Source organism: Synchiropus splendidus, chromosome 14 (genome assembly GCF_027744825.2).
Source record: "Synchiropus splendidus isolate RoL2022-P1 chromosome 14, RoL_Sspl_1.0, whole genome shotgun sequence".
NCBI lineage: Eukaryota > Metazoa > Chordata > Actinopteri > Syngnathiformes > Callionymidae > Synchiropus > Synchiropus splendidus.
The window spans coordinates 22,578,524-22,700,419 of NC_071347.1; the positions used below are offsets into that span (position 1 = coordinate 22,578,524).

At 49.5% G+C, this 121,896-nt stretch overlaps 6 protein-coding genes and 1 non-coding gene across 24 annotated transcripts; 3 read left to right on the plus strand and 4 right to left on the minus strand.

Moving 5' to 3' along the window:
* The first annotated feature begins 15,055 nt into the window (after positions 1–15,055).
* pard6a (par-6 family cell polarity regulator alpha) lies at positions 15,056–52,838 on the plus strand. 15 transcript variants are annotated; one of them, XM_053885376.1, is made up of 11 exons: positions 15,056–15,399; positions 20,630–20,852; positions 29,776–30,065; positions 30,123–30,248; positions 30,319–30,518; positions 30,769–37,009; positions 38,777–38,941; positions 39,012–40,051; positions 43,263–45,794; positions 46,691–46,890; positions 47,450–52,201. In XM_053885376.1, exons 1-6 carry the CDS (start codon positions 15,274–15,276, stop codon positions 31,061–31,063), a joined length of 1,260 nt encoding a protein of 419 aa, XP_053741351.1. In that variant the 5' UTR covers positions 15,056–15,273; the 3' UTR covers positions 31,064–37,009; positions 38,777–38,941; positions 39,012–40,051; positions 43,263–45,794; positions 46,691–46,890; positions 47,450–52,201. The 15 variants fall into 15 exon arrangements, with proteins under 15 accessions (XP_053741351.1, XP_053741353.1, XP_053741354.1 ...); XM_053885378.1 differs by having other exon boundaries at positions 43,263–45,255; positions 45,726–46,890; XM_053885379.1 differs by having other exon boundaries at positions 43,263–43,380; positions 44,228–46,890.
* On the minus strand, positions 38,991–45,799 carry gal (galanin/GMAP prepropeptide). Of its 2 annotated transcripts, XM_053885391.1 has the most exons (7): positions 45,747–45,799; positions 45,596–45,676; positions 44,235–44,289; positions 42,800–42,871; positions 39,951–40,037; positions 39,294–39,365; positions 38,991–39,232 (listed from the first exon to the last, which is right to left on the minus strand). In XM_053885391.1, the coding sequence occupies exons 2-7, from the start codon at positions 45,674–45,676 to the stop codon at positions 39,171–39,173; spliced, it is 429 nt and encodes a 142-aa protein (XP_053741366.1). In that variant the 5' UTR covers positions 45,747–45,799; the 3' UTR covers positions 38,991–39,170. The 2 variants fall into 2 exon arrangements, with proteins under 2 accessions (XP_053741366.1, XP_053741368.1); XM_053885393.1 differs by lacking the exon at positions 42,800–42,871.
* trnaf-gaa (transfer RNA phenylalanine (anticodon GAA)) lies at positions 51,333–51,405 on the minus strand. The gene has a single exon. It is a non-coding gene; the product is annotated as a tRNA-Phe (tRNA).
* Positions 52,213–58,319, plus strand: cfdp1 (craniofacial development protein 1). The gene is made up of 7 exons (XM_053886831.1): positions 52,213–52,282; positions 52,711–52,837; positions 53,591–53,825; positions 53,911–54,029; positions 54,095–54,202; positions 56,719–56,877; positions 58,229–58,319. The coding sequence occupies exons 1-7, from the start codon at positions 52,213–52,215 to the stop codon at positions 58,317–58,319; spliced, it is 909 nt and encodes a 302-aa protein (XP_053742806.1).
* Positions 58,320–62,793: 4,474 nt separating this feature from the next.
* On the plus strand, positions 62,794–104,311 carry bcar1 (BCAR1 scaffold protein, Cas family member). 2 transcript variants are annotated; one of them, XM_053885373.1, is made up of 8 exons: positions 62,794–63,275; positions 93,748–94,449; positions 99,724–99,873; positions 101,657–101,752; positions 101,825–102,184; positions 102,257–103,132; positions 103,229–103,315; positions 103,378–104,311. In XM_053885373.1, exons 1-8 carry the CDS (start codon positions 63,264–63,266, stop codon positions 103,933–103,935), a joined length of 2,841 nt encoding a protein of 946 aa, XP_053741348.1. In that variant the 5' UTR covers positions 62,794–63,263; the 3' UTR covers positions 103,936–104,311. The 2 variants fall into 2 exon arrangements, with proteins under 2 accessions (XP_053741348.1, XP_053741349.1); XM_053885374.1 differs by lacking the exon at positions 62,794–63,275 and adding an exon at positions 81,925–82,165.
* A 275-nt stretch (positions 104,312–104,586) lies between these two features.
* On the minus strand, positions 104,587–106,349 carry fam169b (family with sequence similarity 169 member B). The gene is made up of 6 exons (XM_053885394.1): positions 105,937–106,349; positions 105,787–105,872; positions 105,562–105,718; positions 105,316–105,498; positions 105,128–105,262; positions 104,587–104,976 (listed from the first exon to the last, which is right to left on the minus strand). Exons 1-6 carry the CDS (start codon positions 106,334–106,336, stop codon positions 104,867–104,869), a joined length of 1,071 nt encoding a protein of 356 aa, XP_053741369.1. The 5' UTR covers positions 106,337–106,349; the 3' UTR covers positions 104,587–104,866.
* A 1,922-nt stretch (positions 106,350–108,271) lies between these two features.
* Positions 108,272–121,530, minus strand: anpeplb (alanyl (membrane) aminopeptidase-like b). Of its 2 annotated transcripts, XM_053884673.1 has the most exons (20): positions 120,689–121,530; positions 118,968–119,110; positions 118,771–118,904; positions 117,395–117,515; positions 117,120–117,283; positions 116,260–116,373; positions 115,709–115,849; positions 115,309–115,374; positions 114,421–114,486; positions 114,213–114,358; positions 114,069–114,148; positions 113,871–114,004; positions 112,180–112,235; positions 111,488–111,635; positions 111,326–111,414; positions 110,358–110,465; positions 110,103–110,276; positions 109,501–109,653; positions 108,869–108,932; positions 108,272–108,607 (listed from the first exon to the last, which is right to left on the minus strand). In XM_053884673.1, exons 1-20 carry the CDS (start codon positions 121,219–121,221, stop codon positions 108,470–108,472), a joined length of 2,772 nt encoding a protein of 923 aa, XP_053740648.1. In that variant the 5' UTR covers positions 121,222–121,530; the 3' UTR covers positions 108,272–108,469. The 2 variants fall into 2 exon arrangements, with proteins under 2 accessions (XP_053740648.1, XP_053740649.1); XM_053884674.1 differs by lacking the exons at positions 111,326–111,414; positions 111,488–111,635.
* Positions 121,531–121,896: the final 366 nt, after the last annotated feature.

Below are 121,896 nucleotides of genomic sequence, written 5' to 3' on the forward strand. Positions count from 1 at the left end.
CAAACACCGGCGATGACTCGGTGCAGAGACAGCCCCAGCGGACTGGAGGGATAACTCCACCCCTCATCCTCGTCCTGAGGTGCGACGTGAACATGGACTCCACCGTGCAGACTTGGTTTTGAGACTCGGTCCCCGGTGAGGAACTCCCCGAAGGTCTGCTCAGCTGCAGGGAAAGCAGGAGAAATGCCGCGGCTAAAAGGTAGATGTTCTCCTGGAAACAGACCTGGATGAAGCCGGCAGATATCGGGCCAAACCGCGTTACCTCCTATTAGCCAGCAGGAGTCGGAAGATAACGCTGGAGACTCGCTCGCTTATCCTGTTAGCTTTCCTCATACTTTTTAGCCCCAAATATATTTCTATCCATCTTATCGGATTATTTGATCCTCTATCGGAGACCTCGAGTCCATTTAGGGCCTAATGGTCTTTTGCTTCTGTCCAACACACACCAGGACGCGGGGCCTCGGGCGCTGACATCCATCGGCCTCTGCTCTTCGTGACGGGCTTTTTATGAGCCAGACCTCCGTCAGAACATCACACACACACACACACGCACGTGCGTGCGGCTGTGTTTCTTTGTTTGCCTCATCATCTTCATCTCCACTCTTCCTCCCTCCTTCCTGGTAATGTGTTTAACCTGCACAAGGTTCCTTCCCCGCAGCCTTTCCTCCGTCCCCTCGCTCCCATCCGTCACCCTCCTCCTCCTCCTCCTCCTCCTCCTCCTCTTCCTGCTCGGGCCCCTCCGGCTGATTCCGGCCACGGCGCCGCGCCAGCGCTCACGAGGGGCTGATTATTTCGGGGAGCTTTGTCGTGTTTTCGACGGAGCAGGTGGATCCGGACTCTTCGGAGGATCAATGAGATGGAAGTCAGAGTGGCTCATTAGTCACCAGAACGTCCAGCAGGTCGAGAGTGCGCGGCCATTTATCTCGATCTGGAACTGCGGATGGCACATTAAGAGGCTGGGAAGTGAGCCTTAACATATAGTTTAACTCTGATTCATGGTTAGAAGCTCAACTATATCTGTGAGGACTGGGGGGGTCCTCTTCCGAGGCCCTCTCTGACCCCTCAGTTTCCCTCTCGACCCCCTAAAGTGCCACCGAAGCTCCACAGAACTGACCTCACATGGTTTCAAATTGAAATGCAGCATCAAACGTTCCACCGTGGCAACACGTCCCTCACTATAGTTTCAATAACAAGGTTTGTTTAGGTTGCTTTCGATGATTTAAGTTGAATCGAGGCAAGGAGTGTCGGCCATTTTTGTAGTCCTTGTCACTCCCATATATCTCATCTTTTCATGATACATATCGCTTGTATTTTATCTTGTTTTTTTGGTTTGTCTTTTCCCATTAACACGAGGGTCGTGAATCTACACAGAAAGGAAATGTTAGGGAAACACTGTGAGGCGTTCACAGGAAAGAATAGAGCTCAGAACTGGGTTTGAAGTGGGGACTTCAGTTGGATAAAGATCTATATTCGGTGTCCCGTGAGGCTCCAGTGGATGTAAAGTGACGGTCATGACTCATCAGGACTGTGAATCTGCCCTTGTTAAACTGTGAGAAGTATTTCCTCGGCTCTTTCATGTTCAACGTGCATGTTTCAGACCCAGACTCGTCTCCCGGGTCAGAGCTCCGGCCGCATCGATCCGCTTCACTGTAAACTCTGTTAGAACATAACAAGCAGGATTTTTCCTCTGAAAACTACATTTCATCCTCCCAGAGGCCGAATCAGCGTCTGGTTGAGGAGTCGGCAGCAGCGGGGGTCAGCTGAGGCTCCGAGGGGAGGGGCCCCTGCGCCGTCTTCAGCTCCTGAACACCAGCCCAGATTCAAGAGCAACAGAGACGTGGGGCTGATTAGATTGAGTCACTCACAAAACCATGTTCTTCATCAACTCAAGGTCGCCATATTCAACATGAAGGGGGCGCGGGGCCCGGCGGCTGACCTTAGCGGGTCATTAAAAGGCCATCAGGCTTCTCTTCGTCGCGTTAACTCGTGAAGTCGTCTTCATTCCTCCCTGCTTCATGACGTCGTCTGGTCAGGTTCTGTTGAAGGGACCACCGCAGTGGGTCCATTCTGCCCCATTCAGGTGGTGGAGTCAGGCCTCTAGACTGTGTGTGTTAAGGCATATCTATCCGAGTGAGGTCCAATTTTGAGGAAAACACCACCTTGTGGGGTCCTTTTACTGGATCTCAATTATTCAATTTGAGGATGAGGGATCCATTCTGACAGTCTGGTTCAGAGTCCTGGGTGGGGTCAGCCCTGTGGTTTGGATGGTTAGGTTTAGGGGGAGAGGCTGGGGAAAGGGCGATGGCCATGAGGGGTCCTCACAAGAATAGAGATACCAAGGTGGGTGTGTGTGAGCTGGTAAAAATATTCCCCCAGTCTGCTCTCACCTTCCTTCGCTCTGTGAATCACTGTGTTCTTGCGTGAAAATAATTTGATCCGTAAATAACAAACAGTCCAATATCAGCGCGCACAACTGGATTTGTAACCAAATAAGATTTTATGAGACTTGTTTTGGATGGTCTCGGCAGGTTCTCGATATTTCAATGGCCTTGACGCTACTAAAGTCTGCTTCAGTGTGCGTCTGTGTGTGTGTGTGTGTGTGTGTGTGGGTGTGCGTGTCTGTGTGTGCGTCTGTGTGTGCGTGTGTGCGTGTGTGGCGTCTCCTCTCCCGGAGCTCATGTTGCAGACTGAACGCTCCCAGGGGCCACATGTGAGTATTGACACTGGCTGTGGCTCTAAATGGACTTTAAACACGAGGCATCAACGCAGCAGTAAAAAGCGGCCGCCGGGGAATCATCTGCTGATCTCTGCTCGTCCGAAAACACACCAATTAAACATTTTCACTCCACATCACTGGAAATGACGTCTGCACTGGCTCATCCTTCCTCTATTATTCATCTCTTCCCCCCAAAAAACAGAGGGAGCCAGCAACAAACGTGGAAGCGCCTGAGGAGCTCCAGTGCCAAGCCAGAGATCTTTATTAATGCGGCAGGAAGCGGAGCTGAGGGACGGAACAGAGGGCGGGACTGGGACGGCGTTTTGGGTTGGGAAGGTCTGACTGAGGCAAACACACAGCTGCTGACATGAAGAGCAACAACTCGGCCCTGCTTTGTCCTTGGACTCGTCTGGAGAAAAGTGACGGGCAGTTTTGTGATCTGGGTCAAGTGACTAGACCTCACCTGGACTGGCTTCTCTTGGTGAAGCACACTGAGCTTCTGTCCGTCCCCAAACGCCAGCGACAAAGGCGACTGATTCACATGTATCTACCGTATGGGGTTGGGGGGGGCGCGAGACGTCCATAGCTTCAGCGTCTCTCGAGCGACAAGTTTCAGTCGACGTTTGTAGCAACGCTGCAGTTAAAAAGTCTGAAGTGGGACGACAAGTCGCGAGGCGCTAACCTCCTCCTTCCTTCGCTCAGCAACAAGACCCAAGAACCCTGTTCAGGGACAGGGCCAGACTACCAACCTGAATTGACCTAACTAGCTGAGAACTGATGGAGTCAGCGGGACCACATTGTCAGAGTTCCAGATCCTGAAACACATTCAAATCTTGGCTGTCTTTGACAGGGTAGTGGGCAGCAGCCTCGGACACACCTGGGCCCAACGACCCCCCAGATGGGCTTGGGTCATTCATCAGAACTGTTCCGGTTTAAGAGCCAAGACAGCTTGCTTGTCTGGAGTTCCTTGAGCAAGGCAGTGCAACCCACCCTCACTCCCATGCGTCATCTATATTGTCGTTGGGAAAATTGCCTTTTGCGTCCTGTGCTGACGCTAAAGGCAGCCTTCAGTATCACATGTTGACACATTGGCAGCGCAGCAAGAGGGAGCTCGGGGTTACAGTGAGCCATGGGGTGGCGCTACATTCATTTTAGGTTTAATAACATGTCACGCACGGCCATTTCGAGTCATGGGGAGAGCCACGTCAGGAGTATAAATAGCGACTGCCGTCCAGTGTGATTCAGGGAAGAGAGCTTCAGCACGTCTCCCGCACCCTCGCGTGTGGTTAGCCATACTCACGCAGCTACATGGAAGTAAAATGTGTGTTTTTGTTTCCAAGTCAAGGACTCGCTGGAGAGATGATGTCTCCACTCTGGCCTGGGAACGCCTCGGGATCCCCCGGGAGGAGCTGGAGGAGGTCTGTGTGGACCGGGAAGTTTGGGCTTCCTTGCTCCGAATGCTGCCTCCGCAACCCGACTCCGGATAAGCGGCAGAGGAAGGTGAAGGTGCTTGTACTCTTCTCTTGTTACTAGGTGGTAATTCCCATTCTTCTGTGCTTACTTCTATGATTTTTCTCTGGATGATTCCACTTGCAACACAATTCTAAACAACGGATGCGGGCCGCAGTGCAACACGCATGCGCACACAACACTCCTATCGTCAAAGCTGGAAAAATAAATGCGTGTTTGACGATAACTTTTGCTCATATGATGCGTCGTCATTTACCAGCGAGACGACACGATCCGTTTTGGATCCGAAATTGGCGAGTCGATATCAGTCTGGCGTAAAGCGTCAGATTTAATTTCATTTATTTTCCCCCGTATAAAAGTCGTTACACGGCGTCCATGGTTTGAAACTGTAAAAAACGTATGGAATACGGGAGACGTATAAGTTGACAGGTCTGACTCTGAGTGGTTCCGTTGTTCACTGGCCTGAAAAGTGAAACTCAAACGTCTCCTCTGAAGCTGTTGCCGTCGCTGGTCGGTCCGTGTTTTTCATTTCCAGGAGCCGCCAGCGTATCGACGGCCGCGAGGATCGAACCCGCTCCCCTCGTCACGAAGACGCGGCTTCACTTTGCCTTTGATTCAATTTACCTTTGATAGTGTCAGCGTTTCTGTCGTCCCAAACAGCTCAGTCTTCCGCACTGATAATGGATTTCCACCTGGTATCAACGCATTAAAGCCCAACTGCTCTCTGGATCCCAACATTAACGTCTCTGGTTTCGTTTTTTAAAAAAATAACAGCAAGCAGTTCTGCTCTCATTTAAATTGATTTTCTTTTTCCCTTGCACAAGTGCCAGGAGAGGTGTAAACCGGTCCCAGCAGAGCCGCCGTTCGTCTCCGGAAGAGTCAATACACGGCGAATTCACCGCCCCCCCGTCCAAAAACATGCCTCTGTATTGACGCACATCACACACACACACAGACGCGCGCGCGCGCTCCAGTGGGGCGGTTTGTTAATGGAGGCCGACCACAAACGGCTCTGTTTCAGATCCCAGCGTTGGCTCCTAAATGTTCACTAATGCTTCCTTCAATTTCCTAATGCTCCTTCACCACAAAAGAGCCCGAGTCAGCATCCCCCGACAGATCCCGCCCTCGCTCGCCTCGGCCCATTAAGTGGCATTACAAGCTCTCGCTGGCAGGTCGCTCTGACTTCACGGCACCGCAGGAGCGTTCTGCAGCCGCCCGGCAAGACTCTAAGTCTCACCGCAGACTTAACATCACAAACCGCCGCTAATGCAGCACTCACCATCTGCCGAGGGTTCGGACAACGCGTCCTGGAAGCCTCGGCCCAGCGGACTTGCTCTTCATCTGTGGAGCCAGTCAACAGCGTCCACCTCAATACTGACTTGGAGGCCATGGAGATTTGAGGACCTTTAGCTGGGACGAGGATCAGGTTGGAACGAGACCCTCCACCGATGTCCTGAGGTCTTGCTCTCAAGTGAGGGAAGGAGGGACGGAAACAAGTCTATGAACGTCAGCCAAGTCTGTTGAAGACATCTGAATCAAACAAGTCTATCAATGACTTCCTAGTCCATGACTCCCTAGTCAACCACGTCTGTGCATAATCTCTGAGCCAACCACCATCTGTGACATCTGAATTAACCAAGTCTGTTCGTGACTTTCTAGTCAACCAAGTCTATCAACTTCCTTTTGAACCAAGATTATCACTGACTTCCTAGTCAGCCAGGTCTATCTATGACATCTAAGTCATCCAAGTCTGTCAGCGACTTCCTAGTCAAACAAGTCTGTGCATCACCTTCTGAGTGAACCATGTCATCTGCCATCTGAGTCAGCCAAGTCAGTTAATAACATTCTAGTCTACCCTTTCAATGAACGATTTCTTAGTCAACCAAGTCTGCTAAAGACTTCTGAATCAAAAAAGTCTATCAATAACTTCCTAGTCAGCCAAGTCTATCTATGACATCCGAGTCAACCAAATCTGTTTATTTATTCCCAGTCAACCGAGTTTGAGAATGACTTCCTCATCAAACAAGTCTGTTGATGACATCCTAGTCAACCAAGTCTATCAACAACTTCCTAGTCAACCAAGTCTGCTGATGACTTCTGAATCAGACAAGTTTATCAATGACTTCCTAGTCCACCTGGTCCATTGATGATTTGCTAGTCAAACAAGTTGATCAATGACTTCCAATCAACCAAGTCTGTTGATGACTCCCTAGTCAACCAAGTCTGTGCAAAATATCTGAGTCAACCACCACTATCTGTGACATCTGAATTAACCAAGTCTGTTAGTGATTGCCTTGTCAACCAAGTCTATCAATGAATTCCTTTTCGACCAAGTCAATCAACTTCCTTTTGAAACAAGTCTATCACTGACTTCCTAGTCAACCACGCCTGTCTATGACATTCAAGTCATCCACGTCTGTCAGCGACTTTCTAGTCAACCAAGCCTGCTGAAGACTTCTGAATCTACCAAGTCTATCACTGACTTCCTAGTCAACCACGCCTGTCTATGACATTCAAGTCATCCACGTTTGTCAGCGACTTTCTAGTCAACCAAGCCTGCTGAAGACTTCTGAATCTAACAAGTCTATCACTGACTTCCTAGTCAACCACGCCTGTCTATGACATTCAAGTCATCCACGTTTGTCAGCGACTTTCTAGTCAACCAAGTCTGCGGAAGACGTCTGAATCTAACAATTCTATCACTGACTTCCTAGTCAACCAAGTCTATCAACTTCCTTTTGAAACAAGTCTATCACTGACTTCCTAGTCAACCACGCCTGTCTATGACATTCAAGTCATCCACGTCTGTCAGCGACTTCCTAGTCAACCAAGTCTATCAACTTCCTTGTCAACCAAGACGTTCTCCCGAGTGTGGTCCTCCAGACCCGGGACACACCCGGCTCACCTCCCGACTCCTCCAGAAGAGCCTGAGGAACCTGCTTGAACCGAGCGTGTGCAGTGGTGCGAGCAGACTCCACACCCTGGTGCAGCGAACCGGAACATTTATTCATATCGGCCTTATTAATCCCTTCATTGATTCCACGGCGTGGTTTTATCATCCGATTTGAAAAGTCGCGCAGGTCGCCCTGCGAAGAAGCCGCGAAGCCTGGAGATCAAGAGGGAGACGGGCGGCAGGAAAAGAGGAGAAGAAGGAGCGGCGGAGATAAAATTAGAAAAAGATTGCAGATAAATGGCAGCACTAAAGGCGGCGCTGCGTCCACATACATCATAGTTGAGCGGCCTGTTTGTGTGCGTGCGGCGGATTTAATGGACGAACCCCAGCGCTTTGGTCACTGCTAAAGTCATTAAAGTCGTCTTGATCCCGGCGAGCAGCAGGACCCACGGAAGCGCAGACCTCTTTCCTCCGTGATGAATGGCACAGCTGGTGAAAAGCGCTGACAAAAACAAGAGCGTGATATGGAACTTGATGTTCTCCTCCGGAGCCAGATTATCTCCCGACCTTCAGGCGGCGAGATGGACGACACGTGCGCGACTCGCCGGCTCTTCTTCTGCTCTCACGCTGCTCCACTGAGCACCGAACAAACGACATCACAAACAGCTTCATTAGGTTAGGAAGAGCAGGGGCTCCCGAGTCGCTAGTCATGACTTGGTGGCTGCTTCGGGTGCACAAGTCTAACAAGTCGTCTTCAGACTCGATCCCAGCGGCGACATCAGACGGGCTAGTGACCAAGCAAAGTTTCAGACTTGCTAACATGACAATTCTCCGACCAAGTCCTCCCGACTCTCCTCCCCGACCAAGTCAACTTTTGACCTATTTATTATGCAAGTCAATTTATGTCCTGAGCAAGTCTCTTACTTCCTGGTTCCTCCTTGTTTTGAGCTCTACCTCACAAAACATAGTTATTGAGCAAGTCTATTGCAGGTCAATGCTGTCTCCCAAGTCCATGACTTCCTTTCGAAGTACCAAGTCTATTCCACATAGAAGATGTCTATCTATGATGTCCAAGTCACTCTAGTCAGTCTATTATTTCCTAGTCAATCAAGTTTATCTATCACTTCCAAGACGTCTCTTTGTGACATTTGAGTCAAGTCAAGTCCAACTTTTGGGTCATCCAAGTCTGTTTATGACCTCGCAGTTAACCAAGTCTAGCAACGACTTTCCAGTCAAACAGGTCCATTCACAACTTCAAAGTCTACCAAGTGCATTTTTTAACTTCCTTGTCAACCAAATCTGTTTATTAGTCCCAAGTCAACAAAGTCTAAAATGACTTCCAAGTCAGCCTATGATGATCCACTCAACGCTTCTGTTTACACCTTCCTAGTCTACCAAGTCTATTCTTAACTTCGCTATCAACAAAGTCTGTTAGTGACTTCCCAGTCAGCCGAGTCTGTGTCAGTCTTTTTAGTTTGCCAAGGTTGGTTCTGGCCATCCGTTTACCAAGTCCAAGAAATGTTGCTGAGTTCTCTCTGCAGGTCGTGGCCACAGTCCTGACTCAGACATACAGGTGGAACTGCAGGAGGAGCCTCGTCTTCAAGAGCTTCACCTCAGCAGGTCTTCAGGTCCTGACAGGTGCGCAGCATGTCTTTTCTTGCAGCACTTTCAAGTCGCCGGAGTGTTTTTGTAACAAGGAGTCACTCACTGATGTTTTCAGTCTCCACCAGTCCCTGTCCAGCGAATGTTGCTGAGTCATCATTATTTTGGATCTGACTGCTGGAGGACCGGGATCAGGGCTCTGACCGGTTCAGACCTCCAGGAACAGACTCCGCCCGAGCGTCTGCCGACAGCTGTGTAGCTTTTAGTTAGCGCAGCTCTTTCACATGGGAACCCTCAGCCCTTGACCTTCAGCATCTGTCGGGGTCTCTAGGTTTCAGGGATCCAGTTTCACTGATAAGACCCGACCCTCCGGGCAGACTGGCGGGATCTTCATCAACTCGTCATCGGCAGATAAGAGGGAACCCGAGCCTCATCTCAGACTCGTATGAGCGTCGGTGGCGCTCTATTATTGATGCTGGGCTCGGACGCTCGGGGCCAGTCGTGCTTAAAGGCACGCTGGCAGGGATTCAGCCGGACCTCTTCATCGCGGGGCGGGTTTCATGTTAGCGAGTGGTGTTGGAGGAGCGTGTGTGGCGCATAAATCTGTGGACAGACGGGCGTCTGACAGCCAGGGTCAGCTGGGATCGCCGACCTCAGGCCCGGCAGCAGGTGATGCCATCGAGTCCGATACGCGCCGTCCACTTAGTCACGTTAAAGACGGACACACAACACCGAGGTTCTGACCCCGAGATGGCCGGGCCTGACCACTGGACTTCAGTTACTGAGGCTGCCGTCATCCAGTATTGACCAGCAGCCAACACACACACTCACTCAGTCTGTGTTCTTATGCCTTGTGGGGACCTCTCCTGGCCATCGCCCTTTCCCCAGCCTCTCCCCCGGAACACATGGCTCACCTGAACCAGAACCAAACTGAGACCCACTTTGACTCACCCAGTTATGTTGGAGTTTTAATCCACAAATTCAGGCTTAACAAGGAGGGGTCCCCACAAGTGTAGCTATAAACACGCAGGGCTAATGGTGACGTCGCCCCCAAAGACAGTTGCTCTTTAAAAATTCATAGATGACTAAATGAACTGAAGTTAAAGGCTACTTCATTAGTGAGTCTGTGTGTGTGTGTGTGCGTGTGTGTGACTGGTTTAGCTGAACCTGTGAGGACCTATTCTTGGAAATACACCTACTTTGTGGGGACCTCACAAACTTCAGGCTCAATTTGAGGATGAGGAGGATTACGTTGGTGTTGCTGTTCACCCATATGTCCAGCAGAGGGAGCAGTCCTGAGTCAAAAGTTTAGGACAGCAACAAACTCCAAAACCAAGATGGCGACTGTGGAAGAGTATGGATCATGTAGCTCTGGCACAGAAGAGGAAACGGAGGCAGCGTTGGAGGAGGCGCTGGTCGGTGAGGACGTTAAATATATGGCCACTGGAGGACGGAGAGTTTCCACCATTGTCACGTCTTCTTCCTGTCTCATTAGAGCTGCGTATCGGGTAGCGACAGCAACACTGCCCCCCATGGTTTCCAGTGGTACTGCTCATCCCCGAAAGTTTAGTGGAGAGAGATACGGAGGGAATGAAGCAGTGTGTGTGGGGGCTTGTATATCCTACTTTGCAGGGACAAAACTATGCTGAAGTGATGACCGTACGACTTTGTGGGGACATTTGGCTGGACCCCACGAAGTTAAGAATCAATGAGAATGAGGGATCCAAAATTACTGGGTGACTATAACTGGGTTCCACTTTGGTTCAGAGTCCTGGTTCAGGTGAGCCATGTGTTCCGTGGGAGAGGCAGGGGAAAGGGCGATGGCCAGGAGAGGTCCTCACGACGTGTGTATGTGTGTGTCTCAGCAGGTGCTGACCACTGCAGCCTGCAGGTAAACACCTCAGAAGAGCTGCGAGTTTGTTGGAAACAGACTGGTGGTGGTCATAATGTTATCGCTGCACCTTGAACATGATTTTTTCATTTTGACACAGGCACACACACACGCAGACAAAGACTCTAGACGATTAGGATAGTTATTCTGCTGCAGCACAGCTGGAGGCGGCGTTGGGCAGAGTCCTGCGTGTGTGTGTTTTACGGCTTGAGGGGGTCATTCAATTTTAATTTGAAATGGGATTTCTGTGTCTCTGTCTGTTCAGCAAAACACAAGCTGCAGGATAGAAGAAAAGGTGAAGACTTATATTCAATTACACCTCATGGAGGAGCGTGTGTGCGCGCGTGTGCGTGTGCGGGGGGAGGGGTGTGTTACACACCAGAGTAAATCTATCATCGTGTACATACATTTCTCCCGCTATGTCTCCTGTCAATCTCAGCCTGGGAGGCAAAAGGGACACGCGCAGGCTCACAGCGCCCTCTCGCGGACAGCACTCTACACTCTATGGGCGCGAAGTGAAGTTCTGACGCGGTGCCTGGTTCTGGCCTGGAGGCATGTTGTGTTCTGGCATCCTCCAGCCTCTCTCTCCAGAAGCACCTCCGTCCATCTGGGCGAGTCTCCTCCGAGTCTCTCCCGGATGACTGGGCTTCTCTCTCTAAAGAGAGTCCGGAGACAGTGTTCTCTGGGTGGCTCCAAAGCTGGTGACCTCAGAAACCCAGCGCTCAGTGGAGAGCTCTGAGCTGTCCTCTGGCTCAGCTCACCTCCACCTCATCTCGAGCCTGGTCTGGACCTTCCACTCCTCCCCGAGGAAGCTGAATCTGAAGTGAGAACTGAAGGTCTCGCGCCTCCGCAGCTGAAGAACATCGTTGTGGTCAGTTAGCCGTGTATCTACTGCCACCACGCGGTCAATCGGGAGACATGCACGCATCACAGATAAATTGTGTCGCAAATAATTCTTTATTCGCGAGGTGGTCGGGCATTTTAATGCGATTTCTCCATACTCCTCTATAATTTGGTTGACTCATTTGCGACCTCTATCGGCGGCACGTGATAATCTTTTACTTCAGCGCGTGCATCTCCACTTTAAAGCGAGGAAGATGCGCTCGATTTGCGCGTACTTGGCCACAATTTGGCATTTCTTTCCCTCGAGTCAGTGTTTTGTACGCGCGTTTTACTTTTTTGCGATGTCAGAACTGGTGCTCCGTTGAGATCAGAGTGCAATAGTTGCAGAAAAGTCCCTTTAAATAGCTGTAGTGAAGCGCAGTATATGAAGTGCCCAGCAGATGGAGGCAAAGTAACATCCTGCTCACAAGATACGGGTCGCTTCTGTTTCTCAACTGGTGAACACGTGATTTTTGTCAAGGCGCTGGCTTCATGTGGGGGAAGTTCGCAGGTGTTTGGGTGGGGAGGTAGGACTGAGGAGGACTGGGTCTGGAAAGAGCGTGACAATTCAGAAATCTCTGGATACAGAGGAGCATGAGCAACACAGAGGTCACTTGGCCGCACCTTCCCGGGTCAAGGGTTCATTTGACCGACTGCACCGCGCTGAGCTTCACTCCAATATTCCTAAATGTTGCCTCCTGTCGTGACCTCACTGAGCTCCGGTTTTCACCGGTACTGAAGCTTGTGAGTCAGAGCTGGAGTGCAGAATCTTCTCCGAGGGTCAAGCTGGGGTCACAGATGAATCCAATACAAACAAACATTCTTTCATTTCATGGGAAACTTCCCGGCAACCTCAGCAGCGCCTGCAGTTGTCTGGCTCGCTGCGGGAGCTCGCTTCAGACGGGGCAGGGGGGTGGAGGAGCTGGACAGCCTTGAGAGTCAGACTGGCTCGCCGACATTCCTCACTCGCTGTTTTGACGGAGAGGAATGCCAGAGCAACATATGAGCCGCCGGAGTCGATACTGACAAGGAAGAGAGTCTTGAGACTGACAGGTGACACCATGATGGTTTTCACGGATGATGTCATCAAGACTCAAGCCTTTGTCTAGAGCCTGTGTTTCAAACTCCAGGCACGAGGGCCGCATCGGGTCCTGCCATCATGACATAGGGCCCGAAATGTACTGCAACATTTGGACATAAGAACCAAGATAAATCAGAGTTTCTGATGGTTGGAGTGCAGGAGAACCCGTTTGGCTTCATCTCCATGGAGATGACTCAGTCCCGCACTGATGAGGTCACACAAGTCGCGACTGCTATTCTGTTGCTCTTCTGGCGAAGCCCATGTCTGAACAATGAACAATGTTGCCGTCACGGATCACATGCTTGCATGTGTCCTTCACTGTGGTATTGCTGTTCACCAATATGTCCAGCAGTTTATAACCCCAACAAACTCCAAAACAAGCATAGAAGAAGCATTGAGTGGTCACCTGGACCAGCTGGTCCTTAAGTGAGCAAGTTCGCACCACCAGTCGGACCTGATGACATCATTTCCTCTCCCACCCCAGTGGGTCATTCTGTGACCAGCGACTCTTGTCAAGGGGCGGGGCAAATTCCCGGACAGTGACATCGCTGATGCGGTGTCTGTCTTGTGTAATGAAGAGCTCCGCCCACATTTCTGTTGAATCATCTGTCACTCCGCCGACGTGTGCGCACACGATCGTGACCAACCCTCTATTGTCAGGCCTGCGTCCAGTCGGCACCTGACACGAGTCAAACCTGTCGGGCCGCTCCATCCCGCACGCCCTGCCAGCGCCGACCCGGGGCCCGAACATGCCGGGCATAGCCCACATTTGTGAGGCCGACCTGACAAAGAGACGCTCGCGGGGTTGCTCACCGCACGTCTTCGCCTCGCTCAGGAATGCGAGATAAAGATGGAGTCGTAGCTTTCTGTTCAGGTCGGGGAGGAATGTAAAGAAAAAGACTTCTGTTCATCCACCACAGTTTAAGGAAAGCGAGAGGAGAACAAGTGACTGGACTGGTTCACATAGCTGACATACCTGCTCACACACACACACACGTCTTTATCAGCCACTCACACACACTGCATACCGAGAAAATGGGGGCGACATGACAGAAGGTGAGTCAGGTTTGGACTGACAAACCCTCAGGTGAGAGGAATGAGCTGGACCTGGGGAGGGAGGCCCAGTTGGGGTGGTGCTGGTTCGGCCAGCAACAGTGAGGTCCGCACCGAGTGAATCAGTCAGTGACCAACGGTCTGGAGGAGGGAAACAAGGCTGATATGGAGGCTCAGCAGAAGAGGAGGAGGAGGAGGATGATGATGAAGGGAGAGGCCCAAGTCAGATGGGTCTGTTGGATGGTGTGTTCCTTACATAAACACTTCTCCAATAACACACTCGCAGGTCTGAGCACAGGCTGGTACTGAGGGTCAGCACTTGTGGAGGAGGGAGAGAGGAGCAGAACACAAACAGTTGTTAAGTATTAGTCACCAGTCACCCTCCTGTGTTTACGTGCTGATTATCCGACCTTTGGTTCTGGTCCAGAACAAATGCGATAGGTTTGGTTTCGGCGCTGGTGAGTCATCTCCAGCGGTTTGTGGTTTTAGATTTGTGCGTTCAATCTTTGTCTTACTTTATTTACTGACGAGGTTCAGCTCTAATCCATTTTTTTTTACCTTTATCTTTCTTTATCTTTCTCAAGATTTACTTTCTGTACTTTCTAAATATATTTTGATGAAAATTCCATTGCTTTTGTTTTTACATTTTCTTTCCTTTTTTATTTTGTCAGCCTCTCGTGTGTTTTATAAATGTTATAGGGTTGTAAATTTTATTATTTTTATTATTATTATGTGTATTTATGTCACTTTTTTGCCTGTTTTCCCATTCGTTTCTATAAATGTAAATAATTATTGAAAATTAATTATTAATGAATTATTTTTAGGCAATTAATTTATTTCCTGTATTTCCTAAATATATGTTGAAGAAGATTGCACTGCTTTTATTTTTACATTTGTTCTCCTTTTCAATTTTGTTTTGTTTTATACATGTTTGTTTTAAATTGTACTTTATTTTGCATTATTTTATATCGTAATAGTTATGTCACTTTTTGCTGTTTTCCCATTTGTGTCTTTGAATTTAAATCATATTTTTATGAATCTATTTGTACAATGCACTTTCAACAATGTTATGTTGCTACATTGCTAGTAAATGTTAGCAACCGCTACTTCAAGTTCCCCCTCAGGTCTCCTGTGTTCTCTCACTCTGGTCCATCAACACCATGTGAGCAACAATCAAATATAGTTCCGTACGTGACACTGAAGAAATAAATGGACAGGAACCATTAAAAACTCTTTTATTTGAACCAGTTGGTTGCTAACAGTTAGCCAGTGAATGATAAAACACGAGACTGACAAGGAGCGTAAAACGACAGTAAAAATTTCGATAATGTTAAAAAAAAAAAAAAAGTAGTAAAGCACGTGGTTTATTTGGATTTAAATACATTTTAAATTCAAAATCAAACGCGGTGTCGTGTTGTGGTGACGTCACGGCCCGCCCCCCTCCAGCAGCTCCTGTCTGCTCAGGTCTGAGGAAGAGGAGGAGGAGGAAGAGGAGGAGGAGGACGCTGGTCCCTCGCATCAGAGCTGCCGGACTCCACCTGTCGCGAGCGTCGTGTGTCCGAGTCCGGACCGAGGCTGTACCCCAGCGCAGCGCGGAGAGCGAGCGAGCGGAGTCGTGACTCGGAACATGGAGCCGCAGCGCTGAGGACGGACGCGGAGCCCGAGACCGACGCTTCTCTCGGCGGATGCTTTTATCCGCAGTGCCTCCGCGGAGCACCATGTCCAGACACCAGCAGCAGCAGCAGCAGCAGCAGCAGCAGCAGCGGACGCCGCTGAGATTGACGGACAACGTGGTGGAGGTCAAGAGCAAAGTGAGTCCTGCCGCGTGTGGCCCGAGCTCGCCGGGCCCTCGGTGTCACGCCGCGGTCATTTCAGCTCACGTTTGAGCCCTAATGCGGTGACACTCGCCGCAACCGCGCGAGTCACCTGCTGCCTCACTCTTGGTTCCGCCTCGCCCGGCTGTTACACCGAATTTAGCTCGATATTTAGTGACCCTCGCATCACAACAAGACTAAACTGGTGACGTCTAAAGGTATAAACATGGAGAGCGTTCACCAGTGGAGGAGAGTGAGCTCTCCTCTTTTTCTCTCACGAGAGCGAACCTCGCTTCGACTTCAGATCTCAGACCCAGATTGGAGGTTGTGTCCTCAGTAGACTGGATCAGAAGGTTGGAGGTTGGAATACTGTCTTCACCTGTGGCTGTAGAGTGGAGTACTGAGATTTGTCAGCACCACCAGTGTATGAAGTCACCCTGACCCACTGTCTGTCCCACTGTCCCGCAGGTAACTCCCTTCAACAGCATGTACTTCTAACGCTGTCATGACTGCAGGACACACTCGCCAAACTCCTCACACGACTGTCATCACACTGATGTTCTGCTGATCCGTTTGTTCAGCTTTGCTAGTGACTGCAGTAGACTGTAGTTTCCTAATGAGTACAGTGGTCAGCTAGTCATGATGCTGTTGTTTTGTTAGTCCGCTGTCAGGAAGAGGCTGAAGCAGCATGGCGCCACCAAACATCAAAGACTGGTTTTTCTCACATCAAAGGACTTTCTCACCCACATTTTGAACTGTTAAAAATGAATTGTGGAATTTCAATACACCATTTAACTATACAGTCCTAGTTTGCAACAATTTCTATTCATGTTTTTATGAATATTTTCGTGTATTCTTCGTCAGTCATGTTCGCTGACTGGTCATATGGCAACTAAATGAGTAGTTGACTGTCAAACCAATCATTAGTTGCTAGTATTACTGAGAACAGCAGTACATTCATGTGAGTACTTGTACTCTGCTGCCAGTGCGGTTACATGTCAGTACTGTCAGAGACGGTGGTTGGGAGTATTGTTCTATTTATAGTGGCCTCAGCTCACGTGTCAGTACTCCTCTACTGAGCCAGTACTTCAACACACGAGCGAGTGAATGGCTGTTTAGAACTGCGATGACGGTGCGACTGGAGTCGATGGCTCGGTCCTAGGACTGTGGTTCCTCTCAGGTCCATCCAAGTGACTGACTCCAACAGTAGTAGCGTCAGAGGCTCCTCCTTCTTCAGCGTCTCCCGCAGAGGTGTGATGTTCGAGGCTTCCTCTGTCCTCACGCTTGCTCTGCATATGGATGAGTGTGTGGTGCGCCACAATGTTTCCCTCATGCGCGTCAATATTGAAGATTTTATGACGAGATTGTGCGACTGTCGGCATTGTATGTTTTGGACTGACAGCAGCACACGCTTCAGTGTCTTGGGCTCTGACTGGCTCAGTGAAGTGGCATCAATGAGCCGCCTGTCTCAGCACGGACCCGCACTGATGTGTCGCGAGTTTGTGTGTAGAGTTGTGGACCTGTGGCAGGTTTGCAGGCTGAGGCGTGCAAGTGCTCTGGCTCTGAAGCTGAGCCCCAGAGGAAGATGATGGTGGAGACGGTGAGGCTCCTCTGGAAGGAAAACTGCCGTCAGTCACATGATTTTTAAAAGACAGAGTAAACGTGGGGAAAATAAAAAAAAATCTATATTCGTTATTAATCATAAATGAATACATGTTTTGCAAAAAATAAACAATCAAAAAAGCTCAATATTTAGAGGGGAAATATACAAGATATTTAAAAAGAAAAAACTAATGAAATAAATAAATCTATTTAATTAATAGCAAAAATGATATTTCAAAAGTAAGTAGGAAGGAATATGACAAATGGATAGAAATATGAAAGTACAACTCACTTTAAAAATACATTAAAAGTAAGTCAAATGTTCATATGAAAAATCATATCACACTTTTCATTGAGACAACAAAAAACAAAACATATTTCAAGGACTGGCACATGTTTTTGTTATTGAGGGGCAAACAATCAAAATCATTTTTATAAAATGATTTTGGGAAATAATTGAAAATAACTTGTATGAGGAAGACAATCTATAAAATGGAAGGAATACATCATTTTATGTCGGTGAAATGTTTCTGCAGGGATGTAGCTATTGTGAAACGGCGTGTCAGACCTGAGGGTGTCGGACAGTGACGTGGCTCCCTCAGCACCCGCTGTGATGAAGCTGTCGTCCCCATCATCTTGCCTCTCTCCTCATGACTGCTGGCCTGTATCAGTGTGTGAAGCACGTGAAGAATGTGGCTCTTATCTCCCCTGCCTCGTCCGTGAGCGACGCCACTTCTTTACATTCTGAAGTCAGTCATCCCGTCACACAAAAGCACCGTGTGTTTGACACGTTTGTGCGGCGAGATTGTGAATCTTTAACTGCGGAAGCGGGTGATTCCAGAAAAGTTAATATTTGTTTTCCAAGATGCTGAGAACATTCTTGAGTCGTTACTTCTTTCTTCTTCTGCCACTTGTCTGAGGTCAGGTCGTGGGGGCAGCAGATGGAGAGAAGAGGCCCAGAACTCCCTCTGTGCAGAAACCTCCTACCAGTCACCTGACAGTATTCATTTCTCCTGGGTCTGCCCCAGGCCTTCCTCCCAGCTGCACACATCACTACTGTGCCACCTCCTGGAGGAGCAGAGGTTCTCCTCTGAGTCTCTCCTGGATGACTGAGCTTCTCTCTCTAAAAGGGTGGGAGGACGGAGAGACTCTTGTTCTGGGTCGCTCCAAAGCTGGGGACCACCGGTGAGAGGAGAAGCCCACTGCTCAGTGGATATCTTTGCCTTCTGGCTCAGCTCTTTGACAGGGTCCTCATGAGTGAAAAAAATACCGGACCCTCCGCTGTTTTCTGACTGAGGGCCAGCAGGGACCCTGAGGTTCACTAGCTTAACTCGGCTTTCTTGACGAAAGCTACAGCTAGCATCCTAGCATTGTGGCACTAATGGCTACGCTTGAAATGAGCAGTTAATTTTAAATGTTTGATAGAATTGTGTTTTCCATTGGTGGATGATAAATCTGTTTCCAGCGTCTCCTTTACTTGAATCAGAATCTGATTCATCGAGATAATAATCGATTGACTGGACAAGAGCTGGAGCAGCAGTGAGACACAGAGTTGTTTACGCTGCGTGGACATGCACAGCAGAAGGACCACAGCACTGTGGAAGCTGTTGACTCAGAGCGTGGAAGAAAATAATGAGATGTTTCTGGATGTGTCACCGAGTCCTGGCGGCTCCCTGGAGGAACATGCTAGTATCAGACGTGTTTCTGTCTGTGGGAGGAGGTGTGAGGGGAGAGGAGTGAGGTTGGAGAGAGGCATCACAATAGCAGGACATGAAGGAGGAACAGATAGACGTCTGCAGGGGGCATGGTTTTAATGGTTAGCACAGTAAAAGAGCTGCGCGTTCTTCTGTCTTCAGAAGGACCTTGTACTCCCGCCCTCGCTTTGACTCTCACCCAACCTTCAGTTGACCTTCTTGATCAGCTTCTCTCTGTTTTTAAAAACAGCGGCATCATTTTAGTGATGAAGCTCAGGCTGTTTTAGGGGAGAAGCACCAGGAACCCAGGCCAGAGAGTGGATAGAAAGTCATATGATACAGAGTTCTCCTCAGGGTTTTCTTCCTGGTGTAGGGGGACTGTCTGACAGGCGGTGGGTCAGTGTGTGAGGACACCTTGTATATGTCCTCCTCACATGTCCTACATGGCCTCCTAACAGAAAGATAAAAATCTGTAGGTTTAGAAGTGAAAAGAGATGAATTATTAATAGCCGTCAGTAAACAGAAATATGAAACAGAAAAGTGACATTTAACTATGTTTTCACCTCAGGCTCACAGCGCCGGTTGATGGCAGTGAAGCGGCCAAACATGGCCCTGAGACCTCGCTTTGTTCTGAAGGGACCTTAGATTCACACAATAGAAACTCATAACGTTTGTTTCCTATTCAGCGCTTTAAGGGCCCAAAATACACTCAAATCTGGATTAGCGTGTTGCAACCTCCGCAAGCCTCGGCGCTGCCCAAATTCTAACAGTGTTATTTAAAGGTGAAGTCTCGGGAGAATTAGCATAGCGCGAGCGAGAGGAGAAACTCCTGTAGAACCAGATTCTGTCTCAGTGTCTGCCCGGACTGGTTCGACCGCTGGAGCAGGGATCAAAGCAGCAAGTTCTGTGAAGCCGTTAACATCTGCTTAGAATCTTATCAATCAATATAGTGTAAATAATGTTTAAAAAATCAGTCCATACAATCTTTTTTTATCAGTTTTTTAACTCCTGCTCATCATACAGTCGGTGCTAATGGGAACTACACACACAAGGTTTTATTTTATTTTACTCACTCTATTGTTTTTACTGTTTTTAAATTTGTCTTAGAAAATCTTTTTTTAAAAGTTAAAAGTTTGTTGAAATGGAAATCCTCATTCATATTGTCATTTAGCCTCTTTTTACTGTAAAACGTGAGAGTGTTATTAAGTACCTGCTGTATTAATCTGACAGTTGTTCGTCCTCTCTTTATTTTTAAAAAGCATCACTCCACAATTGTGCGTTTTGTTTTTTCTTTCTCTACTTTTGAATAGTTTCAAATTAATGATTTACTATAATATAAGCTCACTTGCATTATAAATGCATTTACAGTTGGTTCTGTTTTTAAACTATTTTTTTGTTTCTGACCTTTTTTTATTTCAATCAAATAAAAGTATTTTGCATTTCAAGACAGAAAAATAAACTGCAGAAGAAAGAAATATGGACAGCAAATATAGCACTTTGATTACAGATAAGAATGACCTTCATGGAGGAAACCATTTTCCGATAAATAATCTTGATTCTAAATAAATAAATAATCTTTTAAACCAGAAAAACAATGTGTCTCAAGTAGTCATGAAAAATGCAAAGAATCAAGCAGTGATGAATGAACATGATCCCGATGAATGTTCTCTGTGGGCCATGTTGCGCAGTGTCAGGGCCTCCACTGGCCCGGGAGCCACACACCCCCTGATCAACATGGAGACAGTGTGGCCTCGGGGAGGAACAACCTTGTGTCTTGTTGCCTGAATTATTTAGCAAGAGGTTCCCATCCCTCGCCCCCAAAATAATGTGATGCTCTCAGCAATAGTTGTGGGGCAATCTCCAGATGTTGTTTGGACCAAACCAGAGCTCAGATCGAGCGACTTTCATTGTTGACTCTTGTGTGTGTGCAGTTCGAGGCCGAGTACCGCCGCTTCGCCCTGAAGAGGAACGGTCCGGGGGGCTTCCAGGACTTCTACCGCCTGCTCCAGAAGATCCACCGCATCCCGGACTTGGATGTGCTGCTGGGCTACGCCGACGACCACGGAGACCTGCTGCCCATCAACAATGACGACAACTTCTACAAGGCGGTGTCGTCGGCCAACCCGCTGCTGCGCATCATCATCACCAAGAGAGGTGAGACACCACGTTGTTTCCATACATGCAAATCTCAGCCTCCGACTCGCTGGCTGCTGCGGCTCTGGCTCCGGGCTCAGCTGCTGTTTGGACTCTCCCTCCCGCTCCGCTCCAAAATAACCCTATCGGAGCCGCTGGTGCATATTTGAACAGATCAGCTCGGGCTGAAGCAAAGCCGATTGAGATCCAGGCGGTTTCCTCCTGCGGGTCTACGGAGCCGCCGGTGTGTCGTAATGAGGAAGCCAGTGTTGGAAATGCTGAGCAAAGGTGGCAGGTTTAGACGTTAAGCAGCTCAGAAGGGAGAAACTCTGCACGTATGAAAGCAAGGATTATATCAAGAGACACATGTTGGAAACACGCGACGTGAACAGAACAGTGGTCCACCTCCGAGACTCCTCGCCGTCATCGTGCTTCTGTACTCGGTCTGTTCGTTAGTCCAGACTTGTGCGGTGACACTGAACCTTTCTGGGGTTCCTCTGTCTCCATGGTGACAGGAGAACTGGATCCATCGACCCCTGCTCTACTTTCAACCATACTTTTACCAGGAAGGTGCGGACCGTCCGCTCGGCCTCTGCTGTACTTGAACCAGAGAGTGATGTCATCATAAACGACATGTTCATTCGCAAGGTTCCTCTTTCTGCAGATAGAAGTTTCACTTTACTCGCTTAAAATGTTCAGTGAAGTTAAACTGCGTCATTGTATGTTTTAATAACAGTTGAAGAACGAAGTAGTGATGGCAGTAACACAACGTGCACATACGACACAGTACCGATATCCTGACTTGCAAAGGTCAAAGGTCATGGCTTGCACTGTACCCTCACTAGACTCCTGAACAAGGTGGCAGGCTAATTAGGGATGACCTTTGACCTTTGCTCATCACGCTCAGCCGTACCGTTCCTGCACTTTGTGTCGCTGCCGCCGCTACTTCATCCTTCGGTGGCATTACGCAGGTTTCACACGCGCGTGCTGAGCAAACCGATGGGAGTTTTGACGCTGGTGAGGACAACAGCGTGGTCGGAACATCCTCACGTCGTGGGGTCGAGCTGGGAGAGCTCAGCCAAATGAAAATGGATAGAGAGTGATGAGAGGGGGGGAGGTACGGAGGGAGGGAGGGGACCCGTGTGTGTGTGTGTGAGGAGGATAAAAGCCATTAGCCACTCTCTGGGATTATCTGACTCCAAAGACTTCATCAATCATATCAGCTCTGGTTCCTGTTACCTGGTGGCCGATGTGCTGGACAGACAATAGGAGGGGTGTGTGTACTTCATCTGGGTCTTTTGCCGGACCCCACAAGGTTAAACCTGATGAAGACTTCAAAATAATTGGGTGATTCTAAGTGGGTTCCAGTTTGGTCCAGAGTCCTGCTTCATCTGAGCCATGTGTTCAGGGGGAGAGGCTGGGGAAAGGGTTATGGCCATGAGAGGTCCCCGCAAGGATATATACAAGTGTGTGTGTGGGCAGGGATGTGGCGAGAGCATTACATCATAGCAGTAGTGTTCGGTAAGTGAATTATGTCGACTGGCGCATGAACAGTTTGTGTCTCTCCGTCCCTCGTTGCCATGGCAACATTTGTTGATAAAGCAGCGACGGCCATGTTCTTTTAATGGGCATCAATCATGTGTCCGACTGACGGAGGCTTCTCTTGTTGTCGTGTGCGTGGGGGAAGTGAAGTTGTTGTCACTGCTTTATGGCGTCATGAGCTTGTGACTCTTCCAGAGAAGCTTGCAGACTTGTGTGTGTCATGCGATCCAAAGAAATGAGTTGTTTACGTTCTGTATATGGTGGACGTTGTGGTGAATTAGCCTGGAGAGCAAAAGCATCATCGTGCTATTGGCTACGCTTGCAAAACACCCTGTTGTTGCCAAGATCTGTTTCTCTTTAGGGAGCGAATGATAAGATCAATGTATTCGTCCCAAAGCAAGATCAAGTCCTGTCTCTCCTCTTGTCCTCCCTGAGTTTGTCTTCTCCTCATGTCCCTCTGATAGACTCATTTCTGATCTAGTCCTTTCCAGTCACTCCCAATAAGAACCTCAGCATCTTCATCTCTGAGTCTCTGAACATCATGGCAGTGACCTCACCCGTCCTGAGCTGCGCTCTCTTCTTCACCTCCTTCATCTCCATCCATCACTCTTAATGATTCTCTCCTTCATCTTCACTCCTTCTCCACCTCCTACGATAACTTAAAATCGCTATATCATCCGTGGAAACGATCTGCATGGACTGTTGACCATCCAGGGTGCTCCTCCAGCCCTCCTGCAGACTAGGAGAGGCCCCATAAAGATCAGTAGGCAAACAAAATATGACATAAACAGGAAGTGATGTGAGGTTCTGTGCAGCTTCATGCCAATAAAACTGGTCTGTTTAGCGTCAACATAGGAAGTGTGTTCATTTATTGTTGTATCCATGTGACAAGCTTCAATGAAGTGAAAAAGTCTGTCTATTTTCAGAAGCATTTCTGCTAAAATCTTGCTCAATATTATTATACACTGAAATATTTCAGGGCTAACTCCAGCGCTGAAACACCCAGCACACTGCTGTGTAATTTTCCCGGCCATCACTTGCTGTGCTGAGGTCACCCACGTCTCCCTCGCACACCCGCCGCTCGCCAGGTCATTGTGTTGCCATGTGACACACGCAGAGCGGTAATCAGAGAAGTGGACCCACGACCTCACAAATGACTTTCCATAAATACTGCCGTCGCAAATAAACACGGAGCGGCAGCAGGTTTGTGTCTGAGAGAGACAGGGAGGTATTTTTAAACCGAGCCAGCTGTCGGTGGCAAACGCTCCGGCACTGACCCGACACACGGACCAGAGGAGGCTTCAATTATTGATGCGTGAAGATGCTCAGAGAGGGAAGGTGTCCTGCCCGGCATCTGGAGGGAAGTCAGCCCCATGCTTCCGCTCTCCGTGAGGAAACTGGAAACTGGAATGGTCATAAAAAGTAGTTTCAAGTGGTAACGATGAGAGACACGTATATCATCTGGTGGTAATGTTTCCTTTTTATAGTTCATCATCAGTTTTCATATTTTCTTAGCTCAGAAGGGAAAGTGAAAGTGGACCTCTAATGGTCAATAGAAAAACTCTTGTTTGTATGGTCTTCCTGTGCACTCTGGTTTCCTCCTGTGCACCGTGTGTGAGTGGTTGTCTGTGTATATACCTCTTGTGGAGGGCTGGAGAGCTGTCCAGGGTATCCTGCATCTCTCCTCCCAGGAAGCTGATATACAGTTGTCAAAGGGTTGAGAAGGAACCAGACTTGTTGGCCATTATCTTCCCACCAAGCTAAGAAGCTAGGGAGGAGTTGCGATGAATCATTCGTCAGTCTGAACCATTCGCACCCAGTTCGACGAGCAACAGAAGTCAAACTTGGATGGGATCATGTCAGGGACTCTGAAGGTCGAAGCTATGTAAAACCCAGCACGTCCTCCCACATCGACACCTTTGAGGGAGTTAAAATTAACTTTCACGTTGACTATCCGATTTGTTAGTCCCTGCCTGTTTGTGTGTGTGGTGGCTAGGAGAGCAGAGAAGAAAAATAGGCTTGGAAAGTGAAAGTGAACCTTGAAAATGTAGTCTGACTCAGTTTTTTTTGTAGCTTTCGCAGTCAATTCTGCATAAACAGTAGCTAGTTTTATGGTATTAGCTAGAGTTGTACGATGTTACAGGTCAGTGTATTTTTTTTAGTCGTATTTTTTTTTCCATACATTTTCAATATTTTATCTTAAATTACTGTGAAAGACAAATCGTGTGGTCGGAAGTGTGGAGCTTGGAAGGGTTAAGGTTCAAGATCGTGGTCTTGAGACAGCTGAGCGTGGAGTGGCCGAGTGCGCAGGGTTGAGTTCTGCTCGCTGTTATCAGGGATTTGATCGCAGTGGGGGTTGTTCCTCCTCCAGGCCCGGGCCTGGTTATTGTGTGCGTGGGAGGGAGGGTCTGCAGATCAGTCGAGGGAAGTTCTCTAGCACAACGCCGCACTTGTACAACTAGAAAAACAAGAGCAGCGTTCCCAAAAATGGAGAGGAAAGTGTGTAATTGTGAATTATTGATGTGCATGAGGGTGTGAGTCTCTTTGTGTCTGAACACAAGCTCATTGTTCGTGCGCTGGATGTGGCCATATGTCAGCCCCCCCACGTTCCAGATGGTGGTCGCCGCAGAGTGAGGTCACGGTTACACACTCGCACGCAGCCAGCGCTCGGCTCTTCTTTCTGACGAGTCATGGGGGGGATTACAGCCAAACTTGCTGCAGGGTGGGAGCTCGGGTCGCCGATCAAACCTCTTGATACACAGATATAATCATGGAGATTTGACAGTGCGCAGTGTCGTGTGAGCTCCACTTTTAAACCTCCTGGGTACTCAGCACACACACACGGGACAGAAGTGCGCCTGCAGAAGGGCTTAAGGAGGTCTCTCTCAGGGCCCAGTGTTGGGTCGCCACAAATACTTTTGTCATTCTTTTCAGCAGCCAGTCAAGAAGCAAAGCAAAGTTTTGACTTTTATTGAATTGGTGATAACAGTAGTGAAAACAGTCGTGTTTAGTCATGACAACTAAACTTCTCTCCAGTCTGCAATGGTCCTCACCCGGTCCATCTCTTCATTTGTCACGTCAGCGAGCCAAATGCTCCACCGTGTCCCACAACATGAACAATGCAACGTGGATGTTCAACAGTAGGTTTGGATTTCTTCTGAACAAACAACCGTGGGCTAGCATCCAGGCTAACGTTAGCATCCTCATAGCTCAAACCAAACCAAGTGAGATGATCAGCGCCGATGCAAGAGCTTGCAAAAACTTTGGAGCTGTCATTTCTAAAACGTCTCCAACACTGACTATGCATGACACAAAACACAGCACGGCAGCCAATGACACGCTGTCTTTACGCGTGACGTCATCAAGTGTTGTCCCAATTCTGAGGGACGTCAGTCACTTCACTTGGTCGTCAGAGGGCACTTCATAGTGGAGCCCGCTCACAACCAAGTGCTAGTGTTGAGTGTTAGGAATTTGGAACGTGATGGGACAGTTTTCATGTGGTTCTGTATGTTCCACAGGTGACTACGATCTTAACGTATCAGTGTGACACAGTAAAGTAGAAAATCTCTGACCCCTCCTTTAAGATCCAGTGAGAGAGAGAGAGAAACTGAAGAGTGCATGCTTCTCCCACACAGTTGCCCCAAAACACTTGCAGACCATGAAAGCCAGGTGCCATTGTCCTCGACGGAACATAACAGAGTGGACCCTGGAAGCAACTCTGTGTCGTGGAATAGCGTGAAAGGACTTGATTAAAAGGTTTTCCGTGAAGAGGAAACTGTTTGGTCGGGTGAAGTTATTTCAAGCTGGTGATTTGCTTGTGGAGATCAGGTGGAGTGTTGTGGGGACCATCATAACAAGTGCATTAATATTCTGCAGGACGTGAACTTCCCCGCTGGGCTGCGCCAGCGTAATCCCCCGCAACAACAAACACGTGCTCCAGGGCTGCAGCGTCCGAACTGTGCTTGTTGTTGCTCCGCAGTGTTGATTTCAGCCCAGTATTGACGTTGAACGATGGAATATAATCGGACGGTGAGGAAAAATAAACTGTGGAAGATTCTCATGGCTCCTCTTCAGGACCTGACCACCGGCTGCGCCCTGACAGCCCGAGCCGCTGGATGACTTTAGACAAAAAGATATAAGGCAGTAAATCTAATTTTCTGCAATAACATGGGGAGGGTTCAGGGAGAGAACAACGCTCTGCTCCCACTCTCTTTAAGATGAAATGGAATTTTTGTTTAAGCACACAGGTAACTGAACGGTTCATTCATCTGTAGTTTCACCTCGGTGCCTGAAGTCAAGGCCTTGTTTCTGAAGCCTCCTGCTGTGCCGATCGGACACCGGCTGAAGACTGAAGATTTCTTGTCGTGAGTTTGAGTAGAAAACTGCGTGTGATTGACGTCCCTGCTCTCCTGCTACGTGTCTGTGTTACACAGGCAGCCGAGGACTCGATTGTTAGACCAGGTGTGTAAGTCTCTGACACGGAGACCAAGATGAAGCTCACCAGGGTCCTTCCCGGGACGTTTCCTCAGTGTAGCGGGTGTCGATAGCGGAACGGCAAATCGCCTCGCACTCCCTCAGTTGTCCTCCTTAGCATTCTCGCCATCAAGCCTAGGTGGCGCTGACGTTACGACTCACACCTGACCAAAACGGCAGAAAACTCCCCCTTACAGTGTTGGGACCGCCCATGCTGTTAAAGCACTGTGTGGAACCCCGCCCTCGATTTAAGAAACACGTGGCTCTAAATTCTGTTAACAGGATTTAGTTTATTCATCTAATGTTTATTTTCGTTGAACAGGCAGGAACATATGGCATTTGGCAAGGAAGGAAAAGTGTAGCTAGATCAGATCCTTCTCCAGGAATTAATGTATGTTGGGGTCTTGATCACAAGTGAGGGAAGTGGTTGTGTAAAGGGTCTTCAGTCAGGGCTCTGCATCATGGTGGAGAAAGAGCTGAGCCAAAAGACAAAGCTTACTCCTCTCACCTGTGGTCAGCAGCTCTGGAGTGACCCACGGAACAAGAGTGTCTCAGTTTGGACTCTGTTACAGTTGAGCTGAGTCATCCAGGAGAGACGTGGAGGAGGACTCTGCTCCTCAAGACAGTGCAGTCTGATCTGGTCCCAGGTTTTTCTTTCTCAAGCTGCGGGAGCTTTTCTTCTGTCCGTCTCTATCTCCGATTTACGTCAGCGGAATAAAGTGCTGCGGCACAGCAGCTTGTCTAAGGAGCTTTTCTTGGTTAATTACACGTCGGGAGCGTTGGTGTTTGTCTCCGGGATATTGGTCCCAGACCAGAGAGCGGATGAGGGATTCTGCGTGGAGAATGCAGCAGGTCAGATATGTGTCTCCGGCCGCGCCACAGACTTGAATCCTCCTTCATCTGACTCGATCAAACCTGTGTTTGACTGACGGAGTTGCCGGCGTGTCTTTGTGCCACCGCCCGCCCGTGCACGCGCACGCGCCCGTGTGTGTGTGTGAGAGAGAGACGAGTGAAAATAAAAGTGTCTTATATAAGCAGCTGCTTTTGTCCCCCGTGAAGAGCCTGAGGGGGGAGCTGTTTTGATGTCAGATCTGCTGAGTAGTTATTCAGATGCTCAGTAGCGTTCTGCTGACAGCACGGTCCACTCTCCTTAGTGCAGTTCATATTTAAAACCTCCACGTGCCCACGTTCTTCAGATATCCTTACTGTGTCTGTGCCCAATGAAATACTTAAAAGACTCATTGAAACAACTTATTTGAATGTGTTGTATACATTACATTTTTTATTCATTTTTTAAAATATATATATTAAATATATATATTCTATTTTTTTCCCTTTTCTTTTTACATATTACAATCATTGTTTCATATTTTTTGGATACCCACTCATTTCTATTTAGTTTTTTTTATTTTCTATTTAGAATTTTTATTATCATTGCTTGCATTTTAAAATCTTTCATAACTTTTTTCATGTCTTCGGTCATTCAAATACTCTGAATATGGCCCTCGTATTATCTTAATTTTTTTGTGTTTTCATCCAGACTTTTTTTTTCTTTTGCAATTTATATGAATTAATTTTATGATGTCAGTATTAATGACAAGCAGAAAGGAAAGATTATACACAATAAAGAGAAGCTACATCTTTAAAAGTCTTTTTAAGTATTACTACCTTTTCCCTCACACAGGCTGTACTTTGACCGTAGTATTAGGTCAGTGTATTTTTCTTCCACTGTCTCTTGGCGTCTCCCAGCTTTTGGCCTCATTGTGAAAGAGAAGGACTCGGCGTCCGCTTCTGTTTCTCTTGTGATACAATCTGGCCGATGTTGTGCAGTTTAGAAATAGAAAGCGCCACAAAGAAAGGACAGAAAAAGGAGCGGTTGCTGGAGCGATGCCCAGAAATGTTCCGGAACAACAACAACGTTGGGCTGAAGCAGAGCGTCAGCGTGTGGATGCGGTTGTGCTGTCATTGTGGCGTTTCAGCGTCAGACCTTCATCTTGGGTTCTGAATAAACGCCGACCATATGTGAGTAATGCTCCGACGGACAACAAGCTGAGATTAAGTGGCGATAGGACGGACTCTGACACATTTACACCCAGCAAATCCACTAAACCTTTAAAGCCGACCCTCCGCAGAGATGATCCAGTAATCATCCCGAGTCTGGAGAGCCAAACAAAGGGAAGCAATCTGAGGGATTCTAGATTGAGAACAAATCTGTCCGGCCTTAATCTGCCTCAGTGTGGATCGCAGGAGCAGCGCGCTGGAGTGACCAGCCGTCGGTCTGTCGTCCGGAAGACAGAGCTGAGCCAAAAGGCAAAGCTGTAGATGGTGACCAAAAGAACAAGATGGCTCATCTGAGATCAGAGCTCAGACTGAGACTCCTCCGAGGCCAGGTGAGGTGGCTCTGGGGGGGAGCCCTGGTGCAGCCCGAGGAAACCTGGGCACAGGCACCTTTAGCTTCCACCCACAGAACGGTCTGCAGTTTGGCGACCCAGAACTGCGACGGTCTGCAGCTGAAATCTGGGGAGGCCGTGACTGGGCCCCAGAAGAGGCCTATTTCCGAACCTCATCCGCTGTTCCTCCTCACTTCTCCTTGTGATCTGTGGACTCAGGAGAGACTCAGCGCTTCCCTGTAGCCACAGCAACGACTGGGTCTCAGCAGCTTTCATGTCAGAGTCAATTATACTTCTGTGGAAGATCTGGAGGCTCAGTTGCGCAAGGCTGAGTGAGGGAGTGTGGCGCTGTCTGAAGCCCTGCCAGAGAGAGACAGGAACTTGGTGATGGTTTGATCAGCAGCAGGGCCCAGAGGGGCGTGTGCACACCCCCTACCACAGGTGCCACTGGTCCGTGTGGGTCCTCCAGCTCAGGCGGTGTTGCGCGGGACATGACTGGACCCCAGCAGTGTCTCATGACCTTCCCTCTCTGCCTCCAGAGGACGAGCCGGTGGTGTTCGGCACCAACTCGCTCCAGAGGCGTAAAAAGGGTCTGGGCCTCACCGGGCTGCGCAACACCAGCTCCGGCTCCACCCACTCCAAGAACAAGCCGGGCCTGATGATCGGGCTGCCGCAGAACTTCCGGCAGATCTCCTCCATCATCGACGTGGACATCCTGCCGGAGACACACCGCCGCGTGCGTCTGCACAAGCACGGCACGCACAAGCCGCTGGGCTTCTACATCCGGGACGGGGTCAGCGTGCGCGTGACGCCCCAGGGCGTGGAGAAGGTGGGTCTCCCGCTGTCGGCGCCTCACCGGCTGGTACTTACGTCCGGGTCTCGGCAGGTGCCCGGGGTTTTCATCTCCAGGCTGGTCCGGGGGGGTCTGGCCGAGAGCACGGGTCTGCTGGGGCTCAACGACGAGATCCTGGAGGTCAACGGCATCGACGTAGCCGGGAAGTCTCTGGATCAGGTGAAGCGCCGCACAGCCCACCTCCACCCCGACATGTTTGGGGACGCTAACGCGACCAATGTTTGCTCAGGTGACGGACATGATGGTGGCCAACAGCCACAACCTCATCGTGACGGTGAAGCCGGCCAACCAGAGGAACAACGTGACGCTCCGAGGCGGGAGAGGCACCATCGGGACCTCGGGCTCCGTGGGCTCCGCCGGGTCCGCCGGCTCGGCTCTGTCACACGACACGCCAAGCCCCGCCTCTCAAAGCAACCCCATCACCGCAAGGTGGGACGCTCATCTGTGTCGCGTCTCGCCGTTTGAAGCTGAAAAATCACGTCCTTTTATCTTGACTTTATATGGTTTCAATAGTTTGTACAGGTTGAATTGACGCGTGTCGTCTTATGATTCATCGATAAAATGAAGTGTATATTTTAGATCAATTCAGTAAAATAGGTGATAAATAATACTTGAAGAGAGTAGTGGTAGTTGTTGCACTTTTGAAGCATCGCCTGACTTTGTCCTGTGGTTACCGTAGCAACAGCATCGCCGAGGGCGACAGCGACGAGGACGAGGACGACGGCGACCTCATCATGGAGAGCGACCTCCTGATGTACGAGTCCCACCGCCTGTCCAACAGCCACGACCTGAGCCGAGACCCGGCGAGCGGCGGGCCCCACAGCCACGCTCCGGCCAGGCCCCTCCCCCAGAGCGTCTCCATGCCCGGCAGCATAGGCGCCGCCCTCAGCGACCGCTCCAATCACAACGGAAGCGCGGGCCACGCGGCCAGTCAGGAGAACCTGAGGGAGGACGGCAACGTCATCACGCTGTAGTTCAGAACTGTGGACCAGACTGTGACCAAGCACCTTCACTTTACCTAAAGACGGCGCCCTGTCGCCGCGGATCTTCCGTCTGTGGACCGTGTGCCTGACCCTGCATGGACGTGACCTCGCCACCGGTGTCACCGCGGCGGCTTCTCCTCCTCATTTTTCTTTCAAACGAACAGAATGGAGCCAAAAAAAATCAACAAGAGAAGATGAAAATGTAACATGTAATCGCACATATTTATGTTCTGTATTTGGCGGGAAAGTTCTATCTGAGGTTGCTTTTTTTATTTCTGTGAAGAAGATTTTAAAGAACGTGTCGGAGTTCAGAGGGACCTGGAGATCAATCAGTCACAAAATGGTCTTGAATGAGCAGTGAAGTGGTCTCTCTGGGAGCGGCCCGGTCAGCCCAAGTCCAGCGGCGCGGCTCATTGAACCACGCTACCTTTGTGGATCTGTTGGACTCACTTGTTGGACTCGCCGCGTGGACTCACTCACTGGCAGACGTTCAGGTTCAGTCCTCTGCGCATGCTAACGTTAGCAAGCATAGCATATGAAAAGTGACGACACAAGCGACGACTTCCGGGTCAGAAAATGATTTTCTGTTTCAAGTTGTCAGGAAAGTGGTCAGAGACTTGGACCGAGGTTTATTCATGTGTGACACTGCAGTCGTTCACCAAATCATACATTTATGTTGGAAGCAAACTCAACTCCGATCACATGACTAAATCCTGGAGAAATCTTGTTGCTCCTCTCTTCTGGTCTTCTCGGCTAACCGAGGTCACGTGACCAGCTGGACTTCCTGACCCGCCCCGCGCTCAGGTCGTCGCGCCCAATCAGCATGGAACTCTCCTGATTCGACTTTTTAACTTTCGTATTTAAAGCCTTCTCCAGAGGTCCGTGTGAACGTGGCACCGAGTCTGAGGAGCTGGTAGGGATTTTTATTACTGTGTGGATGGATGTAGCGAAATAAAGGCGACACCAAGACCCGCCTGACTTTTCGTGACGCACGTCTCTGAGGGAGCTGGCTCTGACCCAAGACCTCCTCCCAGGAGGCCCCAGATGTTGTCGCTTCCACTTCCTCTTTCATTCACCTCCTGCCCTGCTCAACTTTCTTCCTCCAGGCCCCTCCCTCTCCTGCCGCTGTCAGTCAACCGAAGGAAGGGCCTCACAACCCTGGTGAGACAAGCGCACGCTGCATCAACACCGATGTTGTGACGCTGATGTCGAAGTCGGTGGTTGAAACGGTCTTTTGGTGGAGAGACGGCAGGAGGTGGAAGGGAGTGAGAGGAAGTGAGGAAATTCCTGTCATGTCTGAACCGTCCCATCATCCTGTATGTGTGTGTGTGTGTGTGGAGGTATTAGCTTACAGTCGGACCGGCTGGCTGACACACACACACACACACACACTGCTCTCTTTCATTATTACCCTCCGCCTCACTTCACCTCTGAGCTCCTGGCTGACGTTCATTCATGCTGCTCTCCCTCAAGGGAAGAGAGGGGGACACTGGGGGGAGCAGAAGAGGGGCTCAGTGACTGGACTCACCGGCGAATAGAAACAGTCGGGGTCCAGTCAGTGCTGCTGGAGGAGACTGGAGTAACAGGAGGAGATTCAACCTCATGTTTTCCTCCAGGAGAAACAGTCCAGGCAGTACGAGTTCCTGCAGACATGGAGTAGTACTCAGGGAGCTGTATTTGTAACAGTCAAAGTAGCAGTTGCAGCAGCAGTTGTAGTTCTCAGAGTAGTAATGGTGTGTGGGGTTGTAGTAGTGGTGCTAGTAATTGTTGTAGTCATAGAGGCCATAGTTGTGGGTGTTGATCATGGTAGTCAAGTACCAGTAGGAGCAAATATGACGGTAGAGCAGTGCCACCAAGTTGTAGTATTGATAGTAGTAGTTGTTGCAGTTAAAGTACTAGTTACAGTTGAGGTAGCAGTCAAAGTTGTACAAGTAGTAATGATTCTGGTGATAACTGTAGTACCAGAAGAAGTTGTAGGGAGTGATGATGGTAGTAGCTGTAGTCTATCAATACTCGTCATACTTCTGGTATTATTTCTATTACTACAAGAAGTAGTAATGGATGATGTTGAAGTTCAGCAGTATCTATGGAGGAGCTCACAGTAGTCAGACCTATGATGAGGGCTGTGTACTCTGGGTGGCAGTCGTACTTGTTCTAGCCGAGGTTTTGCTTGGTGTGTTGTACAGTACAGCTGGTGTAGTTCTCCCTCCTCCAGCAGCTCCAGCAGGATCACTGCTCTGCTCTGGACTCTGGACTCTGGACCCGGCGGATCTGAGCGGCTCAGTCTGGATCAGAAATCTCTTGTGACTGACAGAGCAGACCTCCTTCTCTTGCGTCATACATTCTGGGCCCTGGTCATAATGTTTAGCGTTCGAGCTCCTAGCTCTGTTTTATATTTTACTTGTATTTACTTTCTTTATGATTTGTTTCTCACTTTCCTCTGAGGTTGTTTTTATCTCGTATTTCATGTTGTTTTATTTTCATAGTAACTGTTTTTAAAACTTTACTTCTTCAGTTAATGACGGATTTGCGCCGTGAAACTCCAGCATTCCTCCCCGTCTCTCTCCATCGGCCCTGAACTCAACAGTCTCCAGAGGTGAGGTGACGGTCCCGTGGCCTCATGAAGTGCGAGCTTGTTCCCCCACACAGGCGCTCACACACCTGAGCTCCCGCCTGTGAGCCCGGACTTCCTGCATGAGGAAGTCGGGCTTGACCCCAGACGCGACCCCAGCCCACATCAGAGCCGCCACGCGCACGTCACTCACCCACCTGAAGGTCGCGTTTCCCCAGAGTGGAGCCGCAGATGTTTGGGATTAAACCTCCGATTACTGCTTCACACCGGGCGCTCCGAGTCATGGCCCAGACTTGAGTCAAGTTACTTGAATTGTTATTCTAAATGAGTCATTTTAATTTGACTCATCATCACTGCACTCTGCCTCCCTCTAGTGGTTAAACACCTGCCCAGCAGGCTCGCTTGAAAAGCGCTTTCTACAAAATAAGATCCAAATACCGAGGGACCGGAACATTATGACCACATTGACAGAACCCACTCATCACTAAACTGCTTGTCTAAGGTCACGTGTCAAAATATGTTCAGTCACTGCGAGGACATTCACTTTTTATTAGTGTGCGCGATGGAAAAAAACATAGATGATATTCACATTTATGTACACGTGTCTGCCTTGAGCGCGCGCCTCATCTCTCCTGGAGGAATCGGATCTGAATGTTGTCGATGCTGCTGGGTTTGTTGAGCCGCTTCAGCCGCTGGATGCCTGCGCGCGCACACGGAGGCAAACTCTTCATGAAACCAGTCAATGAAACTGTAGCATGAAATGCTGGTGTTCGCCGCAAGAGGGCGCGGTCCTCGGACGTCTTCACGGCCGCCCAGTAGATGGCGCTCGTGATCGTCACGCTTACCTCTGAGGAGCAGGTACCAGGCAGGTGGGCTGGCAAGGTCCCGATCCTGCGACACCAACCTCCTGCCGTCTGCGCCGGAGGGAGAGGGTGAGAGTCAGCTGAGTGTTCACTTGGTTCCAGAGCGTGAGACTCACGTTTGCCCTTCAGGTACATCATGGACTGAGGACCCCAGTGGATGTTGAGCTGCAGAGGAGACAGTGGCGGTTGCTGGAGACCAGTCCAAATAACTGGGCAGGGCTAACTGGGTTCCAGTTCGGTTCAGAAGTGAGCCATGTGTTTCAGATGCTTAGGTTTAGGGGGAAGCGATGAGAGGTCCCCACAAGGATAGAGACACAGACGTGTGTGTGTGTGTGTTACCTTCTGTGTGAGACAAGAGTGTAGCAGCAGCGAGAGGATCAGGGAGCTTGTGCACACGGCTGCAGTGTTCACCATCTGGAAGAGAAACCATCTCCAGTCAGGCACATGAACATCCGTGTTCCTCTTCTCCAGGGTCAGGTCGCGGGGGCAGCAGCAGGCGTGAAGAGCTCCAGAAACTTCCATCTGATCTGAAACCACAGCTCTCCCAGTGTGTCCTGCGTCTGCCCCGGGGCTTCCTCCCAGGTGAGCGCCTCGCTAGTCCAGGAGTCATCAGCACAGGTTCTCCTCCGAGTCTCTCCTGGATGGCTGAGCTTCTGGTCTGAAACTCTGGTTCTCAGGGTCCCTCCAAAGCTGGAGAAACCCACGAGTCTGAGGAGAGCTTTGTCTCCTGGCTCAGCTCTTCCTCCACCACAGACAGAGTCCTGATCAGGGCCTTCAAATGGCTGCCAGGCCAGACCTTGGACCCCCCGGTTCAAGAATCATTTACATGTAATCGAACTGGAGGAACTCAGGAGGAGGAGACGCGACCACGTCAGGACGAGAGAGAGACGGAGAGAAGACTGACACACGCGAGGTGAACATGGTTCAGAACACGGACTGGGACTGTGAATGACAACACACACTCCACACTCACCATCTCCGGCTTCTCTCCGCTCCAGTCAAGCGATTGTGGGTCTCACCGAGGTTCCGAGCGGCTTATAAAGCCGGGCCGCGGCGGGGGTTCGGCCCTGGCCCCCGGTGAGTCCCGGCAGGGCTCCTGTTTACTAGCGCTGGACTGGAACATCACAACAACACTGGCTGACGTCACGGCCGTGATCTGCTCTCCGGAACATTGATAGCTGCCTGTGACTCCAGCTGGACCACGAGCTGTTGACCCGGAGAGGCTTCCCAGAAACGACACACCCGCCGGACACTTCCGATCCTCCCACACATGAGGTCAGAGGTTGCAGGGGGCTGTCCCAGCGAGTCGGGGTGAGAGACGGGAGGCACGTCTCTTGACAAACACACACTTTAATGACGGACCACCGCTGTAACAGTCGCCGCCACCGCTGTTGATGGAGACAGCGCGACTGGAGTCACTCTCCTGGAATGGATTGTTTCTCATCGATGTTTCGACTCCGGGAACTGTCAGACGTGGCTCTCACTTTGGCTGGAAAACATCCTCCTCGTTCACCTGAGAGTTTGGAATCAATCAAATTAAAAACACTTCGGTGTGAGTGTGTTCGACACCTGAGTATCAGAATCAGAATAGAATTTATTGATATGGTCAGTGGGGGTTCCACCAACTAGGATTATTATAGTATGAGAGCGAAATACAAAAAAGAAAAATGAAATTAAAAAAAGCCTGGTGCCTCGGTTTTCGATCGTCTCAGTATTCAAACAAAAATTTCTAGATTTTTTTGCTTGAACGAAAATTCAGAACTGGAACGCCCCCGAAAAAAGCTGGAAAAAACATAACGTGCGCGGACCGATCAGCCGACCCACGACGCGCTTTGTTATTGTGTATAACGCAGCCTCTGTATGTAGACGTGTCCCGTTAGCTCCATTTACTGACTGTTTCTTCTTCATACTGAGGTGTAAAACCTTTCCTGTCTCCACACTGGACCGTGGTAGAGTGTCACAGGGGAGGTGCTGGAGCGCTCACTCCAGGGTTTGATGTCCTGTTGTGGGCTGGAGCTGGGACAGGGATGAGGCCAGTCTGGGACAGAGCGTGACTTGGTTTATGACTTTGTCACAGCCAAACTGCACAGAAGCGCACATTCAGAGCTGGACACGCACCGGGCACCTCTTCCCTTCTGGAGAGACGTCACTCACTCGGCAACCCCTCCCACATGCAGCGGCCACACACATAGAGGAACAGCCACCTGCAGCAGACACTCGACATTCACTCCTACAAAAGACTATTTTAAGGCTTGGAACGCATTAGTTCTTTTTCCATTCATTGTCATGGGAAAAATCGATTCAGATTGCGAACAAATCGCTTCTGGAACGGCCGCCTGGAACGGATTGTGGTCGAGAACCGAGGTACCACTGTATAATGACAATAACAAAATTAAAAAATAATGTTTTCAGAGTGATCATCTGTTGTTTACTAGACAATCTTTGGCGCCCACCGCGTCATCATCCTGTTGATAGAAACCATCTCCCACATGCAGTCAAAAGGTAACGTTTTTAACCGATGAATGTATGTGACAAATGTATTTCTGAATGCTGAATGTCTCAGAGGAAAATCAATAATTGAGTTCTACATTTAGACGGGTGAGCGCTGTCGCCGCTAAGACGGCTTTGTAATGACTTTAGCATTAGCATGCTAACACTACTAGCTCGGAGGAACTCGGTACGAATTCTAGCTTCTTTGTTTTTTATAAGACCCGTCGACATGTCCTATTGGTAGTTTACACAATGTTTTTATTGTTAGTGTTCTTTTTACGCGATTTAAAGCATCCAAATAGAACCCGGATGTAAGTGCATTACGGTAAAATGCTAATGTTCTAAACTCATTACAAACGGTGGTTTTATTTCGACTTTTTATTTCGACTTAGTCCTTACAAACGTGACTGACTTCGACTACACTGTCAGTGTTGAACTGGAACTGGACCACAGATCAGTTTCAGCATGTTCCATGTATGACATTGAAGGTGCTGAGCGAAAGATTCGGCTGGTATCAAGCATTGGTGATGTGCGGATCGATCTGAAACATCGATACCTCCGATACTAGATCTGGATTCTATAAAATCGATTCTCAGACCAAAATATCGATACTTTCTATACTTAAGTAATTTAAGGTTATGTATGTCCTTAACAGGAACACGATGAACAGTAACTAAACTTTACTTTTTAGCTACCAAATATTGTATTATTATCTTCAATCAAACTTAACTTGTTACATTTATATATATATATATATATATATATATATATATATATATATATATATATATATATATATATATATATATGTGTGTGTGTGTGTGTGTGTGTGTGTGTGTGTGTGTGTGTGTGTGAACGTGAATTAATAATGTATGTTAATTTAACTGTGCAATTATTGTGGCATTGTTTGTTTAAATATTTCACTAGCAATTTCAGGTTGTAGTTGCCAGTATAATAATTGTTTGTACCCCTTTTTTGTAGATAGAACCCTATACGATTAAGTGTTCAGTGCCATAATTTGTGTTTCAGTGAGATACCTGGGAATGAAATTATTCATAAATAATGTTCACAAATAATTAAAGAATAATTTATTTTAATGTTTTATTTTTTCAGAGTAAATAAATAAACAATTTCCTCATCCTAAGGAAGCTATGATTAGGTGTAGTCACATTCAGTATCGGATCGGAAAGGAAATCAGTGGAATTGAACATCACTATCAATCATTCTTCTTTATGTCACAAATATAATTTTAAATGTGGGACCGGAAATAGAATTCACATTAAAACACGTTCAGTTTGATGTAAACTAAATGGAAAACTGGTTCATGGGGTGTCGAACACCAAGTTTTGCACTTCTTTGGGGTGAAGTTTTGCGATTCTACAATTCATCTGGAAGCTTCTAGGAAGAAGTGCATGTCAGAAAGTAATTGAAAAGGAGACTATTATACCCTTCATTTTACTCTCATTTCCTGTTGGATAATTATTAATTTTGTTTGGCACCTGACTGTGGTTTGTATCCTTTAACTGAGGGAGCTTGACTCATGTTTTTGTCATTTTATTTTCTCATTTAAATATAAGACAGACGACCTGTTAACTCATTTTGACACACTCCATGCTGCATTAGTGTTCTGGATTATTTCTAATATAATTCTGTGCTAGTTTGCTCCTGGTTTGAGCTTTGAGCCCTCTGTCTTTAGTGCAGGTGTTTTTGGTTGGTATTTCCTGTTGGCTCTTTATCTTGTCGATAAATGATCATGTATATCTTGCTGTTGTTCAACAGTGAACTTGGATTAAAACTATTCCCAGACGGTCCTGCTGCCCTTGTATCCAGGACTTCCACTGGGTCTTTGTGAGTCGCTCAGGATCACCCGGCGGGATCCCCAATCCATTGTCCCGAGACGTCCCTCAGGACCTCCTCAACAGGGTGGTGTATCGATGCCCCGCCGTACGTGAGAGATCAAACGTGCTGCCACACCTCTGTGACTTTCAGTGGATACAAACTTTTATTTACACAGAGAGATGTGAGCTGATGTCAGAGACACCTCCAGAATCAGATCTTCGGCTCCAGGATGGGATGGGTCCACGGCGTGGGGACATTGAGGACAGTGCACGTCCAGACAGAAAACAACCAGGATCACGACAGAGGAGAGAGGGGTTCGCTGACCTGCGGCACATTAAGGGTTGGCAAGTTCGTCGGATGTCACGGAGGACGGCAGGCTGTCCAAGGCTCCCATCTCTGCACAGCAGAAACATGCAGCAGTTCAATCCTGACGTGCAAATGATCGGCGGGAAAATACCTTTAAGTTTGAGGTACGACAGGAAGTCGATGACAGTGTGGATGATGTCTTCATCTGCTATCCTGAGGGCACCTGCGGGCCGAAGCAGCACAGACGTTCAGGTCTTCACCCTCACAGTCATGACATGAATTGACACGACAAATGTTTAAGAGGAGAAGTGATTGCTCCTTTGAGTTTTTGATGTGATTTTGAACCTGATGAATGGAAAGCTCACATATAATCCCAATTCAAACCGTCTGTTTGAGGAAGTGTTGGAAGAGGATGCTCCGATCCGTCTTTTATGGACCCGACACCGATATTGACACCTGGGCTTTGGGTCATTGGTTGAATTACAAAATTACTGTAGACAGATCATGAGAAGGTGTGTCTCAAAAAGACGCGTGAAAGAGAAGTGATGGTGAAAAAGAAGAATAACAAACGGATCTATGAATAATATAAAGACAGAAAAGATATGTTTGCATCAGCTGCGTGTTTATTTTGACAGTGGATGTTCTGGGAAATTCCTGTGCGTTGTCTGACAGAACAGCCGTGAAGCAGTGAGTTGTCCGCTGTCGCATGATGATCTGAGAACAATGTTGCTGATGACGTTAAAGCTCGATGCGAAAGCTTCATTGATGGATGACCTCTAACTTTTTTTTTGTGGCAGGAGCTACAGACCTGTCCTGAAGTCCTCCTCCTGGCCCATGTCTCTCTTCCCGGCCAGGCCCGGCTTGTCTCCCAGGCTCCTGTGTCCATCTATGCCATCTGGACAACAGGAAGTGAGCATAGAAGCAGCACTCACATTCAGAGATAAGTTGCTCTTCACACTTGACTCCCTCAGCCTTTATCAAGGAAACATGCTGACCAAGTCTCAGGAGTCTCTGAGGACGAATTTGGAATCCGATTCAGCCGTTTACAGCGTCACTGAGTTTGCTCCTCCTCTACTGAGGATTTCTGGCTTGGTGGACCAGCTTCTGCTGGGTCAGAATCTCGACGTGTGCGTTGAGGTGCTCAGGGCCTCCGGCGTTACATTCACTGCATGAGGGTCTCCCTGGTGTTGACTTCTATTGCAGCGTCGAACTAGGAAAAATCGATTGCCACACTGGATTTTCATCTTGAATCAAGTTGAATCTGACCTTTCATAACTGAAACTTCAGCGACTCAAGGCTGTTTCATCTGCCCAAATGGCTCAGGTGGGAGAGAGACTGGAGACCTGCAGGTCCTGAGTTTCGCCTACAAGGGACTTGCAGTTTGAGACTTAAACAGCTTGCAACCAGAACTTGAAGCTGAGTATACGAACAAAAAAGTCTCCCACTAGAACCGTCTGCTCCACGTCTAACTGTCTAGTAAGAGCATCAGTGACACACCACTCAAAGCTAACTGCAGGGGGCCCTCTGGTGGCCACGGAAGTAAACTACAGCTGATTCAGATTTCCCGAACTTCATTTTGATTTTGATTTGGTTTGGACATGCTGGAATATATGTTATGGGTGGGTAATTAACTTTCCCAAAATGTTCTGTGACAAATGTGAGGGGCCATCATTGTTATCATATGCAGCTGATATTTGAAATTGAAAAATATCATAAAATTGTGAAAACTGTGACTTTGTGTGCAGAAAATATGTTTTCTTTATTGAATATGTTTTCATACATTCTCAATGTAATCATAAATACTGGGAGATCTTTTAATGTGGTGAATATTTTGGTGAACTATGGGCAAAATGTATATAAAGATGCTTCATTACAGATTGTTTTATTTATTGATTTTGAGGGACAAAAATTAATGATAAAATGTCTCATTCAAAGAAATTGAGTTTCAAAAGAGTACAGAGAAGTGGACACAAATCTGGAAAGAAACTACAATTTCTTTCATGGTTTTGGCCTTGTGTGGGCCGCATGTGGCCCCCGGGCCACCCATTGCACCACCTCTGCTGTAAACACTAGCAGCGGCTTCTAACCCGGTGCATTATTAAGTATGCTAATGTTTATAGGATATTCTGGGTCAAACTAGGGGTGCGAAGGACCAAAACCTTCCTGGTTGGGATCGTCTCACGGAATTGACTCACGGATCAGACCTTTTTTTTCTAATGAAAAATAGGACCATTATGAAACAAATCTCAGCGTAATGTGGCTGCACTTTTCCCCTGCTACTTTAAACCTCTGTGATCTGATCGCCAAATTCAAATGACGCTGTAAACATGAGGCACATTTTAGAGTCGGATCAGAACTTGGATCAACACGTTTGCAACACACACACACACACGAACGTGACGGCACAGGGACACACCTTCACCTACTTCTCCCACTGACATTTGTCTGAGCTAAATCTCATTGTGTTGCTGTGTGTTTGGTTGTTCGGCTTCCAAACGTGTACGGACCACCTGCAGGGCTTGGCTCGGCAGAATTGCAGTTACAAATATATATGTTAGATATATATTTCAGCAGAGGGAGGGGGGAAATACACACACGAGGAGGGGGCGGGGTAGGGGCGAGGGGGGCACAAGCTGCAGAGCATCAGAAGTAGCACTTGATCATGTGACCCGTTTAGTGCTGGAGTGTGAGCGACCCCATGACCTTGACTCTAAGAGCTAAAATGCTTTTCCCTTTAATTGCTCTACTCTATTATTCATTCTATTAAAGGTGAAATACTATTTTTAGTTTTCTTTTTTAATATTTGTGTGAAGCTTTTTCATCTTCAGAACATCAGAGAAATGAATAAAATGAATCAATGTTTATTAATTAAAAAAAATGTATGAACGCCTGTGCGAACGCCTCGTTGACAATAATCGATGATTAAATTAGTGTGGTTCTGGAGTCGACTCGTTGGGACCTCAACGCTCGCTTCGCACCATCAGAGCTAAGAGGGGACATGGCTACGTGACCGTTGCGACCCAGAACGCCAACAGCAAGGGACCGTTGCACTGGGACAGACCTGTTAACACCACTTTTTGAGGAATTAAAATAAAAATATAAACAACATTTGACACTATACAAATATTCACAACTATTTACCCATTTTTTAATTCCCATTTATATTTTTGAATTTATGTTTATGTTCTATTTTGAAGACCACAGTCGACTAATCATAAAGGTAATCGCTGACTTTAGTTGCAGCCCAACAGTCTTAAACAAATAGTTGTTTATTGTGTGATTTTTTTTTTTTTTATTTATATTTTACTCGCTCATAAATGTAAGTTGTGTAAGTCTGCAGTAACTGAGGAAAGTAATCCTCAAAATAATTCCCACACATCTGTTGAAATGAGTCGCTGTTTGAAGGAGTTTGGTCATCTGCTGGAGACTCGGAGAAGAGCGGAGCTGGGTTTAGAACTCAGCCAGCTCTAGAGGTTAGTGTTAGCTGCACCTCCGAGCTCAGTCTGAACATTGCTCTCAGCTGTGTAGCCAGGACGAACACAGTAAGCACAGACAGCAGGGGGCCTCTTCTGGAGGCAGGAGCGGGCGGAGGGCGGTTCGGACAGAGCAATTCCCGGTCAAGACCCTGCAGCGGCCGTGCCAGTGTTTCTATCTTACATTGAGTGAGCAGCTCTTCTCTGCCTCTGGCCCTGGGTGAATCCTTTATCTGAATTAGGTGATCAATACGACCTGAAACACAGGATGAGGCAGGAGCAACCTTTACCTGTTTACCTGAGCTGCGCACGCACACACACACACACTGACACACTCACACACACAAGCACGAGAAGAAGTCTTTGTCCTGCAGCCGCTTCAGCTCGTCAGTCGGCTAAATGAGTTCTCTAATGAGGCCGCGCTGGAAATGAGGGTAAATTACAGTGGCGCCTGCGAGCGGGCACAAAGAAGCCGATTCACCGATGAGACGTTTCTCAGAGCGGGCTGTCGCAAGAGAGCTAATAGGTAGCCGGCAGCTTCAATTCCACGCACATTTAACTGCGTGCGGAGCGTGTCCAGCTTTTGTCGTCCTTCATCATCATCATCATCACACAAATGGAGTCAGGATGCGCCTCTCTGTTCACAGGATCCTCCGCTGCAGTTTCTACCTTGGACAGCGCCGAAAACCCCAGATCTGTCCAGTTACGTGCCTCTATTGAAGTGGAACAGTTGCTGCTGCCATGAGGCCGACCATGCAGACAGCTGTGAGACGTTTCTTTTTTCCTTAGTGCTTTTTTTACTTTTACATTTAATTATTAGATTAGTTGGCCTTTATTGTACGTGTAAGTGGTATTCCAAATATAAGTCTATTTATTTACATTTTTATATCATGTGTAGAATTCCTTGTTGGCTTTTTTTTTGTATATTTTGGTATTTATGAATTTGTTAAAAAAAATAGCCTATAACGTAAAGCAAAATATATATGAATGTATATATAAATTGAAATTTAATTATGCATTTTTTATATAATGTTTTTGTTTTATACTTAGCTATACCTTATTTAAAAATACCTTTAACAACTTATTAATAAATACATATTTTGCTTTATATATATATATTTTTTCATAAATATCTAAATATACAAAAAAGGTATCAAGGAATTGAGTCTTGTTTAACTGAATAACTGAAGCACTAAAAATATAAATCAACAACTCTCACGATGAAAAGTGTGAGATAAAATGCAGACGCCATCTTTGTTCTGTTGTAGTGGCAGACCGTGCAGGTGGCCTCTACTGCCACCTTGTGTTTGTTTTTGGCTAATGCATAGCGCTAAAATGCCCAGATCTGCTTGTCTACAGGTTACTAATTGTTTTATAAAAATATGGAAGTAAAATATACTAATTCATGTTTGTTTACTTTAAATGATGCATAAAGTGCAGTAAACAAATATATAAATATAAAATTGTGATGTTGATATCAATGAAAGGATGTACTTTGTGAGCTGTTAAAAATGTTATGACTCAATTTTAAATGAATAAGTAATCATTATTTCTTCTAATACAGATATTTAATACCTTAAATGCATGTGTTTGTGTGTGCGCTTGTGCGCAGTACTTACGGGGACCTAACAGGTATCCAGCGCTGTTGAGGGTCCAGCCTCGCTTGTCCTTCGCCTGCACAGCAGAGGAAGCATCAGAGCGTCAAGTGAAGCAACAAATGAATGAATGAATGAGCCGTCATTCTGTAAGGCGCTTCATTTGAATTCCTACTGATGTTAGTGCTGCCTCCTGCTGGCCAGCGCTGAGAGTCACAGGCTCTGCAGTGTCTGGTCAGGTGTTGACAGTTCAAACTCAGCTTCTCACTGCTGTGCATGCAACAAGTGGCTGCCTGTTGGCTGGTGCGACGTCATGAAGGGCGTCTGAGCTCAACGGAAATGATGACTTTTTGTGTTGAAGCTGAAAGTGTTTTTATGCTGGGGGCGTGTCCTCCCAGTCGGGCCAGACAGCAGGTCCGCATCTGTCTGTCAGGGCTGAGTGTCTCAGCCACACCCACCGTTCTGAGCGTGACGTTGGGAGAGCTGCGCAAATTTCCCAAAAAGTAATGATTCATTTAACCAAGCCGTCTAGCATTGTTTCTGCGGAGACGGAAATGACCGAATTTCTGCAAGGTTTTTCTTTTTTTAATTCCTCGATATATATAAAAAGGTGCCTAAATTATAATGGTGTCGTGGTTCATTTTTTCACAGCATGTACACAGATGGTCTCATCACCATTTTGATGACAAATTGAGAGTCAATCCATATGATCAGTATCGGTTATCGGCAGCAAAAATCCCGGTCGGAGCCTCCCGGGTTTGTGGTCCATGATTGGAGTGTAGCATGGAAATGTGACGCTGCTGTCAAGTACGAACTTGTCGCCTCTGCATCAGACTGAAGGATTTTTCTTTTGAAAGAAGCTCTACTCAGATTTTTTTTCTCCAATTGTAACTTGATTTGTGTTTTATTTATTTGCTCAGATTGTTATCTTTTCTAAACAATCAACTTCTCCGGAGTTCCCGAGATTTTCCCACTTTCAGTTGCTGAACTGTCGATGTACTTGAGTTGGCAGGAAACCAGTGACACCTAGTGATGGAGCTCTCAGGTAAAGAGAGTAACAGGATGTCATTCCTCAGAAATATTCATACATTCATCACCCGCCACCTCCTCCCTTTAACAAAATATAACTTCTGAATTTTAAATACTACAGTTTTTACTTAATAGTTTTGCCTTTCGTTCAGCTGGAGTTAAGAAAAAATGATTTGTCTTTTAACTGCACTGAAAGGTGCAGGGATTTACTTAATTGTACAATATTAGAAACAGAATACTGGCACTGAAAACAGACTTCAATATTTCATTTTGTCAATGTCTTTTTTCCCCTATATTCAAAGTGTGTTTTAAATCATTTAGTGACAGAGTTTTGTGTTTAGGAGCGGAAGTCTTACCGCGATGACCAGCCCGATGGTCTCAGACAGACTTGCACAGACGATGAGCGACACGCAAAAAATCCCAAAGCTCCTCTGCATCTGTGAAGGAAAGTTACAACATGCTGAAGCGTCTTCTTCACTTCAACAGGGAGGAAATGCTGTCTCTTACCTTTGAAAGGAAAGTGTGTGTTGGTGTTTCCTCGCGTCGACTCTCAAGGTGTGTATGTGTGTCTGAGTGGAGACATGAGAGAATCCAGCCACCTTTTATTCCCACTCGCGCTCGAGAGCGCTCACATGCACGAGCGTCAGCTGCTCCCCACCGACTTCAGGGACACGTCACTGACGGGCGAAGTCACTTTCATCACTGGGGAGAGGCTTGAGATGAGTTGGGCATGACAATCATCAGTTTCAGAGAACAAAAGTCACTGCAAATATAAATATATATATTAATAATATTCAATATTATTATAATAAATATATTCTCATTTTATAAAACAGAGGTTTTGTTCTGACCTGGCAGTTGCATATGAAGATTCATACCTCAGATGTTTAAAACAAGTGTTATTAACTCCTACATCTGGATCATGATAATCTGGATTTGAACCGCTCATTGGACAGCGCTAAAAATGAAAAGAAATGAAAACTGAGTTTATTACAATATTCAATTTATTTTGGTTTAATGATTTATGATTGACACCTAAATGATGAATGATTTTAATAGTCGGATATCAAACTTTTTAATGGCGGTTTCAGACATCCTGTTCCCCAAACTACAGAAGCTGGAATCAGACTTTGTCTTCACTTCAACCTTCACCCAGTCTTGCCTCAACCTGGATCTGAACCCCCGTCCTGCAGCACTGACCGCTGCACCACTGTGCTGTGCAGACGATGAAGTACAGGCTTAAACTGTCAACTGTGTTAGTATAGATCCACATTAGAGGATGAAACGCTGCTGTTCAACCTCGGGAGACTTTCAGGGTTCAGCACAAATTTGAGGATCAATTCCATGACAGAATTCAGTGATCTGTTCTCCAGCTGACGTCAGCTTCAGAGTCCTCATGTTGCGGATTATCGTGGTGTTCCATGTGTCATTGACTTCCCGTGTCTTCACAGCACTTCAGATAAGTGGTCACACTTCGCTCTGGTCTTCCCGGCAACACCTGAGCGTCGAGAGGAGTCCTGACGATTTCCTGTCAGCGACGGTCAGACGTGATGAGCTGTCCGAGCACAGACCCGCGGGTGGCACCATCACTCCCAGAACAAGAGTGCAGCCGGGAAGAAGGTGTTCGCCCGGTCACGCATCCATATAGCAGGTGATGCACACGTGAAACATGAGCTTGGAAACAGACCTTTTTGTTGGAATGATATTTAAAAATAACTGGAAGCAAAAGCATATGAACTCTACGCTGATGCTTCACACATATCTGTTGTGTTACAGGTCTATTTATATTGTAATGGTATATGTTTATCTTATTTACATTTTCTTTATCTTATTTAATACCATATATATAATGATTATTATTATTATAAAAAATAAAAATAATAATTTGTGCAATAATCTGTGGTATTTAAAAAATTGGTTTAAAATATACTTAAATGTTATTTATTAAATATTTTAATATCAATATTATATATTAAGTATTTTGCTTTATTGAGATTTATTTTATAATATCAACATTATTTTGTTTATTCATTTTACTTTAATTATTTTTAAATCTTTTTTTCCCATCACATTTTCCTGATTTTTTAAATTTATTTTTTGTTTCTGTTTTTCCTATGTCTTTCTCTTTTTTCCCATAATATCTTGAAAAAACAAATCCAACCATAGTGTTTATATAATTCACTTGTGATTACAATGATCTGATTCATCAGCTGGATGGATCAAACTTTAATTTGCCATGGACAACAGCGAACCTCGCCTGACTGGCCGCGCTCGTCCTGACGTCATCACCACAGCACAGGAGCTGGTCTTCACCTGGCGCTACATCTCGCTGGATTCACTTAGGATCGGTCCGAGTGTCACGCTGGTGCTCTGGCTTGTGTCCGGCCCGGGACCCTGCTGTCAGCTGTAGACCTCTCAATCCGGTTAGCACGGCCATTATGAAAAGGTCTGCTGTATAAACCATTGACCCGTCTGGATCCACGTCTTCAAATCAGCTTTGCTCAGAGAGGGATCACTACGGCAATGGTGCAGCTTCATCACTGATCTCTCTCTTTCTGTTTTGCATGGAGCTCCAATTATATCGAGCGAGAGGAAGCACATCTTTAGGGATTACTGAGGTTTTAAAAAAGAAATTGTGGCTCTGCACTGTAACATCCAGGGAAAGCTGTGGTTGGTTCAAAAAAGTGTATTGAATTTAATTTTCATTTTGTAATTAAAACGAATGACATATACCTAAAATGGTATTTGAATATAGTTTCACATCAATTTTATTGAAGGATTCTGAGTGTAAATCAGAATATCTTGGTCACAAAACTGTCACATATACCTATCATATAAAGGCACTTTATCAAATGTATTTTGGAAAATGTATTTTGAGCAAGTCAAAATACAAAAAATGTAAAACATGTTGGCTGTAATGAGTAATAGTTCCTGGATATTTTGGATTGTATTTGTCCTCACTCGGTCCTTCTGCCTCCCATTAGTGCAGCGTGGCCTGCAGCAGCAGACCTTCTGAGCAGGACGGCGCTTCTGCAGCAGCTTCAGTCCTGGAGTCAGGCGGACGACACACCGTGACAGCCACAGACACACACAGCAGAACAGACTCGCAACCTTTTGACAAAACGAGTTCTCATCTGAACGCGGGTGGGCCGAGGCCTTCAGTTGAGATTTAACTGCTGGTTTCATCTAATGTCTCCTGACGCCTCTGTTGGTGAATAAATCCACAAATATTTGGAATTAATTCACAATACCTGGCGGTTTTTATAATTTTAACTACCTAGTTTATAAAATGCTGCAGATATTTGCTTTTTATTTCATCCTATATTCAACAATGTTTATGTATTTATATACGCTGTGATTTATTGTTCATGATTTCAAAAAACGTCAAAGTGCCGAAACCCGGGACCTTTAGATCTTCAGTCTAACGCTCTCCCAACTGAGCTATTTTGGCTCGTTTGCTGTGTGTAGCTCAGGGCCGGGTCGTGGGGGCAGCAGCCACTGAAATGGGGGGCCATTTATTTTTTGCATTTGTATTGTTATTATGGCATTCAGTTGATTGATTGATATCATGTTTTCCCTCCTTTTTATTGTCCATTATTCATTGATCTTGTTTGATCCTTTTTAATTTAACCATCAACAAAGGCGGAAAGAATCCCTTCAGTTGCAAACCGTGTCCTTAAGAAAGACAGTGAAGACCAAAATGTACTGGTCAAACTATGTGCTTCCTGTGTCACCACTTTCCAGCGGTCACTGCCGGCCTGAATCATGGCAGGTAATAGGTCTCCCCAGGTGACCCCCTTCCCCCTCATCTTCAAATGCTCACCTTGCTATTGTGGAGAGGAAGCTTGAGGATAATGTCCTTTGTGTTGGTGCAAATCCTACACTAGCACTTAGCGCCGCACGTCATTAGCATTTAGAGAGACGGGATCAGCCCGGGATCCACACACTCTTGAGATCCGTCAGAGGTCCTAAGACCCACACTCACAAAAGCATGGACCAGAATGAAAACAGATTTCATATTACTGTTCTATTTTGGTTGAATGGCCTGCCTGCGTCACAGCGGATCTTCAGGGTGACGGAGCGGAGGGGACATCAGGACGACGGCTTACGTGAGTTCCTCTCCGATACCTGTTCCTCTACACACCTTCAGTTGTGACTGCCCTTTGGCAAGGTGCTTTCAATGCCACTTTATTTACTCTCTTTATGTTCACTTCGTCATGTTTGGTTCCCAGTTGAGAGACCCCCATCGTCTTGACTCACCCTCTCAACCCCACCATGGTCCAGGTTAGCGTTGGACCTGATCTTACCTCCTCCAGTGAGGTTCAGCCGGGCGCTCCAAAGTCCAGGCTTCTATCTTGTGGCCATTTTCTGTCTTTCTTTTCCCAACCTAAGAGGTTCTTCAACCACACTAATGTCTCGTGCGGCTGGGAGAGCGTGAGACAGAAGCCCTGCTTCAATCCTGGAGCATGACAGTTTGCTGCAGTGGACAACAAACTCTCTACTTGCATCTGGATTGAGCTGCGAGTGATGGGTTTCTCATGATTCCTTTCGTCGGTGGGAGGCTCCATTGCCTCATCCAACTCTTGTTTACGACGGTATTTAAAGGGCCTTTATGTGAGACTGAAGTAGGAACAAGAATTCCTTTCATTCAGTCTTTCATTCAGTCTGTCCAAAAAATGTAATGTGCTGACAACAGCCCACTCTTGTGATGTCATCGAGGCTGCTTCTTGCTTGGTGCAACACTGCTTGTCGATACATGATCAGGTCCGCTGCCTGCTCAGTGGAGCACGTTCCACACACTTCCACCTTTCAGTGTAAAAAGTCGAAGGACATTGTTTATCTTTCTCTCCGAGCCTCAACACCGGATCAGATGAATCCTCATCGAGGCGTTGTGACGACTGCTGCCACAAGTGCGTCACATAACTCCTCGAGCGAATCGTGTTCTTAACGGCTCGTATATGTTTAATGACAGTGTCGACCACAGACCCTTGAAATGACGGACGGCCGTCGTCACCTTCTGTTATTACAAGTACGTTCAAATTACACTTAATCACTGGTCATTAAGGCCATCTTCAAACGAAGCCGGCGTCCGGACACAATGGCGCGCTGCAATTATGTGTCATTTGGGAGAGGACGGAATAATGATGCTCTTCTCTTTGCTTGCGAGCATATTTACGACGTGGCCCTTGTTCTTCTCTGAAGCGGCCGCCACAGATGGATTGATGGAGAAAGTTGGCAGCGAGGCCCGGTCTGTCGTCTGCATGGACCGTCTTCACCATGGAGTGGAGTCACTTCTTGTGTGACTCCGATGTCTCGGTTCGTGCCCTTTACACAGCACGTGTTGATGTGTCTTCTGTGTTGCTCTCACAGGGAAGAGGGAGAAGAAGCGAGTGAAGTTAACTGTGGCACCTTTGTGTGAGATAATTATGGTTATTTGTGATGGATCTGTCCGCGACTTATGAAGCTTCTGGGCCTCTGAATAGAAGTGAACGTTCAGTCGTGGTGAGTCTCTCCTCAGTGCTCGATACACTCCCAGCTCTTCTTAGTTCTTAAAGGCATGGTGATGCGTTAGGTCTCATGGCGACAGAGTCATGACAAGCCAACCGAAAGGTCCCTGGTTTGATGCCTTCGGCAGCGCCGCTGAGCCTTTAGCCCAACATGGTCTCTGTCTCACCCAGTTCAGTTACCTGGCTTACAAACCTTTCCAATCAGCTGGTGAAAGTGACTGTTGAGAGGCATCTTAAACGCTGCTGCCAGGTCTAATGCTCTCCCAACTGAGCGCCTTCATATATGCTGACGATACCTCGATGTGGTTCCGTGTTAGTGTATGTGTTGTGTGTCCCTGTATGGACCACTGATCCACAACTCTTGGTGACATCACTCGCTTCTCAACAACAGTCTTTCCCCGGTCCATGTAGCAAACAGCAGACAAACACCACGACCACTCACTCGATCCAAGTCTCGTCCTGGATCAGAACCTTGTCTTCTCTGGAGCTGCCGCCGCAGAAGACAGAGTTGTGACATTCTCCCACCTTCACGACCGTGGCCCTGCTGTGACCCGGTCGTCCAGTCAAGATCTAAAATAGTCATTCATGCCAAAACCCGGGGTTGAACCAGGGCCCTTTAGATCTTCAGTCTAACGTTCTCCCAACTGAGCTATTTCGGCTTGTTCATACCATTCTTTCATTCAACAGATGGCGCTCTGTCCTCCATCTAAACTCCAAAAACTAGTTTGGTAGCAACCGCAGACCCTTCTCCTAGACCAGAACTGTAGCTCGAACGTCTCAGCATCCACTTTGACTCTTTGACTCACTTGCATTTGACCATCAAATGAAATAAACACCACTGTTTGCTTCAGTGACAATGATCTTCATCTTAACCTGTGTTATTGTCCATCCGTCTCACAGGCTCATCCTAAATGCTAACATAAAGTAGAGTTAGTTTGGTGTTGTTGTCAACACTGATAAGGACATCACTTCATTGGAGTCGATAAAAACTTGAATGACAAAAAATGTCACATTCTAAAAGACATTTTACTTGGATTTTATTGTTGGGTTTGCTTGTTAACTGATAATATGGTGTTTCGTCTGTATTTATGCTTCTATATTTCAAGTGTTTCTGTATTTCTGCATGTGTGTTTTGTGCGCTGGATACACAAATGTCGACTGTTCTCGATTGAAAGAGCAAGAGAAGAAGCGAACAAACGTGACTGTGCAGCGCAGAACGTTAACATGTGTCTGCATTGCCGCTCCTCGCCTGCAGTGGGCAGTAAACTCACAAACGCGCTCGGTGACCGCAGCGGTGGGGTTGTTTGAACCTTCGCGCTTGCCGTCACCGGAAGTTCTCGTGTGGTAGCGTAACACAACAGCAATTGTGATTCAGCGTCCGAAATACTCTTCTTGTCCCCCGGTATCGACAATATAAAAACACGTGGTATTATTGCAGTCTGCTACAGCGAAGTAAGGCGCTCAGGATGATGAACTACTCAGACTACGACTCTGACGGCTACTCGTCTAACGAAGATGCCGACTACGTTCCTTCAGGTACCTGCTTGTCGTGACTCTCTCGTCCTGCTGTTCAGATCCACTCGCATGCTCGAGGGATTAATGCCGTGAACCAACTTACCTACGGCTATGCTTGACACTTTAGCGGGGGTAGAATGCTTCGCTTCGCTTTCACGGATGTGCCTCACTGAATGCGGTGTTAAATTAAAAACCAGAGGAGGCGACTTGTGAAACAAATGAGACTCTCTTGAGACACTGAGCTGCACCTTTGATACAACGACTGGCCACTCTTCTGTTGATAAAAATCTTCCTTTCAGTCACATTTACATTAAATGTCTGGTTAATTCCCCACCAATCTCGAGCCAACTCAGATTTAGTGTGATTAATCAATACAGAAAATCTATTGACAGGCCCAGTTGAAATTGATATTTTCACTTGGATAATTTAATTTTTGTTTTTCGTGACAGATGATAATCTCAGCGAAGACGATTTGAACGACTGTGAGAAGGAAGAGCCTCTGAATGAAGACGATGAAGTGCCTCATCCTGGAAACTCGTCCAAGAAGAAGAGTAAGAAAAAGGATATCAGTGCAAGGTGAGGTGGTTGTGATCATTTCACCCGTACCATTTCCACTCCAGAGGTCCTGCATCAACTATTGTCAGTGATTGTACAGGACACTCTGATTCAGGCTTTTGTCCATGGCATTTTCAGCTTTAGTCTGTGTGATCAGATGGGTTTCAGTCCGTCTACTGTACCAGGAGTGTCTCAAAAATTTTCATTCAACATGCTTTTCTCTAACGCATAGCATGTCATTTTGTTTTGTCAGTTCTAAAAGATCAGAAAATGAAATGAAACTCGTAAAAGAATACTCACTATCCACATGAATAGTCAACAAAGCCATTGCTCTTTCAGCAGTGAAAATAAAGGTAAACATGAAGATGTTAAATGTTTGGCTTTTTCTCACTGCACACAATACGAAATATGTGTCTGCTATTTCTTAAAACAGAAAAGGTCAACTTAAGTGAGCTTGAACACCATAATGATCAATGTAGTAATGCTTTAATATACCGAATAAAAATATGGCTTGCCGATGGGCAGCTTGACCATAGATGATCACCACCAGGAGACGTCCTCTGCATCATTAAGGAAGAATAATAGAGATAAAGTTGTGGTTAGTCTCTTGTTGATCCATTCCTATTTGGCCTCTCATACAAGTTATTCATCCTTCTTAGTTGGCAAGAACTGAGTGTGTTTAACTTCTCCTCCTATAATGTTGTTGTGTGAAGAATGTTGAAATATTTTCTCTTGTGTTTCGTGGTGTCTCTTCACATGAAATAAATCCTCCAGGAAAAGAAAAAAAGGCATCCTTGTGGTGGACAAGGAGGAGAAGAAAGAAGGAGGTGATGCAGTGGAGGTGAAGCCGCCTCACGAGAAGGAAGAGAAAACCACTTCCCAGAACGAAGACAACGATGAAGAACGACAGAAGAAGAAGTCAGACGACCTTTGGGCTAGTTTTCTGTCTGATGTGGGAACCAGACCTACACCTTCATCTGATGCTTCTCAGCCCACCAACACGCAGAAGGTGAGTGGACACTGCAGGAAACGTCCTCGTATGATTCAGAGATCACTTGAGACATGAAGGCTTCACCCTCTCTTCCATGCTGCAGCAGACAGGCGCCTTACCATCACCATCACCATCGACCCCGGTGAAATCAACGAAGACTCAAGCTGAAACTGAAAAAGTCGTCATCACTAAAGTCTTCGACTTCGCCGGTGAACAAGTCAAGTAAGTCTCATGAGGGAAGCACTGTCCCTCTGGCAGACTCAACGATGTTCCTGTTCCTCTCTCAGGGTGGAGAAGGAAGTGGCAGCAGACTCACGAGAGGCCAGGAGCTTCCTGAAGAGTCAAAGCACAAATCAAGAAGAAAGAGTGACGCCGCCGACACCTTCTGGACCCAGGTAGAGCCACTCGCACCGTCAGTGAATTCCCTTCTGTAGTAGGTTTTTCTGTTGTCGGAAAAAAAAAGATTCAGATAAAAATGGCACCACCTGGCTTCACCACTTGGTGTCACCATTGAGTCAGGAACGAAACCACAGCATTCAACTTCTATTATGGCCGATAGAGAAGTGTAGCGTTTAAATTTCAGGTAAATATTTTTATGGCAAAATGAGGAGTCATGTTGAAGTTTTCATGCTCCTGTATACAAATCTCATGTCGGGTTAATGAGTAAAATTTAAGGTCAAAGGCTGTGAAAGTGACCAGGAACTTCAAGGGTTAACTACAGTTTGGAGATATATCCGTGGCAACACCCCCACATTCCCATCCGCAAGCTCCGTCTGGAAACAGGAAATCATCCTCCTTCTCACAGGATATGCATCTTGTCCACGAGCTATTTCCTATTTATCCGCACCGCGCGCGCGTGCGTGTGTGTGTCTGTGTGTACGTCCACCACTCCCTCATTACTGTGAACCACATACACAGAAAAATGTGGCTTGTAAAGTTTGTTGCAGCCCTGTGAGTTGTTGTCGTTACATAACCTCCTTCATCCAACTACTGAGTCTCAGTTTTTCCTTTTGATAAATAATATATAACCAAAACCCCGCCGATCTCAGATTCGCTCCTCAGATCTGATTCTCAGATCGGCTCTGTTTTTCGGGAAGCGTCTGCGTTGTTGTTGCCTTCCTGATTCGAGTCTCCAAATAACTACAAACACCGACACACACTACTGGCCTGAGGGGGACACCATCGTGACACATTCTCCTTTTGTGAAGCTCAGAATTTATTTTGTTATTGTTTGTCATGGTACATTTAGTCACATTCTGCTTTTCCTTAAAACTTTTATTTAAAAAAAACCCAGCATAATACACTAGCGATCTTAATAGATATCAATCGCACTGAAGCTGAGTAAACTCACAATTAATGGCAAATGAATCCCACACTTTGTATCTGTTCTAAATGTATCTTAAAGGAAGCTGTTCTCTTTATACAAACGTGTTGACTCCAACAACCGGCAGAAGAGGCTCAGCAACATGCTTACAGCAGAAACAGTATTGGCCACTCTGGTGTTGGAAACAGCTTCCTCTAAGTTACACTCAGAACAGATGCAACACGTGTGATTCGTTTGCTATTAATTGCGAGTTAACTCCGCTTTAGTGCGGTTAATTCAGATTCATTAACAGCCCTAGATAACACTGCAATATGAGTCATAATATTATGTTTATGATGGTGTAGCATTAAATAAAAATTATGTTGAAACAGAAATTGTTATTGAAAGCAAATCATTATAATCATTAATGACAGTGACAACCACAGAAAGTCATGGAAAATCTATCCGTTATGAGGTGATGGAATTGTGAATTATTCTTCCCCTAAATTTGTACTCTAGACTTTCAAAATATGAGAGACTAAAAAGAAATTCAAACCAATTCAGGAAAATGAGTGTGAATTTGTGAATGATTACTGATAGAAAAATGCTCAGTTATGAAAAAGTAGCATGAAAGCTCAGCTGTCTGAGGAGTCTGAAGTGGCAGCAGATAGAATTCACCCACGTGGAGTCTGATATTTCCTGACCCGGGCCTCCACAGTGACCAGGTCTCCTCTAAGTCCCGCCCCTATTTCTTCCCCGTCTCAAGTGCTCAGATGAGTCGACTCTCTGAGGCAGTGGAGCCAAACAAACATCAGCACAGTAATTACAGAACATCAACGTCGGCTTCTCTGGTGGAATCCTGGAGACCAAAATGACCAGTGTTGCATCGTTCCCAACGTCCGACAACATCTGCGCCCAATCATGGAGCCCAATGCTGCCCGGACGTCTGTCGGACGATGGTCGCGCTCCGTGTTTCATTGCTGTGGCAAACCGAAGCAATGAAAATAAATCTGTGCGGGCTCTGCTGCAACTGAACCTGCTGCTCCTGTTGACGGCAGCGAGAGGGAGATGATGAAAGGATAATGAAGGATAGAATGGTGGAGAAGTGGCATGGAGAGGAAAGGATGTGGAGAGGCACAGTTGGAGCAGAGGTGAGGGGAGGAAGAGATGGGACAATAAGAAGGGAGGTGATGGAAAGGATGAGGGGCAGGTGGCGAATAGAGAGAATGGCATTTGCAGTTGGAAGGGTTGAAAAGTGGAGAGGTGAAGGGTGACTGGAGAGATGGAAGAGGATGGCAGGGAGAGCCAAAAAGAAACAGAGGGGAGAAGGTGATGTAGAGGTTGTTGACCAAGGAATGTGAGGTGGAGGTGAGGAGGGGAAGATAATATGATGGAACGGAGAAAGAGATGACAATGGGAGGATGAGTGGAAGAGAAGGTGATGTAGCAAAGGGCAGGGAGGGTGAAGAGAAAGGAATCAGGAGAGTGACATTACTGTAGAGTTCATGACCCCTGTAGTGTCCGCACATTACAACAGACATTTTCTGGGCTCCGTCATGGTGACCTGCTCCTCAGCTGGTGAACACTTGTGTTATGATTGTCTCAGCAGTGTGAAGCGGCCGGCGGGGATGTCCAGCATCCTCAGTCAGATCGGAGGAAAGAAGCCCAAGATGAGCACGCTGGAGAAGTCCAAGATGGACTGGGACGCCTTCAAGTCTGAGGAGGGGATCAGCGAGGAGCTGGCCATCCACAACCGAGGCAGAGAGGGGTAAGAGCGCCGCCGCTGCAGCCACCGTGCACATGGGAGCCACGGGCTCTTCTCAGAGGAAATGTCTGCAGTCTGTATTGACATCTGCGCGCCTCGAGGGAGCTTTCCTCTCTAATGGTCCGTCCTGGCTGGCCACTCACCGTCGCACCGAAGCAGAAGCGAGCGGCCGCCGCCGACCCGAAGGCTGGCGCTGAAGCGTGTTACACAGGTGGTCGTAATGTTACGGCCATCAGTGAAGAGCTGAGAGTTCGGCTCCTTCCCTCAGGAGCGTTTGTGTGTGGAGACATGAAAATGAATCAGAGCTGTCGTACCGCTTGGTCCCGCCTGGAGCCACATCTGGTCTCAGACCGACCCGGTCCACTTACTGAACGCCACGATTGTGTGCTTCATTTATTCACATCCTCATTCTTAAACTGAATTTCAATCTTTTATTTTGTTAAATATATATATATATATATATATATATATATATATATATATATATATAAACCACAGGAGTTTTCCTTCACAATAATTAAACTATTTTTGATGTTTTTTTCCCCAAAATTATGTCAGTAGTCGCAAAGTTAGAAAAGTTTAGTTTTATTATTTCTTTTATATTTCTCCTCATGGTTAGTCCCACAGCAAGAAGGTTGTGGGTTCAAATCCAACCTGGATGTACTTTGGGTTTGGAGCCAACCACTTTCTGTGTAGCTGTTCTCCAGGTGCGTCTGTGGTGCACTCTGGTTTCCTCCTACTGTCCAAAAACCTGACTCCAAATTGAGGTGTTGGTGTGTATGTGAGATGGAGCTCCTTACCTCTCACCCCATGTACAGGGACACTGTTAATTGGCTGCGAGGGAAAATAATAAATGACACTCAACAATGATGTAGTAAGGAGAGCGCGCCCCTCCCCCCAGCGTCACAGATGTTGACTTTTACATACAGGCCATAAATGAAGTCAACAAATTGGTTTTATTCTATACATCACGAGTCGATGATGGCGGTGTGGAAAACGCTGACGCGAGCGCCGAGCTTCCGACGCACCAGCTGGAGAGTGGCGTGTGTAAGCGTTCCATATGAACTGGAATCTGGAGGACGAGCCCCCTGGGGAAATAACACGGGGTCTGTTGTGCACACGCCTGCATCGGCAGGCCCCCCGTCCTCTGCGCCGCTCACACACACACACACACACGGAGAACATGCAACGCGGCAGAAGGATGGGATTAATTTGAACACGCTCAGACACAACAGGGATCACTTCTGAACACGGCAGCAGAACTCGAGTGTGCACGATCGGCTCATTACTTTAATATCAGCGTGAGCTAGTGTGTATGTGTGTGTGTGAGACGCTCCTGCGCTTGTGTGTGCAGGTACGTGGAGAGGAAGAACTTCCTGGAGCGCGTCGACCACAGACAGTTTGAGCTGGAGAAGTCCGTGCGGCTGAGCAACATGAAGCGGTGACGGGGGGCCACACACACACACACACACACGGTTCCTCTGCGGCTCTATTTCAGTGCGTGGATATTAATAGTCGAGCGTCAGTGTAATGGCGGGGTGTCCACTGAACCGCTTCATCTTCATGCTCTTCGGGAAACCGAGTGAGCTGCTTCCTGTCGGCTCTTGAAGCGGTCCAATCTGGTCGCTGGATAATTCCAGTGGAGTCTGTTTGTGAAACTCATCTGGGAACGAAGCGACTGCCGGACTGGGAAAGTGAACTTGTGTCAAAAAACACTGACCTTTTTTTTTTTTTTTAAACATCAGAGCTGCTCCAAACTGATCTCAGTACACGTGTTCTTCTCATGTTCTTCTCCTGTGATGGCGTTTTGTCTGAATCTGAAGTGACAATAAATATGTTTTCATTTGGGTTCACTTTAACTCTCAAAGGGAAATGTGCCTCAGCAACTTTCATGGGAATGTTCCAAGTGAAATTTACTCAAGACACTTCTGACCTCGTGTTTTTCAAGGAAATGAATTCAGAAAGGATCGATTGATGCCGGAGTGATTTCAAATTTGACATTGACAGCCACATATTCTCACTTTGAAACCTCAGAAACAGCCGATTTCATGATACATCCTGACTTCATACATGTCGCCTTTTAACTCAGAATTGTCTAGATTTAAATCAGACTTACATTGGACTTGAAGAAAATTATACAACTTATTAATCTTGTCCATTAAATGATTTTTTTCTGCTATTCTGGGGTGTGGAAACAAGAAAATGCAGAAACATTAAAGGTGAGTTTAATTAACCAAACTATTCAAGTATGAGGTGAAAAAGTTTGCCTGTGATGTGGAACTGAAATAAAAGACTTGCTTGTTCCTAATATCAGCCATGAGGACAACTTTCATTTTGACAACAGGTGAGTTGCACTCCTGCGTTGCAGCTCAGCGTCTCTGTGAACAGTATTTCTGCTGCTGCGTTCACTGTCCTCAACTTTAAGATTTCAACCATCGCCGGACTTTGAATGCAGCACGTGTCACGATGGCTCCACACTGGAGTGTCATTTTTACAGTGACACCAGTGTGAGCACCGGGTCATGGGTCAGCCACGAGACCATGAACCTGTGCTTCTTCAGCAGTGAGGGAGGCGGTTCACCAGGGAAAGAGTCATGGATGTCCAGGTCAGTGCTGATGGAGGATGTAGTGGTGATGTGATGAACAATAACTGAACAGTGCGTGTCACAACCACATCCTTCCACAGACTGAGATCTAATCTGAGCTCCTGCTGGTGGCGCTGCCTCTGACTCCTTCCTGTTCTTCAGACACTGAGAGCTACCGTGAAATTCCTGCAGCCGAGCAGACAGTGAATGCAGCACAATGTGAACCAGCACCAAACTTAATTTTAGTATCTTTAGATATGAATCACTGCATTCTTTAATCTCCTCTTGGTGCTCTGGTTTCCTCCCAGTGTGGCCTCCTGCTGCATGTCATCAGATGATTGACTCCAGCGCCCCCTCCCTCCCCCCTGACCCTGAGTGGGGTAAGTGGTCCAGGCATTCCTCTGACTGACGGCTGACCTCTCTATATTCCGCTTGCCACACCAAAACTCAATCTTGCCAGCGACATGTCCCTCCTGCTGTTACATGAGAAGATGCTTTCGCTGAGCTAGCATTGCTACAAGCCCAGTATTGTTGGAGACCCTTTAATGAAGTGGAGCTCCTTCTCTCGCTGGCTCGCACGAGGGTTCACACACACTGCTACGTGAGCTCACGCACTCGAGACAGGCGGATTTCACGGCGTCGGGCTGACAGCAGATTATCCCCCACACACATGATCACACGGAGGCGGTGGGTGTTTCTGGGTAATACTGGGGGATGGAACGGCATTTCCATAATCGTGGCACTGCTACATGTCAGTCAGCTCAGAGGATACGGGTTTTCCCAGGGAGATAATCCCGACTGCATTTGCAGACCTTCCACTAATGTCCTTTTGGAAAGCCTGAAACATGACCGGCTTTCCCTCGTGGATGTTTGGAAATATGGAGATTTGTTTTGAATTAGCAATGGCTGAATCAGAGCGGTGCAGGGGAGCTTTAGTTGCCAGTGGTCCCAAACACGATCAAGATTCAGGGCTGTTGAGTCAACAGAAGATGCCGTGGTGGTGGTGTCCACATGAGAGTGAGATAACACTGGCGGCTAGTTGCTTGCCTGAAAACACAGTGTTGGGTTAGCTAATCTGCCAAGGTTACGATTAACGTTGCAGAAAGAAATAGCTTTGGCAAGTATTTATTGTCATTTAACTTGGTGTTACAGCGTGAATCATGGTGTTAATGAAACAAAAAATAATACAGAAAATTCCACAAGTACATGCAGGTGGTGTTCATGACGCACCTTTGTCCAACATAGTGTTTTTGTGTGCTGGAGTGAGACCCTGGCCGGGCCTGTGCGTCCCTGACATGCCTGCACCAAACAGCACTGCAGAGTGGCCGGTGTCAATTCTTGCTGTGTTGAGATATGATTGATGTCCTCCTGAGGCCACCGTGACCATGACAGCTCTGCTGCGTTCAACTGCCGACACCGGCGTGTGACAGTTGTGGAGAGTGTGCTGGAACTTGGTTCACCATGGTAGTTGGAAAGTGATTTTGAATCCAGGGAACCTTTGGTCATGACACTGGTCGACTGAGTCTCTGGATCCCTGTTTCTTTGATGAGATGGAGTGGTCCTCATAGGTTCTCTGACGCGCTCCTCTGCCTTGGTTCACATCAACACATGCAGCTCTCCAGCTGCCAAGGTGACAAGACTTGGATATTGGCGGCGGTGGCGTCCTCTTCCACGTCCCCTTAGGCTTCACTGATGGAGGACACACTCTCACAGGCAGCGCTAATGCTACGAGCCGCCATCAGTTAGGGACCATCAACAAATTCTAAAGCCTCAAAGTCTGAGTGACATCTTCAATAAGACCATGGAGAACAAGCATTTTAGGAGAGAGAATTGTGAGAAGATTTTTCATCACACAAGACAAAGGACTGACAGTTTGGATCATGATGTGGAGAATAGACTCTGACTCCATGATCATTTCTTCACCTGATGGTTTCTCATGTTTCTTCAGTAGCATCTAGGAACAGTGTCCAGACTGCTCCATAGTTCAAGTCAACTGTTCAGAGACATGAGATGCAGCAGACAGACAGCTGGCAGAGCAGCCTGTCGGACACTAGCGACTTCTACCAGAGACCTGAAACATTGAATTTCTCATCTCTACACTGTGTTAACTCTTGTATTGAAACATAAACAAATATTGACGTTGGAGACATTTATCGTAATAACTTTTTTGTCCATATCGCCCGTCCCTAATTGTGACATTACTTTTTTATATTTTAGCTAAGAAATATTTCATGTAACAGGCTTGAATTGCAGTTTGTAGGTTTAGTACTTTGACTACAAAAGTCTAATGGTACTGAAATTATATGAATGTAATTGAACTACTAGCTGGGTACAGTAAATCTAAATGAGGGCACTTTGTGTAGCCGTAAGTCACATGACGGTAGGAAGACACTAACTGGGTGAACTGAAGCCAAAACCTGGTTTATACCTCAGTGAGTTGGAGGTGTTGGAGAAAGTGAATTAATAATGGAGCTTGCTTGATCAGAACGCCATTACAGTGATTTACAGACAGTGTGGTTCGGGTGGTTCCAGAGTCGAGGTGCCCTGACAGAGAGGGTTCTGTTGCCTGGTCGATCCTGAGGATCAGAGGGTCCCGTAGAAGTGACTTGAAGACCTGGTCCTGTATGGACCTCGGTACAAGCTCACATTTGGTGTGAGCACTTCCTGGCATGCTGACAAAACATCAGCAGCTGGAGGCAAACCCAGGCCAAATTACAAGTGTGGGGCGAGTGTGAAAGCTGAGGCTGTGTCCTCATGGTGGCAGAGTCAGTCGAAACCTCAGGAGTGGATGGATTTGAAATAGTAGATTCCATGTGTCCACCTGTGCAGCTGACTTGCAGCTCCAAGTCTTTCACTGCTGCACAGAATCTTCGCCTTTCATCATAATGAACAGCCGGCGGCTGCTGAAGCGCAGCCTCTCGTGTGAAACCAAACCACGGTCAGACTAAACCAATAACAAGTGCAGGGCTTGCCGGGATCGAGAGAGTGTGTCTCGAATCTGCTGAGGGAGCTCCAGAAGCCATAGCAACGCCATCCCTGGAGTGACCTTGTCATGGTCCACACCGTCTGATGACGCCTCCATTGCTCGCGTCGTGTTCCATGTGCGGCAGGTAAGCACCTTTGCGGTACACTGTTTTCAAACCAGCAGGGAAAAACATGGGATTGGAACAGAAGCGTCTTCGTGTGGATGATGACATTGAGTTGTGAGAGCTTCGATGAACCTGGTGCATGAACTGTTTCAGAAGGTGAGTGTTTGGTTGAGAACATGTATCCCCTGAGGTAACTTGTCACGTGAGAAGGCTACTTCACTGTTGGGCAGAACAAGGTGTTGGACCCCTCTGCCAGTGACTCTGACGACCTGCTCAGCTCCCTGCCCCGGGACGATCCAAGTGGATCGGTGACTGCTGTGTGTTGGTGACCTCACGCGGCTGCTGGAGAGCGCAGGAGTGAAGGCGTTAACTCCAGAGACGGCCCCTTTAAGACTGGACTGGATCATGTGTGGACGGGTGCCAGCTCAGCTCGCCTTCCCACCGACGCCACGGCCCGGGATCCTGCCGAACCACCGCCGCTTGTGACGCCACCTCTCCCTGGACGCGACCGTTGGCTGAGCAGCGGGGCGGCGGCGGCGGACTCTCACCCCGGGGGAGGCGCACTCTCAGGCGGCCACAGTGCCGCAGAGCAACACTCCCCATCTGCACCGACATGAAGTCCCGTTGACCCACCGCGGAGGAGCGCCAGGTCGAACCGGGGACGTTGGACGGGGATCGAACGTGTGACATACGAGGAATAGTCAGAAGGACGAACGATGTCGGTTCCGGTGAGTGTGTCTGCTTCGGTTCACACCCTGGTGCGCGCGCGCGCACACACATCTGCACGCACTACTACAAACACATCTGTCACCTCAGCGTTTTTAATCCCGCACCCGGGTCTGCACGCTGGCCGTTGTTGGTCACTTTAACGTTGAGAATGTGGCGAATATTTCTGCTTAGTATTTGTGCCTCGAGGCCACATACTGATGTGAAGCTATTCTGAGCCGATCAGACCTGTCAACATGCTCAGACAGCTGTGTGTGTGTGTGTGTGGGTACCTGGTTTACATGGACTTGTGGGGACCAATTCTTAGAAACACACCTCCTTGTATTGACATTTTGCTTTGTGGGGACATTATTGCAGGTCCCACGGGGTTAAATCTCAATTTGAGGATTAAAACTTCAAAACCTCAAGGTCATTATATCTCAGTTTGGTTTGGTTCAGAGTCCTGCTTAAGGTTAGACATTGGTTTTGATGGTTAGGTTTATGGGGAGAGGCTGGGGAAAGGGTTATGGAGAGCAAGAGATGTCCCCACACAGATAACAGGATGTGTGTGTGTGTGTGATGCTTCAAATGAGTTTGATGTCTCTCTCGTTCTTATCGCATTCCCGAGGATGTGTTGCTACAAACACAGACAGGATCTGCTGCTGTGACGTTAGTGTTTCAGCCACACTTGTCTTCAGCCAGGTTGGAGCTGACTCCATACATTTTCATCGCTACGAAACGTCATGACTTCAGTTTGGCAGCCGCCGTTGTGGGAGAGTGAACGTGGCTGAACACACCCTGACTTGTTTGGTCTTGAGTTGTGCTGCAGCGATGAGGCCTGGTCTTTATTATCAAGTTTTGCATTGAGCTCAGGCTGTTTGTGTGTAGGTCTGTTGCATCTTGGTGTGTTCACGCTCCTTCAGCATTCACTTGCAAGTTGTTCTTTCGTGTGCGGGGTCACCAAGAAAGTGTGGACCAACACCTGCCTTTTAGAGAGTGTTCTGAGCTGTTGTGTGTTCATTTTCAACACCTTCTGCTGTGTGTGCAATACCGGCTTCCGAGGGAAATATCCACTTGAGTCAAGTTTTGGAACCTCGTCTGCATGTTTGTTCAGTGCCTCATCTGTGAGTTCAGTAGAACTGTGAGAATAAAGACATGAGTGTGTTGAGTAGGTGTGTCGTGTGTTCAGCTGGTGCATCAATTTGTTCAGTGGAATTTTCAGTCTCAGTAGAGACGTTAATGTGTTCGCCAGAGTCTGTTGCGTTCTGTTGTTGTGTTTATGAGAAATCTTGTTCGTACATTCAGTAGAGTCGTGGTTTCTTCTTCAGTAAAAACATCAGAATCTCGTCCAAACGGGATCAAAGGAAGTGCATTTGTCACAAACGTGCATCACAGTGTGCTCTGTGCTGATTCTGTTGGGGTTCATGACAAGTTCAGCTCTGGGTTTTGTGTGGTTGTAACAACTTCCAGTGACGTGTGTTGGCTCATGTATATTGACTTGAAATCTTCCCTACTTCTGTGTGTTCCATGGAAATACTTGCTTGGTTATATTCATGTTTGTGTGTTCAGAAGAACATGTATCTGGAGAATCAATGTCCTGAGCAGAAAGTGTGCTCAAGCTCACATTTGCAAATTTTGTTTTATCTAAATTTGGGTGGGAGCTCAACAGCTTGATCCAGAGTTGTATACATTTAGCAAGCTAGCTCAAATGCTTCACTGGTGCAGTGCTGAGGTCCATCTGCACTTGAGCCCAGTGGCTCACATCGTACACGTATCCCCAACCCTTGAATGCGCCGTGTTTCAACCCTTGTGCTGGTTAGCTAGCGTTCCAACTTTGCCAGATCTTGATTTATTTTTTAAAGGGACCTGAGGATAGACGTCGCATGGCTGAGTGAGTGTTGCTCATCAGTGGTTGGAAGCCTGCTCAAAAATACAAATATAAACTATTAAATGTCAAGAAAATGTTGCTACAGCATCGCAATGTTTTGGCTAAATGATATTTTCTAGCACTCCTGCTAGGACTGCTATACAAATACTTCATTGGTCTGGTAATGTTTACAAAGTTGTTAGTCGATGATTGGTCTGTGAGGGGGCAGCCGCAGTGGAAAGTGAAAGTAAACCTCTGGGTTTAAAAGTAGTTTAATGCCTTTTTTGTCATATTCTGGGAGGGGAAATGTGGAGGAGACGCAAAGTTCATGTTCACCGTTCTAGAGGCTGACGAAGCGCTGGAGAGATTTCGCTACTCACTTCTGATTTTAAAATGAAAGTTTCCTGAAACAGAATAGTTTTTCCAGGTTGACTTGGACCGGCTTTGTCTGCCTCAGAATTCCCAGCAGACGCTGCGGTGCTTCAAACACAAAGCCTGGGCGGCTTCGCCGTCGCGTGATTGACGCCCGGCAGACGCTGAAGCCCGCCAGTCGATGCGTCTCATCTGCTCCACTGTCAGCTCCAGTCTTGTGTGGTATTTGCAGTGAGGAGGTGCAGCGGCGTCGGTTCCCTTTGACAGGAAGTGTTCTGATCTGCTCGCGTTGGCAATCGCAGTCGGACCTGCCGCCTCCTGCTGTTTGACAAGACTCTGCAACACAAAGGCAGGAACCAGCTATGCACACACCGAGTGTGTGTGTGTGCGTGTGTGTGTGTGTGTGTGCGTGCGTGCGTGCGTGCGTGCGTGCGTGTGTGTTTTGCGTCTCCTTCGACAGTAACACGTTTAAACTCTCATTCGCCTCACGTTTAAGTGAAAGCACATCTGGTGCCCGACATTCCGACTGAAACTGTGGAGAACTTTTGCTAATAACTTCTGCAGTGTTGTTCCACTGGGAGCTCCTGCTCCAGCTAGTCCAGCGGTCGAGGCAGACTGGTCTGGATTAAGTTCAGACAGTCCTGCAGATGACTCTTTGTCGCAGATGACTTTTTTCCAAAGCGACTTCCGCTCTGCATCAAGTTCCGCTGGAGCTGCTTCAGCATCAGTCGCTAGCAGTGAAATGTCGCCACAGAAACCTTTGGGGATCAGGGCTTTACACACTATCCTGACTACCATCAGTTCCTTGCATGACCTGCTTGACCAAGTCAGTCGTTCTGAAGGATTTCTTGATGCTTTGTCTAGCTTAACTAAACACATCTGTCAAAAGCCTAGTCACTGGAAGAGCTGCATGGGCTTCAGTTAACCATTTCACCTCTGTCCTTACACCACAGTCTTCCACTTACCGGGTCATGGCGTAGTTGATAGGCTCAGATCCTCCAAAGATCGTCTAGCAGATCATCGTGTCTATAAAGTCTCTTTCTTCACCCAGAACCTGAGATAGTTGAACTTCTCCACGCCTTGGTCCCTGACTTGATCATCTCACTTTTGGATCTTCCACACTGTGACTCGGGAACGCAGCCAATGAAGACGCGATTTAACAGACGGACAAGGACATTTATTAAATACATTTTTCGCATATCTCTCTCTTTCCAATCTGCAACTGTCCTTTTACTGTCTCTTCAGATGTCCGTCTGGATGCGCGACTTTTGTTCCGCGAGCAATGGGCGTTATTATTATCTTTCAGGATTCTTCCGTTAAAAACACACCCGAAAACCAGCATAATCATGTCCGCCTCCATGATGATGTGTTGTCCAGGTGTTTTGATGTTTACACTTCACTGTTCAGAGATGAATATTCTGAAAGCATGGCAGCTCTTTGGCGCTCGGTGCGCCACCATCGTTTACATCTAGTGCTGACCTTCAAAGTCACAGTGCCGAAATTCGGTCGGTTTGCTGCTCGAGAAATCAGATTTAATGTGCCGCGTATAATCTGGTGCAGTGCAGGATTGATTATTGCAAATATGTGTGTGTGTGTGTGTATCCAGCTGTATACATTCATTCCGTTTTAATATTTCATGAAGGCTGAAGTGCTTGCTCACGTGCGCAGGTCTTTGCGTTCATCTATACAGCTGAGTGGATATTGTCCTTGTTTATCCCTCTTTCACACACGCTCTCACACGTACATCCACCTCTTCCCTATAACAGGCTCGTGGGGTTTCCTGATGCAACGTTCAGGGACTGCTCGGCCAGTGGTGTGTGTGTGTGTGTATGTGTGTGTGATTGCAAAGCTTTCCACTTTCACATTAATCATCGCCGCTAAGAAATAGAATCCCTTATCCTCATTGTGGCACACACACACACACACACACACACACACACACACACACACACACCTGGCATCTCAATTTCCCTCGTCGCTCTACGTCGTGTTGCCAGGGGCAACAGCAGGGTGCTCGCTGTGTCAGCCACGTATAGGTGTGTGTGCACGTTCACGTGTGTCGTGACATAAGGACAGGTGGACGGAGACGGTTAATAGATGCTGCCGTCAGTCGTGTGTGTGTTGCTAAGTACACACACATCAGTCAACAGCCGATCGATTGCCATCACTGTATGAAGGATAATGAGGCGTCGGCTGTCTGCTCCAGTGCTGCGGACTCACTGCTCGCCACGTTTGTGTTGTGATGACGTGCGTCGCCATGACGATAACACATCGGGTCATTTATATGGACCTCATGCGTGCACCACTCAAAGACACGCTTGGTGACTGACTGGAGTGGCGCATCAACTGTGTTAGCATCACTGCTACGTTGTGAAATCGAGGTACAGAGGATTAGTTGTGTTTGTGTACTGAACTTCAGTGTTAGAACGGAGCACACACTCACTAATACTTTAAATACCGTGAAAAGAAGTGACTATTTTTAAGTGAAGCTGAGCATCCTGCAGCAGGCCTGGTCACCCCTGGCCCAGTTTCATGTGCCTCATGAGCCACGGAAATTAGTCGGAAAAGACAGAGCTATTCCAGCGATATTGGTCGAAGACTTGCGCCTGTGCCAAGCCCCCCCCATTCAATGGCAGCAGAGTCGCGGTCCTCAGACTTGGAGCGTCCTCAGATCCACCATCAACACCACTGACAGGACTCAGTTCCACGTTTGACTCTGTCCTTCCCTCAACTAAAGGTCTGACATGTGTTTCACCTGTGACTCACTGTTGATGGTGGTGAGGTCCGTCGAATTCAGTGGAGTGAAGATGAGACGCTCCAGTCTGCAGCGTGGCTCACACACACACACAGACCGGGGCCACGTTGTTGGTGGCAGGAGCCACGTCCAAACATAGAGGAGTCAAGTCAATGGCGCCCACATTTCTATCTACGCCGCTTGATATTTCCTGGAGGATCAGGGTCAAATGGATGGATTTTAAAAATACATGCACAAGAGACGTACGCCGGACGTGAAGCAGCAACCTGGTGACACACAGGGATGAGCTGTAACCGCTGTACTGAGTCAGGTGAGCAGCTGCTCAGGTGACGCCTCACAGCCTGACGTGTTTGTGGCATGTGGCTCTGTTCAGCAACACAGTAAAACAATGGGGCTCTGAGCCTCCGACTGGCTGGCCACCCCTGTCCTATAGCATTTTATGCTAACTTGCAGTAGTGGGCGTAATTCAAATACTTATCAGCGTACATCAAAACATTGTCAACTTGGGGGGTGCAGTGTGACCTCGCTTCTTGGACTGAGAGCCAGGGGACACCGTGGGGTGGTCTCCTGTCCATCACACGACTCACATCCCTCTCATGCACACAGTCGCGGCTGCTGTCATCGTATTCACACGTGCGTGTCTTTGGAGTGTGGGAGGAAATCAGAGTGCCCAACCAGAAAGGCCCCAGTTGTGGTCCACCAGTAGCCTCAAGTAGGAAGGATGTTAGCACCAGAACAGTTAGCTTTATAGCATAGCAATGTTGTGCTAATGAACCCTGGTCGGTCTAGCTGTGTTTCCGTCTGTTGGTGATCGGAAGTGAGCAGCTCACCTGAGTAGCCACCTATGCTAATCTGTGTAGCGTCTTCTAACAGTGTAAGCAGCACAGCTGTGACAGTGCAGTCTCAATGAGACGAGAGAGCAGTGGATTGTCTTCACAGCTCACGTCTCTCCATCCCCTCTCCTCCTCACCTCGGTCGGTGCCTGACCTCCAGCGTGTGGGGTCCTCACAGGCCTGATTGGATGATTAATCCTCTGAACTGATGTTCCCAATGGGTGGGGGGGCTGAAATCAGAGAGGGGTAACGTGATCACGGAGGAGAGATCTATAATCTGCCTGGTACCCAGAGTGGAGTCTCTGACTGGAGCTCCAACCAGCAGGACGACGTCGCCAGCGACAGCCCATCCATGATCACCTTGGTGCTCCTATTCGTCGTGTTTCCAGAGATTGATCATGACTGACCAGCTCATTATATCCTCACGTTGTCTTTCATTTTCCTCATGATGAGGGTGTGCGACAGTTGTAGCTGCATGTAGGGTCAGTGTTGTAGTGTATGGAACAGTGTTTTGTTAATGTTGGAAATGTGAGCAACGGTTCATGCCAAAAAAGAGCACCACAGATGCAGTGTTTGCTTTGAGGGTGTTCATAGAGAAGTACAGAGGAGGTCAGAAGGAACTCCATTGTGTCCCAGAGGAGTTCAAGGTGGAGGTGGAACTGCACCGAGGCTCAGCTCTGAGCCCCTTCTTGTTTGCCATGGTGACGGACAGGTTGACAGATGAGGTCAGACAAGAAGCCCCTTGGACCATGATGTTTGCAGATGACATAGTGATCTGTGGTGAGAGCAGGGAGCCAGTGGAAGATCAGCTAGAGAGGTGGAGGTCTGCCTTAGGAAGGAGAGGAATGAAGGTTAGCCGCAGTAAGACAGAATCCATGTGTGTGAATGAGAGGGAGCCAAGTGGACAGGTGAAGTTACAGGAGGCAGAGATAAAGAAGGTGAGGGGTTTGAAGTACTGAGGCTCAACTGTCCAGGGCCATGGAGCGTGTGAGAAAGAGGTGAAGAAGCGGGTGCAGGCAGGATGGATTCATTGGAGAAAAGTGTCAGGTGTGATGTGTGACAAAAGGTGTCGGCAAGGATGAAAGGGAAAGTGTCCAAAAGTCTGGTGAGGACAGCAACGTTGTATGGTTTGGAAACAGTGGCACTGAGGAGAAGACAGGAGGCAGAGCTGGAGGTAGCAGAGATGAAGATGCTGAGCTTCTCTCTGGGAGTGAGAGCAGGATGATGATGGGATCAGAGGGACAGCACATGTGCTCAGGTGTTTAGGAGACCAAGTCAGAGAGGCTGGATGGAGATGGTTTGGACATGTACAGAGGGGAGAGAGAGAGAGCCAGTACATTGCCAGATGAAGATGTTGAGATGTTGGAAGGTGGAGAGGAAGGCCACAGAGGAGATTGATGGAGGTGGTGAAGGAGGACATGAGGTTTGTAGGTTTGAGAGAAGAGGAAGCAGAGGACAGGGGGAGGTGGCAGAGGATGATCCGCTGTGGCCACCTCTGAAGGGAGAAGCCCAAAGAGAAAGTTGAAGAAGAAGATCTGTCTGGTAGTGACACTGGTCTGAGGTCTGTCATATTGGCTTCATGTTTGCTGTCACTCAGACTGGCTCACTCTGGCCTCCTATAATGACTGGAAACTGATCTGATGAGGATCAGGGAGCAGGAATCCCTCCAATCCTCAGATCAACTGGCTTCTGTGTAAATCTGCAGAAGCCTCGCGTCCTCTCTCTCGCTCCATCCGTCTGTGTGCGCGCGTGAAAACACCCCGTCAGCTGATTCTTCTGCCTTCATGACCACCACACTGCTGCATGGATCCGACTCTGTCATCATCATCATCATCATCATCATCACCATCAGCAGCAGCAGCAGCAGCTCCTCCCCGCACAATCATCTCCTCCACCAGTAAATAATGCCTGCGCGCTCCTCTCCCCTCCCTCCGTTCCAGCGCCCCAATCTCATTTGCTCTCCACCTCCCGGACCCGGCGCCTCTTATCGCTGCACATCCGTCACTCCGACGTGCAAATAGCCATCACTTCCCAGTCCGTCTCGCCCCGGCTCGCTGGTGTGGAAGCTGCCGCGCTCGCCGTGGCCAAGCTTGTTTAGCAGAAACGGACGGCTCCATCTTCACAGACTTGACTGTCACAGTCACCTGCCTTGACTCGTTTTCATCACTTTTATATGGCAATGTATTTGCCACTTTATTACGGCCTTTGTTTACTTAAATGTGACTGAAAAACACTGCCCAACTATTTTTATTTTAATTGTGATTACTTTTCACATTTTAAATGTTGATGTGATGAACTGAATGTGATCTGAAATTAAATCTGTTTTAAGAATTGATATTTTATTTATATAGTTAATTCCCAGATAATTTTCAATATAGTCTCCTTTTCATTTCAACATTGGAGTAACTGAAAGTTATTTTCTTAATTTAAATCATCCCCAGTGTAGTTCCCCTTGTGGAGGTCGACGTTTACTCCGGTTTTGAGGTTTTTGTCTCCAAACCGGCTGATGACTGACAACACACTGGTGAAACTCACTCAAAAGTGAGGACAGTTCAAACCTCTGTGACCTGGCGTTTTTGGCCGTCAGCTGCCCACCCTCACCCGCCTCGATCACCCACATGGTCACGCGGATCCTTCACAGTCTTTGCTTCTGGGAGCTCTTCTTACGTAAGTGCTAGCGGGAGCGTAACATGAACATTTCTGACCCAGTTACACTCCTCCACGGAGGTCAAGCCGAGCGAACGCACAGAAGCCTGTTTGGCTCGGCTCCGTGTCACGCACTGTACACACACACACTTCCTGCTCCGTCTGGCCGGAGGAATGCTCTGTTTCCTGTCTGTTGTGATCTGCTAGCATGGACCGTTTCCCGGCAGAATTCCAGAGGCCCGATAAGGAAATTGCCCTGCGTTCTGAAACATATGAAATTCCACCACTGTATCATTAGCTGGTCTCTCTTTTTTGCTTCTCCTGGGGTTTGACTCCATCCCAGAGGGGGGCGCTGTGAAGGGGGGCTAAAATGAAAGCTTTTGTTGTTGTGGCTGTGAGTTTGGTGAGGTGAGCGGATAGATTTGATTGGTTCCATGGTGAACAAATTACAACCAAACACAACCTTGCATCGTAGTTGTCTTCATTACGTGTTATGACCTTGAGTTTACAAAAGTCTTGAGGAACTAAATCAGCACGTGTGTGTTCATGCCTTGACGGTAAAGACAGAGTCTGAACTTTTTCATAAAAGAAAGAATTTGTTGCAAGTTTTTCCCATTGTTTTTTTCCTTAATTCTAGAGCTGTAACTAAGAATTATTTTCGTCGTCGACTAATCTATTCATTATTTTGGCGATGGGTCGGCTACTCGCGATGATCTTTGTGTGTCTGGGCGAATGATGAATCCACCAATCATATTCTCGTACGGCCTCTTGGCCCCGCCTTCCAGAGGCCAATGACACCTGTCCTCGGCGGCGCGCAGCAGACTCCGCCTCCTTGTTGTTGCTGCAGACTGTGAGCAGAGGTTTTCTCATTTCCTTTGTCATTTTAGATGTATTTTTATTATAAAGAAGCAGATGTATAAAGGTGAGAGAGTCAAGCTGTCAGCGTCCACAGCGTAGTGTAAAGCCGCCGTTTCCCGCCGCCATGCAGCGAAAACATGTCATTGGTGAGTCATATGTTTTTAATTAAAGTAGCCTGCGGCTCAGTTTGACCTTCAATGGCGTGACGTCGCCAGGAAATTCTGCAGTTGTTTATTGTCTGTCCCTTCGGTTGGTTTTTGCTTGTGGGAACAGAAGCTGCTGGGCCTCGCTAATACACAATGGTTTGTCATGTCACGTTTGATGCTGCAGTGAGTGTGTTGTCCTAAAGTAATGCTGGTTCCAGTGGTCCACCTCAACATCTCAGCGAGTCACAGTGCAGCCGTCGTAGCTTTGACGCAACTCTGAGTTTCAGACATGTTTGTGTAGCTTGTGCGTTCTTCCGTGGTCATGTGGGTTTGCATGAGGCACTCTGGTTTCCTCCAACAGTCCAGAAACATCAGGGACACCTCAATTCCTACTGCAGTCTCCTGGCTCAGCTCAGCTCCACCCCAACAACGCCCTTGAGCTCCGCCCACCTGGAGGTGCTCTCACCTCCAACCTGACTGGCTGTGTCCAGGTGTTTTTTTGTTTTTGTTTTTTTACTGCGACCAGGAAGCTTCAAATTTCTGTGACATTCTTTACCAGCCGTTTCTTCTTTTCTGACTCGCGTTGTTCCACCCTCTGGTCTGACTGATGAATTTGTCTTCTGTGAGAAACATTGAAGCGGTTTGACGCGAGGACACATACTGCTGCCAGTGTTGATGTTGGCGTCCATTATAAGCATGTAGGTCAGGCATGTCACTGCGTCTCATCCACACTGACACGTCTGTTTACCCGTCATCCACACAAACAACATCTGAGCTTTGCTTTGTCACGTCCTGCGAGAGCTGCAGACAGTTGTTCATCCTGTTGGAGCATCACGGTACTGATGCTGACTGTAGGAAAGAACAGAAGCGTCCTGTTGTTCACCTCATTTATTGGAGCACGAGCATCCCAAGGGTCCTGGGGTGATGAAGCAACGACGGATCGTTGTCTCTTCAGAATATTCATACGCAGGAGGTCAGATGAAGCAACTACAAATATGCTTTTATGTGAAAAATATTTGATTTCTTTTTTTTTTCAACAGACAAAATTACTAACTTAATAATTTGTATTTAAAATGCCAAAGATTCTTTTGAAAATGTTACTTAAAACCAATGTATTTTCTTCTTCTTGTTCTTCTAGTTAGTAATTTTCTCTGTTCTAATATCATTTAAATATTGTATTAATAAATAATTGTTTTATTATTATTATTATTAAATTACACAGAGTTAGTTAGTGCTTTCAGGTATTGCATTATTAGAATTATTATTAGTAGTAGTGTTTTGGGTAAGTATATAGGTTGTATTAGAAATCAATATATTGATTGAAAAATCTTAACGTATATTTTAGTACTATTTCATTTTTCAGTTGACAAAATGTTATATAATTTTTAAACACTAACATTATTCTTTGCAAAATTTATATTTACGTAATAGCTATTATTTAAGTAGAAATATAAAAATAAAATTGTGACCTAAAAAAATTCCAATTGTACATTGTAGAAGCATCAACTGTTTTTCACTGAATGCTAAAATGATTCAGGCTGATTCATGTGTTTCAGCTGAACTTGCATATACAGTATGTGTTCATAAGACAGATATAATATGTCAGCTGAATCATTGAAACACAGTAGCCCACTGTATGTTTGCGTGTTTCCACCGAATTACACCGAAACAATGGTCTTATTTGCCACAGTCCTAATGAAGCTTATTGCAGCGGCGGATTGCTCCGGCGCGATCTCGCCCCAGTGGAGACACAGTAATGACCAAATCTTGTAATCCACAGTAATCTCCTATAATCTCCGCATCAAGGATTTAGCCTTGAGCAGCGCGTTCTGCCGACAGGCCACTGATACCGTGCGGAGCCGTCAAAGAGCGGTCAGCGGCGGGATAGAGGTCGGCGTGTCTGCCGTATCGGCTCCGAGGCCGCGGGAGAACATGGCGCCTATATGAGGACATCATTAGCCTACTCCACTTCTGAGGGTCTATAAAGGGACCGCCGTCTCTCTGGAGGAGTCGCGTGGCCCGGATCTGTCCTCCTCTGCTTCGTGGATCTGTTTCCTGCAATATTTCACTTGCCATTCCGACTCCACAGCGGAGTAGTTTATCACAAACGCTCAGCCTCTGTTGTCATGTTCTTCTGCGTCGTCTTGTCCGTTCCTGAGTTCAGCCTGGTTCTCGGCACCATGTTTGTTATGTTGCAGGAGCAGAACTCTCTGCTCTTCCCCTCAGGTGGCTGGTGTTATTGCCTCCATTTCATGACTGGATCTGAACATCAGATCTCCAAGTTAGAAGCTCCCCTGCAGCCCTTCTGTTGTCACCCATGGTTTCTGCTCAGTTTTTAAACACTAAAATAAGTGTGATCTTTACGCCGACCGAGCTGACTGGACTGCAGCTTCCTTCTCGTTTCACCCGCCATGTGTTGACTTTTACCGCCCGTGTGGTATCAGCAAACAGATCCAGATCATTTCCTGACCCTTCTGGCTCAGTTGCCATGGTGACCGTTATCAAGAGCGCGAGAGAGACGGGCAGATTTCTAATGATAAATGACGGCTGCTGCTGCTGCTGCTGCTCCAACACTCAAGTGTTTCCCTTGTCCTTCAGGTGTTCTGTAGGATGTTTGGCTGCCTGAAGGGGGCGCCACAGGCAGAGGTAGGTACCCGAGCATGGGCTGCTCTTCACTAATGACACTGGAGGGGTGTGGAGTGACGTGGAGTTGCCGTGACTCGTGTGTTTCAGTGCATGTCAGGTGTTAAAGTCGGACGTATGAAGATTTATATGACGTGACTGATGCTTACTAACCCAGACGTGTGTGACGCCACGAATGGCAGAAATTCAATGAAATAGTCCCTAAAAAATATTTGAATTCAAATGTGTCATTTTTTTTTAAATATAAAAAAGTATACGTTTTGAAAAATTGTAAGAATATCATATGAAGAAATTGCTTTTTTACTAATTATTACTATAAGTATTACTAATTACTGATTTTATTGTCAGTAGTTTCCATGGCAGGAAAATGGATATCTTAGAAATATTTAAGGGTTAGACAACATTTTTTAATGTCCAAATGTATTTTTAAAATAAATACTGACAGAATAAATATATCGATGTTGAGAAATGTACAATGACTAGTTTTGGTTTCAGTTTGGTAAGCATCAGGACATTATCAAATTGTTTCGTGGCAACATTGAAGGAAGCGGCGTAGCTCCTGCTCGGACTGTGGCAGGCCAGCGCGGTGCTGTGAGCGCCAGCCTGGAATCTCCCCTCCCCTTCGTGCGATGTTTCCTTCAGCGGCTGTCGTTTCGCCTCTCCTTCAAAGAGCCAATTGTCAGAAAGCGCACAACAAAGCGTGGCCTCTGGACTGGCTGATCCCGTGTCACTCTGAGAATGAGGAGCGTGTTCCTGCCTCTGAAGGTCCCCGTCCTGCCTCTGCTGCCCCGGGCCTTTTGGAAACATGAGCGACGACAACTCAGCGGGGAGTTGTGCTGTGAAATCTCCTCCTGTCTGCGTCATGCCAGACTTGACAATCTAGTGTGCTAGCTTGAATGAAACAAAGTATGATGGATACCAGACCCGTCCTTGAACCTCGGAACCTTGTGTCTTCTCTCTGCTCTCACTGAGCTTGGCTTGTCCAGGTCCCTCGCGTTATTGATCTTCATCACCGCCACATGGAGCCGAGTCTGCCGTCGAGTCGGCCTTATTTCTGAACGTCTCCTAGCTCATTGTCCTGGAATATTGTTCATTTTTGGAGATAACATTGCCATCTTGGTATCGGGCTCATCTTAGGGAAAAGCCTCGCGCCTCCGGCGTGTCGCCTCGCCGGAGATAACGGCGCGGCGGCCTCTGAATGGATGTTTCTGTGCGTTGAATGGGACGTATTCACGCCGTGTTGTAATGAAAAGATCCGAGCTGATAACAAAGAGAAGAGGAACTCCATGATGGAGACTTTTGTTGTGGCTGCTTCATAATGTGACGGTATTTTCTGTCTCGCTGGAGTCGATGTGATGTGTGAGGGATGTCAGGGTCCAAGCTCTGCCACTGTTCTGTACAAACAACAGCAAACGCAGACTGTAGCTGTGAGACAGCCGGGACGGGGAACAGCGTCGAGGAGCTTGGGAAACTGTGGGAATGTTCTGTCCTGGTTGGTCTTGAGCTTTGGTTCATGGGTGAGGGAAGGATGGGACTCAGAGGAAGGTCTCCCTCCAGAAGAGCCAGGGAAGGTCTCTGGAGAGAGAGAGGTGGCTGCGCCTGTGAAGTGTCGCGGCTTTCCACAGATTAGCAGCGTGCGTGGACCCTCCCTTGTTTTGCAGACAGTCAGATGTGCCCAGTTTGAAACTCAAGCAAAGAAACTATAACAGATGCCTCTTGCGAGATGACATTGTTCTGCCAACACTTAAGTTCAAGAAGCTCGTAGTGCATGTTTTCCTGGTGGCTGCCTCAGCAAAACCCTTTCCCCGCCGTTGACTGACTCCTGACAAAATGTCAGCACTTCACAACAATGGAAGCTGATGTTGATCTTCACATTTTGGGCATTTTTTTTTAGCCGCCACGAAGCTACAAATATGTCCCCGCCCTTGGTCAGACCCTCATTCTCACTGACCGTCTCCTGCAGCCATCATTTAAACCCCAAATAACGCTAGGAGAACTGTTGTGTAGGAGTTGAGTATCAGCGTCTGGGATCAAATTCTTAGAGTTGGGCCCCTGGCGCGGACGAGAACCCTGTCTTCACCTCTTATCGCAGGGTAGCTGGCTTCTATATTGGCTTTGTTTACTGTAGATCACCACAAACGCTTCAGACGTTGAAGGATCTGACGAATTTTTCTGTGTCCACCTTCTTGTTTTGCTTCTGCATTTTTTGGACCTGCATGTCCCGACGGCAATATTTATTCCCCTCACCTGCAACAGCTATGTCACATAAAGGCTGGAACCTCTGAGAAATGATTCATGAAAATAAATCTGGAAAATATTTTGAGTGAAAAGATAATAATAAATGTAGAAAATAGTATGAGTGAAATGAAAGATAATAAATATTTCGCTTCACAAAAGAAACTGCACCCTTTGAAATAGTTATTTTAAATTATAATAATGATTAAAATAATGTATTGTGTATTGCTATTCTATTGATATGTATTTTTATTTATTATCATTTATGGTTTTTTTTGTGGAAACACAAAGAAAAATAAAAAAATGGAGCTCTGATGTGGAGTTTTAAAGCATCTGACCTAATGTCACGAATGAAGCTTCTCAGGAACCGCTTCATTCGTTCGGTGCACCGTGTAGCCAGCAGCAATTCAAAATCACCAGCAGCGGTTTTCTGTCGAATCATTTCTTCTGTGAGATTCTTGTAAGGAAACAAGCTGAATTCCATCTTGTGAGGAGAGAGGGAGCTGAGTTTGTGTGACGACCCCTGGAGGCATTTAATCAACCAGTCGCATGGTTGGTCCCGCCTGACCTCCGACCTCAGTGAAGCGATGACATCAGACTCATAGTGGGGCTGTTGTTGGGGACTTTCTCCGCCCAAGTGCGGCTCATGTTGCCCAGACGTTCCTCACTTGAACAGGAATGTCATTAGTATCTCTGGCATCACGCAACATCGTGGCACGTTGCGGTGCGCTACTGTGCTAGCAAGAAGCCGCTGTTAGCTTGCTGTGGTGGTCAGACTTGGACAGAAAGTGAAAGAAAGTGGCTCAGTTGTTGACTTGCTGCGCTTCTCTCTGTGCAATGTGACTGGATTTGAAGAAGTGTGATGTACTTGGCTGCAGGAACCGCCCCACCAGTTCATCCCTGATGGGCTCTCACGGACCTATGGGGCTCGCAGTGATTGTAGTGTGTTGGATTTATGAGGCATCCCAGCATGCAGCGCTGACAGGGAGACTAACTACTGAACCTCATCCGGTTTTCTTCATGTGATGCTCTGTGGAGCTCCTGGCCTCAGGCATCCCAGCATGCATTGCTGGCCAAAAGGTTCCACTGTTTTTTGGTTCTTGTGCCTGAGTCTGCTGCGACATAACCAAACACCATGTGCAGTGCCACATGTGGCCCCCAACCTCAAGTTTGAGGCCCCAATATCATAAGTTTGAACTGGAGGTCTGTCCACTCTTCTCACCCCCTGGTGGCTGGGATGGGGTGCAGGCACTGGTTGTTGGACCTCCACTGGCTACAGCTGGGTGAATACAGAGTAACACGCCTTTGTGTTGCTTCATCCTCCAGCAGCCTCCATGTCTCTGCTGGCTGCCAGCAAACATGCTTATGATGAGCAGCATCTCACACACACACCACGCCTCACCAGCGCCGGCGCGTCCGCGGCAGGAGCTGACAGGGGTTAATGGAGTTATTAACCATGAGAACTGAGGTAGAAACGGAGTCCGATTAGGCGAGCGGCGGACGCCAGCCGTCCAGAATGTCAGCGCCTGATTGGTCTTTTATTTAGATGTGATGAGATTCTAATTTCGACGGCAGCGAGCTGCTGGACGGCGTGAAGAGGTCGATTAAAGCTGTGGAGGGGAGACGAGCCGACACTTTTGATCCTGAAGAGGAACCACCTCCGCGACGGCTTCATCTCAGCCTGTCTTCAAGTGACCAGCGGGAAACAGCCCAGCGTTTCCCCCACGTTTAGAGTTGCTGCTCGATAAATAAGTCATGTTTCGGCTGCTGAATAAGTCAATCGTTTCATACTGAACGTCCCAGAAGAGTGCAACTCTCCGTTAGCCTGAGGTCAAGTCAGTCGTCATCATCCTCACCCAGACACTTCAGGAGAGAGACCCCGTTCTCTCCGACAATGAAGTTGTTATTCAAAATTGATTCCCCTCAACTGCAGCAGCGATCTCATATAAAGGCTGCAACCTCTGAGAAAGGATTCCTGAAAATAAATCTGCTTCCAAAATATGCTCGCCAACATGTCACATCGCTGGAGGCGACGTACAAAAATAATAAAAATAAGAAAAGTCAAAATAGTATGAATGAAGTGAAGTGAAAGTTAGAAAAGAAATACCTGTATAGACATTTAGCTTCACCAAAGCCACCACACACTGACAGGTTAAAACATGTTTAAATCGTTTTTTGAAATTATAATAATGATTACAATAATGTATTGCATATTGCTATTATATTAATATCTATTTTCTTAGCATCATTTATTATTTTTGTGGCAACACAAAGAAAAATTTAATGTCTCCCCCACAAAATACAAATAAAATCAAATATGGCTATGAAGTTCTAGGTGACAACAAGTCTGCCTTAAATGCAATGACATCTCATCCATTTTGTCGGTCAAAACCAAAGAAAACTGAATTTGACCACTGAAGTAACTCTCCATTACCATGCTAAGGACTGTGAGGGAAAGACTGAAAATTCCGAACTGGAGGTAGTGTCGTACCAGGTTTACCTCTACGAACCAGATGATGAACCCCCTCGGAACAGAGACGCTCAGTGTGAGCTCATCTTTTATTGACTCAGGAGCGGAATCCTGACTAATTTACGCAGCTGAAATCGTCGTACTATCAATGTTGATATAAATGGCTGCTTTTGTCTACACGTCGGGGCAGACGATGTTTTCTTCGTCTGCCGAGGCTGCGACCGTGAATAATTGAAACGAAGACAGATGTGTGAAGTTGATAACCCACTTTTAGTGTCAAGCATGAGACGACTTTCTTTGATAGGAAGCTCAAACAAATCTGAATTTTGAAATATGTTATGGGAACTTATAAAAAAAAGTCTGTGTTCTAGAAAGCAATTTTAAGATTTTGAACGTATTCCTCCAAGTCGACGTAAACATGGTTAAATTGTTGTAATAATTGCATTCTTTTTTTTCCGCCATCAAAGGCAAAGTCATCAAATTCCAGCTTCCCACAAGTCACCATGTCATCAGCTAACATCATGGTCTGTTGTTTGAGCCATTAGGTGTGATTTAGATTGTTTCATCCAGAGCCGTTGACCATCACCGAGCCATTCACAGAGCTGTTCCACTATACGACAACATTTGCTCTGGTTTGTGGCTAAAACATGTGAAGGATCAAAGAATACTGTGGGGGGCGCTGTTGCTCACTGTTGTGATTTGGGAAGGACAAAGCAGCGACACTCAGGAGTCTGTGGAGCAGAAGAGTTAAAGGGATATTTCCATGTTCAGATTCCTGTTGACCTACAGTCCCTCAATGATGCCTTTGTTTCTTGCTGTCAGCGCGAGCGTGTGACAGAGGCCGTTGTTGTGGAGCCTGCGGGTCAGAGGGGGCAGCGGCCAGGTCAGCGAGGGTGACGAGTAGGTGTGTGGAATGTGGAGCTGCAGATTTGGCACCAGTGGAGGTCAGCGTCTGGCACAATCTGCTTCCTGTTCTCCAAATATCAGAGGACAAGCTGAGGCGGTGACTCGCCAGTGGACACTCGGTGTGTGTGCTGATGTGCGCGGTCTCACATGCAGGTTTCTATTGTGTGATGTCCCCTGGGTTTACTGGAACTGCGTGGAAACACAAGTCTATTTTGACATGGTTGTCCAAGGTTGGGTCGAGGGGGCAGCTGTCAAAGTTAAGAAGGGCAAAAGCAAGGTGTTCTAGGTCAACTAAGAGACTTGTGCGTCCTGGGTCTGCCCTGGGCCTCCTCCCAGTTGAGCGTCTCACTAGACTCAGAGGCATCCAGTCCAGGCTCTACTCTGAGTCTCCCCTGGATGACTGAGCTTCTCTCTCTGAGACAGTCGAGGCAGATAAACTCTTGTTCTGTGGGTCACTCCAAAGCTGGTGACACAGGTGAGAGGAGAAACCCAGAGGTCGGTGGAGAGCTTAGTCTTTTGGCTCAGCTCTTTCTTCACCACAGTCCTTTGACAATGTGTCTGCTTTTCTCACGCTCCAATTGAGTTGAGGTCATCAAAAAATTGGATTATATGAAGAAATAATCACTTAATTTGTCTTTGAAAACAACCTCTAATGAAACACAATGAAGTGAACTTTTAACAAAAAAGGAGCTCACTCACTTCACCCCATCTTCATCATTAGCTTGTGGAGAAGAAGTGCAGTGTTCCCCAGTGTAGTGACACACTCTGGCAGCCAGGGGGAGGGAGAGCGTGTGCAGGAAAAGCATGGCTGTGCAGCCCCCAGATTGGACAGAGGAGGAAGATCCATAAGGAAGTGACGTGTCGGGTTACACACTCCTCCCAGAGAGCCAGGGGGAGTGGGAGGGAGGGAGCAGTGAGGGGAGAGTGGGGTGGAAGTAAGTGGGCCAAGCAGTAGTGTCATTCCTGCTCTGTGAGATCACAGAGTGGCAGAATGCATCGGGATCAGCTCGACCACTGACCAGAACCAGAGGAGAAGGAGTGGAGATAGGAAGGAAGGAGGCGGACTGGGGGGGGGCACGCTTTTGGGATCTAAAGCGAGGGACCGATCCGTCCAGCCGGGGCCCAGCTCCCTCAGAGTTTCCACTGTGGCCTCGCTAAAGCCGCGACATCATGAACTATCTGGTGAGTGTGGAAGACTGTGAGACACTTCCTCGGCCGGCCGTCTGTCTGTGTGTGTGTGAGTGTGTGTGTGTGAGAATGCCGCTACACCCCAGCTGTGCACTGAAAGGGGGGGGAGTGAAGAAAGTAGAATGTGAAGGGGGAGGAGAGGGAGACTGGAGTTAACATTTTCTTTGTGGATTCCTACCTTTTGTTGACTCTCAGCAGGGTTGTGTGTGTTTGTGTGTGGTAAAGTGTTATAAGTCCACACACACTGGGAGACCTCGCTGCCTGGTCTCGGAATGTGAGGTGACCGAAAGGACAAATCTGACACTTTTCTTTCTTCAAAATAAAAGTCCAGGCAGCGCAGGTCGTCCTCGCCGGCCACAGTCGCACAACACTGTGTCAAAGTCTAACATGTTATAAAGAAATGCTCAGCAAACTGCCATCAATCGTGAGCCGCCCTGGACTTTAGAGTCGGGGAGGTTTATGGCTTCAGGGAGCACGAAAGAAAGGAGGGAGCCGCGGCCGTCTTTGTGCTGACTCAGAGGAAAATGGAGAGAAATGAAGGTTTTATGGCGATCAGCGGAGGAGTGAGCCGCTCTGGTGAAATGGGACAGAACGGAGCCGAGGAAAAGTGCAGGAAGTTTTTATTAATTCAGGAAAACGGGGGTTCACGGAAGGACACGGCTGCAGAGGACGAAGTGAGGTCTGACTGCAGAGGCCAGGAGACGTGAGGTCCATGTTGGCACCATGGAGCCTCCTCAGGTCTCTAAACGCCAGCATTCTTCTTCTTTCACCTCCCATCTGAGTCGTCTGACTAGACCTGAGTCTTGCTCACCCTCCTGTCCCACCTTCATGACCTCCACATCCACGGACGTTGTTGGACGTCTTACTCTTCTGTCTTTCGCTACAAATGTCCTCCGTATTTTGTAGACCAGGTTTGAGACCAGGCTGTTGTGAAGCTCTACTTTCACTTTTCGCTGCCTCTTTCCTGCCCCACTCACTGACTGATGCTGACCCTGGTCTACCGCTCCTCAGGACGGTAGAGGAGAAAGACGGGCTAACTAACTCACCTTCCTGTCGAACACTGCGCTGTCGACTAGAGAGTCCTCTAGTTTGAGGATGGCTCAGGCGTCATGTCTGGGATTAGTGTTCGACTGGGGAGACCCCAGGATCATTCCTCTCAGTTGAGCTGGGAACAGGAAGGTAGGAGAGGGAAGCGTAGACGGCTGTAGTGCAGCTGCTGCCCCCGCGATCGGCCTTCAGCTCTGTCACTGTTGCTGTAGCTTTGCCCACGCCTCGCACTGAGAGGTGTAGTTGTGCGTGTCCTTCACCATGTCTGTTCTGAGGAGCTGCGTCTTCCTCTGCGAGGAACATCACAGTCTGGCCTGGTGTTGTGCCACAGTCTCAGGACGGAATGTTCTGCAGTAGCAATTACACCTTTCTGGTTTAGGGCCTGCATTTAGAGGTGCTCATGCAGACGGCATAATTGTCGTGAGGAATTAAAGATAGAATCTGCAGTCGAAGCCAAACTGTTTAAGCACTGGCTGATAAAAATGAAGTCTGCCGTCGTCTACGTCTGGGAGTCTGGAGGGATGTGGAGCAATTACCCGCCAGTAAGTGCCGCGTAATTGATATGGAATGTTTCCTTTATTGGGGCCGGAATAAATTGTGGCATTGATTCTTGGATTTGAAGTTAAGCACAATGTCAGAGATATTTTGTTATTGTTCCGGTATGAGGGACGACAGAGTGAGAGCTCCTGTCCATTGGATCCTGGTTCTGTTGCGACACGGCCCCTGACTCACACGCTGACTCACAGAAGTCCAGTGTACGCCTGGAATTCCCCGCCTGTGATCTCCTGGACACACACCCGCTGACCTCCCAGACCCCCAGGCTGTTCTGGCTCCGTCCACCCCCCACCGATCACACAGCACCACCAGCCGTCTTCATCGACCCCCGGGGTCAGAGGCTCAGAGGTGGGGTCGGCCGCCAAGTCACGGGTGCAGTCGACAGCCACTCCGGGGTCTTTATTTTCTCCTGTTTGGATATTTTAGGAGTCGAGTCATGGCGACTCGGGCATGTCGGAGCACTGTGACTGAGCACGGCGCTCAGAACGTCGTGTCGACCCGGAACAGCCAGTACCTCCGGGTCTTCAGTGCCTGGTGTCGTCTGGGTTCAGTCTGATCCCATGAAGCTAACAAATATGTAGCAGCCCAACATGCGCTAGCGTTAGCAACGGTAAATCCTAGCCTGTTTGATAAATAAAGTTAGATATTGAAGGTTGGAGGCTGCGTGGAAAAGGGTTTGCAAGATTTGCAGAAGTCCTAAGGAGGTCGGTTGAAGACGGGCAACCAGGTTACAGGCAAGGTCAAGTTAGCAGAGTTGTCATTGTTGTTGGGTAAAGTGTGGGAAACAATTATGACCTTTCAATAGAAGTACCATTTGGCCGGAGCCTTTCACGCATCGCTGTGGTGACGTTCAAACTCATGAAGGTTTACCTGCCGCTGCAGATTGTCTGAATCAACTCAGGACTTGTTGTTGTGTCGAGTCTGGTGGAGTTTGATAGAGCAGAGGTTGACCTTTGACCTAGACAGCACCAGGCTCAGCGGGTATTCCACGGGCACCTGAGAGAGCTTTAGCCGTCACTTCTCGTTCTTGTTCCTGAGCTCTTTCAGGACGCTGGCATCCGTGGATGTTGAGCTCGACACACTGGTCCAGATGACTCTAATCACGCTGTGGAATGTCCGCGTCCATTTGTCCTGTTTATCTCGAGCGTTGAAGAAAATTACAGATAAAAATAGTACATTTTTCTTTCATTTAGTTGTAGCACAAATCCACTGGCTTTTATTGCATAACAGCAAGCTAGTGCTGTCAATGCTACTCGCTGAGTTTGTTGCTACAAGCTAGGGTTTGTCTCTGAAAGTTTCTTGTCCTCATTGTGAGAGCGGAGTCTGACGGCTCCTCCATAACATCATCCCTTTTAAAAGCCTCTGTAAGTAGGTCAGATGAAAAGTTTACGCTCCGTGAATCACTCCGTCCAAATCTTTCTTGCTGATGTCTCATAATGCTAAAACAAACGTTGCTAGCCCGGCTGATTGTCCGCGGGCCTCGCGTTCGACCCGCCGCTACGATGAATCAGTGGCTGTTTTTGCTGCGCGGTGAGTCAACAGCACGACCTCAGCTGCTGCCTTCCCCTCGGATTTATGTGAGTGATGAAAGTGTCAGCGTTTACCAGCGCCAAGATTGACGCCGCTGTGATTGTGAAGCCACTTTACACGCCCGGCTTTGTTGCCACACTCACACCGCGCCGGGCCTCGCATGCTTGCGCGTCGTCAGAGGCTGTGGACTGTAAATACCTGGATGGCACTCACAACACGCCCTGCCCACCTGCCTTCACATGTCATGGAACTCTTGAATCACAAGACATTTCAAAGCATGTAACAGTGCGAAGGACGTTCAGCGCACACATATATGCTGTTAGTGGTCCCAGCGTTGAAACATAAAGATAAGCTGTAATGACAGACATGTGCGCTGCCCAGAGGGCGGGTCAGTCAGCCTTTGTCTCCCTGTGGTAAGTGCTGGTTTGCAAAACTCTTAACCACAGGTGCAGGCAGGTGTGGACTCCTCTGGGAACAGCGGGGCAGGGTCTTTGTTGCGCTGGCTCCGAGGCTTTCCCACAGTGCTGCGATATCAAAGCGTCACCTGTCCATGCTGGAAGTGTACGTCCAGCATCTGTAAGATTTTACGCTACAGCGGGAGAGATCCTAGAATTCGCTTCCCCTTCTCCACCCGGAGCCGCAGCTGAACTGAAGCAGTCAGCCGTGCTGTATCTGCGGGCCACTCTCGAGTTGCTGTCAGCAGACAGGTTAAGCTGCTGCGAGGCCCCGCCCACCTGCGTGAGTCATGTGCCCCGGGGCTACACAATTCCTCCTGTTGTTTCTGCTGGTAGTCGCAGCCAGCGGGCAGGAATTCTTCAGCCGGGATCATCGCCGCCTTAGCTCACACTCGCCGCAGCCACCCAGTCATGTGACTCGAGTGTTTACCAAAATGACTGCAATCGTCTTACGTGTTAACACAGGCTGTTTCACAAACGCACCCGGCCGTTCATGTTGAGCTCCACCGAATCATTGGTGTTTCAGTTCTTCAAAACACCATTGTCGTGTGTTCACTTTGGGCCAATAGTGGTTGTCCGCGGATGAAAGATTTCATGAGTCAGCGTGAACAGAGCGAGCTGGGAACTGTCCCACTGCAGCTGAGTTAGGAGTTTTGCCTTGATCGTGGGTGTTGGTTTAACCCACACAAAAACAACACATCAAGTCACTGAGCCAGTGTTTGAGTTTGTTTCAAGTCCATTTGCGTAAGGATAGGTGAGCTCCGTTAGCAAGGAAGCGCCAGTGTCGAGTGTGATGCAGCGTGTCGGCTCAGGTGGGATGAAGTCATCGAAGACTGGGTGAGATATGAAGTTAGGTCTTTAGAAGTTGTAGTCAGGTGTTCGAAGTGAGGTATCCTGACATAAGTAGTTTGGGGAGCAGAATGAAGTGTTTAGATGAACTTCAGTGCACTTTATTGAGACTGGTGGAGAGTGTGACAGGCCGATCAAGTGCAATGGGGTTAGATGGGTGCGGTACAGGGGCACTGTCGGAGTCTTGGAGAGTAAGCGAGGATAAGGTAAGCTAGGCCAGGTTGCGTGGTATGAATGGTTACGCTTTGATGGACATGGTAGATCAGAAACGTGAATGGAAGCTGAGCTAATGGAGAGCAGGTAGTGTCGTGTAGGATTGTGGTTTGTGAAGTACAGCTGGGAAGCTGAGGTAGGTGGGGGTGTTGAGCTGATGAAGGTAAGGGTCGAAGGGGAGTTGCAGGGTGAGGGTGCCGCGCTGTCGGAGGGTGAGAAAGCCCTGCGCTGTGCTTCGATGATGGAAATTTGCCACGTGAATTCTTCTGTCTGGCTCCATCAACTCGACGACACTCTGGAAGTGCATTATTCAGCAGGATCCTGCTTCCTCCTCGGTGGACTTGTCGTACAAACCGGCCCGAGTACACAACAATTTCTCAAGAACATCCTGACGTGCCAAGACAAGAACAGAGGGAGTGGGGGAGGACGAGGAGGAGTGTGGGGGTCTGAGTGGAGCAGGGACGGAGGCTGGAAGTAAAAATAGAAGAATGGAGAAGCTCAAAAAGATTCCAGAGATTTCATTGTTTTCTCGCTCTTTTTTTTTTTTTTGTTGGATGAAATGTGCCAGTGTGCGTGTTTGCGTTGTGACGCCTCCGGAATGTGAGGTAGAAGGAGCGTTGTGTATTTGGATGAGGCCGCTGTGGAATGTTGTAGTAGGAGTGTGTGTGGAGAGGGGTGGGTGTATGAGACAGGCTTAGACTTGCGTGAAATCACGACACACACACACACACACACACCTGGGTCAGCCCGCCGAGCGCCTCAAACTCACAAGCCTCTGACTGATGCCTTGAATCGAGTGGGAGAGGCAAACAAACCCACGAAATGATACTTCACCCACATCCCAGCTCACGTCGGGCTAATGGACACCCGCGCCGACTTTCTTGTTTCTAAAACACCTCAGTGACCCGCAGTGGAACTGCGTGAGCCTGTGTGTGCAGATTTGGTAACCACGGGCAACAGACTATCGAGCAACTCTGTTTTGGGGAGGCTCTTGTTTGCTCAGCTGGTTTAATCTCTGGAGACATAACTCTGTCATGGGCTGTTTTGTGTGGTGCCCTTTTCCTTGTGACGCCCAACTGTGCTTTGCCGCCCCCCACCCCCGGGAGAGCTCAGGTGAATTTCTGCCCCTGATTCACTCCCTCCAGGAGATGGCCATGTTGCGATCACAACTATTCATGAAATTCCAATCTGCGTGCGTCCTGCGAGGCGCTGTAACTTTGTCCAATCACCGCGACTTTCCCGCCAATTCCACCATCACACAGTGGCAGCAAGAAGGTTGCGGATTCGGACCACCTTTCCGCATGGAGTTTGCATGTTCTCCTTGTGTGTGCGTGGGTTTTCTCTGGGTACTCTGGTTTCCTCCCACCGCCCAAAGACATGCTCACTCCCGGGTGTATTCCCGCCTCTCGCCCCATGACTGCTGGGATAGGCTCCACCCTCCACTCAACCCTTAACAGGTCTAAGCGGTGGTTAACTGACCTTAGTCTCCTTTCGCCCCGCCCTCAGCGCAGCATCATATTCCATCCCTCCTTGTTGAGATGAAGTCATGTGCGACGCCAAACACTCAAATTTGCCCACAAATATGGCCGCCAAGGGTCGGAATTTGGATGTGATTCCCAAATGTCCATATTCCCATGACTGAAATGTAGAATAGGGGGAAGCAGTCGAGGAACTAGTGCAGCGACACCCGAACACTATACGGGCGGACGTAAACAAAGATGGCCGACCTCCAGATCCGTCTCTCTCCAGGCTGTTTCTGACCCTCTACAGCCAACATTCTATTGTTGCAGCAGTTAAAAATTCCTGGAGGGACAGGTTGTTAGGGTGTGAAGCTTCGCTGCCGTCGCAGTTGGGATGATCCTCCTAGATACTCTAATATTCGTATCATTTCATTCGCTGTGACGCTTGCTAGCCATCAGGATGAGGTAGTCCCAGCGTAAAAGTCCAGCCATCCGAAACCATTTTCTTTTCTTTAGAGGCCCAAAGTTTCCTCTCCTACATTGGGAATGGCCTGGTGTTCCAGGAGACCAAGATGCCCGAGTCACCTCAACTGGCCTCTGAGGGGGAGCAGCCTCTCCTGGGTGAACCTTGGTTGTCACTAGCATAGACACTAGTACGGACCTATTCCGTCAGTGATGTCTACGTGACGTCACCATGTGGGAATGTAGAGTCCATGTCGCAGCTTCAGTCTCACACTCAATATCTGTTTGGCTTATTGCGCGACAGCTGGAGGGTTGACAGGACGCGTGAATGGGTGAAATCAGGAAATGGAAGGCAGACGTAGGCAAGTGCCATAAAGTTTTCCTCTGCGTTTTGTGAGACGGCGACTGCTTTGAAAAAGTCAAACCACCTATTGTGGCAGAAAAGTGCTCCCCCCGCCCCCCGGGGGTCAAATGGGAGGCAGGACACAAAGGGCATGAGCCACTCTCCCACAGAAGGGCACACTGTCTGCAGCCAGCTCGCTCCAGCAGCTGTTCACATTACTTCCTCCTCATCGGACTCGCCTCGCGCTGATTGTCTTCTAGCTCTTTGCACTTGATGGATTTTCCAGCAAGAGCTCCTAAAATGTTTTGAGCCTCGTCCCCCGCACGACAACATGCAGCCTCCGCCTCACAGATGAAGCGCTACATCCAGTGTTACCTGAGCGTGCTGATTTACTGACGGAGCCTTTAGACCGAAGGAGTCTGCTGGAGCCGATCGCTTTGTTTTCCAGTCACGCTCCGCGGCAGAGTTGTTTTCCGACCTCCGACTGTGATGATAACAAATCTGGAGGCATGATAAACTGTTCCAGAATTTATCGCTGAAACAGTCACGAGCTTACAAGGTTGTATGATGAAGAACCAGCCACCTCATCGTCTCTCCTGGAAACATTCTACTTTAAAAAGTCCCGTCAGGTCTGAACCCCTCCGGAGAATTGAGACAAAGTAAGAGGTCAGCTTTCACTTCACGAGTCCAGGTGAAGCTGCACCACCGGCTCACCATCAAGTCTGCGGCTGTATAGTGCTCCGTTTTCATCTCCAGCCGAGAAGAGCAGTGTCATAGATGACTGGTGGTCCAACATAGCTCCCTCCAGTGCTTCAGTCATTCGCTTTGTGCTAGAGATCCTTGAGACCAGTAATGCAGTTATGAAGATGCAGTGTCTTCACATATGAGGTGAAGGAAGAGCTGAGCCAGAAGACGCTCACTTTGCTCAAGTTCTCCACTGATTAGTGGGTTTCTCCTCTCACCTGTGGTCACCAGCTTTGTCTGCTTGGACCCATCCAGGAGAGACTAGGACTCTGCTCCTCCTGGAGAAGACATCTGAGGTCAGGATGTCTCCCTAACATGGGAATTCCTCAGGGAGCTGGAGAGAGTGAAGTCTGGGCCTCTGTCCATTGCTGCTGCCTCTGCGACTCCACTCCATGAAGAAAACAGATGAATGGAGCTTGACCTCGCCCCCTTTATGGTCCATGTTTTGCTTGATGTGACCATCGGAGGAAGAGGAATGTAGAGTGTATCTTAAAATGTGTTATAACGTGGCTAATTTCGGGTTTTCCCCCGTGGAGTTTTTTCATTTTTTTGTGTGTCAAGTCAGGAAGGCAGATTCAGTGACCTTTGGGAGTAAAAGCCAAATGAATGGACTGGCGTTAATAGAGGTTTGATGAAGCAGAACCTCCAATATCTGAGCCGAACCACCACGCGAACATGTCCGTCGTCTGACTGAGACTTGAGCTGATGCCTCTCGACATGTCGGGAGAGTCAGACTTCCACATCAGACTCGTCACTGCTCCGTCTTGCCAAACATTAAAATGACATCCGTGCTGACGGCGAGTTCCACTCTCCCACCAAGCCTCCTGAGAGGGGACGCAGACTTGCATCCTCCCTGACAGCGTGAGCCAAAATAACACAGACCTCAGATGGAGGTCTTCATCACACTCACTAGATTAACCATAAACCTCTCGCTTCTTGGGCTCCGTCGCCCACTAACCTCTTCCCTGGGGAGCCACATTGAGGATCTGGCGTCACTGGAGTGTCCCGTCGACGGTCGCCCCGGCAACCGCACATTGTTGCTGCCGTGGATTTACACCGACAAGTCCGCTTAATGTGATTAGCTCCCGCGGCGCTCTCATTTCTCGCCAAACTTCCAGACGGCAGCGACCGAGTGGACGAAGGAGTGTCTCTCTAATGACTTTCTCACGGCCATTGTGACGAGACGGCGGAGCGATTAGTGCTTCCACCACATGCTGACGGGTTAACCTCAATCTCTTTAGGAGCGCGACTGGACGAGGAGTTGAATTTGTGGGGAATAATAAGGTCTAGTTAAAAGGTTGACAAGCGCTTCCATCTGTTTAAAAGGGGTTTCATTCGTCTTCTCTGATGGCTGGATAAATGGCCTGTTGTTGCTCAGTGGTCATGGAACGTCACAGCACTAGTTCGCTACCAGCGAGTCAACTCGGTTCAAGACTTTGCATCCTAAAAACCTGGCGGCTGATGAGCTCCTGGTTTGTTTCCTTCATCTTGTTATTAAGGGGAATGTTCATCAGTGAGTGTGTGAAGGAGCATACCATCAAGTGCGAGCGGATACCTTTCTGTTTTCTGAAGTGTCAGAGTTGTCAAGGTCTCCTTTACGCTGGCGGAGGAGTGCTGAGACTGAGCCCGTGTGGGATGGGACATTACAGCAGGTGGGCCGTCAGGTTGGTCACCGAGGAGCACGGGCACCATGAGGTGGCTGTGGGCGGGAAGTCAGGCCTCGATCAACCCCGGCTGGGACCTGAACCGCCCCGTGACATCAGGGTGCAGCACTGACCCTGTGTCCAGGACAGGAGCACCAAGAGCCGGCGCATGTTAAAACGGCTGACTAAGCAGCTGGATGCTCCAGCACAAACAAACTTCACCCAGTTCACCAGTTTTCTGGAGCTGCTGTCAGTGAGTTTGTGCGACGTCCAGATGGAGTCCTTTGTTGGCTGGAGTCGGAGGGAGCTTGAGAATCGACCTCGGGGTCGGGTCACTGACGCATTGAGTGAGTCATAGATGGTGCACGTCCTGTTTCTGGAGTCCTTGGTCGTGACACGGCACCCTCACCCCTCCCTCCCTCTGTCCTCACCCTCTGCTTGGGTTTGATTGTGAATCCTCTCGGGCAGATGTCAGGACAGTTTCACTCCAAAATGAACCACAATTGTGTTGCTTATTAGCAGCAGAATTTAGAAAATATTTATTATTCATATAGACTGCACATTGTTCATCTGGTGGGAGACAGAAAAATGTATATTTTCATAACAATTTTTTTAAGAGCATGGACTATGATGATGATGTGATTTGTTCTCAGAATATGGAAGAGAAAACGATGGAATGAGAATAAAGAGGAGGAAGAGAGAAAATGAAGAAGTGAAGGCAGTTGAAGTGCCAGTCTTCTGGAGATGAAGGTGAAGAAGAGCGCAGCAGTGAGGAGACGACGATGACGTCAGAGCAGCAGCTTTGCAGGACAGACGAGGTCAAGACTCAGGAGTCGGAGTCAGAGATGAAGAAAGTGAGGTTGGAGAAAGGAGATCAGATCAGGTGGAGAAAGGTTCTGAAAGAGTGGTTTACTGTGGGAGAACGGAGCAGATGCTTCCCTGGCTTCACCTTCTGGGTTCCATTGTTAGCCTTTTGTGTCGCCTGTCTTTGTTGTCAAACTGTTGCAGTGTGTTGAGGAATGGTCCACGAGACGAGACGAGATGATGCGATATATGTATATGCATGTGCTTCCTGATGTCCGGTGCTCTGGGGACTCTCAGTGAAATGATGGTTCACGGCTCCAGCTGTGTGTCGAGCTGATAAATGAGAATTGCTTAATTCGTCGCTGGTCACCTGCACGGAAACCCTTAAAAAACTGCCACGGTGATGCTAGTCAATCGCACAAAGAGTTTGCTCACACACCCTTCCGTGTGTGTGAGATCGAGGCACATGGCTGGTGGAATCTGTAGCAGTGTGTGATAGCCAGGGTTGGACCAGGAGGGCGCTTTGAGGTCAGATGCGAACAGCAAATATTGGTTTAAAGAGTCCCACAAAGGCGGGGGAGGAGGGGCGTGTGTTTGCATGCAGATGGTGTGTGTGGACTGAAAGAGATTTCCAAAAAGAGCTCAACGTGACCTTCGTCCGTTTCCTGGCAGTCGTCGTCTCATTGTTTGACCAGGAGATTATTGTCACTAGTTTGGTTGCTCCATAAATATTCACAGGGCCCGGCAGAACCCTGAGCCAGGGTCGCTCCATGGTGTCTTCACGTCTGCACTCATGATCCCGCAGTTTCATTGCACTTCAAATGGCCCAAGATCTGTGTCTGCTTTCCAGGGACTCCCCAACTTCAGCTGATGACTTTATGAGATAATGGTCTAAAAAAAGAAAAGAACGGACTGTTCAGAAACGCAAGACAACAGTGATATCAAATCTGTCAGCTGTGTGAACGTTCATTGTCATGGTCGCTCTCTAGTGCTTGTACGCACTAGCCTGCCTTCTACCCTCTTCTCCTGGTGATGGCTTCGACCGACCAGATCCCATCGTGCAAAATACAGTGGGCAGAGAGGGACTTGTTGTCCTCTGCTCACACAAAATCCCAGGCAGCCACTCAGTGAAGCAGGTATTGTCGATGGGATCCAGCCCTCTCAAGGTTACCTGACGAAGAGGGTGAGGGGAGAGCACCAAGGGTCCCCCACCACCACCACACCCAGGGCACCGCTTCATATCAGTCGCATGCCTTTTGGGCGGTGCGTGTCGCTCTCCCTGCCCGGGCCTCTCCACCTCTTGAAGGGAGACAGGCAGGTGTTTTCCCTCAGGCTGACTTCATGGGCTCACCCCTCTCTGGCCTGTAGGGTCGGGGGGAGGCTTGCGCCCACACGCACTCAGGGTTGCACCTCACAGTCAGTGATGACACTCCATGTTCTCCTCATTGATCTTGTTCTCGTCCTCTTCCAGAACGTGCTGGCCAAGGCGTTGTACGACAACGTGGCCGAGTCTCCAGACGAGTTGTCCTTCCGCAAGGGAGACATCATGACTGTGCTGGAGCGCGACACCCAGGGCCTGGACGGTTGGTGGCTCTGCTCACTCCACGGACGACAAGGCATCGTCCCCGGCAACCGCCTCAAAATCCTGGTGGGCATGTACGACAGCAAGCAGCAACCGGCGATGCCTGGCCTGTCCGACCCAGCTTTTACGTCCCCCACCTCACAGTCGCAACGACCCCAGCCCCCCCTGAGTGCCTACGCCAAACCAGCCCCAGCCCTCTCTACGTCCTCTTCAGGGTACACCAGTAAGCCCCTCCCTTCTACTCAATACACTTCAGTGCTCTCAGCGTACGCGACACCTAGCCCTGCGCAGTCCACCCCTGACTCCGTCTACATGATCCCTCCCTCTCATGGCCCTAAACCTAGTCCCCAAAGTGTGTACCAGATTCCATCGGGGCCAATTGGACCTCCTCCGAAGGCCCACCCTGGACCCTCCACGAAGCCCCCGCCCTTAGCACAGAGACAGTATCAGATGTCTGCGCAGGACATCTACCAGGTGCCCCCTTCTCTCGGCCCGGCACCGGACCAGGGTGTCGGAGGTGGGCAGGAAGTCTACCAGGTGCCGCCTTCTCTGGAGAAGCGAAACTGGGAGGCCAGCAAACCTCTGGGCAAGGTAAGGATGATGGTTCAACTCTGCTCCTTAGGCTCTATTTACATTGTAAAACCCTCAACACTCCTGCCAGTTAATGTGGCGTCTCCACTGTTACCATTAGAACCACGTCTGAGATGTTAGCATTCCCACAGTTCATGACCTCTCCCTGGGTCATGAAGGCACGAGTGGCGACAAGGAATAGTAGAGATGCTTCATATGAGTTATTTAGCATTGCAGCGCTGGGTGAAGGACAGGGTCTGACGCGGCGCCGGGATCGAAGGCCGAATGTGTCTGACTTGTGTTTGTGATGAACCGTCAAGAGCATCGCTGTGATGTCATCATCGTGCGCTTTATAGTGGCAAAGCCATCGTGTGTGTGTGTGTGTGTGTGTGTGTGTGTGTGTGTGTGTGTGTGTGTGTGTGTGTGTGTGTGTGTGTGTGTGTGTGTGTGTGTGTGTGTGTGTGTGTGTGTGTGTGTGTGTGTGTGTGTGTGTGTGTGTGTGTGTGTCGGTCAGTGTCAGCCAGGGGCAGTTGGAAGATAGGATTGTTAATAATTCAGCTCAAATCTTGTGGTTGGGTGAGTCAGCACCTGTGCCCGTGTGGGTTGGTGTGTGTGCGCGCGCGCGACACGCTGTTGTCCGTCACTAACTGCCTCATAATAAATGGATGTTTTTGGGACTGAAGTGAAACCAGTTCAGAGCTCCATGATAAATTCAGCAGGAGCGTTGCTCAGAAGAGTCGAGGCCAGACGTTCCGCCGCTGTCACTCACACCGAGTCGTCTCCTGAGCGCTGTGCAAGTCGTGACTGGCGGTACTGACGCGCCGGTCGTGATCGGTTACCTTGGCGCTCAATGTGACTCTGAGAAAGAGTCGAGTGGTGTGTACCTGGCTGTTGTGCAGAGACACACCCCAGACTCTTCTTTCAGTGGTAGGCCTGAAAACCTTGTGCTGCGGGCCTCACTTGTCCTGCGGGTTGGGGGCCAGTTATTGAAAACCGTCAATTAACCTCTGACTCTTTTTGAGGGAGGAAATCAGAGTGCAGGGAGAACGTAAAGAACGTCACAGTAAACTGACCCCGGTTGGCTGAAGCTGGAGTTAAATTTGGCGAAGCCCACCACGAGCCCATGGCCCGTGCTGTTGAGGTTCCTTCATTTGTTAGCCTGCTCATGTGGCGCTAGCTTGTGAGTGACACGTTCAACCCTGGTGACGGCGTCCTTCAAATTGCTGTGAAAACACTCTCACGTTCGATACGTCTTTGGATCTTTGAATCCAGTTTGGCGCCATTTGCACCACTCCAGATCCCGAAGGTCGGAGAAGCCTAAGTAACTTTCCTTTCTTTCATGCCGCTAATGCGCCATCAAAGATGTCTGAGCGTGATCAAAGCAAGTGTGCTTCGTGGTTATTATGTTCACGCTGAACAACAACACCTCTGTGAAGGCGGGGTGCGTGAGTCATTACCAGAGAAGAGCTCTGCTGCTGGGCCGGAGAGGCTGCAGCTGTCTCTCTGACGGAGAGGCAGACAGCTCCCTCCTGGTCGCTCCCTGATTCACTGAGGCAAGTGACGGCAGGTTCCTGCGGCAGAGTGAGCTGGAGCCCCTGGAGCCATTGGTTCTGATGTTAGCGCTGAGGACGTGGACTTTCTAGAGCTGGCTCTGGTCATGAAGGTGTGGTCACCTAGTTAGGGAGGCGAAACTGAGCCAGCTGGTGATGGAAGCTGTCCCAGAAGGTGAGTGGCAGACACGCACCACTGTCAGCCGAGTCGAGCCGGGCCGTGTCATCAGAGGACTTGAGTGAGATTTGGCGTCTCGGTGGCTCCCCGTCAACAGTGGTGTGTTGGCGTGCGTGTCTCGGTGCCAGCTGTCACCAAACCCATTGATGTAGCGGGAGGGCGTGACGCCTGCCACGTGTCTCACCACCCGCCGGCTCTTATCTCACACACACCCCGACAAACAGCTGAAGAGGTTCCATCAGCGAGCGCGCGTCTCGGTATTGACCCGGTTAATTGACTCAAAGTCGTAGGCTGCTGCCGCGGATCACGCTGATCCTCTGCCGCCTGTAGGCGTGGTTCTGATCCGGCTTCCATCCCGTCTCATTTTACAAGTTTGACTTGGGTCCCGGCCGACAACTTTGACAGCCTCAACATCTCCCTCAGCACACGAGCGTTCAGCATGAATCCCTCACTGCTGACTTCACTGTTGCCGTCTACTGTTAAGAGCCTTCCTCCTCCTCAACACTCATTTTTTCCACCATACAGTGATGTCTTCTGTTCCACAGTCCAGCCAGACTATCGATACATATTTTTGTATAAAAAAATTAAAGATTTTATTGAGTTTGGCTCTTTTGTTATTCTTCTCTTTTGTGAGCATCATGCTCACCTCAAAATGTTTTTGGGGCCCACATTTTTATCTTTTTGTTTTTTGTCAAGGACATTTTGTGTTGATTGATTTTATTATTATTTCTTATTTAAGAGACATTTTTTGGGCCTCTTTTCGTCTCCAAATGGGTCTGTATTCCCTGTCTAATGCATCTGGTTGAGGGCTTCCATTGTTAGAAGACTTTCCAAAGGGATTTCAGGGATTAACTCTGACAGAGATCATCTAACACTATAATATCATTTTAATTCTGACAACTGCACTGAGGTCCCTCAGTCCAGAGGTGGACGTGTCCATCTGCCGGCAGACAGCCAGTCTGAGTATGCACACTCACACTCACACACACACATCCTGCCATGTGCTGTGGAACTGGAGCACAGTTCAGTTCAGGGGGGTCCACTGCTGCCCCCCCGCCCCCACGTGCACTAATCTGTTAAGACCCCCGGCGGCCCCGCGGTGCCAGCGAGCATGTGTGCGCCGACATAGTTGTCGTGACTTTGGACTGACTCGGTCTTTGTCCGGTGTCGTCCTGAGACTCTGACTCACCGAGTCGCGACGTCACACGCTCGCGCTCTGACTCACTTCTGCTTGTCCAGAGAGAAGCGCAGGTCATGTGACCTGCTCCAGAATATAAGTCACCTTCAGAGAGTCAAGCCCAATACATTTTCATGTTTATTTTAGATCTAAATTCAGCCGGTTTGTTTTAATTTGAAATCAGTCTAACATAAAGAATACATTACACAATGAATTATTCATTTTTTTAATGAATATGGTGAAGTGAATGAAAAAACTAATGAAATGAAATACATTTGATGACAGAAGATTCACTGTTCCTGCTGGCACTGAATATAAACGATGATGTCACTTCCTGTCAGTGAAGTCGGCTGTTTTTGTTCTGAACGAATGTTTGCATTGAAAAACCCCAGATCGTGAGTGTGTGCATAAATGTGTGTGTATGTGCCTGAGTGTGTGTGTGTGCGCGCGCGCGTGTGAGTGCGTGTGCATGAGTGTGTGTTCGTGTGCGTGTTCGTGTGTGAGAGTGTGTGTGTGTGCGTGTGTATGTGAATGTGTTTGTGTGTGTGTGTGAGTGTGTGTTTGTGTGCGTTTGTGTGTGCGTGTGTATGTGAGTGTGTTTGTCTGAGTGTGTGAGAGTGTGTGTGAGTGTGTGTGCGTGTGCATGAGTGTGTGTTTGCGTGCGTTTGTGTGCATGGGTGTGTATGTGTGTGTGTGCGTGCGCATGAGTGTGTGTGTGCATGGGTGTGTGTGTGAGTGTGTCTGTGTGAGAGTGTGTGTGTGCGTGCGCATGAGTGTGTGTGTGCATGGGTGTGTGTGTGAGTGTGTGTGTGTGAGAGTGTGTTTGTGCGTGTGCATGAGTGTGTGTTTGTGTGCATGTGTGTGTGTGAGTGTGTGAGTGTGAGAGTGTGTGTGTGAGTGAGTGTGTGTGTGTGTGTGCATGTGTGTGTTTGTGTGAGTGTGTGTGTCCATGTAATTACCCCACTCTATATTTACCCTGCTGCAGCTCCACATCTGGGCAGTAAAGAAGCACTTTGGGCTTCTCTGGGACAGAAAGTTCTATTTTCCCCCCCGTGTGGTTCTGGTGGTCAGTGCGGGGCGGGGAGCTGGGCTGGACCCAGCACACGCCCGGAGGTGCAGGGCGGCTAAATGACTCTGACACTGCAACACAACACAGTGGGAACAGGGCAGGATGCTGGCGCTTCTCTGAACCAATCACAGCCCAGGACACTGAGCTGCATCCCAGCAGCCAGGATTTGAATGGAGGAGACACAGTCTGGAGTCACTGGTGACACGATCCACAGAGTCAGACACACACTGATGGAGACACACTTTCCTTCATTGTCAAAAAGCTTTCAGCAGGATTGAGGACTCACTCGGCTGAGTGCCAGATGTGCCGTCCACCCCCCACCCTGACACACACACACACGTGCACACACTCGGTCACGCCACGCTTGATTGATAACTTGTATCATTGATTTCATGTGAGCAAAGACACACACACACACACACGCCAAGGAGCGGGAGGGAGCGGTGTGTGTGTGTGTGTATCGGGGGTCAAGTAATAGTAAATGGCCGCTGAGCTTTTAATCCTATGAGATCAAAGAAGTGGATCAATGGTCACCACCTGAGACACGACACATTGTGTGTGTGTGGAATGGGATCCTGGATCTGTTGCTCGAGTCTGTAGTATTGCTGATGTCACCACGTGGATGCGTCCATCATGGGACGGTGACGTGACGGTGTTCACACCCCGACAGCAGAGGAGCATCAGGGAGGCTGATGGTGCTGTGGAGCTGCTGGAGCTTCTGCTGCTGCTGGAGAGAGGCACAGCGCCCCCTGCAGGAGCACACTTCCTCCTGAGTCTCTCTGGAGTGACCAGGCTTGTCGCTCAGAGAGTTCAGACAGAGAAGCTCTGGTTCTCTGAGGACCACAGGTGAGAGGAGAAAGCCACCAGCCTTGTCTCCTGGCTCAGCTCTTTCTCCACCAGAGTCTTCATCAGCAAATCTCACGCTCCATCCTGCTCTGACTGGCCATGAGCTGTCCACGACCTTCGATCCTTGTTGCCGTGGCGATGGCGCTCCCAGCATCAGTTGCCAGAGGCGTGGGTCAGAACCGGCCCGGCTGGCCTGTGTTGTTGTTGTTTCCCAGGCCAGCTGGTTGACTCTGCTCAGCCCAAAATAACAGGCAGTTCAAACAGGCAACAATGGGGCCGCCTGGTTCCCACGGCGACCACAAGCAAGCGCCGCTCTGTGTTTGTGAGGGCCAGTTTGTTTAGCGGGTCAGAACTTCTGTCTGGGCTCAGCAGACTGAAAACAAGTCCAGGTGCTTCTGCAAACATGTGCCGGTTACCGTGGCAACACGAGTCGGGTTGTGAAAGCACCGGGCTGACCGTGTTTGCATCTGTGCAGGTGGTGGTTCCGACCCGAGTGGGTCAGGTGTACGTGTACGACACCGTCAAGTCAGACCAGGACGAGTACGACGTCCCTCCCCGACATCTGCCGGCGGCGCAGCAGGACATCTACGACGTTCCCCCGGCACGACAGCAGTTCGGCACCCAGGTGAGGCGACGGCCTTCAACCCAAGACGATGAGCGTCACCACCACACGTTTCCCACCTCACTCCGTCTCTCCTCTGGTCACTTGAATCCTGTTTCTGTTGTGCGACGTCACTCCGGCACCACACACTGTTCCTGCTGTCTTTACAAGACGCTGATCTTATGAGGACATTTTGGCCGGTCCACATAGAGTTTTGAGGGTGAGGACTTCAAAATAACTGGGTGATTCTAAGTGGGTTCCAGTTTGGTTCAGGTGTCCCCTGTGTTTTGGATGGTTGGCTTTAGGGGGAGAGGCTGGGGAAAGGGTGATGGCCATGAGGTCCCCACTAGGATGGAGATGCTAGTGTGTGTGTGTTCTCTTTGGGCTTTGTTCAAGCCAAGAGCTTTCTGCCTAACAAGCACTCGCACACAAAAGTAAAAGACAATCTTGCTGCTGACAAGTCGAAAGAGAAAGGTCACACTCACGAGCAGCAGATGGAGTGAGAAAGATGAAAAGAGGCAGATCACAGGAGCCCACAAGAGAAGAGGGAAGGAAAGGGAAGGAGGAATGAGAGGAGAGGTGAACTCGGGTGAGGAGGAGGAGGAGGGAACTGTGGAAGGCAAAACAGGAAAATAAGGTTGGAGGGAGCATGAAGGAGAAGGAAACCTGGACGAGGAGAGGAGGAAACAATGGAGGAAAGAAGAGAAGAGAGGAGCAACGGTGAGGAGTGAACAAGTTGAGTGAGAGGGAAGGGATGGGCGACACGGACAAAACAAGTTGTCAGGATACAGACATGTTCCTTCTCTTCCATGTGTTGGACACGACAGTCTCTCTGTTTGATGATGGAACTCAGGAGTGGAGTTTGTCTCCAGCATCATGGTCTGTTGATGTCTCAATAGAAGAGTGAACTCAGTGCAGAGATGAGAAACTCAATGTTTCAGGTCTCTGGTAGAAGCCGCTGGTGTCTGACAGGCTGCTCTGCCAGCTTTATTTAGGGGTTAAACTGAGCCGCCTGTCTGCTGTGTCTCATGTCTCTGAACAGTTGACTTGAACTATGGAGCAGTCTGGACACAGTTCCTAGATGCTGCTGAAGAAACATGAGAAACCATCAGGTGAAGAAATGATCATGGAGTCAGAGTCTATTCTCCAGATCATGATCCAAACTGTCAGTCCTTTGTCTTGTGTGGTGCAAAACCTTCTCACAATTCTCTCTCCTAAAATGCTTGTTTTCCATGGCCTTATTGAAGATGCCACTCAGACTTTGAGGCTTTAGAATATGTTGATGGTCCCTAACTGATGGCGGCTCCTAGCATTAGCGCTGCCTGTGAGAGTGTGTCCTCCATGAGTGAAGCCTCATGGGGACGTGGAAGAGGACGCCACCGCCAATATCCAAGTGTTGTCACCTTGGCAGCTGGAGAGCTGCATGTGTTGATGTGAACCAAGGCAGAGGAGCGCGTCAGAGAACCTATGAGGACCACTCCATCACATCAAAGAAACAGGGATCCAGAGACTCAGAGTGGACCAGTGTCATGACCAAAGGTTCCCTGGATTCAAAATCACTTTCAAACTACCATGGTGAACCAAGGTCCACCACACTCTCCACAACTGTCACACGCCGCGGAGCTGGAGAGCGCGGCGCCCTCACGGTCTCCTCATGTTCACCTGTGCAGGTCCGAGTGTTTATGGAATTTATCATGAGATGCAGAATTGCCAACGTGGAGATTGTGTTTGGCAGTGTATCGTGTATGATCAGTTATCAGTTAGGACTGAAGGACTGTAACCATGCTGACTTGCTTGTCGCCCTCAGGTGTACGACACGCCGCCCATGGTGATGAAGGGGCCCTCTAGTGGCCAGGATATATATGACACGCCGGCCGGCTCAGACAAGAGCGCTCAGCAGATGGTGAGTCCAGCAGCAGGCCTCTGAGCCGCCGCGTGCAGTTGGTAGCTTGACTCTCAGCTCCACTCTCTGCAGGTCTACGACTTCCCTCCCTCGGTCAGTAAAGACGTGACGGACGACCCGGCACTCAGAGAGGAGACCTACGACGTCCCGCCGCACTTCGCCAAGCTCAAGTCTCAGACGCCCCTCCCACCCCGGAAGTTCCAGCGCGAGGAAGACGACAACGAGCCGCCCATCCCCGAGGACGTCTACGACATCCCGCCCCCCGTCCTGACCGACAAGCACTACCACGGCGACCGAGTCAAGCAGGCGGGCCAGGAGATCTACGACATCCCGGCCAGTCTGCGGCCCGGGCACTCGGCCCAGGTCTACGACTTCCCCCGGGACAGGGAGGAGCGGGGAGGCGAGCAGTACGTCTACGACATCCCCCCGCAGGTAAGCCGTCATGCCCCAGCGCCGCCGCAGCGGAACGAAGCCCAACCTGACCCACTCTCGGTCCTGTCTCAGGTGGTCCGCGACCCCCAGTCCTCCGGGGACGACCTCTCCGTGTCCTTCAAGCGCTTGTCGGCCTCCAGCACGGGCAGCGTTCGCAGCAACCACTCGGCTTCTTCTCTGGACTTGGTCCCGGTGCGGGACACCTCATCCTCCTCCCAGTGCCCGGAACCCATGTCCGGGAAGCCCCTGATCCTGGACCTGGAGCAGGCCATGGAGCGCCTGTCCCGGCTGCAGCAGGCCGTGGAGTCCAGCGTCTCCCTCATGATGTCCTTCATCACTGGCAACTGGCGGAGCCCCGCCCACCTGGAGGGGAACCTGCCGGCCATCCACCAGGCGGCGGACCGGGTCCGAGCCACGGTGCGGGACTTCCTGGAGTTTGCCCGCGGCGCGGTGGCCAACGCGGCTCAGGCCAGCGACCGCTCCCTGCAGGCCAAGCTGGGCCGGCAGGTGGGGAAGATGGAGGAGGTCTTCCAGAGCCTGATCCAGCACAGCCAGAGCCTGGACGCCGTGGCCTGGTCGCACACGCAGCTGGCGGCGCCCCCCGCTGGCGGCGACGCCCTGGACCGGCTCGTCATGACGGCCAGGGGGATCCCGGACGACGCCAAGCAGCTGGCGTCCTTCCTGCACGGCAACGCCTCGCTGCTGTTCAAGCGCAGCCACTGGCAGCAGCAGCAGCTGCCGCTGCCGCCCATCCCCGGGGAGCCGGGCGCTCACATGACCGGCTCGGGCAGCGGCAGCTACCAGGGAGGCGAGCGGGTCAACATTCAGTCTCGGCCCCTCCCCTCCCCGCCCAAGTTCACGGCCGCCGAGGAGGAGGAAGGTGTGGAGCGCTCGTACGAGACCACGGAGGAGGGTTGGATGGAGGACTACGACTACGTCCACCTGCAGGTACCCACACACACACACACACACACACACACACACACACGTGGTCTGAGCACGCTCAGTCCAGCAGGGGGGTCACTGACGGCTGTGTGTCTGCAGGGGAAGGAGGAGTTTGAGAAGAACCAAAGACAACTGCTGGAGAAAGGAAACATCATCCGACACAAGACGCAGCTGGAGCAGCAGCAGGTGTGTGGTCGTAATGTTTTGGCCATCCACCCTGTCTGACCGTTGGCCTCCGCCTCCCTCAGATCAAGCAGTTTGAGCGTCTGGAGCAGGAAGTGAGTCGACCCATCAACAACGACATGAGCGGCTGGGTCCCGCCTCCCCACCACCCCCTGGCCAATCAGAACGGAGGCCCCTCCTCCTCCTCCTCCTCCTCCTGCCCCCCCTCCTCCAAGCTGTGCCACGGCGACCGGCAGCTGCTGCTCTTCTACCAGGAGCAGTGCGAGCAGAACGTCACCACGGTGACCAACGCCATCGACGCCTTCTTCACCGCCGTCAACTCCAACCAGCCGCCCAAGATCTTCGTGGCCCACAGCAAGCTGGTCATCCTCAGCGCCCACAAGCTGGTCTTCATCGGCGACACGCTGTCGCGGCAGGCCAAGGCGCCGGAGGTGCGGGCGCACGTGGCCCAGAGCAGCAACACGCTCTGCGAGAAGCTCAAGGACATCGTCGTCAGCACCAAGACGGCGGCGCTGCAGTACCCGTCCTCAGCCGCGGCGCGGGACATGACGGAGCGCGTGCGCGAGCTGGCCGGCTGCACGCAGCACTTCCGCATGGTGCTGGGACAACTGCTGCTCATGTAGAGGTACTGGCAGGCCGGGATCCTGGAGGTCCGGCCGGACGTCTGCTCTGCTGAGACCCTACCTCACCTCCCGCCGCGGGGACAGGAGCGTTGGTGACGTGGGCTGGGCCACCCGTGTAAAATACTCGTGTAAATAGTGCGCAACTTCACCGTATAAATATGAGCGGTTTTCTAAGCGGACGTCTGCGTCGCCGCCGTGTTCGTCGTCGTGCGTCCCTCCTCCACCCTGACCAAGGCACACTGGAGCACGGGAGGGCGCCCGGGTCCGGCCCGGCGCCAGGTCCCACTCCGGGCTGGGTTTTTGGTAAGAGGCATGTGTTTGACTGCAGGAGTGTGATCAGGTGCAACACCAGTGAATTAAAGTTGCTTTTCATCTTCTCCGGAGCTCCGCTTTCCTCTCATTACGTCCCTCACTCGGGTCAGAACCGCCGCTCCAAAATGACTCGAAACCATTGATGGAACCAAAGGGGCGAGATTTGGGGCCAAAACGATACTGAAGGAGACGCCACCAGGGGGCAGCAGACTCTCAGCCCAAACACGCCTCAGTCCGAAAGTACTGAGATACATAAAAGTGATGAACTTTGTACATTACAAGTATTGAGAATTATTTTGGGGAAAGTTCAAATCGTCCAAATTATAGCAGAAGTGTAATTTAGTTCATATTAGTGAAGAGTTTTTACTTCTGTTTCACACATATTCACTTGCCATGTTACTCTCTGGACAGCAGGTGGCGCCCCTCAAAGTAAAGCGATGCTGTGACGTCAGGAGTCTCTGAGTCGCTTGACAAGTTCCCGCTGGAGCTCAGACTCACGTTTGCGCCCAGTCCCGGGAGGCTCGGTGGGAGAGCCCAGAGCGGAGTCGCCCGGGGTCACGTGACCCTCCTGCACACAGCTCTGGTGACTGACGTCATCACTGATCCACCTGTGCAAGGTTCAGGCTCGGAACCGACCAAACGTCAGGTTTGGTTTCCTGCACACACTTGAGATCAGACTCACCTTCTCCGTGTCGCGTTCACGCTCGGCTTGCTTTCCTTCTGAGGACCCTGGAGAGAGAGGTCACAGTCACGTGTGGGGACATCAGCCGCTAGAGGGCAGCACTTTTGACTCGGTTCTGATCCAGATTCAGCTCAGAACTGGGAGACAGAGTCACGACAGACGTGGAGGAGGTTCGCCTGCTCCCGTCGGGTCCCTCACCTGGACCGGGGAGCGAGTATCTGCGCAGCTGGATGCTGAGCCAGATGTTGCGGCGCTGGCTCCACCCGCCCGGGGCCTCCACCTCGCACAGGCGCTCCCTCAGCTGCGGCCGCTGCTCCAGGAGACGCCTGCAGACTGACGCCGCCGGTGAGAGGCCGCGAGAACAGTCGCTCCTGAGCGCCCCCTACCTGCCGCCATGGCGGGAGACAGCGGGGCGCTGACCCCCAGCTGCTCCTCGCTGCCGACGGAGGCGCAGAAGTCCTGCAGCATGAGGAGCCCGAAGCCTCGCCGCCTCCGCCGCCGCCGCACCAGGACGGAGTCCAGGACGGGGAGCAGGTAGCAGGAGCCGCTCCAGCCGTCGCACAAGCTTCCTGGGACAGAGGCCATCTGTGAGAGGAGCGGACTTCCTGGACAGACGGACAACGGCTCGCCACCTTTGCGTTTGACGGAGTAGAAGCCCACCGCCTCGCCCTGGTCCCACAGCAGCCGGCAGCTCTCCGTCCGAGGGTGAGGCCTGAACGGCGTCTCCTCCCCGTCAGTCAAGACCTGGGCCAGCAGGAAGACCAGCACCCGCTCCACCAGGGAGCGCACCTGGGCAGCAGGGGCCAGATCCTGAGCCCACACAGCAGAAGGGTCCCGCTAAGCTAGCGAAGGCTCACCGGCAGCAGTCCACGGCGCGACGGGTCGGAGGTCCGCAGGACCTGGTCCACGCTCCACCAGCGCCCGCCCAGGTGCACCGCCACCACTGGAGGGCGGCGAGGAGACGGAGGCGTCAGACGGAGCGTGCGAGACGGAGCGAGAGGCCTCACCTTCAGCGGGACGTCCAGGCGCGTGCAGCGTCAGAAGAGGACAGTCAGGGGCTTCAAACAGCAACAGCCGTCGGACGGTACTTTCTCCCACGACGACCTGAAGAACGGAAAAGTGATTTGCGGCCGCAGGTGTGAAAGTGAACCAGGCCTGTGACGGACTCGCCTTCCCTGCCGGAGACTGAACCCAGGCGGCAGCAGCAGCTCCGGCCTTCAGTGAGGCCAGCACAGCCTCGGCCTCTGACCTCAGGTCAGACTCGGCCTGGTCCGGGAGGTCGACGGGAAACATGAAAACACTCGCGCGCGAGAGGCTTTCCTGAGCAGAACTCTGGTTTGGTCCCACGACCACCTTCCTGAGGACCAGGAGCAAGTGGTGCACAGATACAAACTCAAATAAGATCATTTACCTGGCGACGTCAAACACCTTTACACATTTACAAATACAATACAAACAACGTGAAAAACTGTTTTGATTTTCAGCGAGCTGCAATACGAACCACCAAACTCGCTTGGAAATCTCAGCGCTTTAATGTAAAGTCACCTCTCCCGGCGAATGTGACCCAGCGACAGGCGCGTTTCAGCCGCTGCTCAATGAGCTCGGCTCCGTGGTGGATTCGGCTCCATAGACAGAGCATTTAAACTCATTCACCGTCGTTTTGGAGGTCAAACTACATGTCGAGACGCTTCTATGACGTCAGCGGACGCGTCCACTGAGTGACCTTTGACCTGCTATATGAGCCACAACGCTCCATCTCACCTTCCTCGCTGTAAACTACATTAATGTCACAGGAACATTCGGATCCTAAGCGCTGAAATCACAGCACTCACCTGACACCAGCCGAACCGGGCGCGGCGGCTTCACCTGACACTTCCTGGAGCCGCGCTGGTCCTGCAGCGCCCCCTGCTGTCAGGAGAGCAGCGCTACTGTCGCGCACCGACCTCACGGTGAGGTTCTGTTCGCCTCAGCCTCTGAATAACACTGAGGTGTCCGCAGCCTTGACGCTTGAGCTGTTTCCAGCAGAGGAAGAACTGTTCTGGAGGGAAAGAGGCTTCGCATAGAGAATCAGAATTTAACGGATAAAGTCAATAAATAGTGCGGAAAAGGCGGACCTTTTTGCCTTTTTCATTTTGCCTTTTTCATTCATTGTCATGGTTTTTAAACGGATTCCATGAAGCAAGTCAGTTCAAGTCATTTCTCATGTTGTAAATTTGTGCAGAAAACTGAATAACAAACCAAAAAAGGAGCGGATTTAAATATTTCCGTGGCCTGATGCGGACTGGAAGGGAACCTCATACCGTGGACAAGTGCGTCCTATTCAGAGGAAACCAGAAGTCCGAGGATGTTGAGGAGGAAGGCTCTGACTCGAACGGTGTGTCGGAGCATTTCTTGCATTTATGCAGTTCAAATGTTCAAATTCATAGATGCGTTCATGTCCCAGCTGCGACACCTCGAGGCCTGGTGGAGCTTTGAACCTTGAAGCTGGACGAGAGTTTTCTGACTGACCTTTCTGACCCCGAGGCATCGCTGGACACCACAGAGGTGAGGTCACCAGTGTGTCCGTCTGTCTGTCCGTCCGTGTGAAACGAAGCACTGCGCAGATGAGTCCAACTGCTTGGATGCACATTAGTGGAAGGAGCTTTGTCATCCAGGGGTAGTTGAGAGTGGAGCCACGATTGTAGCGCCACAGGAGGTGGGACTGGATCACCTGAGGTGGACATTCCTCCACAGCAGTGGCGGGACGCGTCCAACAAAGTCCAGCCAGTCGTTGCTCCAGTGGACTCTGGTGAACATCCTCCTGCAGGAAGCCCAGACCAGCAGCAGGTCGCAGCAGAGTCCCACTGAGCTGCTCTGCTGCAGCCTGAAGCCTGTCCTGCTGGACCTGCTCCAGTCCGCCGGTTGAACCTCTTCAACTTCCTGTCCTCGGATACACGTGTGCGTCCTTCAGGCAGGAAGAGAAGGATCCTCTGACAGAGAGTCGGAGACACTTCTGCCCGCCGCGATCTGGAGCGCCATCCGAAACCTGTTCGCCCGACAGCTGGAAACAGTCGACGCGAGCACCTTGGTTGTTACCAGAACCCGGAGGCCCGCACAGGCCCGGCAGCTCTGTGGGCCGCCGTGGAAAAGCGGAGTGAAGATGGAGCAGAGGGTGTTTCTGTCTCTGTGTGTTGCTGGGACGCTGTCGTGACAGTCGGAGCCGGGTCGGTGAGGACGGTCCGCTGGGCATCGCCAGTCTGCCTCACGTGTCCTGTGACCTTCCTCCTGGGCACCCAGTTCACCGCCCCACAGCTGCTGCTGAATCAACACGCGACTCTTCAGGTGGAGAGGAATATGGTTGTTTAATAAGGTCCGAGAGTGCGGAGTACAGAAGCAGATCTCTGGTGGGAACGTGAGCTCCCCTCTTGCAAAAGTGCCCTGAGTATATGTTGCGTAAATCTCTATCACAGTACAAGATACAGGTGGAGACTGCCGACACTTGCAGGTGCTCAGCGCTCACTGCAGCTAGTGGTTGGTGCGGACAGCGCCTGGTCCCGCGCGTCATGCGGCAGCCTCTCTCTGAAACCACGCGCGCACAACCCCCTCGTTCTTCTGGAACCACCTGATGTTTTGGCGGATTCTCTCCTTCGTCCTGGTCAGGTCTGTGTCGGGGTTGTACTTGCTCTCTATGGTCTCCAGCTGAGGAGCAGAGAAAAGAGGTGATGGAGATCTGGACTCTCTCAGCGAGAGAAGCTCAGTCATCAAGGAGAGACTCGGATGCCGGCTGAGGACCTCTCCTAGATTCATGCGGTGCTGAACTGAGAGGAGACCCGGGCCTGACTGGTCTCTTCCCTGAGGAACTGGAGCAGGTTTCTGGGGTAAAGTCTTGGCTATGACTTGTCTTTGGATCAAGTCCTTGGAGCTCCAGCCCCTCCGTCACACGCTCAGCTCGAGACTCACCTGTGTCAGCTCTGCTTCTGACGTGAATCGTTTGGCCACCACATGGAGCAGCATGGAGGCCCTCCTGAGGGGAAGCAGAGGCATTTTCACACACCTCAAGACGCCACGGTGCAGAGCGATGTATAAGAGCCTTTGTCACAGACGTTCGTCTACTGAAGACCATGTTCTCACCCACCAACCAGCCGACTGGTCGCGAGAGTTCAGTGATCTCGTGACGTGTCTCGGCTGTTTGGAGACCAAGTCTTAGCAGTTTTCTTTGGCCTCTCACCTGCAGGTATCATGTGGACCTCTGAAGGCCAGGAAGGAGGTCCACCATCAGAAGTATGGGCTCCGGAGCTAATGTCTCAGTTGCCATGGAATAGTTTGGTGTTTGACTCTGATTTTGTGGCTACAAACCTCATGTACTAGACGTGGCGGACTATCAAGGAATGGATGGTCTCCCTGGAGGTCACTTGAGAAGAAGCCTCACATAATAACCAGGACTGTTCCTGAGGATCAGCCAGACGAGGCTTTGTCTCGTGAACGCAACAACACGCCAGTGAAAGGCAAACGCTCTGCGGCGAGTCGAACTGGCTCGAGTGGCTCCAATGAGACCTGGAGAATGTTTGAATCAGGAAAAGAGAGCCACAAACCATCCGGTCCATTCTTGGCGGAAGTGCTCCCAGTGCGCTTGCATGAAGTCCCACGCCAGCTGGTGTCCTGCTACAGACCTGGTGATGTCGGCCACGATGTTGTGACTGTACATGAGCGGAATCTTCTCGGCGTCTAACGTGTACTGGAGGTATCTGGAGGACGGAGCCGGAGAGAGAGAGTGAGGACTGCACATCTGTGCCGGGGCCTGGAGGGGCCTCGCAGGAAGCAGGTGGGGACCTAATATACTGTCAAGCGGAGGACGTTGGTGGAAACATGCAGGGAAAACTCCAGGGACGATTTCAACTGAAACAGGAGAACAGTGAGTCAAGTGTGTGAGTCAGTACGAGAGAGGGGGGACCCAAGCCCTTGTGTGGGGCCCCTCCGGGCACTCCAGTTTCCTCCCTCAACCCGAGTGCAAACACTGGTGAAGTGATGGCTAAAATTGGCCACAGCTGCGATGGGCTGGGGGCCTGTCCAGGGTGTCCCCAGACTCCATCCCCAGATCCCTCTGCTTTCCTCCCACAGCCCAGAAATACAGAACTAGAGTGACGACTGCGAATTGGTTGCATGTGCGAGTGGCTGTTAGCTGCTGTGGCGACACCTTTGCAGGAGCGAAGTGTTGGTGGAGCAGGCCAGAAGAGGATAAAGCTCGGTCCGGTTGAAGGACGTGACCAGGTCCCAGACCTGGTCCCACTCCGACTCCCCGGCGGCGGCCATGCCTCGGCAGAGGGTGAGGTACTCCAGGCTTTCAGAGTCCAGATGCTCTTTATTCTTCCTTTACAGAGAGGAGGAAAAGAAGCGTGACACCAAAACAGTTGAGGGGTTGAGTTCTGATACCCGGCCAGTGTTCACGTACTCAGTCTGGTTACTTGCGAGCCAGTTTGCTAACGTCTTGGAGGCCATGTCTACGCACTCTGGGAGGTCGTTGGAGCAGGCGATGTGCACCGCCACACTCTGGAAGTTTCTGGAACAGATAAAAAAAGTCACTGAAGCGGAAAATCACAGGGATTCACTCAGGTATGTAGGACTCATGAGTCGGGCTCACTTCCTGCCTGAGTCTGATGTGGCCCTATCTCTATCGGAGGGTGTACGACTCATGAATGGGTGCGTGCGTTCTGGCAACGGAGGCCTGGTAACCGACGTTTGTCCAGCTGCATCAGAGGCGAGCGACGACATCAGAACCCCAGACCTGTGCCACGTCAGAGAGTGATCCGCTTGACGTAGTCCACATTCAGAATTCGCACTCATGACTTTGGTGTTTCACGCTGATGTTCACGAGCCGCCTCTGTTGCCAGGACCGATGTCGTCCACTGTAGACGGGCTCACAGACTCTCTGGTTCAGTGGATTCCCTTCGACTTGTAGGGTTCAACACGTCGATCAGACAATGGCAGCTGAAGTCAGAAGAGGGACTCAGTTGCATGTGTCGGACTCAACGAGTCGAACGTTTGTCACGCCGCAGTACACGAGTACACAAGTCAGATGACTTGGTGCTTTACTTGGAAGTAAGCTCCTTCTGTTCTTGCACAACAATGTGTTGGCCGAGGCCCAAACCGCGGGAGCCGCGATGATTCCTCCGTTCCAGAGCAGTTTCCATGGAACGCTCCTCTAACAAGAACAAGGTGCGGGGGGCGCTCCCCAGCCCACATCTGCCACCAGCGTGATCTGCGCGGATGACGTGTGAGATCACACATGCTTCTCATTATCGCTCTGGGACCGGAATTCTGCCGAAACCAGAACAGGGCGGCGCAGCGAGTTCAGTCCCGGGACATCCATTACAATCAGGACGCACATAGGATAACGTCACATGAGAGGATGGATCTCACTGCTGACTGAAGTCCCGAGGGGGGGTCATGCTGTCGGTGTAGTTCCTGAACAGCTCGTAGACGCCTTTCACCCGGGTCCTCCAGTAGGCCTGCGAGGAACAAGAGCGAGTTGAAGTGAGGCGGAGGGGACGCGGCGGATCTCACCGGGACACAGACACGTGCCTGCATCAGTCCGTAAAAGTCGGAGCGGTCGAACATCGCGGTCCAGTCCGGCAGCTCTTCTGCCACCAGAAGCCAGGGGAGGAAGGCTCTCTCGTGCCGCAGGAACCGCGTCACGTTCAGGGTCAGGGTGACGTCCACCATCTCGGCCCTGTGGGCAGAGCTCCGCTCTCAGAACGCACATTCGTCCAGCAGATATTTCCCCCAAGACCTTTTTCCTCAACGTTTTTTAGACTCTTATCTTCTGTTCTGTTCCCTCTTGTTTCTCTTTATTTATTTATTGTTTTGCACCTGAATGATTTTTCCTGAATGACTTCATTTGAATGCCACGTGTCATTTCAGGATTCATTATTATTCTTCATGTTTTATCGCATGTTTGGGACACTTTTTTTTCCTCCCGTGATTTTTTTCCATGCTCTTTTTTAGGTTGCTAAGATTTTAGCAGTTTGAAGCAGACAACCAGCTGTCAGACATGTTACACAGAAATACGAGCGACAGAGAAGGTGCCGCCGTCTGTGGTATTTTTACATACTTTGTTTTTAGTTATTTCTAATCCGGTCCATGAAAATATTGTTGAACCAAAATGTTCACTTTATTTTAGTTTGGATGCTTTAGCTTTTCTTATTTTTATGGACCAACTTCTCTCAGGCGTGGTGAGGACCCTCAGCCTCCAGTCATCGGGAGCGAAGACGTACCGTGAAAACTCAAAGGCACTTTGAATCAGGGCCATTCTGTTCATCATGGGGATTCTCTGGAAGGAGGACAAATATGGAGATGAAAGATGAAATGTAAAGGAGAGCAGAGCGGGTCCTCAGAGTTGAGAACATTTCACTGTTGCAAATGTCCTGGCGGGTTCTCAGCCGCCCGTCCCTCCAGCACGCCATGGCTCTGCCTCCTCCCAGCTCAACACCTCCCTCCCACACTCCACACGCTCCTCCACCTGGGGAAGATCTGACCTCCAACCCGCTTGCTCTGTGTGGGGGTCATTTGTACATAAGGGTTCCAGGATTCGGCCCAGCCCTCGACCTGTGTTGGTGATGAACTTCCCACCGCTCTGCGGGAAGGAGAACCCCGACACGACCAGACTGTGGAGGTCCCAGTCTGATCCTAATCCAGCGGTGCCGGTGCGGTCCTCCTAAAGCTTGAGGATTAAACGTTCAAATATGGAGGATCAGGAGCAGGAAGTTGTGCAGGAAGAGTTAGTTAAGCTGGAAGCGTTCCCCCCCAACACTCCCTCTCTCCCTGACTGACAACCATTTCTGGAGGGCTAGAAAGTCCAGAACAAATGGTCTGGAGGATCTTCTCTCACCACGACACGTCATGAAGACCACCAGTCCTGATCCCTGCTCAGTGTCCACCGTTACATCGAGGGATGTCTCAGAATATTTGGAGACTCAAATGCAAACTGGCTTTCTGAGCAGTAAAACAGACCCCCACGAGTCTCAACCTGGAGGTGAATGATCTTCTTCATTGTGTAATCCCCCTCTTTAACGCAGAATGATAGAAACATATTTTGCTCCATGAAGGCTGCATCCTGTTCCTGACTTCATTTCTAAATCCACCTGCTCCCCAAATGTGTGACAAGGTCTGAAGGCCGTGAAACTTCTCACCATGCGCCTAAGTGCGCCATAAAACCTGAGACCTGACTCATCTGGACGCAGACATCCGGAGCCTCATCCACGAAAACAGGTCCGGGGTCTCCTTTGACCCTGCTTCGTTCTCACACTCTCAAACGAACATCTGCAGATGTTCTCACATGCGCTGAAGACACGTCGCAGGTGGGAGATGTTTTCTCCTCATGTGTTCCAGCGAGTGACTCACTCTTACACTTGGATGTTGGCCAAATTTACATTGCGCCATAAAAGATTCCTCCGCCTGCTTCTCCCGCACGTTCATCTGTCACGCACACCTGCGCCAAGGTTTCCTCCCTCCAACCCTCCAATGTTCTCTTGGGTCCATATGACGGATCATCTGGAGTGAAAACAGTTCAAGGGTCGGTCACCGTGAGTCATGAAGTAGGTGAAGGAGAGGGTGCAGGCAGGGCGGAGAGGGGAAGGGAAGCTTTGTGGGGACGTCCCGGCGGCTGCACTCTCTTCTTCACCTCCATCGTCTCTGTCAGTTCGTTCCTCCCAACAAACACCACTTCCCTTGCCCCCCTTCTTGCCCTCCTCAGCCTCTTCCTGGCCTCATTCTCCTTCAACACACACCTCACTTCTCCAGCCTCCTCAGTCTAAACGCGACTCCTCAAAGGCGTCGGCGAGGGACAGTGCTTTAGGAGCTCGCGCCTCTGCCAGAGGATCCGGCTCGGCGTTTCCGGCAGTAAATCATCCTGGAGCTGCATCATTTCTTCAGACGCTTTTGTCTAAACTCAACATCTGGGACTCACATGCAGGTCTGTTTCCAGCTGAGAGACGAGCCGCTGCCAGTTCCCCGGGTCGTAATTGACTTTGTAATAGCCGGTGTAGTTGACGTTGGCCAGGATCCACGCTCCGTTCCTGGACTTGAGCTCATCTCGCTGCACTGTTGGACACGGTGGACTCAGTCACACAGATTTCCTCTCAGCCCTGAGTAAACAAAGACGTACCCTTGCGGTGGTTTTGCAGAAACACGACGGAAGACCCCGAGGTGCCCGTCATGAAGTGGACCGGGACGTGCCACCGCCGGCTGCAAGAGAGAGCGCAGGCGTCCAGAGAGGGGTCCGCTGAGGACGGCGTGGGACCACTCACACCTGGAGTCCTTGTCTGAATCGCTCCAATGCTCCTGGACCACTTCTCCAGTGGTGGTGTCGATGGTGAGGAGAGGGAATCCAGTCTGCGTCGTCCAGCTGGTCATCACCTCAGTCACGTCCACGTGACCTCCGCTGTCATCAACCGCCTGTAAATCAAGTTCTGTCACGGCCCGGTCGTCTCTCCAGCATCACGTGGCACGGACAGTACCTTCTGAATGGTCCTCCAGAGGTCGTACTGGTCAGTGTTGTTGTAGGAGAATTCCCTAAGGTACATCTGAAGAAAACATTGTCCATCATGAAGCGCTCCGGTCCGGTAACTTGACCTCAAAAAGAGACTCTGGTGGGTCCCTGTCACCCGAGTGTTGGCCTCCGAAACCTTTAGATCCTGCAAGCTCTACGCCCCGTCTTTGCCGAGTTCCTGAAGCTTTTCCTACCCTGAGGTCGAGCTAAACCTCCTGTTTCCTCACCCCAGGCCCAACCATTCGGGACTGTTAGCTCCTCCCTCAGGACCGGCAGGAGGACGTTTCCGGGGAGAGCATCTACAAAGGCATCAGCCCCCGCAAGACCGGGAATATGTGGGCGACACATCCCATCCCTATCGCCTAAAAGTCTTGCCCGTCAGAGCAACCCTCCTGGTCACGTCCTGCTCATTGGAAAAATGACTGAAACTAAAAGGTCTAGACTTGTCGCACTAAGTCTTAGACTCTTCAGTCTGCCAACTAAAAATCTGGGCCCCGCCCCGTTTAGGTCTCACCCTACATTTGACCCGGAGCGTAGTTGCGCTCAAAGGTCTACGTTCTGACTCAAGCCGCATGTTTTTTCAGTGAGAGAGTCCACACCAGACGGCAGCCATCGTGAGTTACCTAACTTTTTATCTGATCCACTGGAGATACTCTTCCTCTGCTGTCATGCAACGATGATGATGACGATGATGTCGGGGCACTGACAGAAAGACTGTGATCGCTGGCCTGGCATTCTTCACCAGGAGGCGCCTTGCCTTATCTAAACTGTTGAGGGTTTTTCAACCTTTAAGTCCTGGTCTCCACAAGTCTCGACTGAAACACGGTTGAGGTGCAAGTAAACACAGTTCTCTTACTTTCAGCCCTCTCAGGAAAACCTGCTCGCCAATAGCGCTGGCAAGCATGGTCAGTACCGCCGCCCCCTGCAGGTGAACACACAACATGATGACTACTAAGGTGCATCTGGCCAAAACATTAAGACCACCTGCCTGATATGGTGTGGGTCCTTGTTTTGATATCTGGTGGTAAGAGGAGTTGCAGGTGGGGTAGGTTTGTTAGAGACGTCCCCCGCCGTAACCCCCCTCCCTTAACTCTCTAGTGGGAGGCACGGCTGACCGAGGTCCACATCAATGACAGAACCGTGGCGTTGCTCATCACTGGACCAGTTCTGACACTGATGATCAACAGCTGACTCGAAGGGTTCCCACACTAACTAGGCAGGTGGTCGTAATGCTGCAGCGCAGCAGGGGACCTCACCTTGTTGTAGCTTATAATGTCAAACAAGGTGTACAGATCACTGGGGGTCTGGATGTCTTCCGGTGGAACCGTGAGCGGGTGGGACTGGCCGGCGTCGGCCTGGAGACACTCCTGGAGCGAGCGCATCTCCATCAGGTCCACCTGAAGGACACACGCCTCGCTCTCAACAGAGTCATCGAGTTCACCGTCAATGTGAGTGTGTCTGTTGGTCATAGTCCTGACGTTTCATTAAGGACCACACATGGCCCGTGGACCAGACTTTGGACTGTCCATTCAGTTTCATTCATTCTCTTAACAGGTCCCTGGTGATGACCTTGATCTGTTTCGTCCTTTAAATGCTAGCAGGGGTTGTGTGTGTGCGTGTGTGACCAATGCTTGTCAACACACTATCCTCATGGGGACCTTATGTCTTTGTGGGGACCTTTTGCCAGCCCCCATAGGTCCAAACCTCAATTTGAGGATGAAGACTTCAAAATAACTCAGTCAATTTGTGTGTGTGTGTGTGTGTGTGTCGTGGTCCACTCGAAGCGGCTCTGGTTCTCGGCACTTACAAAGTCAGGGTCCTGTAAGAGCTGCTTCATCACCGGGCGCGTCATGTAGTTGGCGAAGCCTTCGTTCAGCCAAACCTCATTCCACCACTTCATCGTCACCAGATTCCCAAACCACTGTGGGACAGATTGACACGTCCTGACTTGTAACACTCGATGATTCATCAGGTAAGTCACGCGGGTCGCCTTGACTTTTGACCTGGTTCCAAACGTGTCTAAATGTGGGCCTCAGATTGGTTAGTTGTCGTGTAGTAGAATGTGTTGGAGAAAGAGCTGAGCTAAGAGACAAAGAAAACCCGCCGATGAAAAGGGAACGCAAATCAATTCAACGTGTTTGTTTCTTTTGACAGACCTTGTTGATACAAAAGGACCTGTTTACGTCCAGGACGCCATCTTGGATGGACGGCGAGCGTCCTACCACTCTCCGACTGGGAAACCCTACATCGGCTGACGTCAGCAGGGGGCACTATCACCCCGTGTTTTCACGGAGCGGCCTCAGGTAGGTTGGTCTCTGACAGACTCGTGACAAGCCTGTTCAAACTTGCCATTTCTTTGTGACGTAGTTTCATGTTCTGGACAGATCATTTGGGTTGATGGTGCCTAGTCAAAGATATGTTTGGATTCATAGGCAACTGAGATTCTGTCAGAGGCGTTGATTGAAGTCCGATTAGGTCGGACACCACATGGTGTGAAATGGACCGCCCCCGGGCGGCTCCCGTCCAATCGGTGGCACCGGTGGGCGTGGCACAGGCATCACCAACCTCCGTTCCACCGAGAGAAGGTAGCTACCCAAGAAGGACTGAGCGAGACCATGAGTCATGTGAGGAGTGGAGGCTCTCGCGGCACTGTCGCAGTGAACCCACCTGATGCGCCAGCTCATGCGCGACGATGTAGGCGATGTTGACCCTGTGCAGAAAGTGCGCTCCAGGGTCAGTGATGGGAAACTGCAGCAGCGACAACTCTTTATACGTCACAAGCCCCCAGTTCTCCATCGCTGCCGCATGCAGGTCTGGCAGCGCGATCTGGTCTGCGGACACACACAAACCCGCCGCCCCAGTCAAGTGGGGGAGAGAGAGGGGTCGCACTTGGTCCGGGTCCAAGCGGCGAGCGATCAAAGTGACGAACGTGCAGGTCTTACCCAGTTTGCTCAGGCCGTATTCGATGCCCAGGTATTCCTCATAGAAGCTGAGGATACGGCCCGTGATGTTCACCGCCACTTGACTGCGTCCAGTTTGGGTGGCAGACGGCCGAGCGTGTATCTGAGGGGGAGTTGACAACAACGTGTCCTTTACTTTCCGATCACATCACCGACCAACCAGCAGATGCGCTGAGCTGCTCTTTGAAGCAGGGAGTTCTGGAGTTGAGATGTTGACACCGACCCTTCACCACTCACCTCTGTCCCACCACCCCTCCCCCATAGCTAAGGTTATTCCAACATTCATCTAACCTCACTGCGCAACTTTATCATAACCTTGACCTTTAACCTTTATCGGTGTCTCACAGTGGGGATCGGACGAACCAAATCCAGTGGTACCTGGGTTCTCCACCACAATCCGTTCCAGACGGCCGTTCCAGAAGCGAATTGTTCGCAATCTGAATGGATTTTTCCCATTACAATGAATGGAAAAAGAACTAATGCGCTCCAAGCCTTAAAACAGGCTTTTGTAGGAGTGAATGTCGAGTGTCTGCTGCAGGTGGCTGTTCCTCTATGTGTGTGGCCGCTGCATGTGGGAGGGGTTGCCGAGTGAGTGAGGTCTCTCCAGAAGGGAAGAGGTGCCCGGTGCGTGTCCAGCTCTGAATGTGCGCTTCTGTGCAGTTTGGCTGTGACAAAGTCATAAACCAAGTCACGCTCTGTCCCAGACTGGCCTCATCCCTGTCCCAGCTCCAGCCCACAACAGGACATCAAACCCTGGAGTGAGCGCTCCAGCACCTCCCCTGTGACACTCTACCACGGTCCAGTGTGGAGACAGGAAAGGTTTTACACCTCAGTATGAAGAAAAAACAGCCAGTAAATGGAGCTAACGGGACAGCCCTAGAGAAGCACACCACAAAAAGGTCTGGGTTGTTTCAGCGGTGCAGACACCCAGATATGTGTTACTGCCTGAGACAAACTGACCCACAACATCATATTCCATTGCTGCCTACACTGATTCTGTGTGTTCTGGGCATCAAAAAGCTACCACAACTGTCTCCTTCTGGAGGAGCAGAGGTTCCCCTGAGTCTCTCCTGGAGCTTCTCTCTCTAAGAGAATCCAGCCAGAGTCACTCTGGTTCTCTGGGTCACTCCACAGCTGGAGAAGCCCAGTGCTCAGAGGAGAACTTTGCCTTCTGGCTCAGCTCTTTCTTCACCACCTGTCCATCTCCATCCTTCCCTCACTTGTGAACATGACCCCACAATACTTGAACTCATCCTCCACCTGAGAGGGTCTGACCTCCAGCATCATGATCTTCCACCCTGTTCCCACTGAGATACTGGTACAAACCCATGAACACTTGAAACAAAGCCCATCTCTACCTGGATCTTCACGCGGGGATGTTCCGAAGTCAAGGCTGTGAACTCTGACACGACGATGGCAAACAAGTACGTGGACATCTTCGGCGTGGGATGAAAGTGAGTAACCATCCAGTCGTCGTTGATGACTCTGGACTCTTGGAGGAGCGACACAGCGTTACGGTCGTGCAGATGCCTGATGAGTCAGCCAGTTGTATCACCTCGCGCCGCGGCATTCCCCAGAGCGGTGGTGTTTCTCCGGTGGATCACCGCGACGTGGAACACCGCCTTCATGTGTGGCTCATCAAAACAAGGAAACACCATCCTGGCGTCCGACGGCTCCATGTTGGTGACAACCAGAAACCTGTTGAGGCATGAGTGAGGCGGTCAGGACCGACAACCACAGGGATTTGGTCCCTTCTCCTTCAGGGAAACCTTGCTCTTACCCTGCGCTTGTTGACCTTCAGTTTGGTCTATAGAACACAGAGGTGGACAAAGTTTTTTTGAAGCAGAGCTGGTCATGTGACCGAGCAAATCTTGAGTTACTCTGTACCTGAATCAACAGACTAAGAATGGGCTCCGTTACCAAGGTTTTTGACGGAAGTGCCGAGATGATGACCGACCGACCGACCGAAGAGTTGAGTCTGAGCTTCATGTTTTCAGATGAAGACTCTCTGCAAACCGGATTTCCTGGTGAGAGGCAAGAGACCTGCCTTAGGAAGTCCATTCCACAGTTTGCAGTGAGCTCGCCAAGCAGCGGTCTGAGACTTCAGCGGAAAACATGTAGCCATGTAGCCATGCGAGCCTTTAGCAGGATGCACCCGGAGCCAAAACTGCCTGTCCTGGGATGTGCGGGATTTATGAGTCAGTTGGAGCCAGAGTAGACGTAAATAAAGTGGAGCGGAGGTGTTCGCTGACAAAACCGCGAGGCGTCTTGCTATGTGAGCCAACAGCACATTGGATGTTTTCAATTGGCAAAGGCAGTGTGTGTCCTTCAATGAGTCAAATATCTGGGATGCTGGACTTCACACGTCTGTCCAACGTCACTAGTCAGTCGGAAAATAGATGCATTTATGCTGCAAGAGCGAGTCTACGATGTTTTGCTGATCCAATGAAGCAGCGTCTTGTTTCCATTCACCTTCTACACACGTCTGTCTTGGATTTAATAAATATCAAATGCCGATGTGAAACGTTTAGAATTGCACGTTTGTTTTCAGGATAGTTTTCCCAGCTTCCTCCTGTGGTCGTACACCGACCTCTACCTGCCTTTTCTAATTAATGCACAATAATGGTGGGGAAAAAAAACAGAAAACTGAGCTCTGGTATCGGATCGGAGGAATATCGGTATCGGCAGATAACCACATTCAAGTCTTGGGATGGGAAGTCGCATCCCTCGGACAGATACCGTCAGATATCGTGAAGCTGGTCAATCATTGGACCTCAGATCAACAGTCGCTCCTCCCAAAAAACATTCCTGCAGTTCACCCAAGTCTCACCACCAAGTGGCGCCCACGAGTCCCTTGACCGACGGCGCTCAGGTCGATGGTGTGACCCTCCTGTTTTCGATGACAACAGCGTGTGTGTGTCTCAGAAGTGGCAGGCCAGGAGCGAGTGGGCACCTCAGGTCCGTCCACATCACCGTGACGCCTGAGTGTTTCCGACCTGACCTCCGCACCAAATGGCCACCATTTCTACGTTCTCATCTTCAGTTGCTTTCCCACCCCAGGATGTTTGGACTCGATCTCCAGATGAAAAGCTGCAGAGTTCTCCCTTATCAGGTGCCTCTGCTCCGGAATACCTTCCTGCTGAAGTCACATCCAAACTTTTAATCGGCTTACAAATGGCAGAGAAGAAACCAGCGCCGGATCAAGCTCAGCACGAGGTTGCTGCTGAGATGTCGGAGGTCATAGATTTCACATTGTCATGGAGGTCTGACACTCACCGATCTGGTTCTGCCGTCAACCTCTCCTGGTCTGAGTAGCCACTCAGGTACAGCCCACTCAACCCACCCGACAACTCTCTTCTGAAGTCCAAAAACAAGCTGTACTTGTGGCCCTTCTCCAGGTGCTGGTTCAGCCGAATCTCTAGGATCTGACCCTCCTCCTGCCTGACGTCTCTCACACCCAGCGTCCGGTTGTCGTGGAGGTTGATCACCACTGGATTGGAGATGTTCAGATCACTGGCGTGGAGGACGATCTTGTTGGTCCTCTCCACGCAGTGGAGCTTGACGGTAGAGTTTCCGGTCAGCAGCTTGATCTGCTCTCTGGTGGTGTTGGTGTCGTCCATGAGTCTGGTGTAGAAGTGAGGCTGCAGGACCACGGTGTACTCTTCCGGGGAAAGGTTCTCGGGCAGTCGAACGATGCGCGTGGACCAGCGGGCTCGATGGAAGATCATGAAGGTGACGATGCCCACGATGCCCAGGATCACCAGCAGCAGCACTGCGATGCCGATCCTGGCCTTGTTGGCGTTCCGCATCTTGGATGCTTCGGTGATCCTTAACGTCTTCTGCGTGTGAGGTGAACTTGGCAACTCCAGCGCTTCGCAATCATTCTTCAGGTCGCCAACATCTGGAGGTGGTTACCATGGTCACGCGACTGGAGCAGGAAAGTCAGAGCGCTCCGAGCTCATGCTGCACTCCCAGATCCGTTACACACTCCTCGCTCTGATCCCACAGTCACAGCGATCCATGTCTAGCAGAGCGGGGCGGAACCCGTCAGGCAGCCGAGCCGAGGAGGTCCCGAGCCAGGTTGCTGCTCCAGACAGGACAGTCGCAGCAACAAACTTTCTGCAAACTAGAAACATGTGAAGGAAAAGTGCAGCGAGGGCAGGTTTTAAAGAGGAAGTGGGGAGAGAGAGAGAGGGAGAGAGAGAGAGGAGGTGCATCACTGAATTTACAGGAAACGGAGGGGGAAAAAATCACTTTCAGATCAGCCATCGCCATCAGCTGGAAACCACCGTCCGGCGGCGAGTCATGGCGCAGGAGCCGGAACCTGATGGAGCTGGTCGAGCACAGACCGCCGGATGATGGCACGGACGTCCACATGCCACACACGACCGTCTGAGGGAGACGCTGCACCTGTCGCTGGAGACGGAGGGTCATCCCCAGGTCCCCACTGACGTGGGTCGGTGTGACCAGCCAGATTCTCTACT

Coding starts and splice junctions, on each gene's coding strand:
- pard6a (XM_053885383.1), top strand. CDS start 15,274: ATGCTTTTATCCGCAGTGCCTCCGCGGAGCACCATGTCCAGACACCAG. Junction 30,249..30,318: donor CCGGGAAGTCTCTGGATCAG/GTGAAGCGCCGC, acceptor ATGTTTGCTCAG/GTGACGGACATGATGGTGGC. Junction 30,519..30,768: donor AGCAACCCCATCACCGCAAG/GTGGGACGCTCA, acceptor TGGTTACCGTAG/CAACAGCATCGCCGAGGGCG.
- gal (XM_053885391.1), bottom strand. CDS start 45,676: ATGCAGAGGAGCTTTGGGATTTTTTGCGTGTCGCTCATCGTCTGTGCA. Junction 44,290..45,595: donor CCATCGGGCTGGTCATCGCG/GTAAGACTTCCG, acceptor TCTGCTGTGCAG/GCGAAGGACAAGCGAGGCTG. Junction 39,366..39,950: donor GGAGGAGGACTTCAGGACAG/GTCTGTAGCTCC, acceptor TTCGGCCCGCAG/GTGCCCTCAGGATAGCAGAT.
- cfdp1 (XM_053886831.1), top strand. CDS start 52,213: ATGATGAACTACTCAGACTACGACTCTGACGGCTACTCGTCTAACGAA. Junction 52,283..52,710: donor TGCCGACTACGTTCCTTCAG/GTACCTGCTTGT, acceptor TTTTCGTGACAG/ATGATAATCTCAGCGAAGAC. Junction 56,878..58,228: donor CACAACCGAGGCAGAGAGGG/GTAAGAGCGCCG, acceptor TTGTGTGTGCAG/GTACGTGGAGAGGAAGAACT.
- bcar1 (XM_053885373.1), top strand. Junction 99,874..101,656: donor GACAGCAGTTCGGCACCCAG/GTGAGGCGACGG, acceptor TGTCGCCCTCAG/GTGTACGACACGCCGCCCAT. Junction 103,133..103,228: donor ACGACTACGTCCACCTGCAG/GTACCCACACAC, acceptor GTGTGTCTGCAG/GGGAAGGAGGAGTTTGAGAA.
- fam169b (XM_053885394.1), bottom strand. CDS start 106,336: ATGATCTTATTTGAGTTTGTATCTGTGCACCACTTGCTCCTGGTCCTC. Junction 105,719..105,786: donor CGCGCCGTGGACTGCTGCCG/GTGAGCCTTCGC, acceptor CCTGCTGCCCAG/GTGCGCTCCCTGGTGGAGCG. Junction 105,263..105,315: donor GTCTCCCGCCATGGCGGCAG/GTAGGGGGCGCT, acceptor CGGCGGCGTCAG/TCTGCAGGCGTCTCCTGGAG.
- anpeplb (XM_053884673.1), bottom strand. CDS start 121,221: ATGCGGAACGCCAACAAGGCCAGGATCGGCATCGCAGTGCTGCTGCTG. Junction 111,415..111,487: donor ACTTTTACGGACTGATGCAG/GCACGTGTCTGT, acceptor TGTTCCTCGCAG/GCCTACTGGAGGACCCGGGT. Junction 108,608..108,868: donor CAGAAGCAGAGCTGACACAG/GTGAGTCTCGAG, acceptor TCTGCTCCTCAG/CTGGAGACCATAGAGAGCAA.